Source organism: Rhinoderma darwinii, chromosome 2 (assembly GCF_050947455.1).
Source record: "Rhinoderma darwinii isolate aRhiDar2 chromosome 2, aRhiDar2.hap1, whole genome shotgun sequence".
NCBI lineage: Eukaryota > Metazoa > Chordata > Amphibia > Anura > Rhinodermatidae > Rhinoderma > Rhinoderma darwinii.
In genome coordinates, this window is record NC_134688.1 from 178,335,171 (window position 1) to 178,479,349 (window position 144,179).

A 144,179-nucleotide genomic window follows, 5' to 3' on the forward strand; every position below is an offset into this window, starting at 1 on the left:
CGCGTTCGTAACGGCCCCAACTATAAAACGACTATGTTTTCCCACACGATGAACACCCCAATTTTTTTTATCAAAAACGACACCAGAATCGCTATTGTTTGGTCACCACCCCTCCCAAAATAGAGAATAAAAAGTGATCAAAAAGTCGCATGTACCCGAAAATAGTACCGATAAAAACTACAAGTCCCGCAAAAAACAAGCTCTTACACAGCTTTTTTGACTAAAAAATAAAAAGTTATGGCTCTCAGAATATGGTGACACAGAAAATAAATAATTTTATAAAAAAGTGATTTTATTGCGCAAACGCTGCAAAACATAAAAAACCTATATACATATGGTATCACCGTAATCGTATGGACCCGCAGAATAAAGTAAAACTTTATAGCGTACGGTGAGCGCCGCAAAAAAATAAACTAAAAAACATTGTCTGAATTGCTTGTTTTTGGTGACACGCGTTGCAAACATTTTTTATAAAAAGTGATCAAAAAATCGCATGTACCCCAAAATGGTACCAGTGAAAAGTACAGATTGTCCCGCAACAAATAAGCCCTCACACGGCTCCGGTGGTGAAAGAATAAAAAAGTTCTGCCTCTCAGAATATGGCGATGCAAAATGTGCAGTGTTCAAAAATTGGATAAGATTGGGTGCCATTTATCAGTGCGACATCGGCCACACATCTATGAATTATTTATTTACCGCATTATTATACGCTCTCATTATGCCCTGATGTTCCCCGCACAGATTACATATACCCTGATGTACCCCGCACAGATTATATATACCCTGACGTACCCCTCACAGATTACATATACCCTGACGTACCCCTCACAGATTACATATACCCTGACGTACCCCTCACAGATTACATATGCCCCCACATTATAAACTGAAATACCAGCAAAACCTCAAACAGAAAAACTACCAAGCAAAATCTGCGCTCCAAAAGCAAAATGGCGCTCCCTCCCGTCTGACCCCTGCAGCGTACCCAAACAGCAGTTTGTGCCCACATATATGGCATCGCCATACCCGGGAGAACCCGCTTAACGTTTTATGAGGTATTTGTCTTCAGTGGCACAAACTGGGAACAACATATTATGCACTAAAATGGCATATCAGTGGAAAATTGCAATACTCACACCATCCGCTGTGCATTAACCCCTTTGCGCACTATGATTTAATTACACTACGTAGTATGGGGGTTGATGTATTGAGTCGGCTCACGTGCTGAGCCCGCTCCATACGCTGCGGGTGTCGGCTCTGTATTACAGCTGACACCCAGAACTAACGGACAGGAACAGCGATCGTGCGGTTACAGAAGCCTGTAAAAATAACAATATACTGCAATACATTAGTATTGCAGTATATTGTACCAGCGATCCAATGATCGCTGATTCAAGTCCCCTAAGGGGACTAATAAAACGTGTAGAAGTATTAAAGTTTTTAGTAGTAAGAAAAAAAAATGTAAAGTTAAAAAAAAAACCTTTTCCCATTTTTCTTCTAAAGTAATGTAAAAAAAGAAACAAAATTGGTATCGCTACGTCCGTAAAAGGCCGAACTATTACAATATACCATTATTTAACTCGCACGGTGAACACTGTAAAAAACTTAAATAATTTAAACAGCCAAAATCGCTGTTTTCCTTGTCACCTTAGAACTAAAAGAAAAATGGAATACAACTTTTTGATCAGTTTTTATGTACCAAAAAATGGTACCAATAAAAACTCCAGCTCGTCCTGCCAAAAATAAGATCTCCCACCGATCAATCAACCGAAAAAGAAAAAAGTTACGGCTCTCAGAATGTGGTGAAACAAAACAATTTTTATTTTAACAATTCGATTTTTTTTTTGTAAAAGTAGTATAATATAAAAAACCTATATAAATTTGGTATCACCGTAATTGTATTGAGCCGCAGAATAAAGTAAAGTTTTCGTTTCTACCGCATGGCGAAAGCTGTAAAAACTCAGATTTTTCAGCCCGCAAATATTTTTTTTTCAGTTTCCCAGTGCATTTTATGGCACTTTAAATGGTGTCAATAGAAATTACAATTCCTCCCGCAAGAAATAAGCCCTCACACCGCTCCGCTCTATTGACGGAAAAAGAAAAAAGTTATGGCTGTAAGAACGGGGGAAGTGAAAAACGAAAATAAGAGAGCAAAAAATGGATCAGTCCTGAAAGGGTTAATTCATTTCTGATGAAAAAAAGGTATGACCCCATGAGGGGTATTTCCGTACTTGAGAGAAATTGCTTTACAAAAATTGTTTCTTTTTTTCTCCTTTATCCCTTGTGAAAATTAGAAAATTCAACATTTTAGTGGAAAAAATTGTGATATTCATTTTTGCAGCCTAATTCTAATAAATTCTGCAAAAAACTTGTGGGGCCTAAATGCTAACTATACCCCTAGAAAAATTCCTTGAGGGGTGTAGTTTCCAAAATGGGGTCACTTTTGGGGTGTTTCCACTATTTTGATCCCTCCAGGGCGTTGCAAACGCGACATGACACCGAAAACCATTCCAGCAAAATCTGTGCTCCAAAATCCAAATGACGCTTCTTCCCTTCTGAGTCCTGCTGTGATTCCAAACAGCAGTTTATTACCACATATAGGGTATTGCTGTAATCGGGAGACATTGCTTTACAAATGTTGGGGTGCATTTTCTTCATTATTCCTTGTAAATATTAAACATTTCTATGGTTTTTCAGAATTATTACAGACTAATTCCAATATATTTAGCGAAAAACCTGTGTGGTGAAAGTGCTAACTATACCCTTATATTGGTATTGAACTTTATTTGAACTTGTCCACATGTTCCAGTCTGTGAACTTTGCTAGGGCAACGGATCTTTCAAAAACAGACGGCACACGGAAGCCTTCTGTGTGGCGTCCGTTTTTTTTTTATTGACCCATTGGGCCCCACGGTAACGGAATCACTGACCAAAGTAGGACATGCTCTACTTTTGACGAAACGGAACAAAGGATCAGTCAAAATAACGCAAGTGTGCAGGGGCCCATTGAAATGAATGGGTAAGGGTGCTATCAGTGACAAAAACAGAGAGCACCCTGAAGGAAAAAACTGAAGTGGGCATGAGGCCTAAGCCTTGTAACGTCCTAGAAAAATCAAAGTACGTTCAAAAAACGATGCAAACATAAAGTAGACATATGGGGGATGTTAACTAGTGACTATTTTGTGTGGTATTACTGCAGATCCGTTTAAATTTAGAAAAATGCTAATTTTTGCAAATTTTTTCTAAATTTTGGTGTTTTTCAGAAATAAATACCGAAATTATCGACCAAATTTTTGTCACTAACATAAAGTACAACATGTCAGGAGAAAACAATCTCAGAATCGCTTGGATAGGTAAAAGCATTCTGGAGTCATTACCACATAAATGAACACGTCCGATTTGAAAAAATCAGCAAGGCCAAAACAGGCTGTGTCCTGTAGGGGTTAAAATAGTCTGGTCGCTAAGGGGTTATGACTAAATTAAGGCTCTGTTCACATCTACCTTGGGAGGCTCTGTAGAGCGTTCCATCTGCCTTTACAGTTTTGTTGCAGCAACAATGGCGCAGTCTGCCGCTCTTTTCTTGCTGTCAATAAAAGTGGAATTCCGATGGTCCCCATTAAAGTCAATGGGGTCCATCAGGGTTTGCTGCAGATCCGGTAGAGCTGTCCACTGAAGCCATGACGCTGGTGGGAATCTTAGTGTTTGTGTGAAATCAAAACGTAGAAACTTGGGACAAAAATAAATAAAAAAGGAGCCCTTGTAATTCCCATTGTATCGCTTCCTCTGTCCAGTCGCCTTCCTCCGGTGTTATAACTGGGGCCATTGGGTGACAAAATCCCATGACGTTACGTCACAATAGACTAAACGTCGCTGCGGCCTAGTCCTAACGCTGGACAGGTCTACAGTGGTGGGGACAGAGGAAGAAATACCCCATATTCTACAAGTTACTGGGGATGTTTGGAAAAAGAAAACCTAACAGAAATCCTGGAAACCCCCCTTCAGCCCACCAGAAGTTACTTTGTGCGACATTTCTTGAAGTTCTAACGTATGGTGTATGTTGACTGTCGGACAGATGGCAAAGTGGGTGTTGAGCAGCTGGCACATGCAGCTACATGGTTGGCTTGCAGCAGCTTTCCTCTGCTCTGGTACGAGTTATAGGCAGCAGTAGGTGAGGAGCACATGGCGCCTTATAGACGACGCTGTAATTCCAGCCACTGGAGAGTAGCTGGGACCTGAGCCAGGTAAATATTTCAGGCAGTTGATAACGTCATGAATCCAGCACGAGTTCCCCATAAACACACCTCCCCCATCTCATTGACGCTCAGGACAGCCAATCTGCATTCAAGGAGTCGGAACTCGCCGTGACGTCACTCCCATCTACAATTCTACCCAAACAGAATGGAGAACAGCACACCGGAGCCGGCGTGGGGCGGAGTTACGTTTACTGACGTGAAACCCCCTTACAGCCAATCACCGTGCAGGTCGACCAGACGCCGCCAAGCTCGGTTTTTTGTTTGAGGTGACGGGAAGGGAGGATACAGTGAGAGGAGGAAGAGAAGACGGGCCTAAGAAGAAGACTGCAGAGCGCGGACTTAAGGGGCGGTAGTCACCGGGTCCGAGCGCCTGACAGCCTGGGTGATAAGGAAGAGCGGCAGGGTGCACGGATACCGCGTGTAGTCACAGTGTGGACGCGGGTGAGGGGACCCGCTCTGGTGATAAGTAGGGGCAACCTCCCACCACTGAGGATGCATCATCCCTGCGCCCTGGTCCTTCCCGTTCCTGTACCTATCTCCCCGTGACAGCCTGCACTCCTGCAGGGCACCCCCTGTACAGGCCAAGGCCTCGAGAGTCACCGCCGCTCTGTTGTGTGCTGCGGCAGCGGCTGGCCCTTCTCCTCCCTCACTCACATGAACCGTCCTGCACCCCCTGCTGTATCAGTGCCCCTCTGCTGACGGAACTGGAGAGCTTGTCCTAACAGTTGATCAAGAGGTTGGTGTCCTGCATGAGGCCCTGAGCTCAGGACACGGTGAGCAGTGCTGGATATGGGCCCTATTCCCTGACGGGGCCTGTTTACGGGATGGGGGGCCTTGTGTAACCGGAGGCCCGGGTAATGACAAGCTTATCGCTCGTGCAAGCTGCGGTGGCGTTGTGTGGAGGCTGAGGCCTACTCCGTGACACAGCCTGGGACTGGGGCAGCTGCCAGTGTTCAGGTTCTTTACTAAAATGGCTGCCTAGTTAGTAGCCCAATAACCAGGGGTGATGTGTCCGTGAATGGGGGGTAGTGAGGTCAGAATGTGGAGCGATCATGCCCCGAATGTTTCCACTGACACTAGTAGTGGGCTGACGGATCTGTACAGGCAGTGTCCTGTTTACTGATCCAGCAGTCATTCCTGGGACTGTGGCCTCTTATGTTTGTGGGTGGAGAGCATTGGACTCCGCGGCCTGTTTGCTGTGTCTTAGTGTCCTGTTGGCTTTACTTCTTAGACCTCCTGTATACTTGGTAATCTAGAGCTGACGAGGGAGGTGGTATTACCCCTGGAAAGTAAGGGGCCCATCTGTGGGGGATGCACCCCGGCTTCCTCCACCTGTGCCCATGGCTTGCTGCAGCACATGTGCCTTGTGTTTTTCCATCCTCCCTCCCTGATGTCTGCCTGATCCTCTCCTGAAAGAGCTTCGTGTGCCTTCAGCTTATTTTGGAGATTGATGGGAGGGGAATGGAGCAGATACACAATCCCTTCACCTGGAGTGACCTCAGTGCCGTGTAAATTCTAATCTGGTGCCAATGCATGAGGGGCTTCACTCTGCCAGGCTGGCAATCCGCAGCCGTGCATATATAAGGAGAGCATGGCACATATTATTTTCTGTGTAGTCCGCATGTAAGGCCTCCCATGACTCCTAGTGTGAGGTCTGTTACACTGCATACATTACAGGCCAGAAGTGTCTTATATCTTGGTGCTTGAGCACTGCTCTTACATCATTATGGGCTGATCTGTGTGGTAACGTCCTGTATAGCTACATCCATAGGGTGCGCTATTCTACTTTACGCCTTATTCATGTGAATGTCCGGATAATCCGAGTCTCGTATGTGGATAGGTTCGAGCAGTATGTTGCACAGTTTTGCCCTTTACACACTACTTGCCTTTCTTTTTTTTTTTTACCTTTTATAGTCTACCTCCAGTTCCATAAAGGACCTTTTTTCCTCCTCTATTGCCCAGTGTCCTTCCTGCCACCACTCATGTAGTGAAATTCTCGTAGGATCCCGTAGGCTGGTGATGGACAAATTGTTGAATACTTTAGGAGCCAGTTGGACCGTTATAGGATTTTTCAAGGACCGTTTTTATATTATTTTTTTTTAGTAAAAATTTGAATATACTTCAGTATTTTTTATATAGTGCTAACCCATTCCGCAGCGCTGTACTGAGCTCCTCTCACTTCGGTCACATTTTCTATCTGTTATTTTGAATGTGGGAGGAAACAGAAGTACCTGGAGGAAAGCCACACAAACACAGGGGGACATACAAACTCCATGCAGATGTTCTCTTTAGTTGGATTCAAACCCAGGACCCCAGTGCTTCAAAGCAACAGCGGTAACTACCGAGCCACCGCGCTGCCCAACAAACTCAAACATTAAGCGTCTGCAGCAAATTAATAGGAGCCTTGGCTAGAACTGGTGTCTTGGATATGTCATGCCTTGCTGTATACTGGGCAAGAACTTGTGCCGCAAAGATCCTGTACTGCAAACAGGGTGATAGGAGGCAGAGGCTGCCCCTCATTATATGGGGGGCGCACGGTCCAGGCACGGGGCACTCTGTTCTGCTATATTGGAACAAGGAATGAAAGAGACTAAAGAAGTATATTATGAAGTGTCCTGCGCTATTATACAACTGGAGGTATACTTTATATTGATCTTCCTAAATGTTATTGGCTTGGTCTGCATTCACACTTGTCATGGGTTCCGTTACTTATAATGGGTCTGTCAGACTTCTTTTTTTTTTTTTTTTTTTTCCATAACGGGTCAGAAAAATATAGCATGCTACGATATTCTGCCAACATGAAATTGAGGCCTTATTCACATGAACGTGTCAATTTTGCGCGCGCAAAAAACGCAGCGTTTTGCGCATGCAAAAGCTCAGTGTGACATGTGTATATGGTGAGTGGCTGCGTAATTTTTGCGCAGCAGGCATCATGACACTCACTTTTTATGTGACGACACAGCAAAGAATGAGGGGATTTTATGTTTCCCTTCTCCTTTACCAGCTGTAGCGCAAATCACCCGGAAGTGCTTCCGTGTGCTGAGCGCGATTTGCACGCAACCAATGACTTCAATGTGTGCGTGCTGCGCGAAACACGGGCAAGTATAGGACATGTCGTGAGTTTTACGCAGCGGACACACGCTGCGTGGAAATCACTGACATTCTGAACGGCCCCATTCACTAACATAAGTCTGTGCGACGTGCGTGAAAATCACGCGCGTATCACAGACTTATAACACGTTTGTGTGAATAAGGCCTAAACCTAATGCCAGTGTAAACATAGTCTTAGGCCACTGTCAGACAGGACTGACATTTTCCGACACAGATTTGCTTGCAGATGTCGCTGTCGTATTTCCCCACAGATTTTGCTGTTAAATCGTGACATTGCCTGAAATCAACATGACCTAATGGGAATCGTTTTGTTTTTTTTGTTTTACTGCTGGGATAGTTTTTCTCTTGGGGTGGCTTCCTCTCATGAATGTCCCATTGGAGGCAGATCAAAAACACTACAAGCGGCTCAATGCTGTTTTTGATGCTGCTTTTGTCAAACACTAGCGGATTTTATAAATATGGTTTCCAAACCAAGAAAAAGCGTCGTCAAAAACCGGCTCCCAAATCCTGAAGAAAATTTGGAGGCAGATTTTTTTTATTGGCAAAAAAACGCTAGTGTTTTAGTAGACGGTGTGCTGTTTCCTCATGGAGTTCACTGGGGACAATTAAAAATACAACCGTGTATTTTTCCACATTACAGCATTTTTCTTCAATAGTAAACCATTCTGTGGGACTTTTATTGTTGAATACTTCTCGGGTATTATGCAGGTTATGGTGTTTTTGTTTTAAACACCCCCCTCTCCATGTTTTTCAGTACTGTACACACATTCCCTCACACCAGTCCCTATGGATCGCAGTCTTAGTCCCTATCACAGATACATATACTAGGTTAACTGGGTCTCTGACATTGTTTTTTGGAGGAAACCCACGTGTGCACAGGGTAACCCTTATTAGGGTAACATGCTGGCTCAGGGGTTAGCCTTGCAGCTCTGGGATCCTAGTATCAAATTTAACTAGGTGCAATATCTGCCTGGAGTTTGTTTTCCGAGTGCTTTCCTGTGTTTCATATTCCAAAAACCTAATGATGGGTTAATTGGCTTCCTATAAAATATAACTGTGTGCGTGTATAGGTTTCTCTGAGGTAGGTAAATTAGGTTGTGGTCACCGTTGGAATCAAACTAATGTTGATAAGGGTATGTTCACACGCAAAATACGTCAGATATTACGGAGCTGGTTTCAGGCGAAAACCGCTCCTGAATTTCAGATGTTTTTGCAAGTACTCGCGTCTTTCACGGCGTATTTTACGGATGTTATTGGAGCTGTTTTTCAATGGAGTCAATGATAAAACGGCTCCAAAGAAGTGACGCGCACTTCTTTGACGCGGGTGTCCTTTTACACGCCATCTTTTGACAGTGACGCGTAAAATTAAACCTCGTCTGAACAGAACATCATAAAACCCATTGCAAGCAATGGGCAGATGTTTGCAGGCGTAATGGAGCCGTCTTTTCAGGCGTAAAACACCCGAATTACAGCTGATAATAGGTCGTGTGCACATACCCTAATACTACACTGATTAATGCTATATAAGCAATAGGAAATTGAGGTGTACTTCTAGTCACGCAGCTAGCTGTCTTCTGACGTAGTTGAAGTTAGGATATGTTCACACGCACCGTTTTCAGACGTAATTCGGGCGTTTTACGCCTTTAATTGCGCCTGAAAAAAACGCCCCCATTATGCCTACAAACATCTGCCCACTGCTTGCAATGGGTTTTACGGTGTTCTGTTCCCACAAGGTGTAATTTTACGCGTCGCTGTCAAAATGCGGTGCATAAAAAGATGCCTGCGAAAAAGAAGTGCTTGTCACTTCTTGGGATGTTTTTGTAGCCCTTTTTCATTGACTCCATTGAAAAACTGCTTCAATAACATCCGTAAAATACGCCGCGAAAAACGCGAGTTGCTGCAAAAACGTCTGAAAATCAGGAGCGGTTTTCGCCTGAAAACAGCTCTGTATTTTCAGACGTATTTTGCTAAGCCGTGTGAACAAACCCTTACTATGAGGCAACAGGAGAGTCATCTGGCGTCGTATCACCGTGTCTCCCACCGTCACTTTTTTAAGTTTCTGGCTGAAGACGGTCCGCTGCGTAAACCTTGTATGCAATAAAAAGAACCTGATCTGTCTTACCCTACTGAAAGTCTGGTATTAAAGTTCACTCACTATCTGGCACTTGCGAAGTTCCCAGAGCTGTAAAAGGGACTTTTTGGGGGGCTCTCGAATACTTTGCTTATGAGTGAATTTACTTGAGTTTTTATTATTTCTTAACTCTATTTATGTTCATTCATATTTTCTTTTCTTGCAGAAGGCTCAACTGGGTGGCAATCCTGCTCAATTAATTCTGCAGATTTGGTAACATGGCAAAAGATGTAAGTATATTTTTAACATTCGCATGTGTCTAAAGCGACTGGGTAACTAAGCAATGGCAGAGCCTAAAAATTGACACTTTATTGGTGTCTCCAGTAGTGCTTTGCTTTCCATTCCCTTAGGGCTTATTCAGACGAACGGGATATACGTCCGTGGCAACGCGCGTGTTTTTCACGCGCATCGCACGGACCTATATTAGTCTATGGGGCCGTGCAGACGGTTGCATGATTTTTACGCAGCGTGAGTCCGTTCTTTGTGCGTATTTCGCGCTTCACGCACCCATTGAAGTCAATGGGAGCGTGAAAATCACGCCTGCCACACGAAAGCATTTCCGTGGGACGTGCGTGATTCGCGCAACAGCTGTAAAACTGAATGGGAACAGAAAAGCACCATGTGCTTTTCTGCTTACAAACATCCAAACGGAGTGTCATAATGATGGCTGCTGCGCGAAAATCATGCAGCCGTGCATCATACGGGGAGGACACACGGAGCTGTTAAGTGCCTTTTGCACGCGCAAAACGTTGCATTTTTTGCCTGCGCAAAATGCACACACGTGTGAATCCGGCCTTACTGTGTTGGCTAATTTAACCCCTTAGTGACCAACCCATTTTAGGCCCTAATGACCAAGCTATTTTATTCGTAATCTATAGTCGCATTCAAAGAGCTATAACGTTTTTCTTTTTTCATCTACACAGCTGTATGAGGACTTGTTTTTTGCGGGATTAGTTGTACTTTTTAATAGCACAATTTTTGGGTACATATAATTTTTTTATTAACTTCTTTAACTTTTTTTTTGGGGGGATTATGAAAAAAAAACCAGAAATTCCACCATTGTTCTATGCGTTTTTAAATTGACGCCGTTCACTGTGCGACGTAAATAACACATTCCCTTTATTCTATGGGTCGGTACGATTACGGCGATGCCACATATGTAGAGGTTTTTTATGTTTTACGACTTTTGCACAATAAAAACACTTTTGAACTAAAATTATTTGCTTTTGCATCGTCGCTTTCCAAGAGCCGTAACTTTTTTATTTTTCCATCAATGTAGTGATTTTTTGGGCTTGTTTTCTGCGGGACGAGACGTAGTTTCATTGGTACTGTTTTGGGGTGCATGGCACACTTTTGATTCATTTTTCTTATGACTTATTTGGGGAGCAATGGAAAAAAATTGCAATTTCGCCATTTTTTTTTGCGTTTTTTTTTTTACGGTGTTCACCTTGCGGTTTAAGTTACATATTAACTTTATTAATGGAGTCATTACGGTCGCGGCGATACCACATATATGTACTTTTATTATTTTTTTACACTTTTACTAAATAAAACCACTTTTTATGGAAAAAAATAGTTTTATTTTTTTTACTGTAATTTTTAATAATCTTTATTTCACATTGATTTATTTTATTAGTTCCACTAGGGGACTTTACTGCGCGATATTCAGATCGCTGAGCCCCGGCTCCAGCCTGCACGGGAGACCCGTGCAGGACTTAGACTAGGCTCACGTGAAAAGGCGTCAGCCTAGCCTAAGGCCCCTTAGTGACTCACGTGAAAAGGCGTATTGGTGGTCACTAAGGGCTTAATACCTCAGCACAGTACCAACATGTGAACATAGTGTCATGGTACAATGGTGGTATGTTTTGGTATCGCTAACAGCTGTGTGCGCTGACGCATTCATTGCAATTTACCCCTTTAACCGTTTACCGTCGCTAATATGCCTATTTACTTCGAAAGTTATTTTTAAAAATGGCACCAGCTCAAAAGCCGTGCTGGCGCCAGGGGTCTCTGCTGTGTTGCACAGCAGGGATCCAGCGGCAATGCTTGCAATCAGAAGAATTTCTGATCGCAAGCATTTAACCACTCAGATGCCAGTGTCAGATGTGACCACTGGCATCTGAGGGGTTTTTACTGCCCTTTTCACTTTGGGGCCAGTCACCGGCTCCCATGCGGCTGGAGCCGGTATATTCCTATAGCAGCTGGGAGCTTAAACACTCCCAGCCCTGCTATAGGAAGATTGCTACTGAGACCTGCCTGTAGCAGGTCTCAATAGCAATGCACTAATCTTGTGAGTTTATTTCATAGATTACAATATATCTAATGATTGCAGGTTCAAGCCCCTGAGGGGGGCTAAATAATAGTAATTAAAAAAATGAATAATTAGAAAAAAAATAACATTTTATATATATATATATATATATATTTTTTTTTCACGTCGCCCCCCCCTTTCCCTAGTTATAAAAATAAAAAAACATATTAGGTATCCCTGCGTCCAAAAATGGCCAAACTATAAAAATATTTTTCCAATACGGTGAACGCCGTAGCGGGAAAAAGGTCAAAATGGCAGAATCGCAATCTTCGCCACTTCAACCCCCAAAAAATATTGAATAGAAAGTGATCGAAATGCCAGAAATCCCCCAAAATGGTATTTATAAAAACGACATCTTTCCACGTACAAAAAGACGCCTTACGCAGCCCTGTACACAGAAATATAAAAAAGTTACGGGGGTCACAATATGGCGATGCCAAAAATATATATATTTTTTTCTTTAACCCCCATTAGGCCGCAGTCTGTTTTGGCCTTGTGGCTCAGCCGATTTTTTTTTTTTTTTCTTTTAAATCTGACGTGTCACTTTATGTGGTAATAACTTGGGAATGCTTTTACCTATCCAAGCGATTAAGAGATTGTTTTCTTGTGACATATTGTACTATGTTAGTGGAAAAATTTGGTTGATAAATTCAATATTTATTAGTGAAAAACACAAATTTAGACAGAATTTGCAAAAATGTGCATTTTTCTAGATTTAAATGTATCTGCTTTTAAAACAGATAGTAATAACACACAAAATAGTCACTAGTTAACATTTCCCATATGTCTACTTTATGGTTGCATAGTTTTTTTAACGTCCTTTTATTATTATAGGACGTTACAAGGCTTAGGACTATAGCAGCAATTTCTCACATTTTCAAGAAAATTTTAAGAGGCTATTTTTACAGGTACTAGTTTAGTTCTGAAGTGGTTTTGAGCGCCTTATATATTAGAATCCCCCAATTAATCACCCCATTTTAAAAACTGCACCTGTCAAATATTCAAATCAGGATTCAGAAAGTTTCTTAACCCTTTAGGCGTTTCACAGAAAATAACGCAAAGTAAAGGGGAAACTTACAAATTGCTATTTTTTTTTTGCCGAAATTCATATGTAATAAAAAAAAAAATTCTGTAACACAGAAGGTTTTACTAGAGAAACGCAATCCATATTTATTGCCCAGGTTCTGGAGTTTTTAGAAATTTCCCACATGTGGCCCTAGTGTCCTAATGGACTGAAACACGCCGCGGCCTCAGAAGCAAAACAGCACCTAGTGGATTTTGGGGTCTGCTTTTTTTTTTTTTTTCAAAGATTATATTTTAGGCACCATGTCAGGTTTGAAAGAGGTCTTGTGGTGCCGAAACACTGGAAACTCTCCAAAACTGACCACATTTTGGAAACTACAACCCGCAAGGAATTTATCTAGGGGTATAGTTAGCATTTTGACCCCACGGGTATTTTACTATATTTATTGGTGTTAGTCTGTGAAAATGAAAATCCTACTTTTTTTTTTTTTTTTTCTGAAAAAATATAGAAATTTGTAATATATTTACAAGGAATAAAGAAGAAAATGCATCCCAATGTTTGTAAAGCATCTTCTCCCGATTACAAAGATACCCCATATGTGGTAATGAACTGCTGTTTGGGCCCACAGCAGGGGTCTAAAGGGAAGGAGCGTCATTTGGCGCGCAGATTTTGCTGGATTGATTTTCAGTGCCATGTTGCGTTTTCAACTGGAGGGACCAAAACAGTGGAAACACCCCAGAAGTGACCACACTTGGGAAACTACACCCCCTTTTCTAGGGGTATAGTGAGCATTTAGACCACACAGATTTTTTTTTTGCAGAATTTAGTAGAATTAGGCCGTGAAAATGAAGATCAACATTTTTGTCCACTAAAATCTTGAATTTTTTCATTTTCACAAGGGATAAAGAAGAAAAAGCCGCCCAAAATTTGTAATGCAATCTCTCCCGAGTATTACAATACCCTACATGTGGTAATAATTGTGTTTTTTTAATTTTTTTATTTATTTTTTTTAATAGAAATTAATTAACCTTTGCAGGACTGATCCTTTTTTGGTTTTCCATTTTAGTTTTTCACTCCCCGACTTCCAAACGCCGTAACTTATTTTATTTTTCCCTCAATAGAGAGGTGTGAGGGCTTACTTTTTGCGGGGAGAGTTGTAGTTTCTATTGACAACATGTAAAGTACCATTTAATGTACTGGGAAACGGAAAATAAAATTCTTTGCGGGGTAAAATTGGGTTTTTCGTTTTTACTGCTCTCACCGTGTGGTAAAAACGACTACTTAACTTTATTCATATATATATATATATATATATATATATATGTGTGTTAAGTTGTCGTTTTTACCACACGGTGAGCGGTAAAAACGAAAAACCCAAGTTTACCCCGCAAATATATATATATATATATTACAAAGAAAAAACTATTCGTTAAAGAAAAAATTGTTTTGTATCAACACATTCTGAGAATCGTAACATTTTTTTGGGCGGTATGAGGGCTTATTTTTGGCGTGACAAGCTGTAGTTTTTATTAGTACCGTTTTTTATATATACAACTTTTTGATCACTCCTTTTTATTACATTTTATTTAGAGCTAAGATGACCAAAAAACAGTGATTTTTGGCGTTTTAAATTCTTTTTTTCTTACGGCGTTCAATATGCGCTAAAAATTACTGTTTTACGTCTGCGGGTCGGTATGATTGCGGCGATACCATATGTATATAGCTTTGTTTGTTTTGCAACGTTTAAACAATAAAATTACAAATTTTCTGTGTCATCATATTCTGAAAGCCATAACTTTTTTTATTTTATTTTTCATTCAAAAAAAGCTGTGTTAGGCCTCATTCACACGGCAGGGTTTCCCGGCCGGGTGTCGGCCGTTCATAAATCGGCCGGCACCCGGCTGCATTAGGAATAATAGACCCCTAATGGGGCTATTCACACGACTGATTTTTTGACGGCCGGGAAAACCGGCCGTCAAAAAATAGGACATGCTCTATCTTCGCCCGGGTGCCCGGCTCCCATAGAAGTCTATGGGGCCGGGTATTACACGGCCATCACCGGGATGTGTCCCGAGTGATGGCCGGGTTTTCCGGCGCTTGCGCTCTATCTCCTCCTCCTCACAGCGCAGAGTGCATGTGAGGGAGGAGGAGCTGATGCCATTCTGACGAATGGCATCGCTGTACACTGTGTGGCAGGGCCGGGGTGTACAGCAGGTGGAAGGGAACGCTGCGCTGGCTCACTTCCCCTGCTTGTTTTAAAAGCACCCTGGCCCGGCGACACCTTCCATGGCGCCGCTAGCAGCTGCTGCGGCTGCTACTACTGTAGCGACGCCACTATAGCAGAGCGGGGAGGTATCTCCCGCTCTGCTATGTGCTAGCCGCCCTTTAGCTCCTTGAAGGAGCGGAATCCCCGTGTTTTCAGAGATTCCGCTCCTGGACAGAGCGCTTGATGTCTCTGGGCAGTGACATCAGGGGAAACTCCTGAAGCGGAATCCCTGAACACATGGGGATTCCCCTTCAGGAGTTGCCGCTGATGTCACTGTCCGGATCTGCCCGGCACGGATGCAAAACTTAATGCAAACCGGCCGGGCAAAATGGCCGATTTTACCAGCCGACACTCGGGCTCGGGAACGACCCGGTCGTGTGAATCCCGCCTAAGGGCTAGTTTTTTGCCAGACTGGTTGTAGTTTTTATTGATACTATTTTGGGGTACATGTGACTTTTTGATCACTTTTTATTGTATATTTTTGGAGGTGTGGTGACCTAAAAATAGTGGTTTTTGGCATTGTTTTTCGTTCATTATTTTTTGCAGTGTTCACCATGCGGGAAAAATAACATAGTTTGCATCGTTACGAACGCGGTGATACCAAATATGTGTACTGGTTTTTTTAACGGTTTAGTTTTTTTCCTATAATAGACTTATTATAGGATAAAAAAAATCTTATTTTTACATTCTTATAAAAAGTTATTAACTTTTTACACTTTCTTTTTTGATCTGCAGCTCTGATCGTTGCTAGAATACATTACACTACCTAGGTAGTGTAACATATTCCAACTGTCAGTGTGACGCCACAGTAAGTCTGCGATGACCAGCCAGAGGCTGGTCCTCATAGGCTTCCATACATGGGAGACCCGGAGGCCGTTATCTGGCCTCCGGATGGCATCACAAGCATCAGAAACCCCCACAATTGCATCGGGGCTGCTGATGTGCTACAAACCCCCTAAATGAGGCGATCGCAATCGAGCGCCGCATTTGAGGGGTTAATTGCCGATATCAGCGGTGATAAGCTGCTGATCGGCAACAGTGGAATGTCAGTGGTCGTGGACAGCTGAACTCCCGGGTTCCCGATGCACACTGTCGTCGACTGTGCATCAGGAACGACACAGTGACTTCCTATCAGGAAGCAGGTCCTTGTAGGCTTCCATACACGGCAGACACTGAGGCCATTACTGCTAGCCATCTGCAAACCTCGCGATTTCATTGTGAGGTCTGCCGATGTGCTAGAAACCTCTAAAATGCGGCGATTGCAATCGATCGCCGCATTTAAGGGGTTAATTGACGAAATCAGCGGAAATGAGCCGCTGATCGGCAACAGTGCCGTGTCAGCTGTCGGGGACAGCTGGCCTCCCGATACTCACTATCGCCGACAGAGTGCACCGGGAACAGCGCAGTAACTGTACGTCCTAGTGCGCTAAGACACTGGCCACTAGGAGGTACAGTTGCATCGTGGTGCGCCTAGGGGTTAAACTTAATTTTTTTTAAAAGGTACTAAAACATAACAAAAACTGTATAACCGCCTCAGGACCAGGCTATTTTTAGCCTTCAGGACCAGACACCGTTTAGCCATTTTTGGCATGCGTTAAACGGCTAGAACTTATTTATTTGTTGGGCTAGCGAAGTGATCTTTGCAATGTTTTTTTCCGTAGACAATACATGTTACTGTTTTGTTTTTAATCACTTTTATACGCACCCTTTTTTCTATTTTAGAATTTTTAGGCTTAAATTTTGAAAAATTAATAAATACCCTGAGGGGTATCTTTTTGGGGGATTTCCACTGTTTTGGCGCCACAAGACCTGTTTAAACCAGACATGGTGCCTAAAATATATTCTAATAAAAAGGAGGCCCCAAAATCCACTGGGTGCTCCTTTGCTTCTGTGGCCGGTGCTTCAGTCCATTATCACACTAGGGCCACATGTTGGATATTTCTAAAAACTGTAGAATCTGCGCAATTGTTTTTCTCTGGTAAAACCACTTGTTACAGAACAAAATGGATTAAAACTGATTTTCTGCAAAAAAAAATAACTTGCAAATTTCACCTCCACTTTGCTTTAATAATGAAATGAATAAAGGGTTACATTTTTTTTTAAATGCGGTTTTGAATGATTTGGGTGCAGTTCTTAAAATGGGCTGATTTATGTGGGTTTCTGATATATAGGGTCCTCAAAGCCACTTCAAAATTGAACTGGTCCCTAAAAGGCTTTTGAAATAAAAGGACGTTAAAAAAACTAAGCCAATATAAAGTAGACATATGGGAAATGTTAACTAGTAAGTATTTTGTGTGATATTGCTATCCGTTACAAGCAGATACGTTTAAATTTATAAAAAGGCAAATTTTCTAAGTTAGTGGTTTATTTGTGAAAACCACCACAATTTAAAGTAGAATGTGTCCTGAGAAAACATCCTCCGAATCGCTTGAAAAAATAAATAAAAGTATTCCAAAGTTATCACAAAGTGACACGTCAGATTTAAAAAAAAAAAAACAAACCTGGTCCAGTAGATGAAAATGGGCTGTCCTTAAGGGGTTTAAGGGGTAATCACATCTGGGACCTATACCTATTTCTAAACACCCCCCCCCCCCTCCTTACCTCGTCCTACTTTGCTCGGCTGTTGCTGCTCTCTGGCTATTAGGAGGTAGCAGGGAATATGGAAAAAGCTGTTCTAACTGAACTAGAAGTGAAGTTGTCACCGAATAGTAGTAGCTCCCGAGTTATGGAAACTGGACAGATTGCTGTGGATTAGCCATAAACGTCCGAGATGAGAATACCCCTTTTTAAAGGGGTTTTCCCATGAGGGACACTTATGACCTATCCACAGAATAGGTCATAAATGTCAGATACGGGTTCCAACTCTGGCACCTATCAAGAACGGGGTTCCCCTAAACCCCGTTCTAGTTTTTTGAGCTCACACTGACTCTCGGCCACTTCCTAATTACATGGTCGGGAGTTACGGAGACAGTGTAACTCGCTCAGCTAAGCGGTTTCCGTAACTCCCATAGTAGTGAATAGCAGTTATTGAAGCAACATAGCATGCGAGCTACGCAGTTTCCATAACTACTATTCAATTCTATTGGAGTTGCCGAAACAGCTTAGCACTGTCTCCGTAACTCCCGACCATGTAATCAGTAAGTGGGCCGGCAGGCAGCGTGAGCACAAAAAGCTAGAATGGGGTTTAGGTGGCCCCATTCTAGAGATGGGTGTGGGTCCCAAATTTGGGACCTGCATCTGTCCGACATTTGACGTGTTTTATTTATATATATATATATATATATATATATATATATATATATATATAAAATGGCTCTACATAGATTCAATTTTCTAGGGTGAACGTCCGTGGACGAAAATATATTTTCAAACTGGTGAAAATCTTTTACCATTCTTCAGAAATGTATTAGACATTCCTCTTTAGTGATAGTTATCAATGACTGTATTGTGTAAAGGGTATAGCTTAAGAATGGGTACCGACAGGATGGCGTGTGGTGCATCTGGTTTGTGCAACTTATTTGAGGCTGCAATTCCGGACGCTTGTAGTCTTCTGGATCGTACAGTTAATAAATGGCATAATTAGATGCAGAGGGGTGATTAAATGAGCTGCTACTCATCTTCTCGCTCCTTTTCTGAAGAAAATTTAAAAAAAGCCCACGCCCCTCCACTTCACATGTGGCAATTGGAGAGCAAGTATGCCCTTTTTGATAAGGGGGAGGTGATAACATGAAAAGCTAGGTACCCCTCCTCTATAACCGTACAGGGACAGGAGGAAGATTACAGCTCTTCCTCACCCTGCGTTCTGCCATCACCCCATTCTTTCTTTACACAGGCTCAAGTCAGAGCTGCAAATATATGCAACTTCTACTTCAACTTGCTCTAACTGAGACTGCCGCAGCTAGAACCGCGATCCAGGTCTTGTTTGAAAGCTGAGATTATTACTTAGAATTATTAGTAGTAAGGACAAATCCGATGTCTCTTGCTATTAAAGTGCCTTTCTGACTGGATGTATGAGATGTCCTTGGCAGGGATAGGGTTAAAGAGGACCTGTAACATCTGTTTTTTTAGTAAATGCTTGTATTCCCTATTAAATCACAATTCTGAAGCAATTTTTCTTAACTCTGCATTGTGCTGTTCCTCTGTTATTCCTTCTAGAAATGTATGATTAAAGTAAAAAAATGCGGGGATACTATTTTCCTTATCAAAAGGAGGAATAATAGAGGAACGGCATAACGCAGAGTTCTAAGAAAAGATGCTTCAGATTTTTTTTATTTTTAATGGTGATTTCAATTATTAACTGGAACAGGTGTCCAGAGATGTGATTGGTCCTGAATGCTATCAACCAATAAGAGTTGTTAAAGCTGTTCCCTCACAGAAGACCTCTTTTTGTCAATGAATCAGGTGTGTCCGCAGACTACCCCATAACATACAGGTTTAGCTCAATTGTCAGCAGGAGATATGTGGCTGGTAGACACGCTTGTTTAAAACATCAGGGATGTTCAAATCCAACTTAACTGACCCTTGTTTCCCTGACGGCAGAATTAACAAGTTGATTTTAGGAGGATTCCATAAAATTTTAAATTGCCTGATGCGTATGGCTAGCATAATCACGAATATGCTAGCTCACACTGAAGTTTACAGTAAAATTAAGTCTGAAGCGCCTGCAGCAGGGTTGGTCAAAAACTGATTGAAATGGCAATAGGATAATCCAGATCATGCCTGCTGATTAAAGGGGTTTTCCACTACTGGACAACTAAAGACCTATCCACGACCTGACACCCGCACCCTTCACCGATCAGCTGCCTCGGGGCATCGGACATCTATGCTGAATGCAGGTGGCTCAGGTCCCAGAATAGCGGCCGAGCTTCAAGTGATTAGGAGCAGAGCTGCAGCACGGCCGCTATGCAATGTACGGAGCCAACTGCTTCTGGCTCCGTACACTGCATAGTGTTCAATGACATTCGGTGCCGGAGCAGCTGATCGGTGCAGGGATCGGCTGTTGGACACGCACCGATCATTAACTGATTACCTATCCGGTGGATAGGTGATCAGTTGTCCGGTAGTGGAAAACCCCTTTAAGTCTCTGTTCATATCTGCGTTGGGTATTCTGTTCTTTTTCGTCATAGGACCAGAAAAAGTAAAAAGAAATAAATAAAATAATATGAAGCGTTCTGTGATTACCCTTCCTCTAATAACCAATTTCTTAAAGCTTACCCAACTTTTCAGGTGACTTTTCAGGGTAAGCATCGTGTGTGCATGAGGAATAACCATATTTTTGGCCCTTACATGACTTAGAACCTTCAGAGGGGAAAACTGTTAAAGGCAGATTACATCTATAATTCACAGTTGTGTTTTAAGTTAGTGGGCGGAGCCAAGTGGCTATCAGGTCTTCTATACACAGCACACACAGAAATAGGAGAGCAGGATTTTCCCCTTCTATCTGTGTATATAGAAGCTTCAGCAACATGGAGATTATACAGCAATAATGAGCAGTGTAGCTGAGAATATACGGTGACATAGAAATCTTATTAGCAGCCTGTGTCTTTCTCACTCTGCTCCTGCTCACTCCCCCCCATCTCCATAGACTTCTATAGACCGGCAGTTAAGAGACACATCCCTACCTTTTATAGCCTGTCATTTCTGCTCTGTAACAAGGAACTGATTTTGCTTGACATTAGGGGGTGGACAGCAGATTACATGAAGGAAGACACCTAGTAGCAGTAACTTCACATGAAATTTTAACAGTAAGTAAATTACAAATTTGATCTATGTCAGGTATACTATTAGATTAGCACAAGTTGTATGAATAGTTAGTGTCCATTAAAGTGAGTCTATTTTCCTTATGTCTATGATGAGACCGCTCCTTTAACTTTGTATTCACTGCACAGCGTGATATCGCGAGATCACGCTGTGCTGTGAGTTAAGTCACACAAACTTTACCGAAGTGTCGGGAGTGTGAATAGACAACGCGTCCTGGCTGGAGGTGATGTCTATTCAATCTCAAGACACTTCAGTAAAGATAATGTGGGTGTATGTTGACAGCAGAGTGTGATCACGCTGTGCAGTGAATACAATTGGACATGAATGGAGAGAAGTGTACGATGCTGATTGGTCAGCGTCATACACTTCTCTTCACAACGCCCAGTTGGTCAAAAGGTAAAAAATGCCCAGTTGTCTATTAAGAAACGTATTAGCATAAGTCTAAAATTGATCATAACTTGCTCAAAATTGATATTTTTTCAAAATGAAAAACGCTGTGTTATACATTACAGCGCCGATCAGATTATGTAGGAGATAGGGCACTTATAATCCGGTGACAGAGCCTCGTTCACATTCTTTTCCAGTAAAGCAGCATTGTCTCTTCATATTCAATAATTGTTGTTTTTTTTCCCTTCCCTTTTAGGCTGGGTTAATTGAAGCAAATGGAGAGCTGAAAGTTTTTGTAGATCAAAATCTTAGTCCAGGAAAAGGTACGATACTGAAGTTTTTCTTTAAAATTTCCATAAGTTTTGTTGGATGGTTACAGCAACTGAACTGTAATGTGCATAGTTGACTCATGCCATTTGGCTCCTAGGTCATTAACCCCTTCACGATTGCCATACGGCTATATACGTTCTAAATGCCCATGCCCCGTACAGTTAGCACGTGTATAAATGTTGATAGCCTGGAACGGGTTAAATGAGCGCAGTGCTGCTTCAGTGTGAGCAGCACTGCACTCTCATATCGGCCAGGGCTTTGAGAGGCCTGGAATACACCCCCACCTGTATATGGTGCCATCCACAACCCCCTGTAGGTAGTGCAAAACCCTCTGTAGATCTCACCACCTCAGCTCCCTCCAGCATCGGAATCACCGGCCCCCACTGTCTCTCCATCCCTGCTGTAGACACTCTGGCCGGGGATTACGCTACTGGAGAAGCCACTGGTTGTCACTATCCATATATGGACAATGACCTCAGCGGCGCTCTCTTGGAATCCCCGGTGTCAAATCGCTCTGTCGGGAATTCTGCTACGGGAGGAGCTCCTAGTGTCACTATCCAAAAACGGGGGGAGGGTGCTATCTGCTGTGGGACATTGCTATATACAGGGGATGTGGTGCAATCTGCAGGGGAATGCTATATACAGGGGGTGTGGCACTCCACATGGGTACTGTTGCATTACATTGGCACTATCTACATGGGCACTATGTGGGCATTATTTACAGGGAGAACTCTGGCACTATTTACAGTGGGCACTATCTATGTGGGCAATGTGGCCCTTTCTACAGTGGTATTGTGTCACTATCTACATGGGCATTGTGGTGTTTTCAGGGGGTTGGAACAAAAAAACTTAACGAATAAAATTCATCGAATTATTATTTTTTTTTTTTTTTTTTTAACGTCCATTAAAAACTGGTGGCAAATGCCGGTTGAAAACTGTCAGACGGCCGGGAAATGGATTCAAGTTTTGAATCACATAGATGCAAAACATCCATGAAAAACTGACAGTTGATCCGTTGTTGACTGACATTTTCTCACTGTCGTTTGTGTGTATCTCTTCACTCTCCCCTCGCAGCAATCCAGGGTGACGGAGAGAAGAGGACTAATTGTTACAGAGCTCTACAGTGTATGTAGATGGATACATCTAAAAAATGACAAACTAATTTTCTAAAAAAAATAAGATTGATTTGTCTTCTATTAAAAATTAAAAACACTGTCACTTCAATCTAGAAGATGAAAGCCTCATAAGTCTTGTAAAAAAGCAAAGTAAGAATAGTTGGGACATTCAAAGCGGTTTCAAAGATATTATCGTTTAAAGAAGTGCATCTCAAAAACGGAAAATTTGACCTGGACACAATGGGTTAATGACGTAATAAAGTATCTGCACTTTTGTAAAAAATTTGATAGTGGGTGCAAGCCTCAGATGCAATATTTGGCCCTGTATCTGGAGGCGTTTTTATATTTTTCGTAATGCATAATGTGCAAACCTTTTAAAGCGTACCGGTTTTAAAAAATCTCAATTTCTACCTCTACTACATATACAGATGATTGTAGAAGGAATGATTGTGTAACCTGCACATTGTGGCTCAATCACCTTCACTCTCCTGGTTTCCTCTTTTGCTTGCTCAGCAGTGGTCTATTTCTGGTGTGCCGTAACGGCTGTTCTCTGGGCCAGTCAGATGGTTTAACCCCCATCAGACCCCCCCCCCCCATTCTCTTTTCACTGAAGTTCTGAGTACAGCACTGCAGCTGCCTCCCCTTTCCCGCTCATCTTTTATCTATTTGAAGCCAGATAGATTTTTGGTGACTGGTTAGTGAATATTTATGAAAAACCTGCATTGGAAAGGGAGATTATAGACTGCTGGAAGACGTGTTTTTTTTGTTGTTTTTTTTTGTGTTGCCCAAAATATACACCGTTCAGCCTAAACATTAAAAACTCTGTCAGGTGAAGTGAATAACACTGGTTATCAGGTTGTATGCCCCACAATTCGCATATACGCTCAGTAACGCTCTCGGCGTATATGTTAAACATAGCCTGTGGCAGATGCCTAACAGTGGCATCTGTCTACCATAGTCTATTATGGCATCCATTTAATGTATACATCACAAAAATCTCCTGATGTATAGGTTTAACCCCTTAATGACCAGCCTATTTTAGACGTTAATGACCAAGCCATTTTTTACGGTTTTCCATCGCCTCATTCAAAGAGCTATACACTTTTTTTTTTTGCGTGTCGACATAGCTGTATAAGGTCTTATTTTTTGCGAGACAAGTTGTAATTTTTAATAGCACCACTTTTTTGGTACATAGAATTTATTGATTACATTTTTGGGGGGGGGGGGGGGATAGAAAAAAAACAGCAATTTCGCCAAACTTTTTTGCGTCCTAAATTTACACCGTTTACCGTGTGGTATAAATAACACTAACTTTATTCAGTGGGTTGTTGCGATTGCAACGATACCAAATTTGTATAGTTTTTGTATGTTTTACTACTTTTACACAGTAAAAACCCTTTTTTTTTTCCCCCAAAATTATTTGTTTTTGTGTCTCCATATATGAAGAGCCGTAACGTTTTTGGTTTTTTTTTCGCCGATGCAATTGAAGGAGGGCTTTTTTTTTTTTTGCGGGACGACTTGTAGTTTTCATCGGTACCATTTTGGAGTAGATGCGACTTTTTGATCACTTTTTATCACATTTTTTTTAAGGCTGGATTCACAGAAAACAGCAATTTTTGCATGGTTTGGTTTATTTTTTACGACGTTCACCGTGCGGATTAAATCATGTAATAACTTTATAGTCGGGGTCGTTACGGATGCGGCGATACCAAATATGTGTAACTTTTTTACCTTATTTTGTTTGTTAATAATAAAGCAGTTTGTAAGGGGGGAAAAGTGGGTTTTTAATTTTTTTTTACTAGTCCCACTAGGGGACTTCACTATGCGATTTATACGATCGCATTTATGATACACTGCAATACTTTTGTATTGCAGTGTATTATGCCTGTCCGTGTAAAACAGACAGGCATCTGCTAGGTCATGCCAGAGGCATGATCTAGCAGGCATTCATTACGGGCAGACCTGGGGGGCCTTTATTAGGCCCCCGGCTGCCATTGGAGACAGACACTCGGCGATCTTATCGCCGGGTATCAGAGGGAGCTCCCTCCCTCTCTCCAAAACCACTCAGATGCGGTGCTCGCTATTGTGTTAAACGGGTGAGATCGATACTAATATCGATCTCACCCGGTCGAGCAGGGACGCCCCCAGCCATCAGCTACCTCTGGCAGCTGAGAGCAGGGAGATTTGACAGCTCCCTGCTCTGTTTGTTTACTTCCGATGCAGCGATGTAAAAAGTCTATTGCATCGGAATAAGGCCCGTTAGTGACCGACGTATAAACACTGGGGCAGTCACTAACGGGTTAACAGTTGCCTGACGTATAATACACTGGAATGTCACCTGTAGGCTCCCATGTTAAGAGAATATATATGGCTTGTTATAAATGTAGGGCAAAAGCGTCATGTGAGTGGGGCATTACAATGGTACCTGTCAAGGGATGGACTATATAAGGTAACTAAGGTAACTAGTTAGTTTAGTAGCAGGACAATGGTCAAGCATAAGGATCAGAGCAACTTTGATAAGGGCTTACTTGTGTTGGGCAGATAACTGAGTCAAGAATGTGGGGTGTTTCCTGGTATGCAGTAGTTAGTACCTACCAAAAGTAGTGCAGGGGAGGGCAAACCGTGAACTGATGACAGTCATGGGTGCCCAAAGCTTATTGATCTACATTGGGATCGAAGGATAGAATGTCTCCCACAGAAGGGCTGAAAGCACAAATTACTAAAGTTAATGTGGGCTAAGATAAACAGGTGTCAGAACACACTGTGCATCGCGGCTCGCTGCATTTGGTTCTGCGTAGTCACAGATGGGTCAGAGTGCCCATGCTGACCTCTACCGCTTAAAGCGCCTACAATGGATTTGTGCACATCAGAATGCAAGTAGGTAGCTTGGTCTGATGAATTCTGGTTTCTTTTGCATCGCGTGGATGGCTAGGTGTTTGGGCATCACTTAGGCTGGGTTCACACAACCTATTTTCAGACGTAAACAAGGCGTATTATGCCTAGTTTTACGTCTGAAAATACGGCTACAATACGTCGGCAAACATCTGCCCATTCATTTGAATGGGTTTGCCGACGTACTGTGCAGACGACCTGTCATTTACGCGTCGTTGTTTGACAGCTGTCAAACGACGACGCGTAAAATGACTGCCGCGTAAAATGACTGCCTCGTCAAAGAAGTGCAGGACACTTCTTTGAAACGGAATTTGAGCCGTTCTTCATTGAATTCAATGAAGAACAGCTCAAGATTACGGCATCAATGACTCCTCACAAAATGCGAGGAGGAGCTTTTACGTCTGAAACGACGCAGCTGTTTTCTCCTGAAAACAGTCTGTAATTTCAGACGTAAAAGCCAGTTATCGTGTGCAGTTATCGAGATTCTCAATTGGCAATGTAAAACCAGACATTCATGTGGAAGTTACTTTGGAGGTCACGTACCACCTACCTAAACATTGTTGCAGACCAAGTACACCTCTTCATGGTGACTGTATTCCCTCTTGGTGGCCAGAGGAGGATCTACAGAATGCATTGGCTTTTATAAAAAAAATATTTGATACAGCTGCTCCTGTATTCTGTATACAAAGCAGCGGTATAGTGCGCTAAGACCTGCATCAGTCAGTCCTGTGTACCTGACTGGTTCAGTGTCAGCGGGTCCTGCGTGTCTAACATGCAAGATCCACCTGTAATCGATCACCTCTAAGTTATTAGGTGTGATCGATTACAGGTGGATCCACCCAGGTCCTGCTGATAGTGAACTAGTCCTGCAGACCTGACGGATACAGGTTTCAATGTAAGATACAGCTGCTCTGTATACAGAACAGAGCAGCTGTATTTCAAAAAGTAAAAATAATTTTTAATAAACTAATTTATGAAGTTGCACAAACTTTTATTTTTTTTAATATTTTTTTTTTAAAAAAAGGCCAAAGGTTTACATAGCCTTTAAATTGAAAACTGGGTGTTACCATACAAAGTTATTCACTAAAATAACTTGTCAAAAGAGCTAACCGAACCTCTTTAAAATTTCAAGCTAATCTGTTTATTTTCATGTAGTGCTCTATGTAAGGGCAGCATATTGGGCCCCCTACAGACCAGGTGGAAATACTATGGATTCATCCACATGCTGAAGCATAGTTTCCACATGGAAATCAGACCATGCTGCAAATTCATTTTTTTTCAAACCCGCATCATGCTCATTCTGTTGGATTTCACCCCTTCTACACTGAAAAGAGGTGAAAGCCGCAATAGAATGAGCATGCTGTAGATATAAAAATAAAATATCTGCAACAAAATCTGCTACATGTCCGTTCACAGAACATTTGTCATTTGCTAATAGGAGTGCTGAAAGAGTATAGTGGACTCCTAGTTATGAGTTTGCTTTATTCATGAGGGAGCGCCCCTGCCTCACTTCTCTGCGGTGACTGACAGGCTGCTGTGTATACACTGCAGCTTTTCAATCACTGGACTGAAGGGTCAGCAAGCTCTCCTGATGTATTTTGTTCACCCCATTAGATAAAGGAGCGTTTTTTTTTTTGTTTTTGTTTTTTTTTTCTTCTATTTTTTTTTTTTTAAATCAAACCAGTTTTTATTGATAATACAACATATATCATAAATCTCATGTACATTAACTTGGTTCCAACCGTCAATACATTTTCAGTTTTGTACAACATATACAGTTATATGTATCATAACTCCCCCTTCCCTCCATCCCAACTCCCCCCCCCCCCCCGCAGTACCTCCTCCTTTCCCTGACTCATATAACCATTCTCTCTCCTGCCTCCTACTGATATATCCATACTTGCCTCCTGATCATTCCACCTTAAGGTGTATTCTACCTCCCTGCAGTGCCATAATTGTGTTCCCATTTTCCCCATTGCTTATCGTATTTGTGTATTGCCCCACGTTTTAGGTATATCCGATGTTCCAATGCCACCGTGTGGTTAACGTATCCCACTAGCTCAGACACCTCCGGGGGATCCGCATTCAACCAATATTTTGCTATTAGTTTCCTAGCATGATACAAAACCTTTTTTATGGCCAGTAATTCAGCTCCATCTCCTCCCTCCTCCCCCATGCAGCCCAACACATAGATCTTAGGTTCCAACGGAAAAACTCTCCCAAATACCCCCTCTACCATGCCTCCAACCTCCTTCCAGTAATCATTCAGCTTCGGACAACTCCAGAACATATGCTTTATGTCTGCCCCCTCAAACGAACACCTGGGACACTCCTGCGTTGGTCTGAGTCTCATTTGCATTAACACCTTAGGCGTCCTGTACACTCTATGTAGGAGAAAAAGTTGTGACCTCCTGTGTGCTACATTAATGGAAAGCATTTTGGGCGATTCCAGTATCTCCTCCCACTCATCAGTTATATTCCCCACATCCTCTTCCCATTTGCATCTGATCACCCCCATCGGATCTCCAAGGAATTTGGAAAGTAATGTACCATAGATCACAGAAATAATCCCTTTAGTGTCTTTTGCTCCCAATACCTGTTCCATCACTCCCATAGTAGAGCAGCCCAAGTCCACCAATCTACCCTGGGCCTGCGCCGCATGCCGCAACTGGAGGTACTGATAGAACATCCGATGTGGGAGTCCGAACTCCTCCTGTAGCTGTGAGAACAATTTGAGACTTCCCCCCTCATATACCTGGTATACATATCTGACCCCAGCTTGTTCCCACTCCTGAAAGCCGTCCAAGATATGGAATTCCCAGAAGTATGGATTATCCCATAGAGGTATATAATTGGAGCACCCAGTAACGCCCAGTATTTTTTTGCATTCCCACCAGACCCTATGTATCAATAGCAAAGTCGGTTTCCCTTTCGCCTCCCTCCTCAGTTTATGAGACTCCATTGCCTCTAGTATATCCTCGCCCCGACTCAAATGATGCACCAGTTTCTCACTAGAACCCCACTCTTCCCTATTCTTCCAACCTTTAAAATGTTGTGCTTGGGCTGCTAAGTAATATATCCACGCATTTGGAATAGCTAATCCTCCCTTTTCCGTTGGTAATTGTAATTTTTCCAATTTAATCCTGGGGATCCCCCTTTTCCACAATAAGTCCCTAAACAGATTATGTATTCTCCTGAACCAGTATTTAGGCAACCACACTGGGGCATTATGCACCACATAAAGAACCTGAGGCATCAGAATCATTTTAATCAGGTTTGCTCTTCCTAGCGCTGAAAGTGGTAGTCCAAGCCATATTCTGGTCTTATCTTTTAGTTTGTCCAATAATGGTTTCACATTCAGCGCAACAAAATCCTGCACCCTCCCCGAGACCTTAATCCCCAGATATTTAAATTCCTTAACACAAGGTACAGCAATTCCCCCCACCACCAGTGGCCCCTCCAATGGTTTGAGTGGCAGCAATGTCGACTTACTCCAATTAATTTGAAGCCCTGAAAATTTGCCAAACCGTTCCAATATGGTCATTATCAACGGCAGTGACCGAACTATCTCTCCCAGGAATAGTAAAATATCATCCTCATATAATGCTATGCGTTCCTCCAGCTCCCCACATCGAAACCCTTCTATACCCGGATGTTGCCTTACCACATTTGCCAGAGGTTCGATCGCTAGAGCGAATAATAGCGGGGAAAGTGGACATCCCTGACGCGTCCCCCTCTCCAGTCTAAAGGAATCTGACATCCGCCCATTGGCTCGAATCCTAGCCACCGGTTCCTTATACAGCAATTTTACCCATGTTATAAAATTATTCCCAAATCCGAACCGCTCCAAAACAGCCCACAGATACCCCCACTCCACACTATCAAATGCCTTAGCCGCGTCTAAGGACAACACTGCTCTACCCTGTGTATCTGCAGCCTCTGTCTGCAAATTCAAGAATAATCTTCTTAGATTAACTGCTGTAGATCTTGATGGCATAAATCCCGACTGATCCGGGCCCACTATCTTAGTCCCCACTCTTGTCAGCCTATTAGCCAGAACCTTTGCCAAAATTTTTACATCTGCGGACAGCAGGGATATTGGTCTATAAGAATCCGGCTGTGTTCGATCTTTCCCCTCTTTAGGAATGACTACTATTGCTGCTTCATACATAGTCTGTGGCAGTCGTCCCCTGGCAAAACTATCTTGGAACACCTCTAATAACTCTGGCAGAAGCTCCCCCCCATATGTTTTGTACATCTCAGTAGGTATACCATCCATGCCTGGAGCCTTTTCATTTGCCATAGAACTCACTGCTTCCTGCAATTCCTCCAATGTAATTGGCTCTTCCAGCCACTCTCTCCCCTCCTCCCCTAAGGTAACCCACTCCATTTCCTCTAGATAGTCTGTCAATAGATCTTCCGGATAATCTACCCTCGTACGATACAGCTCGGTATAGAAGGACTTCAACACATCCAGTATGTCCCCTGTTTCTCCAACCAGTGTCCCCTCTTTATCCTGCAATTGGTGGATGAACGCACCCTCCCGCTGAGGCCTAGCCATATTTGCCAACAATCTGCCCGTCATTTCCCCCTCCTCATAATATTTTTGCTGCAAAAACAACCTTTTATTAGCTGCCTGTTCCAGTTGATGTTCCTTTAGTAATTTTAGGGCTACCTTCCACTGGGCCTTCGTTTCTGCTGTATTAGCTACATGAGTCTCCTCGGATAATGTCACCCTTTCCAGTAGATGTTTTCCCACCTGTCGTGATCTATTTTTAATGGTCGTGATTTCCTGGATATACACCCCCCTGATATTCGCCTTCATAGCATCCCATAAGATATCTATAGGTACCGTACCTTTATTAAACTCAAAGTACTCCTGCAAGCTCGCAGTTATTATCTCCTCCCCCACTAGTCGTATCCAGAACGGATTTAGCCTCCAATGCAGTCTTAGCCCCCCTTTCTTCTATATTTTTAGTGCTGTTGGGGCTACTAGACATTTGGGCTTGTAGCTATATTATTCTGCCCTTACGTAGGGCAGCATATTAAACAGACAGATCCGCTTTAAAGATGCTCTTTCACCAGATTATAAATGCCCTATATCCTACATAATGTGATTGGCGCTGTAATGTAGATAACAGTGGGTTTTTATTCTGAAACGATAATTTTTGAGCAAGTTACGAGCAATTTTTGATTTATGCTAATTAGTTTCTTAATAGACAACTGGGCGTGTTAACTTTTTACCAACTGGGCGTTGTAAAACGAAGCGTATGACGCTGACCAATCCGCATCATACACTTCTTTTCATTAATGATTAGCTGTACTCGCAGCACAGCGTGATCTCGCTGTGAATGACAGCACAGCAGCGTGATCTAGTGAGATCACTCTGTGTGCAGTGAAAAGCTTGGCTGGAACAATGAGAAGTGTAGGAGGCTGATTGGTCTGCGCCATACAATTCTCTTTACTATGCCCAGTTGTCTATGAAGAAACGAATTAGCATAAATCTAAAATTGCTCATAACTTGCTCAAGATTGATCGTTTTTCAAAATAAAAACCACTGTTTTCTACATTACAGCGCCGATCAGATTATGTAGGGGATAGGCCACTTATAATCTGGTGACAGAGCCTCTTTAAAGCAAAGCTTAGGTTGAAAATGTAGTTTCCATTTGTGATTATCCATTGTCTTACAAACAGCCAAATTAATAATTTCTCAACAGCGCTGCGTTTATAATTTTTGTGCCGCTGTGTAACAATGGATGTGACGTATTCTTCTCTCTGCAAAATTAGCACTTGCTTAGTACAGGTCAGCAGCAGTTTTGTTGTCTGCCTGACAAATTAACTGGGAACATCCAGGCTTTTCCATACACCTGAAATTAATGCAAGATCATGTCTAGATGGGTGGTATCTGCCATCAAAAAAGTCATGTCTCTGGCCATCCTATCTGTCTTGTTCTCAATACTATGGCTCATTACCCAGGGCAACCCATAACCTTGATGCTTAAAGGGGCTCTGTCACCACATTATAAGTGGCCTGTCTCCTATATAAGAAGATCGGCGCTGAAATGTAGGTGACAGTAATGCTTTTTATTTAGAAAAACCATCTATTTTAAACCACTTTATTAGCGATTTTTAGCTTTATGCTAATGAGTTTCTTAATGCCCAAGTGGGCGTGTTTTTACTTTCGACCAAGTGGGTGTTGTACAGAGTGTATGACGCTGACCAATCAGTGACCAGTCAGTCTCATACACTCCTCTCCATTCATTTACACAGCAGCATCGCGTTCTTACTAGCCACATACACAGACATTAACATTAATCAAGTGTCCTGATAATGAATATACATGACCTCCAGCCTGGACGTCATGTGTATTCAGAATCCTGACACTTCTGAATCTTAAGTGTCAGGATTCTGAATACACATGACGTCCAGGCTGGAGGTCATGTATATTCATTATCAGGACACTTTATTAACGTTAATGCCAAATACAATCGGCACCGATATGTAAATAACGGAGGGAGTTAGAAAAGTAATTTTACGTGAGACAGGGTTTGTGAAGCCTTTCCTATAACATGCTGCACGCGGCTGCACATGTTTGGGGAGGTGAAAGGTTCTCTAAGTGGTTAAGACCTATTGCTTAATACAAGTGGGGAAGCATCTGTCCACACAGTGGCACTGCCTGCCATCACATTTATTATTACATTAGTTTCTAGTCTTAAACTGTTATCTAGCTATTGATACACATAGGAGCACCTTAGCCTCATCTAGTAAGTCATAAGAAATTATTGAAACCTGTGACACAAATATTTGTGCAAAATGAAGATCAGTCTGTAAGAAGGTATTTTCTGATGCATTGAGCCAGGGCTGATGTGGTAACATACGCATGACTACATGCTCGTATCACAATGTTGACGTCTCACTCTGTGCTCACCGTTTGCATTGGATATTTGGTTACAGAGGCTGATTTGTGACAAGACATGCTAGTATGTGCAATTTTCATACAACTAAGGCTAAGTTCACATCTCGTTTTGTGCACACGTTTGTGGTATACGACGACGTATACATTTTAAAAGTTCCAAAAACGTATGCATTTGTAATATATGCTTACGTCTTTTGTGGTAGATGTCGTATAAGTTTTTATGCGCTTGTGTCCGTTAATTATAAAAACATATATTTTTTTTGTTTAGCTAAATCAAACTTTGTAAAGTCAAGATTTCCCATATAAGGTTACAAAAACGTATACGTCTTACATATGCAAATGTAGTGTTTAGTATTGCATAAGTCGTCCATACGTCGCCATTGACTTCAATACAATTAAAAACGTACACGTTTTGGAAAAGTACTGAATAGCATAGTAGACTACACTTTTCAGGACATGGAAAAAAAAGAAGCGTACGTAAGCATACAAAAAATGCAGGTGCAAACTACACTATTAGGGCATCCGTCCTGACCATAGAAATCAATGCACGCTGTGGTTCACGTTTTGACACGGTTTTCGCATTTCAAAACGTGCACGTCAGACGTAAAGTGAAAACGAGATGTGAACTTATCCTTACGTTTGCTGACATACTTTACCGTAATTTATGCTGAATGTACCATAATACACCAGTCTAGGAGGCAGAGCTGGAGACTCGGTCCTCTACTGCATAGTGCACATCGCAGACAGTCTGTGCTTCAGTTTAACATCAATATGTCCTAGCCCATTAATTTAGATTGAAGTTTTTTTTGTTTTTTTTTTAATGTGAATAAGAAAATTGGCTTGTAAAATGCTTCAAGAAGTGACATCGCTACATTTTCAAAGCTTATTTTTTTAGGTCTTTTTAAACTCTGCAGTGTCAAAATACGCCTCGTATGAATCCATTAAACTAATGGGAATCTGTTTGCAGGCGTATTTTAAAGAGGCTCTGTCACCACATTATAAGTGCCCGGTCTCCTATATAAGGAGATCGGCGCTATAATGTAGGTGACAGTAATGCTTTTTATTTTAAAAAATTATCTATTTTTACCACTTTATTAGCGATTTTAGCTTTATGCTAATGAGTTGCTTAATGCCCAAGTGGGCGTATTTTTACTTTAGACCAAGTGGGCGTTGTACAGGGGAGTGTATGACGCTTACCAATCAGCGTCATGCACTCCTCCATTCATTTACTCAGCGCATAGGGATCCTGCTAGATCCTTATGTGCTGTCTTATACTAACACATTAACAATACTGAAGTGTTTAGACAGTGAATAGACATTCCACGGGATGTCTATTCACAATCTCTGTACTTCGTTACTGTTTCTATGGTAGTTACAGGAAGCGTGATCTCGCTGTAACCTGTCATTTACAGCGAGCTCTCGCAAGATCACGCTTCCTCTCCTGTAACTACCACAGACAGAGTAATGAAGTGCAGAGATTGTGAATAGACATCCCGTGGAATGTCTATTCACTGTCTAAACACTTCAGTATTGTTCGTATAAGACAGCACATAAGGATCTAGCAGGATCCCTATGTGCTGAGTAAATGAATGGAGAGGAGTGCATGAGGCTGATTGGTCAGCGTCATACACTCCTCTGTACAACGCCCACTTGGTCTAAAGTAAAAACACGCCCACTTGGGCATTACGCAACTCATTAGCATAAATCTAAAATCGCTAATAAAGTGGTGAAAATAGTTTTTTTTAAAAATAAAAAGCATTACTGTCACCTAAATTACAGCGCCGATCTCCCTATATAGGAGACAGGGCACCTATAATGTGGTGACAGAGCCTGTAAGGGTATGTTCACACGACCGCGTCCGTAACGGCTGAAATTACGGGGATGTTTTCAGGAGGAAACATCCCCGTAATTTCAGCCGTAACGGCATGTGCAGGCGCTTGAACGCCGCGTCAGTTACGGATGTAATTGGCGCTGCTAATCATTGGAGTCAATGAATAACAGCTCCAATTACGGCCAAATTGACAGGTCACTTCTTTGACGTGGGCGTCTATATACGCCTCGTGTGAACAGACAAACGTCAGCCCATTGCCTTCAATGGGCAGATGTTTGTCAACTCTATTGAGGCGTTTTTTTCGGACGTAATTCGGGGCAAAAACGGCCGAATTACGTCTGTAATTAGTGCGTGTGAACATACCCTAAGTGTATTTCGCAGTGTAATAGGAGCATTTTATACTCCGAAATACACCTGAAAGTTATATAAAAAAATTTTTTTTAACCCGAAGCACATTTTAATCAATGTATAGATGAAAAGCTTTAAAACTGTTTACTTTGTTTTAATTCCTTACCGTCAAGATATTATTTTGCTATGATTGAGCACACTCTTGTTTACATGTAGAAGCAGAAAAGCTTTGTATTGTAGTTCACACGTAGCGGCCACAATTTATCTCAAATTGGTTAATTTTTTTTTTATACTGATTGTTAATGGCCACACGATTTTGCAGGTAAACTGCCGTTTTACCCACAGATCTGCACGGCCATTAAAAACCAATTTGACAACTGAGCCGATTTGCTGTAACGATGTGTCAGCCCAATTTGCAGCCAAATCAAGACACCGCCTCGGCTGCATGGTGGCCCATACGTGTGAACTTGTTTTACTGGTCCTACGCTCGACTGAGAAGCAGATACAATTGTATCCGCACTAGGCAATGCTGTTTGAGCCTGGAGTACTGATACATTGTAGCAAACCAGCAAAGAGACTTGTGAAGCTGCTGCTGATGTATTTACTCCATTTGACTATGAATGTCTCTGCAGCATGTACATGGGTTTCAGCAAGCCACGTTTAGATAAATGAGACCGTTGCAGAAAGTACTACAAGTCTCAAGCGTGTAACTATACACCTTGCGAGGTTATCAATTCTAATGTTCTAAGTCTACACAACTGAGTACATTTCTGGAACAATGTTTGCTTTTTTTTTTAAATAAAAGATTTGGTTTAACTCTTGCTCCTAATTTGTGAAAACGAATTCCTACTGAAATGAGTTGCTATAAGGTCAACTGCAGTCATTATTTTTGGTTAATTTGTAGGTGTAGTGTCGTTGTTGGCTGTTCATCCATCTTCTGTCGGAAAACAGCTATTGCCCAAAACATTTGGACAATCCAATGTTAATATTTCTCAACACGTGGTAAGCAATTTTTCTTTCAGTGTGAATATTTTATGGTGGAGAAACCGTGATAAAAATTGGCATATTTGTTGCTTGTTATATACTGTATTACACTTATGTGGTAAATGTGTGCACTGCTTGCCTTTTCTTGGATATCTCTCGGTCCATATTAAGATCAGCTGCCTGTTTACTTAAAGTACATTTCTTAATGTTCTATGTTTAACTATAATGTATATTGAACTGTTTGGATCTGGATGCTTTGTTAACCTGGTTTGTGCAGCTAACATTGAACGAGGTCATCTGGACTTAAGGCAGATAATAAAAATAAAAAAAAATCCTCTCTCAGCAGCTAATAGGGTCATGGTAAGTAGCACATTTATCCAGTTAAGGAGGGGGAACAATGGGACAGCTAGCTTAAAATAACTTGTGATATTCAGTTCCATATTAACCTTGCGTTTGATGGATCAACAAATGTAAAGAATAATCAGTCCTGTTTGTATGGTATGTTGATCTGCACATAAAATCTGCTTTTCCTATGATGTCTGACACATTCGTTGGGATTTTTAGGCTTTGGGAATGCACTGGGCTCTGCCTACGTGTTTGGAATTTATTTTTTTCATTTTTCCCTCATACAGCATAAGGTTAAAGTTACTTAGACTTTACACATTAGTTGTCAATTCTGTTCTGCTCCATCGTAGGAGCAGAATTATAATTTTTTTTAAATTGACCAAGTACAGTATTTCTTCCCTCGACATGTGCTATTTTTCTTGTCAAATATGACAATCTGTGACACAGCCTCCCAGAACATCAGTCAACAGTTAGACAAATTTTCTACAAATGGAAAAAATTGAGGACTTTTGCTCCCCTTTTAGAAGGGGGTGTTCCTGTTAAGATCACTTCAAGAGCAAACCGGTAATCCTGAAAGGTGAGCGAGAACCTAAGGGTAACAACAAAAGATCTACTAAAGACTACAAGCTTCAAAAACCTCTGTTCATGTTCACTTTTTAGAGAAACGCTGAACAATAATGGTGGTCATTGAAGCACGCCATGAAAAAGCCACTGCTGTCCCCAAACAACCATTGCGGCCCTTCTCAAGTTGGCCTGAGACCACCTGGATGTTCCATAGTTCTTCTGGGAAAATGTTCTATGGACAAAGACAAAATGTGATCGTTGAGCATTTGTGCTAAAAAAAAAAGATGTATGGAGGAAAAGGAACATCAAAACCTAACCCAACTGGGGAGAAGGTGGAGCGAGCATCATGCTTTGGGGATGTTTTATGGCCTGGACACCTTGTGGTCATTGAGGGGGTCAATAAATTCAAAAGTGTGTTAAAACATTTTACAGGAGAAGTAAGGGCAGTAGTCCATGACCTCCAGCTGAAGAGGCGTTGGGAGATGCAACAAGACAATGACCCAAAGCCCACAAGTAAATCAATTAAAGAATGATTGAAAAAGAAGATTTGTGTTTTGGAATGGCCGAGATGGAATTCAGACCTTAACCCCATCGAGATACTGTGGCATGACCTGAAGACGACTGTGCACATAAGGCATTCCAGAAATATTGATGAAGTGAAACACCGTTTCAGGGAGGAATGGTCAAAAATTCCTCCTTAATATTGTGCAAATCTCCCTGCCCTGGGTTGTTTACTCCGTGTTCAATAAAAGACATGAACAGTTCAACTGTTTGTGTTATTCAAGTCACCAATAACTAAACTAATAACAGACTACATTTTATCAGTAATCCATGTAGAAATCCAGGTAATTCCAAGGGGTTCACTTAATTTTTCTTGCACTTGTATGGCAGCTATGTCTTTTCTAGTGATTTAACTTCGTGTGATCTTCCATGTGCACTGCCACTGTCTACATCTGCACATGTGCTTACAGTGTAGGGTATGCCAAGATGTGCATGCGGTGTCCGAGCACATGGACGATCTGGTCACGTGCCCACATGAATGTACAATGTCGTCAATGTTTTTATACACTGGTAAGCAATTAGTTTAATGGGAGTTTTTCCACTAGGACAGGCCTCTTTAACCCCTTCTTGCCTTATGACGTTCATTTAAGTCATAGGAACTGTACAGTTCCTGCGATATGTCGTAAATGTGCATAGCTCCTGCTCCTATGCTGACACCTTGCTCTAACAGCTGACATCAGTGTCACTGCTGATCATGGTATCTTAGTTATTTACAGGTGGAGGGAGCGCCTTCTGTCAGCTCATCACCCCCACCCGATGAGTTTCTCTTTTAGCCAGGAACCTAACCATACCATCTTTAGTACCCTCTAGCAGGAGGTTATGCTGACCTGCATATAATACATTGCAACACAGAAGTAGTGCAGTATTATATCCGCAACCAAACTATTTTATATTCCAGTACACTACTGGGACTAAAAAAGAAAAGTTCGGATGTTAACCCCTTCCCGACATTTGTCGTATGGATACGGCATTGAAAGCTAGTGCTTCCCGCATTTTGCCGTGTCCATACGATAAATGGTGGACACCGGCTCAGAAGCTGAGTCAGTGCCACCATCGCCGGATGTCAGCGGTATCTTACAGCTGTAATGGCGGGGACCGAAATTAGCTTCGATCCCCGCCATTAACTTCTTAAATGCAGCGCTCAAATGCGATCACTGCATTTAATCTGTTTGCAGCACATTGGAACCCGAGCAATGAAATTGCTGGGTTTCCGGTGGCTGCAATGGCATCCGGAGGCCTAATACTGGCCTTCCGGTCTGCCTAGCACAGAAGCTTTCCAGGACCTGCCCGGCGGGGCCTGAAAGGCTTCCGTAGCCGACGGCAAAATGGCGCCGGCGCAGGAGCTGAGCCAGCGTCAGTGGTGGATGTCAGCTGTATGTTACAGCTGACATCCACCTGTAGCTAGCTCCGATCCCTGCCATTAACCCCTTCTATGAAGCTATCGCTGCATCTTAGAGGTTGCTAGCAGATTGCCAGCCCTGCCATGCAATCTGGGCCGGCGACTTCTGCTATGGCAACAGGAGACCTAACAAAGGCCTCTTGCTCTGCCACTACGGAAGCAGATTAGGCCCTGCCGGGAGGCGAAGCCTACTTGGCTTGCTGTCTGTGAATGATTGACAGATCTAATACGTTGCACTACATAGGTAGTGCATTGTATTAGAAAAAAACAAAACGGACAGTGGGACTTGAATAAAAGTGTAAAAAAATAAATAAATTTTTACAACATATACGTTTCAAGTAATAAAATAAAACACAATCACCCTGTTCACTTAAGTCCTTTTATTATTGAAAAAATAAACATACATATTTGGTATTGCCATGTCCGTAACCGCCTGAACTATAAAAATATTATGTTATTTATTCCACATGGTGAACAGCGTATAAAAAAAAACAAAACTTAAACTATACCAGAATTTCTGTTTTTTGGTCTCTTTGCCCTACAAATATTGGAATAAAAAGTGATCAAAAAGTCGCATGTATCCAAAAATATATAGCTCGTCTCGCAAAAAAACAAGTCCTCATACAGCTCAGTCAACGAAAAAATTAAAACGTTCTGGTTCTCACAACTTGGCGACAGAAAAAATAAATTCTTTCAGCAAAAGTAATTTTATTGTTCAAAAAGTTCTAAAACATAGTTATAAATTAGGTATCGCCGGAATCGTACCGACTCGCAGAATAAAGTTCATGTCATTTATAACACATTGTGAACGCTGTATAAAATAAACCCCTAAAAATTGCCAGAATTGCAGTTTTTTTTTTGGGCCCTTGCCTCCCAAAAAATAGGATAAAAAGTGATCAGTCGCATGTACCCCAAAATAGTACCAATAACTACAGCTCGTCCCGCAAAAAAACAGCTCTCATGCCACTACGTCTGTGAAAAAATAAATTAGTTAAGGCTCCAATAAGTCAGAAAAGAAAAATATGCAGTTGTGCAGCCCCGAGGAGAACATTTCTTCTGTTTTCAAGAGGTGAATTACCAAGGCCCAAAAATTAGGGAACCAGGAAGGGGAGGGCCCACACATCTGCTGGAAGTGAGGGTGCCCGTATTCTACCAGGACAATGTTTTAACATCAAAATTCCCCAAACTGCAAAAGTGCGGACCAAAAGGGGGATAAGAAAGGATATTTATCAGTGCGACACTGGCCTGTGCAGAAAGGATTGCTTCACAGCGTAACACATCTATGGATAATTTTATTGTTTTTTTACCCCATTATTATACCACCTGACTATGCCCCTGATGTACTCTGCCGGTTTACATGTGCCCCCACATTATAAACTAAAATAACAGTAAAACTCCAAACAAAACTACTACCAAGCAAAATCCACGCTCCAAAAGCCAAATTGCGCTCCCTCCCTTCTGAACCCTACAGCGTGTCCAAACAGCAGTTTGCTTCCAGATGTATGGCATCGCCATACCCAGGGCAACCCTTTTAACAATTTTTGGGGTGTCTCCCCAGTGGAAAAAGCTGGGCACTACATTTTTGCCACTGAAATAGCATATCTAGGGAAAAATTGACATTTTTACTTTGCACCATCCGTAGCGCAATCATTTATGGAAAAGACCTGTGGGGTGAAGATTCTCACTACACCCCTTAATAAATGCCTTAAGGGGTGTAGTTTCCAAGATGGGGGTCACTTCTCAGGGGTTTATTTTATTTCACATCAGAGCCTCTGCAATTGTGAACCAATACTTTGTAAATCGCCAAATTAGGCTTCAATTTTACATGGTACTCTTTCACTCCTGAGCCCTGTCAAATGTCCAGGCAAAAGATTAGGACCACATGTAGGGTGTTTCTAAAACCGGGAAACACTGCATAATAATTAGAGAGCTATCTAGTTATGGTGGCACAAGCTGGGCCCCACATGTTGGCATATCTATGGAAAAAAATCCCATTTTCACTCTGTAATATCGAGTTCACACTAATTTCTGCAAAAACAGCTGCGGGGTTAACATGCTCACTACACCCCTAGGTTGAATACCTTGAGGGGTGTAGTTTACAAAATGTGATCACTTCTGGGGGGTTTCCACTGCTTGGGTCCCACAGGGGCTTTGCAAATGCGACATAGCACCCAGAAACCAATCCAGTAAAATCTGTACTCCTAAAGCCAAATAGGACTCCTTCCCTTCTGAGCCCTACTGTGTGCCCAACAAGCAGTTTTATTACCACATATGGGATATTGCCATACCTGGGAGATATTGCTTTACAAATGTTGCAGTGTTTTTCCTTTAGTCCTTGTGGAAATGTCAAAAAAAGTTTGCTAAACCTACATTAAATTTTTTTTGCAAAAAAACCTGTGCGATCAAAATGCTGACTATACCCCTAGATAATTTCCTCGATGGGTGTAGTTTCCAAAATGGGTCACTTGTTGGGGGTTTCCACTGATTTGTCCCCTAAGGGGCTTTGCAAATGCGACATTGCCTCCGCAAACCATTCCTGCTAAATTTGAGCACCAAAAGCTAAATAGTGCTCTTTCCCTTCTGGGCCCTGCCATGTGTCCAAACAGCCGTTTAGGACTACATGTGGGGTGTTTTAATCAGGAGAAATTGCTTGACAAATGTGGCGATGCTTTTTATTTTTTATTTTTTTTCCCCTTTAGTCCTTAGCTAAACCTACATTTTCTTTGAAAAAAAATGAAGATTTTCATTTTTAGGACCTACTACTAATAATAATTTCTGCAATGAACCTTTTGGGTCAAAATGCTCACTATACCCCTAGATAATTTCCTCGATGGGTGTAGTTTCCAAAATGGGTCACTTGTTGGGGGTTTCCACTGATTTGTCCCCTAAGGGGCTTTGCAAATGCGACATTGCCTCCGCAAACCATTCCTGCTAAATTTGAGCACCAAAAGCTAAATAGTGCTCTTTCCCTTCTGGGCCCTGCCATGTGTCCAAACAGCCGTTTAGGACTACATGTGGGGTGTTTTAATCAGGAGAAATTGCTTGACAAATGTGGCGATGCTTTTTATTTTTTATTTTTTTTCCCCTTTAGTCCTTAGCTAAACCTACATTTTCTTTGAAAAAAAATGAAGATTTTCATTTTTAGGACCTACTACTAATAATAATTTCTGCAATGAACCTTTTGGGTCAAAATGCTCACTATACCCCTAGATAATTTCCTTAAGGGGTTTAGTTTCCCAAATGGGGTTACTTTTGGGGGATTTCCACTGTTTTGGCACCGCAAGACCTCTTCAAACCTGACAAGGTGCCTAAAATAGTCTAATAAAAAGGCCCCAATATCCTCTAGGTGCTCCTTTGCTTCTCAGGCCGGTATTTCAGTCTATTACCACACTAGGGCCACATGTGGGATATTTCCTAAATCTGCAGAACCTGGGCAATAAATATAGATTTTTTTTTTTTCTCTAAATGTTTCGGTTACGAAATAAATGGATTAAAAAGGAATTTCTGCAAAAAGAAAATTTGTAAATTTCACCTTTTACTTTGCTTTAATTCCTGTTAAAATTTCTAAATGCTGTTTTGAATACATTGAGGGGTGACATTTTTAAAATGGGGTGACTTATTGGGGGTTTCTAATATATAAGGCCCTCAAAGACACTTCACAACGGAACTGGCCCCCTTTTCACAATTAAATACTGACTGTTACTGACAAAATTTGCTCGATATAAAGTCCAATGTGTCACGAGAAAACAATCTCAGAATCACTTGGATAGGTAAAAGCATTCCGAAGGTATTACCACATAAATTGAAACATGTCAGATTTGAAAAATGAGACTCCGGAAGGTCAAAAGTGGCCAAAGAGTGAATGGGGTTAAGTAACAAATTTAAAAACAATGCAAAAAAGAGAGAAATACAATCCTACCCCAAAATAAATGCTTTGAAGTAAAAACATAAAATAAAAAAATATATTTTTGCACATAATTGGTATCCCTGCATACATAACGACTTGTAACATATTATCATGTTTAACCCCTTAATGACCACCAATACGCCTTTTCACGGCTGCTCAGTCTAAGTCCTGCATGGGTGTCCCGTGCAGGCTGGAGCTGGGGCTAAGCTGTCTGACAGCAGGGCACCTGCTCCAACGCCCACGATCAAAGTTTACTTCGTTTGCGGCTGCTTAACCCGTTAAATTCCGTGATCAATAGCGACCGCGGCATTTAACTTGTTTACAGAGGGAGGGAGCTCCCTCTCACCCATCGGCTGCCCGCATATGCGATTTGCGGGCCTCCGATGGGGTGTCATGGCTGCCGGGGACCTGATAAAAGCCCCCAGGTATGCCCTGGGCATATGCCTCTTAGGACGTCAGTCACTGACAGGCAATAATGCTTTGGAATTCATAGTATTATAGCGGCGATCAGAAGATCGCATCGTAAAGTCCCCTAGTGGGACTAAAAAAAATAAGTATTGTGAAATAAAAATTAATAATTACAGTAAACCATTTTTTTCCCATAAAAAATAAGTGTAAAAAATAAATAGAAATACAAATATATGGTATCGCCGAAACCGCAATGACTCAAACAATAAAGTTAATATGTAATTTAAACCGCAGTGAACACCGTAAAAAACTGCAAAAAACAATGGCAAAATTGTCATTTTTTTTCCATTGCCTCCGAAAAGGTGGTAATAAGTCCCATGTACCCCAAAACAGTACCACTCAAAACTACGTCTCATCCCGCAAAAAAAAACAAGACCAAAAAAATCACTACATTGACAGAAAAATAAAAAAATGACGGCTCTTGGAAAGAGACAGTGCAAAAACGAATTTTCGTTCAAGTGCTTTTATTGTGCAAAAGTCGTAAAACATAAAAAAAACTATACATATGTGGTATAGTCGTAATTGTACCGACCCAAAGAATAAAGGTAACTTGTTATTTACACCGCACAGTGAACGGCGTCAATTTAAAACTCCTAAAACAATGGTGGCATTTCAGTTTTTTTTTTTTCTATCCCCCCCCTATAAATAGTTAATAAAAAAAAATATTTAGCCCAAAATGGTAGCCTTTAAAAAGTACAACTAATCCCGCAAAAAAACGTCCTCATGCAGCTATGTTGATGGAAGAATAAGTTATAGCTCTTTGAATGGGACTATAGAAAAACAAATAGCTTTGTCATTAGGGCCTAAAATCGGCTGGTCACTAAGGGGTTAAGCAGCAGGGAGAGCTCTATAAAAAAAACAAAACAAAACCGTAAGGGTCAGTTCACACGTTTTTTTTTTGGCGTGGAAAACGCGTCGGGAAAACGGCCGAAAATGCCTCCCATTGATTTCAATGGGAGTCGGAGGCGTTTTTTGCCGCATACTGAAAAACCGTCTCACGGGAACAAAGCAACATGCCCTATCTTCGGGTGTTTACATCTCTGACCTCCCATCGACATCAATAGAAGGCAGCGAAAGCTTACTTCGCTGCGTTTTTGCCCATCGACGCTCAATGGCCGCGGCCGAAAAACAACATTCAGGCAGAGCGTTTACGCCTCTGACCTCCCATTGACTTCAATGGGAGGCAGAGAAGGCGTATTTCGCTGCTTTTTATGGTCGCGGGCGAAAATCGGTGTGCAGGGAGAGGAAAATCTGCCTCAAACTTCCAAACGGAATTTTGAGGCAGGATTTCCGCCTGCAAAAAACGGTGAACATAGCCTTAGGCTATGTTCACACGGGGTATTTTGCCGAGTTTTTTGACGCGGAAACCGCGTCGCGAAACTCGGCAAAAACTGCCCGAGAACGCCTCCCATTGATTTCAATGGGAGGCGTCGGCGTCTTTTTCCCGCGAGCAGTAAAAGTGCCTCGCGGGAAAAAGAAGCGACATGCCCTATCTTCGGGCGCTTCCGCCTCTGACCTCCCATTGACTTCAATGGGAGGCAGGAGAAAGCGTATTTCTCGCTGTTTTATGCCCGCGGCGCTCAATGGCCGCGGGTGAAAAACGGCGCGAAAATCGGCGTGCAGGGAGAGGAATATCTGCCTCAAAGTTCCAAACGGAATTTTGAGGCAGATATTCCTCCCCCAAAATACTCTGTGAACCCAGCCTTAGGCTATGTTCACACAGTTTTTTTTTTTTTCAGGAGGAAAATCTGCCTCAAAATTCAGTTTGGCATTTTGAGGCAGATTTTCCTCTGCCTGCACGCCGTTTTTCGCCCGCGGCCATTGAGCGTTGCGGGCATATAACCCCGCAAAATACGCTTTCTCTGCCTCCCATTGATGTCAATGGGAGGTCAGAGGTGTAAACGCCCGAAGATAGGGGAGGCCCCTTTTTCCTGCAGGCCGGCTTTTCCGCTCGCGAGAGAAAAACGCCTCCGCCTCCGCCTCCCATTGAAATCAATGGGAGGCGTTTGGCGGGTTTTCCAACGCGGTTTCCGTGTCAGTGTAAAAAAACTCTGTGTGAACTGGCCTAATAGTACTGACAAGCAGAATAAAATAAACGTGCTGTTTTTACCGCTTGGCTAGATCAGCCATGTGAACTGACTGTTTTATTTACTTTATGTCGAGTTAGGGTATGTTCACACGGCCTATTTTCGGCCGTTTTTCGGGCCGTAACGCCCGAAAAAGGCAGAAAAATCAGAAGCAGAACGCCTCCAAATATCTGCCCATTGATTTCAATGTGATTAACGGCATTCTCTACCGACGGAGCGTTTTTCGCTGCGTTTTTTCTGCGTAAAAAAACTGCTGCGAAAAAAGTGCAGGACACTTCTTGGGATGTTTTTGGAGCAGTTTTCCATAGACTCGAGTGAAAAAAGCTCCAAAAACGGTCTGAAAAAACGCAGCGAAATCGCGAGTGGAACAAAAAACGTCTGAAAATCGGGAGCTGTTTTCTCTTGAAAACAGCTCCGTATTTTGAGATGTTTTTGACTCTGCGTGTGAACATACCCTATGTGTGTGGAGGGCAACTGTGGTTTATCTAAAAGAAAACGAAAAAAAGTCAGAAAACGCCACATATGAAGAAACCCTTCCTATGTGCAAGTTTCCCAGCTTTCCCTGGTTCTTGAAAGACAAATCTACCCAGTTATAGCAGGATTTGGATTTAGTATTCCTCAGTCATGATGACCGTCATCCTGCTTGCATCGCTAGTAATTAAAGTGAACGTGGTCACCGTTGCGACCCGCAAGTTGTCGTGACACGACCGTTGCAATAAATCCAGTGAGTTTTGATTTCTTGCAACGTATCACGGCCGTGGTAACTTGCAAGTCGCAACGCGACAACTTTTATTTCCGGTTATGCAGGCAGCACAACACACCGATCTTTGGCCATATGACCTGCAGCCAAAGCTGCCTTTATAGCCCTAGTCTACAGCTCCACATTGTCTGTTACCCAGCTTTCCCAGGATCCTAAATGGTAAATCTGCTTAGCTTTACTACATTATGGAGGATTTATCACTGAATATCTAAGCAGATCTGTCAATTACAACTTCATAGGGATTCTTATCCAGCTTTTACAGGCTACTGAATATGAAATATGACTAAGTTATGCTCCAATACGAGAATTGTGGATTTATCAATGAATAGCTACGGTAGATCTGGCATTCTGTAGTCTGTGAAGGCTGGGTAAGCTCCGCAGGACTTTGATAAAGGACATATTGTTTTTATACTATATGCATATTGTGTGTGTGTGTGTGTATGTATGTGTGTATATATATATATAATCTATCTCCATATGATAGATGAGGTCCTAGTCCCGACCCCCGTTCCTCCTCACTGCACGATCACATTAAGGAGGATTTTGAATGTAGCGGCGCTTCCGCATATGTACTGCCGCTCCGTTGTCTCTGTGACCGACTGAGACAGCCTCGTCTCCATTCAAAATCTCCCTTTAGATGTTAAGGTAGAGAGCTGTGGTTGCTACTTGCCAGCTTGCCTGGTGGAATAGGAGACCCCGTTCTTGTGAAAGGTGGGATATATAGGTGGCTGAAAACACCTGCGCTGTCCAATTAAAGCTTTTATGCAATGGATTTGAGCTTGTATAGTCCACACTTATTTTTGTTTTTTTCCCATCCATAAAGCCTTCACACACAGCATTTTTCTGTCTATTTTAAATTGCATCTAAAAACGCCAGCGTTAATAAAATGTAAAGTGTTTTTTTTTTTTTGTTTTTTTTTTTATAGCTTTTTTTTTTTTTTGTGCCGTTTTTGGTGTCATTATATACATGCAATTTTTTCTGGTGTTTAAAGAGACTCCCCACATTAGTGCCCTATCTCCTACCTAAGTAGATCGGCGCTCTAATGTAGGTGTCAGCAGTGCTTTTTATTTAAAAAAAACAATCTTTTCACCACGTTGTTAGCAATTTTAGCTTTATGCTAATTCGTTTCTTAATGGACAACTGGGCGTGTATTACTATTGACTAAGTGGGCATTGTACAGAGAAGTGTATGACGCTGACCGATCAGTGACCAATCGGCATCCTACACTTCTCTCCATTCATTTACACATTGCATAGTGACACGGCGTTATTCACTTTGTGCTGTCTTATACTGACACATTAACATTACTGAAGTGTTTTAGACAGTGAATAGACATTCCTTCCAGCCAGGACAGGATGTCCGTTCACAATCCCGACACTTCGTTAACGTTTCTTTGGTACTTACAGCAGAGCAAGCGTGATATCGCGAGATCTCGCTGTAAATGACAGGTTACAACGAGATTACTCTTGCTCTGCTGTAAGTACCACAGAAACGTTCGCGAAGTGTCGGTATTGTGAATAGACATCCCGGGAATGGAGAGAAGTGCGTGACGCTGATTGGTCAGCGTCATACACTCCTCTGTACAACGTCCACTTGGTCATATAGTAAAACACGCCCAGTTGTCCATTAAGAAACTAATTAGCATAAAGCTAAAATCGCTAATAACGTGGTGAAAATAGCAGTACTTTTTATTTTAAAAAAGCAATCTGTCGCCTACGTTATAGCACCCATCTCCTTATGTAGGAGATATAGGGCACTTATAATCTGGTGACAGAGCCTCTTTAAGTCCTGTAGATAAGTCTATGGAAAAATGTCATACCCAGAACGTGCTGCATTTAGAAAAACAATCGCCACAAACAAACGCTTTGTACGTAGTGCATTTTATGTTTTACTTTAGACTTTAATGTAACATCAGCAGACTGCAGCCCTGAGAGCTTGTGTCGTAACCAGACCTGCTTGCATTTTGCAAATTGTATATTCCAATTGAAGATCAGTCAAAGTTGAATTTTTGATTTAAACGTGAGTTATCACTAGTCTGCCTTGCACATTTGACATGTAACCGCATTTTCCCTACTTTATTTTTTTTTTTTCAAACACAGGTTATTGGCACGCCACAAAGACAGTCCGCACCAAATACAATTTTATTAGGAAGTCCACATACTCCCAACACGCACTTTGTTTCACAGAACCAAGTTACCGACTCCTCTCCATGGTCTGCTGGGTAAGCCAAATACTGTTGGCGTATTGTAGTATATTCTGTATTTCTCCCTTTTTTATTTTTTGGCGCAAAGTACATTTTATATAGAACAGGAAAACAAATATAGTTGTTTTTTTTTTTTGTTTTTTTTTTTGTTGCATGTAGTTGTAAACTTGAGACTGCTAGATTTGTATGAAATGAGAATGATTTTACTTTAGGAATCCTTGACTATTCAAGCGTTCCAGAATTCTCAGCCAGTGCTATGTTTTATGTGAGATGTTTGACTGTTCCCAACTGCATCTAACACATGACGTTCTAGTTTGACAGTGGTAGATGTAGTTGGTGGATCATGCAGAAGGGGCTGCCGCGTCTGAAGTTTGCCTCAGCTATGTCTGATGAAACATTTAAAGGGGTTATGTGGGGACCGAAAACTATTAGCAGTGTACTCACTGCAGTATGTGATTACACTCGCTAATATACATTCCGGTCCCCCGTCGTGCTGATTGAGTTTTTAATAGATTTTTACAGTGCTGGTGGGGCCTGGGAGTCTAGTGGCGCACTGTCTTCCTTCATGACGACACCCGCTCTACTTGATGTAATCGCTGTAGCAGGAGTACAGCGGGCCAGTTACCTGACAAGTCGTGTCGTCATGAAGGCGGACTCTAACTAGACTTTTGGTACCCCGCCAGCACAGTAACAATCTATTAAAATCTCATAATCCGCAAGACGGGACCAGAATGTATATTCGCGAATGTATTATCCTGCAGTGAGTACACTGCTAATATTTTTGGTCCCCACATAACCCTGTTAAGATGGTCAAGAATCATTTGGGGACGGCCTAACTTCATCCCAACATGGGGAACAAGTATTGCAGGGGTTATTTGACGTCAGAATGGAGAAGTTATATCTGAGATAAATGGCGCTAAATGTTTAACAGCCCATGTTCATAGATCTCAAATGAACAGGCATGTTAATTTGAGGCGGTTGGTCTGGCTACTGGCCAACGGTTATCTTATGCCTATGACCTGCTTACAGCAGATCTGTAACATTGATCTCCTAGCTCCCCCATTATCTGTGTACAGCATGACATAGAGCAATAGGAGATTGATGTTTACAGTTCCCACTTGCACTCACATGTATATACACAATAGAGCATGTATTGCTGTCAATCATTGGGTGAACTATGATTTCTTATAACTTTTAATTTTATAGTTTGGATTCAAATATTTTCCAACAAAACAATATATTAATCTGCTCATGCAATATAGCAAACTGCCCACAGATTAGAACTTCTCTGAAGCACTGAGGTTGTAAGAATCAACCCTATACCCATTAATGTCTATTTTCTATAGGAAGAGGAATAAAAAAGGAGAGAAAAATGGCAAGGGCTTACGTCACTTTTCCATGAAGGTTTGTGAAAAAGTACAGAAAAAGGGCACAACTTCTTACAATGAGGTGGCAGATGAACTGGTAGCAGAATTTAGTTCAACGGATAACCACATATCACCAAATGATTCGGTAAGTTGACAGTTCAGCTTGAGATTCTGCCTTAACAGCAAAAGAACGTATATGCGACATGGGAATTGGTAACGCCCAGCGGAAAAAACAAAAAGTAAGTATTAAAGAGACTCTGTCACCACATTATAAGTGTCCTGTCTCCTACATAAGGAGATGGGCGCTGTAATGTAGGTGACAGTAATGCTTTTTATTTAAAAAAACAATCTTTTTTCACAAAGTTAGGAGCGATTTAAGTTTATGCGAAGGAGCTTTCTTAATGCCCAAGTGGGCGTACTTTTACTTTCGACCAAGTGGGCGTTGTACAGAGGAGTGCATAACGCTGACCAATCGGCATCATGCACTCCTCCATTCCTTTACACTGCACTAGCGATATAGTTATATCACTATGTGCAGCCTCATACACAAGCCCTAACATTACTAGTGTCCTGATAATGAATACACATGAAATCCAGCCTGGACGTCATGTGTACTCAGAATCCTGACACTTCTGAATCTTTTTTCACAACGTTAGGAGCGATTTTTGTTTATGCTAATGAGCTTTCTTAGTGCCCAAGTGGGCATACTTTTACTTTTGACCAAGTGGGCGTTGTACAGAGGAGTGCATGACGCTGACCAATCGGCATCATGCACTCCTCTCCATTCATTTACACTGCACTAGCGATATACTTATATCACTATGTGCAGCTACATACACAAACCCTAACATTACTAGTGTCCTGATAATGAATACACATGAAATCCAGCCTGGACGTCATGTGTACTCAGAATCCTGACACTTCTGAATCTTTTCTGTGAGATTCCAGCAACGGATACGAAATCTCGCGAGATCACGGAGCTAAACGAGATTTGGTTTCACTTGCCGGAATCTCACAAAAAAAGATTCAGAAGTGTCAGGATTCTGAGTACACATGACGTCCAGGCTGGATGGTCATGTGTATTCATTATCAGGACACTGTAGTAATGTTAGGGTTTGTGTATGTAGCTGCACATAGTGATATAACTATATCGCTAGTGCAGTGTAAATGAATGGAGAGGAGTGCATGATGCCGATTGGTCAGCGTCATGCACTCCTCTGTACAACGCCCACTTGGTCGAAAGTAAAAGTACGCCCACTTGGGCATTTAGAAAGCTCATTAGCATAAACTTAAATCGCTCCTAACGTTGTGAAAAAAGATCGTTTTTTTAAATAAAAAGCATTACTGTCACCTACATTACAGCGCCGATCTCCTTATGTAGGAGACGGGGCACTTATAATGTGGTGACAGTCTCTTTAAGCAAAGTGTAATGCTTATATAATGAAAAAATTATCATTTTTCTAATTTTGTTTGAATTCATTACAGTTGTGAAATCTGTTTGGTTGAAAACATGAATGTTCCTAATTATTGACAGAATAGTCTTAGAAGCCCCACAGATCTAATGTTTCCCAAAACACAATTGTATCCAGTCTAGGAAATATGAGCTAAACAGCCTGGGATCAAGGCTATACATTTTATCTGCACTAATATATGAAACGCGCTATCGGGGCAGGAGAGAGATTAATGCAGGGTCTTGTTCAGAGGATTACTTGGGGTGGATTCAGTGTAAAAATTCTGCTGTTGATCCAGGCTAAAAATCTGCAGCATGCCTAGAACCTGCTGTAGTCTTATTTACGCTGTGAGTAAATAGCGTTTCTCAAAACCTCATTCACTTACATTGTTCTATACTTTATTGCGGAATTCCCTTACAGGATTCAATTGTTACAAAATTTCAGCTATGAGAAATATTAGGTCTGTATAGGTTCTTATCCTTAGGATGTAAACAAGAGTGTTTGCCAATCGTTGACTACAAACACTTACCTTGAAAATTGTAAAGATGTGAAAACAAATTAGAATATTGCAGAACTTTACCCAGATAAAGTCTAAATGGCCTGTCCTAACCATTGAACCCTATTCCCAAACGTAAGCTGCCCTTAAAGGGGTTTTCCCACGAGGGACATTTGACATATCCACAGTATGTCATAAATGTCAGATGCGTGTCCGACCTCTGGGACCCGACCCGCACCTATCTCTAGAACGGGGCCCCTAGACCCCGCTCTATCTTTGTGTGTCGGCTGATTTCTGACCATGAAGGTGAAAGCCGCGTAGCTCAGCGAGCTACGCAGTTTTCGTAAGCCCCATAGAACTAAATTGTTATGGAAACAACGTAGCTCGCATGCTACGCAGCTTCTGTAACTGCTATTCACTGATATGGGAGTTACGGAAACAGCGTAGCGCAGCGGGCTACGCTGTTTTCATAATTCCGGACCATAAAGTCAGGAAGTGGCCGGGAGTCAGTGATAGCAGACAAAGCTAGAACCGGGTTTAGGGGGCCCTGTTCTAGAGATAGGTGCGGGTCCCAGAGGTGGGACCACATCTATTTGACATTTATGACATATCCTGTGGATGTATCATAAATGTCCCTCGTGGGAAAACCCCCTTAAGATCAGCTGATGGCCTTGGTTCAAGTTGCTGAAACTCTTGGTGATCAGCTGATTTTGCAAGGGGAACCAGCGAGCGTTCAGATGAACCCGTCCTCCAGAGGAGAATCTAATCTGGTTCCAGTGAATTAAATGTGCACCACTCATTAATATACTTTAATATGACCTGATAAGACACGTGGACTCTTTCTATTTATTTGGCAGGTTCTGTTAAATGAGAACGGCAGACTTTTTTAGCACTTTTTTTTATTTTTTTGGGCTACACAGAACCTATTGGTTGCGTTACAAAGAGTCTCTAACTATAGAGTGACCGCTGCAATCCACAAGATTCCGTGCAGCTCAATGTATTCCTTTTGGACTAGAGCTCGATGGTTAAAGAGAGCCTTTCACCTCCCCATACATGTGCAGCATGTAATGGGGAGGGTTGCACAAACCCTGGGGCACTTTTTAAAAAAATTCTACCTCCCTCCGTTATTAAGATATCGGTGCCCTTATATTTTGCGCCCGATATTTAAATAACCCCCTGAACAGTCAATGGGGCGTGTTACTATGGCTGTGACACTGTCCAATCAGATATGGACAGTGTACAGCAAGGTCGAGGAATGAGAATGTATCCGCAATCGCACACGCTCCTTCACTCTTCAGCTTTCAAGATTAGTCTTCTGCCGAACTGGCAAGGGGTCGTGTCCCTGCTACGGACAGTGTAGGGAGTGCTTACACTGGTCGTACCAGAGACAATCCCCCTTGTCAGTTCGGCAGACGATACAAGACTGATCTCTCGCAAGAGCTGAAGAGATGAGAACACGCTCTCCTCTCCACAGCTCTTGCACTGTCCATAGCAGTGACACGGCACCTTGCCAGTTCTGCAGAAGACTAATCGTGTGTGCGCACACACACACACACACACACACACACACACACACACACACACACACACACACACACACACACACACACACACGCGCGCGCCAAATATAACGGCACCAATATCTAAATAACGGCGCAAGGTAGAAAAAAAAATGTAAAGTGCCCCAGGGTTTGTTCAGCCCTCCCCATTACATCCTGCACTCAGCTGCACATGTATGGGGAGGTGAAAGGTTCTCTTTAAATAAAATCGGTTGTGCTTCAAAGTTTTTGTGTAGCCCATGCCCGTCAGGAATAACCGCAATAAGGGCTTTGGCCAGTCACGTTCTCTGTTGCTCCGGTTCTAATGTAATTTTATAGAACAGGCCAGTCATCTGTCAGCATGTGGAGGAAGCTACTAAATGATTCATAATTTTATATTTCTTAGGAATGTGTTATGTCCAACCTACAATGTGCTTTATAAGATATACACTACTTTAAATGTTGTTTTACAGCAAGCATATGATCAGAAGAATATAAGACGTCGTGTTTATGATGCCTTAAATGTCCTTATGGCTATGAACATTATTTCTAAAGAAAAAAAGGAAATAAAGTGGATTGGTCTACCAACAAACTCTGCTCAGGAATGTCAAAATTTAGAGGTATGTCTGGTCTTGAATAGGTGATGAGCTGAGATTTGATTGGTATTCGGGTTGGATTGTGTTTCAGAGGCACACGGGAGCTGCTGTCAGCCAAGCAGTCAGTCCAGCTGATTTGGCTTACTGTGGCGTTATGCATCTTCTATGTATAGTGGACACATCTCTTGGACCCTTGCTGGGATGTTTCCGGGAGGCCACTCTTAGGCCCCAGGGGCACGGCCATTTGCGGGCCTCCCTCCCATTAGAAGCATGGGAGCACGGTCCATAAAATAAAAATTGGACATGTCTTATTTTTTACGGATTTCTACGCCCCAGACAGCTTCAGTATTTTGCAACTGTATTTTAAAGCACTACCAGTAGTGGAACCTAAACAGAAAAAATATAATGGACAGATTTACTATTTTTTTTCACTTAAAAATATGGTTGCAATGTACTGATCAAATCTGTACTGTGTAAAAGTGACATCACTTACAAACCAGAGGATCGGCTCAATGGAGTGTCTCGAAAAAAGCTCCAGAATCTCTTATGCGGTATACAAGTTTTTACTAAAGCAGACATGCTGAGATCCGAACGATCCTCTTTAATCTGATGATATAGATGTTTTGTTTTTTGTCTAATATACTTCTTTATAAATATTTTCTTAGGTTGAAAGACAAAGACGTCTTGAAAGAATAAAACAAAAACAGTCTCAACTACAGGAACTTATACTACAGGTATTCTCAGCATGCATAGTTTCCTGTGTCGCTGCAGAATTTACATTGTCCATTAACGTTGGACATTATCTGCATTTGTCTGAGGTCCAAATGAATGAATGCTCTCTCAATGGTGGATCTGAGAGAGGCCGGCCGGAGAGACCATGACACGCAGCTTCAGTGTTCAAACAGTCTCTGCCCTAGGGGGCGGATCCATGTTTGTTTATAAGAAAATGGGAGTAGGTGGTAACCTCATACTTGCAAAGCATGAGCATTCTAAATATGGTAATATCCCAAAACTCCCCATATATCTTTAGCCATAAGAAATACAATGTCAGCACGTTTTCCCACGTTGCCTTTGTAACAGCTGAAATGCAAAGCCATAAACTAAACGACTTGAAATAGAATAGCCATCCCCCATGTAGGCTCTTGTATCAGCAGATCTTTGAGCTTTAGTGACAACTCAACTGTCCATTTAAAGCAATATATGTTCACACATATAAAGATAATTAACAGGTTCCCGACCGCTGGCCGTAAATATACGGCCAGCGGTCAGGGTCTCTAAAGTCCGGCGTATAGTATATATACGGCCGCACTTCAGAGACTGTGCACGCGCGATCGCGTGCACACAGCTCTATGCCCTGGCTGTTGCTAACAGCCATGGGCACTGGGCAGAATGTCAGGGGTCAATCTTTTGGCCCCTGAACATGTGATCGCTGTGACAACCAATCACAGCGATCACATGCATTTCTGCTTAGAAAACAGTGTGCACGCGATCGCGTGCACACAGCCCTGTGCCCTCGCTGTTACCAACAGCTCTGGGCACTGGGCAGAGTATCAGGGACCAATCTGATGGTCCCTGAACATGTGGTCGCTGTGACAACCAATCACAGCGATCACATGCATTTCTGCTTATAAAACAGTGTGCACGCGATCGCGTGCACACAGCCCTGTGCCCGCGATCGCGTGCACACAGCCCTGTGCCCTCGCTGTTACCAACAGCTCTGGGCACTGGGCAGAGTATCAGGGACCAATCTGATGGTCCCTGAACATGTGGTCGCTGTGAAAATCACAGCGACCACATTTGTTTTATTTTGAGTTTTCTGGCAGTAAATCTCCTGCCTCTTTTCTTCTCCTCAAATATTGTTTCAGTTTGAGGAGAAAAAGAGACTCGGGAGAATTGCTGCCAGAAGATTACAGTGAAAAAAAAACAAACAGTTACACTATAAAACATTCTCTGTATAGATAGATTTCTATCTATCTATACAATCTATCTATCCATCTATCTTTTTTTCTATCTATCTACCTTTCTTTCTTTTATTCTATTAGAATAGGCAGGTAGGGAGTATATAATTATATATATATCCACATATATATAATATATATAGCAATAGCGGTTTATTTTTTTGTTAGCGGTAGTGTAGATATATATAGCAGTTAGGCCCCATGCACACGACAGCAAAAAACCTCCGTTTTTGCGGACCGCAACTGCGGTCCGCAAAAACTGAGCCATTCACTTTCATTGAACGCTGACACCTTTCAGTAGCACTACGGAAGGGTGTCAGTGCCGTGGAAATGTTCCGGGAATTATGGAACATGTCCGTTCTTTCGCATTTTGCGGGCCGTGCTCCCATACTTTGTATGGGAGCACGGCCCGAAAATGCGGCTGTCAGTCAGCGGCCGGCCGTGCCCGCGATCGCGGACAGCAATTGCGGGCACGGTCGTGTGCATGGGGCCTTAGTTTGTGTGTTTTATAAAAAAAATAAAAAAATAAAATTTGTTTAGTTAGTGTTAGTGTTAGTTACGTTATGGCGAGGAAGTTGTTTAGCGCCGAGGAGGCATACGCCATGCTGTGGTCTGAGTCGGAGACCGCATCAGAGATGGCGTTCGAGATGGAACCTGTTTTAGGTAGTGACGATGACAGCGTCACTTCAGGTTCATCTTCAGGGGACGTTGTCCCTGATGCAGTCGAAACTGCAGAACATGAAAGCGCAGGGCCAAGTAGCGCTGTAGCACGGGACAGCCTGGTCCCTCCAGTCCAGGCTCTTGTATGGGCACCTGCCCCATCTTTTGGGCCTAGAATCCACGGATTTACTGCCACTCCTGGCATAACCGTGGACAATACAAATTTTGTCCAAATGGATTACTTCCATTTATTTATAACGGACGACATCCTAAATCAGATTGTCCACGAAACAAATTTATATGCCACGCAATATATAAGGCAGAAACCTTCATCCACCCATGCCAGAGATTGGACGCCCACCAATTTGCAGGAATTAAAAAAGAATTTGGGGCTCACCCTAAATATGGGTATTGTCAAAAAGCCCTCCATTAGGTCTTACTGGTCAACAAGACCCGCCCAAGCCACCCCAGTATATTCTGCAGTAATGCCCAGGTCTCGTTATGAGACAATAATGAGGTTCCTCCACTTCAATGACAACGCACAGGCCCCCCCAAGTACCGATGCAAACCGGGATCGGTTGTTCAAAATAAGACCGCTAATAAATTCCCTGAATAATTTATTTCTGCAACTCTACACCCCTGAGCAGAATGTAAGTGTGGACGAGCAGATATTTTGGAAGTGTTATAGAAACTCTGTTGAGTTTTGTAAAACCAGCTTTGAAAAAAAGCGATATGTGAAATAATCTTCTTCTATCCTCCGCCCTCCTACATCTCTATGTGATAAATGAGGCCACATATTTGGTATCCCCGTGCACGGGAGAAGTGGCAGAATGTGAACGGAGATTAATTTTGACCGTGGTCTATGCCGTGTGTGAAAAATGCTGGTATAAACTGACGCATTTGCTAAAAAATTGCTAATTTTATTTTGTTCCATCTTATTCAAGAAACTTTCAGAAGAAAACTGGACTGTCTAAAAATATGATAAACCCCTTGAAGAAAACCTTGTGGGGTCTACTTGCGTGAATGAAGTCATTTATGGGGTGATTCTAATGTTTCAGCAGCATTACACCCCCCAGAAAACAGTATACGGCTATAAAGTCAAGTGCAGAATTCCTGGACCGAAAAGGCCAAAAAGCCTCCTTTTATGCCAAGCCCTGGCACATGCCCGCACAGTAAATAAGGCACACATATTTGGTATCCCATGCACGGGAGAAGTGGAAGAACGTGAAAGGAGATGAATTTTGGCCGTGGTCTATACCGTGTGTGAAAAATACTGGCATAAACTGACGCATTTGCTAAAAAAGTGCTGATTTTATTTTGTTCCATCTTATTCAAGAAACTTTCAGAAGAAAACTGGACTTGCTAAAAATATGATAAACCCCTTGAAGGAAACCTTGTGGGGTCTACTTGTGTGAACGAAGTCATTTATGGGGTGTTTCTAATGTTTCAGCAGCATTAGGCCCCCCAGAAAACAGTATGCGGCTATAAAATCAAGTGCAGAATTCCTGGACCGAAAAGGCCAAAAAGCCTCCTTTTATGCCAAGCCCTGGCACATGCCCGCACAGTGAATAAAGCACACATATTTGGTATCCCCATGCACGGGAGAAGAGGAAGAATGTGAAATGCGATGAATTTTGTCCGTGGTCCATTTTGTGTGTGAAAAAGCTAGCATAAACTGACGCATTTGTTAAAAAAAAAAGCTAATTTTATTTTGTTCCATCTTATTCAAGAAACTTTCAGAAGAAAACTGGACTGTCTAAAAATATGATAAACCCCTTGAAGGAAACCTTGTGGGGTCTACTTGTGCGAATGAAGTCATTTATGGGGTGATTCTAATGTTTCAGCAGCATTAGGCCCCCCAGAAAACAGTATGCGGCTATAAAATCAAATGCAAAATTCCTGGACCAAAAAGCCTCCTTTTATGCCAAGCCCTGGCACATGCCCGCACAGTAAATAAGGCACACATATTTGGTATCCCCATGCACGGGAGAAGTGGAAGAATGTGAAAGGAGATGAATTTTGACCGTGGTCTATACCGTGTGTGAAAAATGCTAGCCTAAACTGACGCATTTGCTAAAAAAGTGCTGATTTTATTTTGTTCCATCTTATTCAAGAAACTTTCAGAAGAAAACTGGACTGTCTAAAAATATGATAAACCCCTTGAAGGAAACCTTGTGTGGTCTACTTGTGTGAATGAAGTCATTTATGGGGTGTTTCTAATGTTTCAGCAGCATTAGGCCCCCCAGAAAACAGTATGCGGCTCTAAAATCAAATGCAAAATTCCTGGACCGAAAAGGCCAAAAAGCCTCCTTTTATGCCAAGCCCTGGCACATGCCCGCACAGCGAATAAGGCACACATATTTGGTATCCCCATGCACGGGAGAAGTGGAAGAATGTGAAAGGAGATTAATTTTGTCCGTGGACTATACCGTGTGTGAAAAATACTAGCCTAAACTGACGCATTTGCTAAAAAAGTGCTGATTTTATTTTGTTCCATCTTATTCAAGAAACTTTCAGAAGAAAACTGGACTTGCTAAAAATATGATAAACCCCTTGAAGGAAACCTTGTGGGGTCTACTTGTGTGAATGAAGTCATTTATGGGGTGATTCTAATGTTTCAGCAGCATTAGGCCCCCCAGAAAACAGTATACGGCTCTAAAATCAAATGCAAAATTCCTGGACCGAAAAGGCCAAAAAGCCTCCTTTTATGCCAAGCCCTGGCACATGCCCGCACAGTGAATAAGGCTCACATATTTGGTATCCCCATGCACGGGAGAAGTGGAAGAATGTGAAAGGAGATGAATTTTGACCGTGGTCTATACCGTGTGTGAAAAATGCTAGCCTAAACTGACGCATTTGCTAAAAAAGTGCTGATTTTATTTTGTTCCATCTTATTCAAGAAACTTTCAGAAGAAAACTGGACTTGCTAAAAATATGATAAACCCCTTGAAGGAAACCTTGTGGGGTCTACTTGTGTGAATGAAGTCATTTATGGGGTGTTTCTAATGTTTCAGCAGCATTAGGCCCCCCAGAAAACAGTATACGGCTATAAAATCAAATGCAAAATTCCTGGACCGAAAAGGCCAAAAAGCCTCCTTTTATGCCAAGCCCTGGCACATGCCCGCACAGTGAATAAGGCTCACATATTTGGTATCCCCATGCACGGGAGAAGTGGAAGAATGTGAAAGGAGATTAATTTTGACCGTGGTCTATACCGTGTGTGAAAAATGCTAGCATAAACCGACGCAATTGTTAAATTCTTGCATTTTTTTCCAATTTTGCCCACTTTAGAGAAAAAAAAAATAATTATATATACTGACAAATGCCACTAAAACAAAGCCCTATCTGTCCTTTAAAAAGAGTGTAAAATTCAAAGATGAACTTTATTCACCTGCTGAGTTATAGTCATCTAAAGAAGCGCATAGCAAAATTGTGAAATTTGCTCTGGTCATTTAGCTGTAAAACAGCCTAGTCCTTAACCGGTTAAAATATTTTTGACACCTGCTTTGTAGTTTTTGGACATAACCTCATACTGCCAAGGACATTTGTTATACGTCATGACTTTGCTGTGACTAGAATTTAGGGGCTAGACCTTGGGTCTTGGTATCATATTAAAGCTTCGCATCATAGCTTTCTAATAAAACCAGGATTTTCTATGAGCAATATTCGGGGTGCAGCATTCACTGAGGTTGGGGAACAGCATAAAAAGTTTTACTTCCCTGTTTAGTGTCCCTGTATGGGATGGAGGGGTCACAGCCTGTTTGTCATCCTACCCCCCCCCCCCCCATACAGCCTGCAGTGACCCCAGGGGATTGATACAGGGACGTTTCTTCATGTGATCACCCCCTTGAGAAATGAGCGGATATGTGCTCACGTTTAAAGTAGGGAGCGGGGTGGTGTTTTTGTTTTTTTTTTGTTTTTTTTCTTCTCTTTCCTTTCAGGTGTGAGGAGATGAGCAGTTGCACATCTAATCACCCCTGCCCTGAATCAGTACAATTGTCAACTCTGACTGAAATGTTTACCAGCATCTGGGTCACTGAGAATATGGGCATAAGTGGCAGGTAAGGACTATGCGTAACTTGAACTTTGAGGCCCCATGCCCACAACCGTAAAATCATCCGTAATTGCAAACGGAAATGAATGGAGCCGTAAGGACGGACTGTAATTCCGATATCGACTGACTTTTATATTTACAGGAAGGTGTTTGCCTTAGAAACTGCTGTAAAAAATAGGACATGTCCTATTTTTGAATTTTACGGACCGTGCTGCCATACTTTAAAATGCAAATGCAGATGGCTGTCGCCGGCGGTTCCTATAATTATGGACCCTGATTACTGGCACGGTTGTGTTCATGGGGCCTTATTCTTAGCAGGTGTTCTGCGTTTCTTGCTCTGCTTGGGTCAGACATTTATCCACAATAGTGAATTTGAATGCATTCTCTTTACGAAACTGTATGCTTAGATGCAAAATTTCTTGGCCGCGCCCATGATTGTAAACGGCTGGGTCGCATTTTTACTATGTGCCAAGTGTCTGTCTATTTTCAGAAAATATATTGGTATGGGGTATAACTTTTCTATCATTCGGGCTACAGCATTTGAAGTGAACATTTTTATCAATCCCAAAATGTATTTTATGACCTTTTGAAGGGATATGTATTGTGGCATTATCTCCTTACTAGAGCTGCTCTGTTTATTTCTCCCTCTACGAGGACAAAGGGCCCCCCTTTTCTGAGGTTGTATTTTGTTGCTCCATTACGCCATGTCCGAATATAGAGTGGATGTGTCGCGCCAACCAGGCGCTCTTGCCTTAGTTGTCTATTTAGGCTGTTCCATTTGCAGGTGTAAATTTCCTACCGACCTGGCTGACTCCACCTGCTCCTTCTGTGCTCTTCCACTACCCAGGGTGATACTGCCAGTCCTCTGGATTGAGCCCTTACCCTATCTGTTAGTTGTGGAGCTCCCCAGGATTTCCCAATCCGTGGTGACTCTTATGGGCCTCCTCCCTGCTGTTCAGGTCACCTCTGGTCCTCCATCCACCTTCCAGGGTAAGTCCGAGATGCCAGAAAAGAGGTCGGGACAGGGCTGTTCTTGCAAGCACTAAAGAGCACCATCCTCTCGGTGAACCTCACCTATGAATCGGACTACATCACCCTAGGGCTTTATCTGCTGGACCCCCTTCTTCAGGCGAGCTCCCTTGGAATCCTGACTACTGTTTGGTAGCTGGCTGGACAAGATGAATTCAGAGGACACCTGGTTTAAGAGCTCTCTTCTCCAACAATCCAGGTCCAGAGGCTTAGGAAATGACCGACTTTCAGCTCCTTTGTCATTTCTCATCCTCTCGTTCGGGGAGAGGCCTTCCACCTCCAGTCTTTAGAGCCACGCACTTTCCGGATTGAAGTGGTGCCCCCACTTGAGTCTCTCCTCTTTAAGGACATATGGGTTTCACTGGTGGAGGACATTTGGCTCAGGGACTCTTCTGGCTACAGAATAGAATTTTCTTTTATCCCCTCTAACAGATTCTTCCAGTCCCATCCTCCTTGATCTCCTTCGCTAGTTTCAGGTTTTCGAGCAAGCTGTTGCCCATCCTCTAGACCGAGGTGCTCTTATTCTAGTTTCTCCTTCCGAGGGGTTCAAGTGTCACTACGCTTTGCTCTTTGTCATCCCCAAATAGGATAGTTTGATCTGTCCCGTTCTGGGACTGAACCTGAATGTCCTTTTGCTTCGATGACGTTCCTTAGCGCTGCCATCTTTTCCATGGAACCGAACTAGTTCCTGTCCTCCGTGGACATTCAAGACACCTATGACCCCCAACTACGCATCTCACCAGCGGTTTCTGTCTTGCAGTTGTCGCTGCAGAATTTAGTATGTCTGTTAACGTTGGACATTATCTGCATTGGTCTGAGTTCCAAATTAATGAATGCTCTCTCAATGGTGGATCTGACAGAGGCCGGCCGGAGAGAGACCATGACACGCAGCGTCCGTGTTCAAACAGTCTCTGCCCTGGGGGGCGGATCCATCTTTATTTATAGGATAATCAGAGTAGGTGGTAATCTCCTACTTGCAAACATAAACATTCTAAATATGGTAATATCCCAAAACTCCCCATATATCTTTAGCCATAACAAATGCAATGTCATCAAGTTTTGCCACGTTGCCTTTGTAACAACTGAAATGCAAAGCCATAAAGCAAACGAGTTAGAATAGCCATCCCCTCTGTAGGCTGTTGTCAGCAGATCTTTGAGCTCCAGTGACAACTGTCCATCCATGTAAAGCAATTTAGGGTCACACACACAAAGATATTAAAATATATTTTTGACACTTTCTCAGTCTTGCTTAATGGCATGTTGGCTGAAACACCAGGTGCCGAGGCTTGCCTCCAGGACATGTGATTCTCTGACAGTAGCAGCAGGCACTCTACTCTGTTGGTCTTGTGGACTCTCCATTCTACCTAACCTTTTTCCTCCGTTTTCATTTTTTCCATGGGTGCTCAGGAAGATCCAGGCGAAGGGTTTCCGATCAACCTCGTCGCAGACATTCTCTGGTGCCTTTCAGGGGGTCCTTTTTACCACCTGAATTTATGGTTGCTGCATTTGAAGTCATGACTGTTGAAGCTGCCGTCTTGAAGGCTTGCAGTTTCTCAAGTCATTCAATCTATGAACAAGGCGAGAAAAATGTCGTCTGCCTCTTGTAGCTATCATCACACTTTGAAATCCTTGAGAGAAGAGATTATTTTCATGACCTTTTCTCTTCCCATCCTCCAGTTTGGCCTTGATGTGGGGTTAGCCCTTGAAGGGTCAGGTCTTTGCCCCTTTCATTCTTCTTCAGAGAACTTTTGGCTACTAAGTTGCATGTGAAGACCTTTCTATGGAGGGCCGTTCTGCTATAGACTACTTTTGCTCCCCATGGGTTTTGAACTTGCTATAGGATGCCCTTCAACTTTCGCCGCTTTGAGCCCCTGAGCAGAGATGCTTCCATATGTCTTATCTTCTGGAAGGTGGCTTTCCTGGTTCCGTCAGGCAAGTATCATAGGCTCCTTGTCGCTGCCTCATCCTCCGCCAGGACAAAATGGTTCTTTGGTGCCTTCCTTCCTCCCAGGGGTGTTCTCTAGTTTCCACCTCAATGAGGTGATTGTCCTACCTTCTTTTTGTTCCTCACCCTTTGATACCAGGAAGGGGTCTATGGGTTTGTCCTTTTTCTTTCAGGAGATTTAACTCACTATTGGTCATCTCGGACCGACGACCTTAGGGATTGCTGGCTAAGGTGACCATATCTCATTGGATCCTCTCAGCCGAATGGACTTTTACGGGTTACTGCACACTCCACCCGTTCCCTGGTGGCTTCCTGGGCAGTTTTCAATCCGACTTCGGCTCTTCAGTTGTGCAAGGCCGCAACTTGGTCCTCTATTCACTCAGATTTTTCCCAGATTTTACAGGGTGCATACTTTTGCATCAGCAGATTCAGGCTTTGGCTACAAGGTGTTGCAAGGCGGCAGTTGCTCATTCTTCCGCCTAGCAGTTTTTCTGTCCTTTTTCCTACACCAGTGACTGCTTTTGGAAGTCCCATAGTTCCTGTGTCCCTCAATGATACATATAAGAGGATTTTTGTACTCTATGTAAAATCTTTCTTGTAAACTTCGTTAACCCCTTGAGTACCCAGCTCATTTTGGCCTTGAGGACCAGACCCATTTTTTCAAATCTGACATGTATCACTTTATGTGGTAATAACTCCGGAATGCTTTTACCTATCCAATTGATTCTGACATTGTTTTCTCGTGACATATTGTACTTTAGTTTAGTGCAAAAATTTGGTCGATAAATTCATTGCTTATTTGTGAAAAACACCAACATTTAGCGAAAATATGATTTTTCCAATTTTAAATGCATCTGCTTGTAAAACAGATGGTAATACCACATAAAATAGTTACCAATTAACATCTCCCATATGTCTACTTTATGTTTGCATCGTTTTTTGAACATCCTTTTATTTTTCTATGACCTCACAAGGCTTAGAACTTTAGCAGCAATTTCTCATATTTTTAAGAAAATTTCAAAAAGCGATTTTTTTTCATGGACCAGTTCAGTTCTGAAGTGGTTTTGAGGGCCCTATATATTAGAAAACACCCCATTTTGAAAACTGCACCCCTCAAAGTATCCAAAACACCATTCAGAAAGTGTTTCAACCCTTTAGGCGTTTTACAGGAATTGAAGGAAAGTAGAGCTGAAATTTTCAAATTTCATTTTTTTTTACAAAATTCATATGTAATACATTTTCTTCTGTACGACAGAAGGTTTTACCTGAGAAACGCAACTCAATATTTATTGCCCAGATTCTGCAGTTTTTAGAAATATCCCACATGTGGCCCTAGTGCGCTAATGGACTGAAACACAGGCCTCAGAAGCAAAGGAGCACCTCTTGGATTTTGGGGCCTCCTTTTTTCAGAATATATTTTAGGCACCATGTCAGGTTTGAAGAGGTCTTGTGGTGCCAAAACAGTGGAAACCCCCAAAAGTGACCCCCATTTTTTAAACTACACCCCTCAGGGAATTTATCTAGGGGTATAGTTAGCATTTTGACCCCACAGGTATTTTGCTATATTTTCTGGAGTTAGTCTGTGAAAATGAAAATCTACTTTTTTTCTGGAAAAACGTAAAAATTTCTAATTTTTGCAAGAAATAAAGGAGAGAAAGCACCCCAACATTTGTAAAGCAATTTCTCGCGATTACCGAAATACCCCATATGTGGTAATAAACTGCTGTTTGGACCCACAGCAGGGCTCAGAAGGGACGGAGCACCATTTGGATTTTGGAGCTCTGATTTTACTGGAATGGTTTTCAGTGCCGTGTCACGTTTGCAACGCCCTGGAGGGACCTAAACAGTGGAATCCCCCCAAAAGTGACCCCATTTTGGAAACTATACCCCTCAAGGAATTTTTCTAGTGGTATAGTTATCATTTTGACCCCACAGGTTTTTTGCTGAATTTATTGGAATTAGTCTGTGAAGATGAAAAGAGACTTTTTTTTGGAAAAAACACAGAATTTTCTAATTTTTATAAGGAATAAAGGAGAAAAAGCACCTCAACATTTGTAAAGCAATTTCTCCTGATTACGGAAATACCCCATATGTGGTAATAAACTGCTGTTTGGACCCATGGCAGGGCTCAGAAGGGACGGAGCACCATTTGGATTTTGCAGCTCAGATTTTGCTGAATTGGTTTCTGGGGGCCATGTCGCATTTGCAGAGTCCCTGAAGTACCAGTACAGTAGAAATTCCCCAGATGTGATCCCAATTTGGAGACTATACCCCTGAAAGAATTAAATTAGAGGTGTAGTGAGAATTTTGAGCCCTCAGGTGTTTTATAGATTTTATTAGAATTGGTCCGTGAAAATAAACATTTTTTTTTTCCAATAACCTGTAGCTTTAGCTCAGAATTTTTCATTTCCACAAGGAATACAGGAGAAAATACACCCCAAAATGTGTTACACAATTTCTCCTGATTACGGAAATACCCCATATGTGGTTGTAAACGGCTATTTGGACATACGGCAAGGGTCTAAACGGAAAAAGTGCAATTTCGTTTTTGGAGTGGAGATTTTACAAAATTTGTTTTTGACGCCATGTTGCATTGCGCTGAGGTACGAGTACAGTGAAAACTCCCGAGAAGTGACCCCATTTAGGAAACTACACCCCTCAAGGAATTCATCTAGAAGTGTAGTGAGCATTTTGACCCCCAAAGGTTTTTCAGAAATTAGTGCACAGTGGATGTTGCAGATATAAAATTGACATTTTCCACATCTATGCTATTTCAGTGCCCAATGCGTTCGGCCCAGCTTGTACCACCGGAGACATACGCCCCATAAATTGTTAAGCGGTTCTCCAGAGTATGGTAATACCCCATATGTGGTCATAAACCGCTGTTTGGGCACACTGCCAGGCCCAGAAGGAGCGCCATTTGGCTTTTGGAGCGCAGATTTTGCTTGGTAGTAGTTTTGTTTAGTGTTTTACTGGTGTTTCAGTTTATAATGTGGGGGCATATGTAATCTGTGCGGAGTACATACATTTTTTGCGTGACACACTGTCGTTTTTATTGGTACCATGTTTGGCTACGCGCGACTTTTTGATCACTTTTTATTCCATTTTTTTGGAAACAACGTGACCAAAAAAGGAAATTCTGCCATTGTTTTTTATGGTATTTTTTTTACGGTGTTCACCGTGCGGGATAAATAATATGATATTTTTTAGGTCAGGCCGATACGAACGCGGCGATACCTATTATGTCTAGTTTTTGTCTTTTTTTTCATTTTTTTTCTAATTATAAAGGGCTTGATCAGGGAAACCAAGGCAATTATTGTTTTTATTACGTAAAACTTGTATTTATTTATTTATCTAAAACTTTTTTTTTACTTTTTTTTCACTTTTTATTTTACACATACTAGGGGACTGGAAGATCTGATCTTCTGATCCCCTGCACAATACACTGCACTACTTCTGTATGTACTGATGTAGTGCATTGTATTGTAAATGTCACTTTACAACTGACAGTTGAGCCTATTACGTCCTGCCTTGGGCAGGACCTAATAGGCTCCCGTACCTGGCAACCAGGAAGCCGTTGCTAGGCTTCCTGGTTGCCATTGCAACCATCAGAACCCTGCGATTTTTCGCGGGGGGGGGGGGGGCCCCCTCCCTCTGTATCAATCACTTAAATGCCGCTGTCGCTATTGACAGCGACATTTAAGGGGTTAAACTACAGCGATCGGAGAGGACAGTGATCGCTGTAGTTGCAGTGGGATGTCGGCTGTATATTACAGCCGACATCCGATGAAGATGGAGCGAGCACAGCTCCTGTGCCCGCTTCATCCTCAGGGCGTTACTATACGCCCATTTTCGGGAAGGGGTTAATAAAAATAGTGTTTGTTTTTTTTACACCGCTTTCTCTGATCTCCTCACGTATCTCACAGAAGTGAGGAGATCAGAGAAAGTGACAGGAGCTTTCTCCTGCAGAAAACGTCAGACGGCTGTGATTGGTCAGTCTTCAGAGACTGACCAATCACAGCAATCGCCGGCATTGGGGACTGCTAATTGGTCCCCAGGCCGGTAGCAGAGACGGTTAGCTGTCAATGACAGCTGCCGCCGCTGTTCTGTCACTATGTGATTTCACATAGTGACAGTTTATTCCTGCGCCGTAATAGTACGTCGAAGGTACGCTGGAATAAGCGGCCAGCGACGTACTATTACATCGAAGGTACGCAAGGGGTTAAGGGATACAGCTTTCTTCCATTTTTTCTGCTTTTAGTTTTGCTCTTTTTGTTGATAGCGTTACCTTGTTTTCTGGTTCACATCGGTAATTTTGATTCTCCTACTGCTGGGGTACAAAATGATTCTCACTCTGTAGTCTGGGTATTACCTGCGTCTGAGGAGGCAATTTTGCTCTTAGCCGCAGCCTATACCTATGGTTCCTGTGTGCCCCCTCCCCCATAAAGACTAGGAGAGATTTTACAGCGAGTACAAAAGTCCTCTTATTACTAACCACCTTCCAAATTGTTAGAGGAAATCATTTAAAAAAGACGTCTAAAATTGGAAGTTTTTTTTTAAAATGAGTAACTACGTGGTCTGCCACTTTGTGGCTAAGTTGCTGTGGTTCCTAAATTCTTCCACTTTGTAATGGCACTCACAGTTGATAGTGTAATATCTCGGAGGGAAGAAGTTTCACAAACGGACTTGTTGCAATGGTGGCATCCTATTATATAACATCACTTTAATTCAGTGAGCTCTTTAGACCGACCAATTTTTTTCAGATGTTCGTAAAGGCGACTGCATGGCTAGGTGCTGGATTTTATACACCTGTGGCAATGGGACTGAATGAAACACCTGAATTCAAAGCTTAAGAGCTGTCAACATTTGTCCATATAGTGTACGTTGTAAATGTTCAGTTAAAATGTAAATAAAAAGTTGAGTAACTTTTCAGATTCTTTACTTTGCTGTTTTTGTTTTGATTTTGTTATTTCATATTGTATTCTATCATATACAGAGCTGTTTTGCATCGGGTTAGGTACAGCCACTTTGACATTTGACTTAACACCATGTGTTTTCCCTGTATGTTTGAGGTATGCATCTGGAAAGCTCCCGGCGCATACGCCATACATACGCCATACATACGCCATACATACGCCATACATACGCCATACATACGCCATACATACGCCATACATACGCCATACATACGCCATACATACGCCATACATACGCCATACATACGCCATACATACGCCATACATACGCCATACATACGCCATACATACGCCATACATACGCCATACATACGCCATACATACGCCATACATACGCCATACACTCCCATTATACCGACCGAGGTCAATAGTCCTTTGGCCTCGGCTGGTGATCTATATTGGAGGATACCGTTTTTTGCTTGATAGAATAAAATAGTCTACTATTCTATTTCATCCACAAACATCCAGTTAAAAAAAACAAAAAACTTCTCGCAATCGGTTAGGTCTTAGAATATGAAACTGGACTATTGTAACACTTCCAAGTTTTTTCTTTTTTTTTCTTTATTGAAACGGAGAATATGCATGAAAGTTGTGATAAAAATAAATCTATAAATGCTTGTGTGCATTTAGTGAATGCCCGTGTTCTGTTTGTATTTCAGCAAATTGCTTTTAAAAACCTAGTTCAAAGAAATCGTCATGCAGAGCAGCAAGTAAATAGATCTCCTCCTGCCAATTCTGTCATACATTTACCTTTCATCATAGTAAACACCAGCAAGAAGACTGTGATTGATTGTAGCATTTCTAATGACAAGTAAGTATATAGAAAATTAAATAACTCTCTCAGCATTGTGTATGTAAATTGAAGGAAGCCTAAATTTACAAGTGAATGAGAACACAGGAGCTTTCTGAAGAGTAAGGCTATGTTCACATCACCGTCACTTTCCGCTGACTGGTTGCGTTGGTTGCCGTTGGGTTAACCCCTCAGCAGAAAGGCAAACTGAAACCTCAGCTGCTGTTTCCCTCACCATTGAACTCAATGGTGACAGAAGCCTATCTAATGGTTTGTCTGTCACCGTTGTGACAGGGTTTCGTCATTTTGACGGAATCCATAGCGCAGTCGACTGTGCTATTTGGTTCCGTCCAGAACAACGGTGACAGACTGAAACCATTAGCTAGGCTTCCGTCACCATTGAGTTCAATGGTGAGGGATACGGAAGTTTAGGTTTCTGTTTGCCTTTCCGTTGAGGGGTTAACCCGACGGACACCTCAACGGAAGGGTATCTGTGAAGTGAACAGGCCCTTAGGCCTCTTCCACACGGGGTGGACATGCTGCGCTCAAATTCCTGCAGCGGATTACATTAAAGGGTAACTAAACTATTTTTTTTTAAAAACTTGACGCCATAGTAACATGTTAGAAGCTTTGATCGGTAGGGGGCAGAGCATGGAGACCCCCACCGATTGCGAAAACGAAGTGGCAGAAGCGCTCAGGTGAGTGCTGTGCCGCACAGTGCTCACCCGAGCGCTTCTGCTGCTTCGTTTTAGCTATCGGTGGGTGTCTCCGTGCTCGGACCCCCGCCGAACAAAACTTCTGACCGGTCACCATAACATTCTAAAAGTTACTTTAACAGACGTGGATACGATTTGAACAGAAATTTCACCCTTTTAAAGAGGCTCTGTCACCAGATTCTCAAATCCCTATCTCCTATTGCATGTGATCGGCGCTGCAATGTAGAGAACAGTAACGTGTTTTTTTTTTTTGTTTTTTTTTTAAACGATAATTTTTGGCCAAGTTATGAGCAATTTTATATTTATGCAAATGAGCCTTTCTAATGGACAACTTGGAGCGTGTTTTCTCTTTCCAACTGGGCGTGTATTGTGTTTGTAACATCTGGGCGTGTTTACTTGTTTTACTAGCTGGGCGTTGTGAATAGAAGTGTATGATGCTGACATATGATGCTGACAAACACTTCTATTCACAACGCCCAGCTAGTAAAACAAGTAAACACGCCCAGATGTTACAAACACAATACACACCCAGTTGTCCATTAGAAAGGCTCATTTGCATAAATATAAAATTGCTCTTAACTTGGCCAAAAATGATCGTTTTAAAAAAAACAAAAAACTTTACTGTTCTCTACATTGCAGCGCCGATCACATGCAATAGGAGATAGGGATTTGAGAATCTGGTGACAGACTCTTTAAATGTAGATGGGGTGAAATCCGCAACAAAATCCAAACCTAACGCATACATATTTTACTGTGGATTTGCTGGCGAAAAATATCCACAAAAAAATCTGCCACCTCTGTAGGTACCCTTACTGAGATTCTAAATGCATGGAAAGGGGAACTTTCCAGGCTACTGAGAAAGTAAGACAAAAGAACCTATTTAAAACCACCTAGGGCTTTGGGATTCTGACCTAAATTAAAATCCTGATTAATTGAACATGTAACCTCTATTACGATTAATGAGCGATTTATTTAGGCCACACCCATCTTTTCATGCTATGCCATTGAATTCATCATTTTTTTTCCCTGAGCCTGCTGTATACTACTGTATATAATATACTGCCCCCACACAGTATATTGCCCCCATAGTGCTTCCCACACAGTATAATGCCCCATAGCTGCCCACACACAGTATAATGCCCCTATAACAGCCTTTCAAAGTAGAATGTCCCTATAGCTGCCCTCCCCACAGTACAATGCCCCCCATAACTGTTCTCCACACAATATGATGCCCCCCCACATTATAATTCCCTTATAGCTTCCTCTGCATAAAATACTGCCCTCCACACAGTATAATGCCCCTATAACCGCACTCCACAAAGTATGCCTGTGAGCATCCGACGATACTTAGTGAATGGTAGGGCAGGGACCTTACGGCTCCCTGCTCCACCACTGGATTCAAATGTATCTGCGTCCTGAGGACGCAGATAGAGTTGATACGGGGATGGGGGGGATAATTGAAAAAAAACAAACAAAGCGGTTAATTGTGCTGAATTTTGATCTGTTTTCGATTGATTGTCCAGCCATAACAAAACCTTTAACCCCTTAGTGACCACCAATACGCCTTTTCACGGCGACTGCACAGTCTAAGTCCTGCATGGGTGTCCCGCGCAGGCCGTGGCTCGGCTGTCTGTTTTACTTCGATCGCTGCAGTTTAACCCGTTAAATGCCGCGGTCAATAGCGACTGCAACATTTAAATCGTTTACAGAGGGAGGGAGCTCCCTCTCTCACCCATCGGCGTCCCACAAATTCAATCGTGGGCCTCTGATGGGGTGCCATTGCAGCCGGGGGCCTGATAAAAGCCCCCAGGTCTGCCCAGGGCATATGCCTATTAGGACATGCCAGAGGCATGTCCTTCGCCTCATGCACACTTCCATCACCGCTTTCACTGCCGTTTTCACGGATCCGTGTGTTCATGATTGGATCAGTATGGTTCCCGCGTGTACTCCGTGTACACTTCCGTGTTTCCGTTTCAGAGCGACGCGCATGGTACTCACTGTTCAGGGTGCTGAAAGAGTCCTATGGACAAGCAGATATGCGTTTGGTATATATAGGCTATAATACTTTGGTATACTGTCAGTGTAAAACTGACAAGCAATCTATTCGGTCATGCCTCTGGCTGGGCTTAACGGGAGATGGTAAAAATGACTATTTACAGCAATACGATCGCTGGTTCAAATTCCCTTAAGGGGGACTAAAATGTTAAATAGTTTTTAGTAGTGTACAAAAAATAAAATTAAGTAAAAAAAAAAAAATAAATCTTTGCCCAGTTTTCCTCTAATGTAAAAAAATAAACAAAATTTGTTGTGTCGCTACGTCCGTTTAAGTCTGAACTATTATAACATTATTTCACCCACCCAATGAATACCATAAAAAATTAAACCGCCAGAAAAGCTGTGGTGTTCATCAACTTGGCTCTCAAAAAAATAAATAAAAATTAAGCGATCAAAAAATGGTAGATCTAAAACTACAGCTCGTCCAACAAAAATAAGTTATGGTTACACAAAACCTTTTATCTTATTTTTATTTTATTTTTTTAAATCGTTTTTTTTTATTGTTTTTCTACTTTTACAAAGAAAAATACCTATACAAATTTGGGATCACCGTAATTGTATTGACAAGCAGAATAATAAGTTGACTTTTTTTTTACCGCACAGTGATAGCCGTAAAAACGAAACCCAAAAAACAATGGAGGAATACGTTTTTTTTCCAATTCGAACCTCACTAGGAATTTATTTTTCCGTTTTCCAGTACATTGATATTTTAGTTTTCCCTGATTTTTATTGAATTTTTCAGAACAAGGAATGTAACAATCGTCCACAAATATTGGACAAGATACAAGCAAAAAAACAACAATGCAATTTGCAACGGGAACATCATACATTGAGAAATTTGTAACTGATATTATGGCAATGTCTAGAATACATTCAGAGTAACTACATTGCATAAGAGGTAGCAACTTGAAATTAAAAGGGTTTTCCAGCTTCTGACAACTGATGACCTATCCACCGGATTAGTCATCAGTTCATCATCTGTGGGGGTCTGACACCCGGGCCCCGCACAGATCAGCTGGTCCAGTGCCTCTGTGCACCGGAAGTACAAGCCGGAAGCCGTTCGCTCCGGCCACGGAATAGCGGCTTCGCAGCAGTACTGCAGCTCTGCTATTCAAGTGAATAGGAGCAGACCTGCAGTTCTGCAGCACGGCCGTTATGCTACGTACGGAGCCAACAGCTTGCGGGCTCCGTACATAGCATTACGTGCCATAACATCCGGTGCCTGCAGGCCACCGGAGCAGCTTATCGGTGGTGCGGAGTCCGGGTGTCCGACCCGCACCGATGACATACTGATGACCTATCCGGTGGATAGGTCATCCGTTGTCAGAATGTGGACAATCCCTTTTAAGGATCTTTGAGAATCTGAAAAAAAGATACAAGAAGGGGAAGAGGGTGCTCCAAGGGTGCACTTAAATAGTCCCAATAAAAACCAACTCCTCCCGCAAAATATAAGCTCTCACACCACTCCATTGACGTAAAAATAAAATAAGTTACACCTTTTGGAAGCTGGGGAGTGAAACAAAAATGTCTTGGACCTCCATAGGACGAGCATGTCTGCATTTACAGCCGACATGTCAGGGTAACGAGCGCGTTCCTGCTCGTTTAACCCATAAAATGCTGACGTCAATAGCATAGTGGCCATTGCATTTACATAACTATAAACAGGCGGCCCCCTGTAACATTGCAACGCAAGCGATCCCCCACCCCCCGTGAGGCGATTGTGGGGTGTCGTTGATTGGCATGGCAGCCTGGTGCCCCTGAAGGGCCTCAAGTCTGCCATCTTTGTATTCCTATGGAGCCCTGGCTCCGGCAGGGCTTCATAGGAGAGTGTCCATATCATGATCTACTGCAATACGTTATCATGCATTCGATCCAGTGATCACTGATTCAAGTCCCCTAGGGGGACAAATAAAACAAAATGTAAAAAGCAGTAATAAGTGCTGATTTTTTTTTTTAATTTTATTTTTTTAAATTGAAGTTAAAACCTTTTCCCATGTTCCCTCAAGTACAATGTAAAGAAAAAAAAAAATTAACATAACTGGTATCGACGCGTCCGTAAAAGTTAAATATTACAGTATATCATTTAGTCCGCATGATGAACGGCCAAAAAAATGTAAACAGTCAATCGCTGTTTTTTGGTCACTTCATCTCCCACCAAAAAAATTAAATAAAAAGTTGCATCGTTTTCACAGATACTGTTTTGGGGGGTGTATGTGACTTTCTGATCACTTTATTTCACTTTTTTGGACCGCTAAGGTGACAAACATGTGTATGTGTGTGTCGCAAGATCACAATGTCTGTCACTTACTCACACATTAACGTTACTGAAGTGTCTTGAGAGTGAATAGACCTCGCTTCCAGCCAGGACGCGATGTCTATTAACAATCCCGACACTTCGTTAACGTTTGTGTGGGACTTAATGACAGCAAGCGTGATCTCGATGTGCTGTGTGAGTAAGTGACAGCACATCTTGATCTCGCAAGATCACGATGTCGGAGTACATGAATGGAGAGAAGTGTGTGACACTGATTGGTCAGCGTCATACACTTCTCTCCACAACGCCCACACGGTCAAAAAGTAAAAACACGCCCAGTTGTCTATTAAGAAAGTAATTAGCATAAATCTAAAATAGGTCATAACTTGGTCAAAATAATCGTTTTTCAAAATAAAAACCACTGCTGTAATCCACATTACAGCGCCGATCATATTATATAGGAGATAGTGGTGACAGTCTCTTTAAAGGGAACCTGTCACCAGCATTTCACCATTGAACTTTACTTATCGCTCACTGGCCGCTACTATAAAAAGTTCATTGCGGTTATCCCCTCTCCTAAACTTTTCTTCTGACTGTAAATAACGGTCTGCAAACATTTTGCGCCTTTTTATCGCAATAATCCGGTGTCCCTTTGTGCGCACACCCCAGAATAGGACATCAATGCACAAGCACAGAATGTTGTGTGCTGGGGGAAGGCGAGGAGCTATCAATCAAAAGTAAGGAGGCGGGGTAAACTCAAAGACTTGAGGAATGAAGATATGACTTTTCAAATGAAGATTTGACTCTTTTATGCTCATTAGCATACGGCACAGGAACACTAAAAAACTGAATACTAAAGCTACAGAGCCGACTAAGAAGATAATTATAGGTTATATAGAAATGATTTTTCACCCACTACCCCCAGGTATTGCTGGTTTAATAGGTGAAATGCTGGTGACAGGTTCCCTTTAAAACATGACTGGTTAATAGTCAAACCAGTCATCCATCTGTAGAAGGCAATAAAGCTGGCAGCCTGGGGTGTGAAAGTCCAGACAAGATTTTTAACTTCTTACATTTATTCTACAGGTTTTTTTTAATGATTTCTTATTTGTATGTTCATTTATTTATTTTTTCAGATTTGAATATCTTTTTAAGTTTGACAACACATTTGAAATACATGATGATATAGAAGTACTAAAAAGAATGGGAATGGCATGTGGGTTGGAATCTGGTAGCTGTTCAGCAGAAGATCTAAAAACTGCCAGGAGCTTGGTACCAAAGGCTCTAGAACCATATGTTACAGGTTAGTAGCTGCGATGACCGGACATGTTCATACTGTGCTAGTAATTAGAACAAGTGCACCCTCCTCATATAAACTCAGAATTCGTTTAACTTGTTTGCTAATCCGGGATAAAACTTTTTTTTTTTTCCTGTACTATTTGTTTATGGCATTATGAGCTGTGCCCTTTTTGGTGCTGACCATAGTTGTGTTGTCAACACTGTTTACAATGTGGGTGACACTGCATTGAGTGACAGCTCTGCTCTCAGAACTGCGTAGCCTGCATCATCTTACAACTTCCAGTGTTCCTTTTACAGCTATGTAAGATACAGACATAAAGGTCTGTGAAGATGACCGCAGTGCAAGATGTGTGCAATGATCTCCAAATTTACACACCGCTGCAGGAAGAAACCGTATGAAGTAATATACATACCACCTCTGTCTATAGACAAGCATAGATGCCTCGCTTGGATTCCAGACAAGATTTTATTTTTTAATTTTAATTTTTTTTTTCTGAAACCGCCCCAAAGTATTGAAACAAGTGTTGTCCTTATCAATCAATATTTTGGTTTCCATTTTATTTTCACAAGTAACGAACAAATAAACAAATGTATTTTAAAAATGGCAACCAAATTTATTTTCCATGGGGAACCCCTCCGACGTGCTGGACACGCGCACCAATTCTGGAAATGTACCATTCATGCACTAGCGTCATTCACGCATTCACGTTGGATCAAAACACACGACACACCACATGCTGAATACTGACCACTTGCCATACACGTCAATCACAATTACCAGGTATTTTTAATTTTTTTTTTTTTTTGTAGTTGCTAAGCCCTGTTAGGATTCCTAAAGGCTGCATTAAAGACCCCCGCCCCCCTGGAGTTCGGTAACATCTGCCCACTTTGGGATTAGGGCATGCCCCTTCAGGCGTTTGTAAGCATCCAGATATTCCTTTCAAGGCTCCAGTCCCTTGCTAAGTTAGTTTCAGCAACCGAGTCTTACTGTCTGGAACCTTGGGGATCCCTGGGCAGCTGCATGTCTGCCACTTTTTGGGAGATCTCCCAAATATACTTCAATTTTTTTCTTTTTTTTAAAACGCCTTGCTAGAGAAGTGGATAACTCCTTTTGTAAGTACAGTATATGTTAAATGGAGTTTCATGCGAACAATACCTAATCATTGTACAAACAACGATCTGCAACTTTCTAATATACCATGTTTCGATCCCTCACCATTTTTTGTAGACACCGTTTCGTTGATATTTAAGAAAAATTGTTTAAAAGGTGGTAAGTTTTGGTGCACATCTATGACGGACAGTTCAAAATGTGGCAAATGCATTAAGAGGCGTTTAGAGCATATCAACCCAAATCTCCTCTTTACTTGCACTGATGTAAGACACTCACTGGTGCACATTCACCCTGAATGTGAGAAATTCTAGTGGCTGACAACCCTCATCAAAGGTCTATTTGCATTTTCTGCTGCATTTTTTGCAAAACCGCTACAACTAGACTTTATCGTTCAATACAAAAAAATCGCTTAGAAATGCATTGAGTATTGAGTCGCTAGCCGTCCTTTTTTTTTTTTTTTTTTTTTTAAGCTTTGTAGATACTTGATGGGATTTCTGAATGATTTAAAAAAGCATCTACTTTTTTTCCTCCAAAGAGTACTATGAAAATCGATTTTTAATGTTCTGATTACTCCATGGAAAGTCTTCTGGTGAGTCCATACACTGCTCGTGTCTGAGGAGAGCCAAGCAAAGCCGATCACAGGTGAAGAGGCACAGCTGAACGCATTCCCTTCATTCTGGGCTCGGGGAGAATCTCCGGACCCATACCACTACTGATATGTCACTGACATGTCAGAAGTATCTTCGACTGCCAGTCACCCATTAAAGGCTGTGTACACCTTGAAAATGTAATTTTTGTTTTTGTATTTTTTTAATTCATAAAAATATGTATCAATGTGATTGGTATAACTTTGTATTTACATTTTATGAAATATTTTTAACTTTTTGAGATACAGCTACTTTGTATCCTGTATACAGAGCAGCTGTAGCTTGCGGTGAGACCTGAATCTGTAGCGTCAGCGTCTTTCACTTGTTCAGTGAGAGCGGGTCCTTCGTGTCTCAGATGTGCTCAATAGCAGTTGGATCCTGCGTGTCACACATGCAGGACTCGCTGTCACTGAACAAGTCGGTGCCACTGACTTGACTGATACAGGTTTCAGCGCACGATACAGCTGCTCTCTCAAAAAGCAAAAATAATTTTTAATTAAATGGCATTACAAAGTTGCACCAATCACACTAATAAACAATCAAGTGTAAATAGCCTTTAATTCTGCAAGGACATATATAAACGTCATGCAGTTAGCGACTGCCCAACCGATTTCTGCAGCAGGTTGAGAGCTAGTTGTGTCAGTGACTACCAGCCTCTCCAAGAACAGAAGTTACTTACTACTCCTGTCTTTTTGTTTTGTGATACACTTACCAATGAGCTCAGGAGGCAGCCGTGCTGTCAGGTGAACAATATCCAAGCATTCATCTGATTTTGGCTTGAATCTTCCTCAAGCACAAGGGGAAAAAAATACCCCCCCACCGCCCGTTCAACCGCACCACCAACCGTACTCTGTGGCCATGTTTTACATGAACGGCAGTGGTTTTCTTCCTAGACCTGCACCTATCTGCTTTTACGCCTACTGCATAAAAAAAATGTTCTGCACACTAGTGCTTTGTGCCCATTTACAGATCCTCCCGTATAACACCTAAAGCCAGAAGGAGCGCTACCAAAAAAAAAAATGTAGACCTCTGCAGCCTACACCATCATTATTACACACTGGAACAAAGTATACTTTTCGGTATAGTTATACATGGGAGAGAGCGGGAATTATTTTGGGTAATATTTGGTTAAACTAATAACATTACATTACAAAAGGAAATTTGCAATTTTGGTAACTCAGTGCTGCAAATCCGCACATAGTATACGTTATGCACATGTGGCATAAGAATGTTTCATTCCAAAAGGTGACATTTCGCTGTGGGCATTCTGATACCTGAAAGCCTTGGCCTTGAAAGGGATTGTAAAAAAAATGTAATGATGGAAAAAAAAAGTGTAGTCCTTGAAGGACATTTGACACATCCACTAAATGTCAGATGCGGGTCCCACCTCTGGGACCCGCGCCTATCTCTAGAACGGGGCCCCCTAAACCCCGTTCCAGCTTTTTGTGCTCACGCTGCCTCCGCCACTTCCTGATTTACATGGTCAGGAGTTACGGAAACCGCGTAACTCGCTGATTTATGCTGTTAACGTAACTCCCATAGCAGTAAATGGCAGTTACGGAAGCAAAGTAGCATGCAAATTTCCGTTTGCATCACCATAGATTTCACCATTGTGAGAGGGTTCCGTTGTTTTGACAGGATCAATCGCGCAGTCGACTGCTCTAGGTGGTCCACAGACCGAGATATGGCGGTTTTGTAGTGATCCTCCAGCTTCAGTTTCGCCATGTGTGTGAAGCAGCTTCATGCTGATAGGACAGCGTCAGGGGTTGTGAGGAGGCTCCACCTCAGGAGAATCGCTGGTGTTACCTCCCAGTTGTCTAATAAAGACTCATTTACATATTTAGAAAAAAAACAACTTTTTTTTTTTTTTTAATCCAAATTTTTTTGGGACACTTCACTAGCATTATCAGTATGACAGCACCTATTAGATTAGCTAGGAGATGAGGCATTACTAAACTAGTGACAGATCCTCTTTAATCTGAAACAATAAGACAAATTTTAAATTGCAATTTTTGTGGCAGAATCGCAACATTTCTGCCGTACAAATGCAACATTCCACATTTGTTCTGGGTTTTCCCTCCACATTAAATTCTATGGTGAAAACCCTCAACAAAACAAACTATTGCGCAGCATAAATTGTCATGCAGGTTTTAAAAACGGCACTGCAAGTCCATTTATGAACACTTCACCTATTAAATTTATGAAAACGTATCTGTTAAAGGGAATGTCACAAATTAAACCTTTTTTTAAGGTAAGTTACTTATTTCTATTTTAAGTTTTTTGCTGTTTTTTTTTTCTAATTAAATTAAATAATAATTTGACATGTTTTCCTATGTTGGCCACCAGAGGGAGCACTTTCCAGAATTACAGCAAGGTGAATAAGGCAAAGCAACCTGACCCGCAGCTGCCGTAAATGTGGGAGGGACTCTCACCCCTCCCTCCTACAAGCCGGGAAAAGGTGTCATCAAATTGCTAAGCAGTGTCCAGCTGCCATTTTGGGAGTGATTGTACTTTCCTGTACAATTCCTTTCCACACAGACTCGGCTCTGCTACACACTCGGCTCTGCTACACACTCGGCTCTGCTACATCTGACAAGCTTCGCTCCGCACGCCGTCCACACTGACAATACAACTAGCGACGGGGGGGGGGGTCTGTGTGAGAGAGGGACAGACAGACACACGCCTTACCTGCAGTTCAGCTGGTCTTTCTAATGGCACCTGCTATCTCCCAACAAGCCAGCTTCTCTGCTGTGACTCTGACCTGCATCTGCGCAGTACAGAGCCAGAGAGCAGTACAGAGCTGCCGTTCATTGTGTCCTATGCGTTGTGCTGCTGTATTCCATCTCTGTATGTGTCGTAAATCGACACATACAGAGATGGAAAAAAAAATGACAGCCCCCATAGGGAAATAAAAGTATGAATACATTTAAAAGTAGAAAGTGACAACACAAAAATTTTGTTTACATTATATTAACCCCTTCCCTCTTTGACCACTTTTGACCTTCCTGACAGCCTCATTTTTCAAATCTGACATGTTTCACTGTGGTAATAACTTCGGAATGCTTTCACCTATCCAAGCGATTCTGAGATTTTCTCGTGACACATTGGACTTTGTTACTGGCAAAATTTGCTCGTTATGTTCAGTATTTAAAGAGGCTCTGTCACCAGATTTTGCAACCCCTATCTGCTATTGCAGCAGATAGGCGCTGCAATGTAGATTACAGTAACGTTTTTATTTTTAAAAAACGAGCATTTTTGGCCAAGTTATGACCATTTTCGTATTTATGCAAATGAGGCTTGCAAAAGTACAACTGGGCGTGTTGAAAAGTAAAAGTACAACTGGGCGTGTATTATGTGCGTACAGCGGGGCGTGTTTACTACTTTTAATAGCTGGGCGTTCTGAAGAGAAGTATCATCCACTTCTCTTCAGAACGCCCAGCTTCTGGCAGTGCAGATCTGTGACGTCACTCACAGGTCCTGCATCGTGTCGGCACCAGAGGCTACAGATGATTCTGCAGCAGCATCGGCGTTTGCAGGTAAGTCGATGTAGCTACTTACCTGCAAACGCTGATGCTGCTGCAGAATCAACTGTAGCCTCTGGTGCTGACACGATGCAGGACCTGTGAGTGACGTCACAGATCTGCACTGCCAGAAGCTGGGCGTTCTGAAGAGAAGTGGATGATACTTCTCTTCAGAACGCCCAGCTATTAAAAGTAGTAAACACGCCCCGATGTACGCACATAATACACGCCCAGTTGTACTTTTACTTTTCAACACGCCCAGTTGTACTTTTGCAAGCCTCATTTGCATAAATACGAAAATGGTCATAACTTGGCCAAAAATGCTAGTTTTTTAAAAATAAAAACGTTCCTGTAATCTACATTGCAGCGCCTATCTGCTGCAATAGCAGATAGGGGTTGCAAAATCTGGTGACAGAGCCTCTTTAATTGTGAAAAAACACTAAAATTTAGCGAAAAGTTTCAATAATTTGCATATTTCTCAATTTAAATGTATCTGCTTGTAAGACAGGCAGTTATACCACACAAAATTGTTGCTAATTAACATCCCCCATAAGTCTACTTTAGATTGACATCGGTTTTTGAACATCCTTTTTTTTATTTTTCTAGGACGTTACAAGGCTTTGAACTTTTAGCAGCAATTTTCTCAAATTTTCAAGAAAATTTCAAAAGGCTATTTTTGCAGGGGCCAGTTCAGTTGTGAAGTGGCTTTGAGGGCCTTATATATTAGAAACCCCCAAAAAGTCACCCCATTTTAAAAACTTGACCCCTCAAAGTCTTCAAAACAGCATTTAGAAAATTTCTTAACCCTTTAGATGTTTCACAGGAATTAAAGCAATGTAGAGGTGAAATTGACACATTTTTTTTGCAGAAATTAATTTTTAATCCAATTTTTTTTTTTTTATAACACAAAGTTTTACCAGAGAAATGAAACTCAATATTTATTGCCCGGGTTCTGCAGTTTTAGGAAATATCCCACATGTGGCCCTAGTGTGCTACTGAACTGAAGCACTAGCCTCAGAAGCTAAGGAGCACCTAGTGGATTTTGGGGCCTTATGTTTATACAATATAGTTTAGGCACCATGTCAGGTTTGAAGGGCTCTTGCGGTTCCAAAACAGTGAAAATCCCCCAAAAGTGACCCCATTTGGGAAAGTACACACCTCAAGGAAATTATCTAGGTATAGTGAGCATTTTGACCGCACAGGTGTTTTACAGAAATTATTGTAAATAGGCCCTGAAAATAAAAATCTACATTTTTTTCAAAGAAAACGTGGAAATTAGAAAAAAACAAAAACCCTAAACCTACAAGGACTGAAGGAGAAAAAGCACTGCAAAATGTGTAAAGCAATTTCTCCTGAGTAAAACAATACCCCACATGTTGTAATAAACGGATGTTTGGACACACGGCAGGGCTTAGAAGGGATGGAGCACCATTTGGCTTTTGGAGTTCACATTTAGCAGGAATGGCTGGCGGAGGCCATGTCACATTTAAAAAGCCCCTGAGGGGACAAAACAGTGGAAACCCACACACAAGTGACCCTATTTTGGAAACTACACCCATTGAGGAAATTAGGGGTATAGTGAGCGTTTTGACCCCACCGTTTTTTGCCGAAATTATTGTAAATAGGCCCTGAAAATAAAAATCTACGTTTTTTTCAAAGAAAATGTAGGTTTAGGTAAATTTTTTTTTTTTCTCATTTCCACAAGGACTGAAGGAGAAAAAGCATCGTAAAATTTGTAAAGCAATTTCTCCCAAGTAAAACAATACCCCACATGTGGTAATAAACGGCTGTTTGGACACACGGCAGGGCTTAGAAGGGAAAGAACGCTATTTGGCTTTTGGAGATCACATTTAGCAGGAATGGCTTGCGGAGGCCAGGTCGCATTTGCAAAGCCCCTGAGGGGACAAAACAATGAAAATGCCCAAAAAGTGACTCCATTTAGGAAACTACACCCCGTGAGGAATTCACCTAGGGGTGTAGTAAGCATTTTGACCCCACAGATGGTTCATAGAATTTATTAGAATTGGGCAGTAAAAATAGAAACCATCCTTTTTCTTCAATAAGACGTAGCTTTAGCGCAAAATGTTTCATTTTCTCAACAAACCCAACCCAACATTTGTAAAGCAATTTCTCCAGAGTACGGTAATACCCCATATGTGGTCTCAAACTTCTGTTTGGGCACACGGCAGGGCTCAGAAGGGAAGGAACTCCATTTGGAGTGCAGATGTTCTTGGATTGGTTTCTGGGTGCCTGTGGGACAAACAGTGGAAACCCCCCAGAAGTGACCCCATTTTGGAAACTACACCCCTCAGTGCATTTACCTAGGGGTGTAGTAAGCATGTTAACCCTGCAGGTGTTTTGTAGAAATTAGTGTGCACTCGATGTTGCAGTGAAAATGTTTTGTTTTTTTTTCCATAGCTATGCCAATAAGTGGTGCCCAGCTTGTGCCACCATAACCAGACAAATCTCTAATTATTATGAGGTGATTCACGGTTTTAGAAACACTCTACATGGGGCACTAATCTTTTGCCTGGACATTTGACCAGGCTCAGGAGTGAAAGCGTACCATGTAAAATTGAGGCCTAACTTGTCGATTTACAAAGTATTGGTTCACAATTGCAGAGGCTCAGATGTGAAATAAGAAACCCCTGAGAAGTGATCCCATTTGGAAACCACACCCCTCAAGGCATTTATTAAGGGGTGTAGTGAGCATTTTCACCCACAGGCCTTTTCCATAAGTGATTGCACTGATGGTACAAATAAAAATTTATATTTTTCCCTAGATATGCCATTTCAGTGGCAAATATGTCATGCCCAGGTTATGCAACTGGAGAGACACACTCCAAAAATTGTTAAAAGGGTTCTCCCGGGTATGACTATGCCATATATGTGGAAGGAAACTGCTGTTTGGGCACATTGTAGGGTTCAGAGCGGAGGGAGCGCCATTTTGCTTTTGGAGAGCGGATTTTGCTTGGTAGTAGATTTGTTTGAGTATTGCTGGTGTTTCCATTTATAATGTGGGGGTACATGCAAGCTGGGCAGAGTACATCAGGGGCATAGTCAGGTGGTATAATAATGGGGTAAAAAAACAATAAAATTATCCATAGATGTGTTACGCTGTGAAGCAATCCTTTCTGCACAGGCCGGTGTCGCACTGATAAATATCCTTTCTTATGTCCCTTTTGGTCCACACTCCGCACTTTTGCAGTTTGGGGAATTTTGCTGGGAAGTGTTTTCCTGCTATAATACGGGCATCGTCGCTTCCAGCGGATATGTTTGGGCCCTCCCCTTCCTGGTTCCCTAATTTTAGGTCCTTGATAAATCGTCTCTTGAAACAGAAGAAATGTTCCCCTCGGGCTGGCACTACTGCATATTTTGTTATTTCCTGACTTATTGGAGCAATAACTAATTATATTTTTTCATAGACGTATTGGTATAAGGGCTGGTTTTTTTTGCGGAAACAGCTGTAGTTATTATTGGTACCATTTTGGGGTACATGCAAGTTTTTTTTTTTTTTTTATATGAGATATATATATATATATATATATATATACACAGCGTTCACCACGCGTTATAAATTACATGTTACCTTTATTCTGCGGGTTAGTACGACTTCGACGATACCTAATTTATAGCACTTTTTTGTGTTTTACAACTTTTTGCACAATAAAATTACTTTTGTAAAAAGCTGTATGGGGGATTTTTTTTTGCGAGACGAGCTATAGTTTTTATAGGTACCATTTTTGGATACATGCGACTTTTTTATCCCTTTATTTCAATATTTGTAGGGCAAAGTGACCAAAAAACAAACTCTGGTATCTTTTTTTTACGTTTTTATTTTACGCGGTTTACCGCGTACAATAAATTCATATTTTGATACCTCAGGTTGTTACGGTTGCGGCGATACCAAATACGTATGGTTTATTAGTTTTTTTTCCCCCAATAATAAAGGACTTGATCAGAGAAAAAGGGCGATTTGTGTTTTATTTTATTACTTGAAACTTTTATTGGTTTCAAACTTTTTTTTTTATACTTTTACTCAAGTCCCACTAGGGGACCTGAAGGTCCAGCTGTAAGATTAATTTTTTCTAATACATTGCACTACCTACATAGTGCAATGTATTAGATCTGTCAGTTATTCACTGACAGCAAGCCGATTTGGCTTCGCCCCCCGGTGGGGCCTAGTCGGCTTCCGTAATGGCAGAGCATGAGGCCATTGTGTCTCCTGTTGCCATAGCAGCAGTCGCCAGTCCTGATTGCCTCTCAGGGCTGGCGATCTGCTAGCAACCGCTAAGATGCAGCGATCGCTTTCGATTGCTGCATCGAAGGGGTTAATGGCAGGGATCGAAGCTAATTTCGGTCCCTGCCATTACAGCCGGATACCAGCTGTAAGATACTGCTGAGATCTGCCGATGATGGCATCGCCTCCGCTTCTGAGCCGGTGCCAAACATTTGGCGTATGGATACAGCAAATTGCGGGAAGCACTAGCTTTCCATGGCGTATCCATACGGCAAATGTCGGGAAGGGGTTAAAAGCATATAATAAAAATAAGATCCTGACACCTTCCCTTTAAATTGATACGATGCAATTGTTAGGCATTGTTCCCATGGAGGATTTTGCAGGCAGATTTTTACCTGCCTGCACTTTCTTGCTACGTTTTTTTCCTGCGTTTTTCACCCACAGCCGTTGAGCGGCACGGATGAAAAACACAGCGAAAAACGCTTTTTGCCTCCCGTTGATTACAGTGGGAGGTCAGAGGCGGAACCTCAGCAAGAAAGAACGTGTTTTTTGTTTTTGCCCCACCCCACGAGCGGCTAAAAGTCGCTGCAGAATAAACGCCTTCCATTGAAATCACTCCATTTCATTGTCAAAATCAAGACAGGTATTAAGAGAAATTGGTCATCCTCTGATGACCACCATCATGCAGGTCATGATTTACCGCAGAAGTCTGGTCTGGGTAATCTGAAGACACTGGTATGCAGCAGTAACAGCCACCCCTGGTATATGACAGAGTACCTACAATTACACTGTATATAGCGGATACCACTGAATATTGACTTTGGAATATCTCTTCTGAATAATATTTTATATCGGTCATAGATTTGCTGAGAGATTTTCCTTTGTAACGAACACTGCTGTCGGACTAAAATGACAGATTTCCCTGGATATTAGAAAAGAACAGACCAGAATTATGCAGTCCTATTTACTCACTGACCATTTGTAGGAATCTCTGAGATATTTTGTTCAATTCTATGGTAAAAATCCAGATAACTTGCTGCTCTACCTGGGAACACACCTGTATGTGAAGCCACCTGAAAAAATTGTGTGGTAAAGCCCTTCCTGGGGAGCAGTTCACCTGAAGGGAAGCCCTGCCCCAATCAGGATTTCACCTTAAGCAGTAAAACATTCAATCACTTTTCAGACATAATTTTGGGAGGCTATTCTTCTGTACCCATTGACGTGTGTATGTATATGTGTGTATATATATATATGTATATATATAGCGGTTTCATGTATTGTATAAAATTAAACCCTCACCGACATCCGCCGTGTATATATACACAGCAGTTATGTTGCGGTGATGGCGCGTGCTCAAAAGCTGAGCCTGCGCCATTACCAGTGGGTGTCCGTGGAGACTCTGCGATAACGGCCTGGATGGGAGCTAGCTTTTGCTCTGGTCACATAACCTCTTAGATGCCACGGTCAATAATGGCATCTAAGTGGTTTGTAGCCCATGAGCAACCCTGACCAGAGGCTCAGAAAACAATTTTTCTAAGGTGATTTTATTGAGCAAAAGCTATATAAATTTGGCTTTGACCCTAATCGTATCGACCCCCGCAATAAAGTTAATGAGATATATATATATATATATATATATATATATATATATATATATATATATATATATATATAGTGTGTGTATATATATATATATAGTGTGTGTATATATATATATATTGCATTGTGAACACCATAAAAAAAACTATTTCAGTATTTTACCATTTTTTTTGGACACCTCCTTCCAAAAAAATGAAATAAAAAGTGATCAAAGGGTTCCATGTACCGATTTAAAAACTACTATTCGTCCTGCAATAAACAAGCCCTCATACAGCTACGTGGATGGAAAAACATAAAAAAATAGTTATGGCTCTATTAAGGTGGGGATGAAAAAACATCCTGCTATGCAGGCCAGACGGGAACATTCCTCCAGTGGTTATCAAGGCCCTAATACTTGGGAACCAGGCAATAGAGGGCCTAAGCAGATCTGCTGGAAGCGAGGGCGCCCCTAATATACCAGGGCAACACTTTGCCGGCAAAGTTTACCAAACTACAAAGGAGGAAAAGTGCCAAAAAAGGTGCAGTGTGTTAAAAAATTGGGATAAGAATGGACACAGTTTGTTAGTGCGACACTGGCCTGTGCATAAAGGATTGCTTCAAATCGTACCACATCTACCCAGCACAGATTACATATGCCCCGACGTTCTAAACTGAAAGAACAGTAAAACCTCAAGCAATACAACCTTCCAAAATCTATACTCCAAAATCCAAATGGCGCTTCCTTCTAAGCCCTACACAGCGTGCCCAAACAGCAGTTTACGTTCACTTGTATGGCATTTCCATATCTGGAACAACTTGCATTACATTTCATGGGGTATATCGCCAGTGCCACAAGCTGGGCACAACATTGTGCACTGAAATGGCATCAGTGGAAAAATTGCAATTTTTACATTGCATCATCCGCTGCAGATTCATTTCTGTAAAACAACTGGGGTCGAAATGCTCAATACACCTCTTAACCCCTTAATGACCGGGCCATTTTGCACGTTAATGACCAAGGATTATTTCTTGTTTTTTCACGGTCGCATTCCAAGAGTCGTAACTTTTTTTTTATGCCGTCGACATAGCCATATGAGGGCTTGTTTTTTGCGGGACGAGTTGTATTTTGTAATTGTACCATTTTTAGATGCTTATAATATATTGATTACGTTTTATTAACTTTATTTTAGGAGAGAATTGAAAATAAGCAGCTATTCCAGCATTAATTTTCACGTTATAAATTTACGCCGTTTACTATGCAGCGTAAATAACATGTTAACTTTATTCTATGGGTCGGTACGATTACGGGGATACCAAATATGTAAAGGTTTTATGTTTTTCCTACGTTTGCACAATAAAAAGCCTTTTAGAAAAAAATTACTTGTTTTTGCATCGCCGCATTCCAACAGCCGTAACGTTTTTATTTTTCCGTCGACATGGCCGTATGTGGGCTTGATTTTTGCGGGACAATGTGTAGTTTTCATTAGTACTATTTTGGGGTACATAGGACTTATAGATTAACTTTTATTTTATTTTTTATGGGGGGAATGGGAGAAAAGAGAGAATTTTGCCGTTGTTTTTTTCGTTTTCTTTGGACGCCGTTCATCCGGCAGTTTAATTAATGTGTTCATTTTATTGGTCAAGTTGTTACGATCGCGGGGATACCATATATGTGTATGTGTGATTTTTGTTTTGACACTTTTACTAAATAAAACCACTTTTTGGGCCAAAAAAGTAGTTTTATTTGACTTTGACTGTAATTTTTTTTTATTTTATTTTTTTCACAAACTTTATTTAACTGATTGTCATTTTTTTTTTAAGTCCCATCAGGACACTTCACTATGCGATCTGTAGATCGCATATATAATGCTTTGGTATACTTAGTATACCGAAGCATTATTGCCTGTCAGTGTAAAACTGACAGGCAACCTATTAGGTCATGCCTCTGGCATCGCCTAACAGGCATTTGCTGAAGACAGACCTGGGGGTCTTTGTTAGACCCCCCGGCTGTCATGGAAACCCGACGGCGACCCCCGATTTGTTTGCGGGGGTGCCGGTCGGGTGACAGAGGGAGCTCCCCCCTCTGTGAAACACATTAGATGCCGCTGTCACTATTGACAGCGGCATTTAATGGGTTAAACTGCCGGAATCGGAGCGTGCTTCGATTCCGGCAGTTGCAGCAGGAGCCAGGCTGTGTATAACAGCCGTGCTCCTGCCGCTGATCGCATGGGTACGCTGTCAGTACCCGCGCGATCACAGGACGGATATATCCGTCCTCCTGCGCGAACTAGCAGCTGCTGAGGACGGATATATCCGTCCTTCGGCGTTAAGGAGTTAAAGGAACATTCAAGTGAAATACATATATTTTTTTTATGGTGGCCCCCTTTTTAAAAGTACACTTGGTAAAAGGTAGGGCAAGTCATCTTCTTACCGGTCAATTTGTTGCCAAACTATACGGTCCGTTCTTGGGCCACCGTGATGTCATGTGACTGCAATGTGGCTGTCTGATTCCTACAGCGTCTGCTGTGTGGACCAGAAGTCTCTTTTACTATGCATTCATGAGATTCTCAATGTGAGTGTCATAGGAATGCATAGTGAAAGAGACTTCCGGTCCACACACCAGACGCTGTAGAAATCCTGTCATGTTGATCTGAAGAAGGCGTGAGTGTACCCTGAAACGGGATATCGTTTGATGACCAAGGATTTACACTCTTACAGGATTACTAAAATCTCGTGTTGTACCGTTAGTACAACACAATAAGGTGCGTGTATTTACCAACTAGATTACAGTAAGCCTTCCTTTAAATGCCAGTAATGCGCTGGGAGCGCTTCTTTTGGTATTTATTGATAGTCACATGTACCCCAAAATAGTACCGATAAAAATGACAACCTGTGCCGCAAAAAAACAAGCCCTTACACAGCTTTCTTGTCTAAAAAAAAGTTATGGCTCTCAGAATTTGGTGACACAAAAAATTTATTTTATAGAAAAGAGGTTTTATTGAGCAAACGCTGCAAAACTTAAAAAAAAACAAACTATATACATATGGTATCGTCGTAATCTTCTCTACCCGCAGAATAAAGTAAAATTGCAATTTATAGCCCATGGTGAACGCCATAAAGAAAAAACATTGATGGTTTCTGGTCACCTTGCTTGCCAAAATATGGAATAAAAAGTGATCAAAAATCACATGTACCCCAAAATGGTACCAATGAAAACTGTACCAATTTATGGACAGTGACGTCATTGGCTTCTCCTGGAGTGGAATCCCCGGTCACAGCGTCAGCAAAGCTGTGGACGGGGATTCCGCTTCAGGAGTTTCCCCTGATGTCACTTTCCATATATGGACAGAGACATCAAGCGGAGCGCTCCTGGAGTGGAATCCCCGGCCACACGGGGATTCCACTCCTTCAGGGAGCTACAGTGGCGTCAGTAGATAGAGCAGGGAGATACTTCCCTGCTCTGCTGTAGTGCGATGCTACCGCTGTAGCAGCCGCGGCTGCTAGCGCCGCCACTGCCCATGGGGGGCGCGAGCGCCCTCATGCCAGGTATCGCAGCTTGCAGCCGCTATGGCTGCTACAGCAGTAGCGATGGCACTGAGTGAAGAAGCGCCCGGGCGGAAAGGCGACTGCTGAGTCCCCGTGCTCGAGCGCTTCTGAAACAAGCAGGGGAAGGGAGCCAGCGCAGTGCCCCCTTCAACCTGCTGGAGTGATACGCCCTGTGCGAAGGCACATGTCGCACACCCCTAAGGCCAGCCATGTTAGTACGACACTGGCCACACATCTGCTGATTATTTATTTACCGCGTTATTATACCCTTTTATTATGCCCTGATGTACTCCGCACAGCCTACATATGCCCACATTATGAACTGAAATACCAGAAAAACCCTAAACAGAACTACCAAGCAAAATCTGCTCTTCTAATGATACCTAAAGGGACTAACAAAATGTGTAAAAAATAAATCGTAAATATTTATTTAATTTTTTTTCACTAAACTTTTAAAGTCCAAAAGAAAAAGCCTTTTTTCCCATTTTTCCTCTAAAGTAATGTAAAAAATAAGCAAAATTGGTATGGGTAAGTCCGTAAAAGTCTGAACTATTATAATATACCATTATTTAACTTGCACGGTGAACACCGTAAAAAAAAAAGAATTTAAAACTTCAAAATCGCTATTTTTTGGTCACCTTGGCTCTAAAAATTTTTTTTAATAAGGGATCAAAAAGTTGTATGTACCAAAGATTGGTACCAAGAAAAACTACAGCTCGTCCCGCATAAAAATTAACCCTCACAACACTACTGACTAAAAAATAAAGAAGTTCTGGTTCTTGGAAAGTGGGGAGGGAAAAACTAAAATGAAAAAGCAAAAATGCATCAGTCCTGAAAGGGTTACTTAATTTCTAATGAAAAAAAATGCATGACCACATATGGGTTATAACTGTATAAATGTTGCGGTGCTTTTTCCTCCTTTTAGGCTTTTGAAAATGAAAAAATTCCACATTTTAATGGAAAAAATGTTGATCATTTCCATGGCATATTACAGAAAAAAATGTATTACAAATTAATTTTGTCAAAAAAATTATTTGTAAATTTCCCCTCCTAATTTGCTTTAATTCCTGTGAAACGCCTAAAGGGTTAAGAAACTTTCTGAACACTATTTTGAATACTTTGAGAGGTGCAGTTTTTAAAATGTTTTTTTTTATACGGTCTATCTAATATAAAAGGCCCTTCAAAGCCACTTCAGAACTGAACTGGTCATTAAAAAAACCTTTTGAAATTTTCTTGAAAATGTGAGAAATTGCTTCTACAGTTCAAATACTTGTAACGTCCTGGAAAACTAAAAATGTTCAAAAAACGATCGAAACCTCGTAGACATATGGGAAATGTTAACTAGTAACTATTTTGTGTGGTATTACGATCTGTTTTACATGGAGATACATTTAAAGGGAATGTGTCGCGAATTAAACGTTTTGTTTTTTTTAAGTGTCGTTACTTATTTCTATTCAATTTTTTGCTGTTTTTTTTTTTTTTCTTCCATATGGTGGAAAGTATTAAAAATCAAATAATAATTTGACATGTTTTCCTATGTTGGCCACCAGGGGGAGCACTTCCCAGAATTACAGCAAGGTGAATAAGACAAAGCAACCTGACTCACAGCTGCTGTAAATGTGGGAGGGAATCTCACCCCCCCCCCCCCCGTCCCACAAGCCAGGAAAAGGTGTCTTCAAATTGCTAAGCAGTGTCTGGCAGCCATTTTGGGTGTGATTCTGCAGCTTACAGAAGTTATAGGACACACCAAAAGGCTAAGTGTATGTTCACACGCTTACTTTGAGCGTTTTTCGCGCATCACGCACCCATTGAAGTCAATGGGTGCGTGAAAACCACGCGTGTCACACGGAAGCACTTCCGTTGGACGCGTGTGATTCGCGCAACAGCAGTGAAAAGGATGAATGAAAACAAAAGCACCACGTGCTTTTCTGTTTACAAACATCCAAACGGCCTTAGGCTGGGTTTACACGAGCGTGTGCGTTTTGCGCACGCAAAAAACGCTGTGTTTTGCGTGCGCAAAAGGCACTTAACAGCTCCGTGTGTCAGCAGCATATGATGCGTGGCTGTGTGATTTTCGCGCAGCCGCCATCATTACGACACTGTTTGGATGTTTGTAAACAGAAAAGCACGTGGTGCTTTTGTTTCATTCATCCTTTTCACTGCTGTTGCGCGAATCACGCGCGTCCAACGGAAGTGCTTCCGTGTGACACGCGTGGTTTTCACGCACCCATTGACTTCAATGGGTGCGTGATGCGCGAAAAACGCTCAAAGAACGGACATGTCGTGACTTTTACGCAGCGGGCTAATGCTGCGTAAAAATCACGCAACTGTCTGCACAGCCCCATAGACTAATAAAGGGCCCTGTGACGCGCGTGAAAATCACGCGCGTCACACGGACGTATAACACGCTCGTGTAAATGAGCCCTTAGAATGATGAAAGTGAAGTGAATGACTTTTCAGTTGACCGGTTCACACTCCGTGTATTTGACACGTTTTTTTTTTTTGCACATTTTACGTGCAAAGAACCACATAAAAAAAACTCTTGATTACACTTGATTGTGTGTGTGTGTGTGTGTGTTGATCGCCGTTGATTTTTCAAAACAGCTGATAAGCGGCTATGAAGTATCAGTGGCGCCCGTGCACACTCCGCTCTGCCACACACACGGGAAAAGTCTTAAAGGGGTCGTCCAGGAAAATGTGGCGCCGCACCTGTCCTCCGGTCGTGTGTGGTATTACAGCTCTGTCCTATTCACTTCAATGGAGGTGAACTGCAATACCAGACACAACCTGAGGACAGGTGCGGCGCTGTGTCTCCAATCCGGACACCCCTTCTGTCCTGAGATGACCCGACGGGGGAGGCGGGTGTCAGAGCCACCCACCGCCATCACTGCAGACAGAACCACACAACTATGGCATGAGGGCAGGGCTTGTCCTGAGTGCACTGTCTCTTGTTATGGACAGATTTATAGTCACATGAACCCCATCTGATGAACCGGTAACCTAGGTCCAATCACATGACAGAGGGGGATCACCAAAAACCCTGTGCACCCTCAGCCCGTCCATCCAGCCCTTTCCTGGTTATAGCTGCTTCTGGGAAAGCTGGGTGACCACCATCTACTGGAGTGTTTGGGGATGTGACTAATGAACCTCTCACTCCAGTAGGAGGGGTAATGGTGGTCACCCAGCTTTCCCAGACCCCTGAACGGTAAATCTCCCTAGTTGTGCTGAGACTGGTTTGGGATGTGACTATTGAACCTCTCAGTCTCAGCACAAGAGATTTATTGTTCAGGTGTCTGGGAAAGCTGTGTGACCACCATTACCCCCTCCTACTGGAGTGTGTTTGGGGATGTGACTAATGAACCGCTCAGTCTCAGCACAACAAGAGAGATTTATCGTTCAGGGGTCTGGGAAAGCTGGGTACCACACTAACCGCGGGCATATAACCCAGCTTTCCCAGGACAGTTACATCATGTGTCCTTTATACACAGTCTCCTGCATGACTGGTGTGGGCCCCGTCGGGGGTCACGAGAGCGGCGGTCTGTGAGAGAGAGAGAGAGACAGACAGACAGACACCCACATCTTACCTGCAGTGCAGCTGGTCTTCAAGATGGCGCCTGCTCTCTCCCTGCAAACAGCTGCTCTGCTCTGTGTGACTCTGACCTGCGTCTGCGCAGTACAGAGCCAGAGAGCAGAGTCAATGGAACGGCTCCCGTTCATTGACTCCTATGCACTGTAGCTGCCGTATTCCATCTCTGTATGTGTCGTTAATCGACACATACAGAGATGAAAAACAACATGGCAGCCCCCATAGTGAAGTAAAAGTTAGAAGAAAGAAAAAAGTAAAACACAAACACACAAATAAATAAAATGTATTTTAATAACATACTAAAAGCAATATTATATATAAAAAAAATGAATTTTTCGCGACACCCGTCCTTTAAACTTAAAAAAATGTGAATTTTTACAAATTTTCTAAATTTTTGGTGTTTTTCACGAATAAATACTTAATTTGTTGACCGAATTTTTCTAATAACATAGTACAATGTGTTAAGAGAAAACAATCTCAATCGCTTGGATAGGTAAAATCATTTCAAAGTTATTACCACATAAAGTGACCCATGTCAGATTTGAAAAAAAATCGGCTTTGTCCTTAAGGCCAAAACAGGTGCAGTCCTGAAGGGGTTAATTGCATTATGCTGTTGTCATGCTGGATATATTTTGAAAACTAATGTCTTATGTCTATTTTTCTTTGCACAAAGTCACAAGCTTTCTGTATTATGGATGAATATTCAATAAACTTTTTATTGTTGATGTAAAACAATATGTGGCACCCATGCTGCTACCCCATTTTCTGTAGCGCCATTATTCAAGAGCACCATAAAAAAGCAGAGATCACTATAGTAAAGCCGTGTTAATGACCACTGTAAAAAGGTGTATTGCGGTTGTTAAGGTGGTTACACATTGAAATTCCATAATTGCTTTACTTCGCCAATCACACCAACAGTTGGCAAAAGAAACATTCAACTTAAATTTTTACAAAAAAAAAATATTTTTATGGGGGAGGGGGGGTCTTTTATATGCACTACCAGATTTTTTTATTATAGCACACTGGTTGCCTATTTTCTTATGTCTTCAGACTGCACAATGACTTCATTAGTTGTGTTGTGAAGCCTAGAAGAATTCAGTAGGTTAAGGAACTATGTTTGAAGAGGCTCTGTCACTAGTTTAGTTAGGGAATTAATAATCTAATAGGCGCTATCTCCTATGATCCTGATAACTACAGTGTAGTTTATTTTTCAAAAGCGTTTATTTGCAAAGTTATGAGCATTTTTCTAAATATTCTAATGTGGCTCGAATAGCCAAATTGGAGGTTACGCTTTCTTTTCTCTCTGGGCGGTGTAATGTTTTCTGTATGACGCTGTACAATCCGCATCATAGAGTTCTCCTCTTTCCAGCCCATCAACACAGCCTGATCATACTGCACAGTATACAGCTTCCATTCCAGACTGATACCGTGGTGATACCTCTGGTTGTTTCACAGCTGTGATTCTGGTGCCATAAGAAAGATGCTCATCTTTCATTTGACACCAGAACCACTGTTCTAGGTTGTCTAGAGCCAGAGATATAGCTGTTTTAAGTGCCCCCTTCCCTCCAGCCTCAGTCTCTCACACTGTGTGAAGCAGCTTCATGCTGAAAGGACAGCGTCAGATGCTGTGGCGTAGCTCTATTGAGCCAAAAACATGCATTTTAGTAAAAAAAACAATGCCCTTATAAAGGTGAAATGCTGAAAGCCTTTAAAGGGGCATACCCATCTCAAACATTTCTAATATGTCCACAAGATATGCTATAAATGTCTGATCGGTGCGGGCCCAACATCTATGTGCCCGCACCTCTCTGGAAAACAGGGGTCTTTCAACCCTTGTCCAGCCTGGTGATTGCTTGGCGATTTCCATAACTCTCATTGAAGTTAAAGGGGTTTTCCCATCAGACATTTGACATCCACAGGATATGTCATGAATGTCAGATGCGGGTCCCACCTCTGGGATCCGCCCCTATCTCTAGAACAGGGTCCTTTAAAGTTGTAGCTTTTTGTGCTCACGCTGCCTCCTGGCCACTTACTGATTTACATGGTTGGGCGTTACGGAAACAGCGTAACACGCTAAGCGGTTTCCGTAACTCCCATAGAACTGAATAGTAGTTATGGGAAAACGGCGTAGTCGCACGGTACGTTGCTTCTGTAACTACTATTCACTACTACGAGAGTTATGCTGTTTCCATAACTCCCGATCATGTAATCTGGGAGTTGGCGTGAGCACAAAAAGCTAGAACTGGGTTTAGGGGACACCATTCTAGCGAGAGGTGCAGGTCCCAGAGGTGGGACCCGCATCTATCTGACATTTGACATATGTGGAATACTCATTTAACCCTTTCATGACCAAGGGTCATTGATGCCCCTGTGTCCAGGTCAAATTTTCCATCTCTGATGTGCACTTCTTTAATTGATAATATCTTTGCAACCGCTTTGAATATCCGAACTATTTTTACTTTGTTTTTTTTACAAGACTTATGAGGCTTTAATTTTCTAGATTAGTTTAATGAATTCCATGTTTAAAATTTTTATTAGGCTGGATTCACACGAACGTGGCGTTTTTGCGCATGCAAAAAACACTTAACAGCTCCGTGTGGCAGTATCATATGATGCGCGGCTGCGTGCTTTTCGCGCAGCCGCCATCATTATGACACTCCATTTGGATGTTTGTAAACAGAAAAGCACGTGGTGCTTTTCTGTTTACATTCATCCTTTTGACAGCTGTTGCGTGAATCACGCAGTTCGCATGGAAGTGCTTCCGTGCGGCATGCATGGTTTTCACGCACCCATTGACTTCAATGGGTGCGTGATTCGCGCAAAACGCCGAAAGAACGGACATGTCGTGACTTTTTTTCAGCGGACTCACGCTGAGTAAAAATCACGGACATGTCTGCACGGCCCCATAGACTAATATAGGTCCGTGCAAATCACGCGCGTTGCACGGACGTTTTTCCCGTTCGTCTGAATAAAGCCTTATGAGCAGACAAATCACTAAAAATGTGAAAAAAACACCTGTCCTTTTTAAAAAAAATATTTTTCTGTTTGTGTGTGTGTGTGTGTGTGTGTAATATATATATATATATATATATATATATATATATATATATATATATATATATATATATAAAATCCAAAAATCAGGCAGCACTCCAAGGTATAAGCAAAGTAGGAAAAGGTGCTTTATTGGTCCATACACACACACGACGTTTCAGCTCAACACAGGAGCCTTTCTCAAGTGAACAGATTCATGTCATGACCACACATTTATAATAGAACCAATATTACAAAAAAGTAGTGCCAATAAAATGCAACAACACATATAAGGTTGCCAAAAGGTACATAGTGAATTCATATATGTAACATTAAATGAGTGAGGAATGGGTTATAAAGATACTATCACAACAGGACTGTAATACATAACCTAATACATTACAGAAAGTTATATAGTCTAACAATCTTTTCATTGTATATAATTAGATAGGATCGTGCACATGTGTAGATATCACTACACTTGAGGGACTCACCGAGAGTAAGGATCCGGCTCCAACGTAAACACAAACCATGTGCTGCAATCACCATTGTCGAGCTGCTACTATGCAGACTCGCAGAAGCATTAGTATTCGTGCTGCGCATGTCACGCATGCGCAGTCACGAAGAGAACGCCAATCAGCCATACCCGAAGAGGGCAAATGCCAATCCTAAAGGTGCGAAGAAAATCCACAATAAGAAATGGAGTTTACGAGTGAAGGGAAAAATCCCTGGTCAATCCTATTTAATACAGGAAGACAATATGTACTAGAATGCCAACAATGTATGTCTGTGTATATAAAGAGACCCCAGTCTGTGTGTGTGTGTGTGTGTGTGTGTGTGTGTGTGTGTGTGTGTGTGTGTGTGTGTGTGTGTGTGTGTGTGTGTGTATATATATATATATATATATACACACACATACATACATACATACATACATAACGCAAAAATTGCACATATTGCATAGTTGTACATGTCTAACTCAAACCACATGTCAAATATTGGCGCGTCTCAATGCATTTGAAAATACTAATTATAGTTGTCAAGATTTTCAACCGGAATTACAATAAGCGTATTTCTTTAGTATAAATGAGCCAGTCCCAGTATCGGGGAGTCGTTCAATGCCGCGATGTGATATGAAAAACGTGATCTGTGAATAAAGAGAAGTGTATTAAAAACATGTAATAACATTTTTGAAAAAGACATGAAATGGTAATCAATCCTAATACCAAGGAAGACGTGGATTGAATATCTAATGTAAGAGGTGTAGCTGTATGCAAAATTTATTTAATAACGGTACCCAGAGGAAACTCAACATTTAAGCCACCTGGTTTAAGTGTACCCAATCTGTAAATCCACTGCAACTCGTGGCGTTTCAACAATCTAACTCTATCGCCACCCCTGCGTAGTGGGGGTACATGATCTATTATCCAAAATTTCAAGTCTCTTTCACCGTGTTTAAAATCTGAAAAATGTTTGGAGACAGGAAGTTCAAGTCTCTTTTTTTCGTATAGTATAGCAGTGTTGGTTCAGTCTCGTTTTAGCATCAAGTGTCGTTTCTCCTACATACAGGAGACGGCAAGGGCATTGGAGTACATAGATTATTAATTCAGTATTACATGTCAAAAAGTAATTGATGAAGAATTGTTTACCAGTATCAGGCTGCACAAACTGACTGCCCTTGACCAAAAGCGTGCAGTTCGTACAACTGAGACATGGGGAAACAACCCTTCTTCGGGGAGGATAAAAAAGTCTGTCCTTTAATTCTTGATGGACCAAAGTCCGATTTGACTAGCTTATCTCTCAAATTGGGTGGTCTACGGTAAGTGAACAGGGGCGGTTTTCTGAAAGGTTCTACATGTGGGGAAACATCGACCCAACATGGGCCAATGTAACCGTATAACATCATATATCCGATTACTCATCTGTGTATGAATGGTAATAAATTGGATACGTTTTTGATCCCGGTTTATCCTGTCCTGTAAAAGATCAGCTCTAGCGATAGAATCTACGCTACGTCTATGCTGTTGTAATATACGTTTGGGGCATCCTCTGGCTTTGAACTTGTCCATCATTTGATCAAGGCCAACAGAAAGTTTGTCAGGTCTATCTATGATTCTCTTGGTTCACATAAGTTGACTAACCGGCAAAGAATTAATCATTTTTCTAGGATGTGAGCTGTCATATCTCAGTAAACTATTTCTATCCGTAACAGAACAGCATAGACGTAGGGTAGATTATCGCTAGAGCTGATCTTTTACAGGACAGGATAAACCGGGATCAAAAACGTATCCAATTTATTAGTATTCATACACAGATGAGTAATCGGATATATGATGTTATACGGTTACATTGGCCCATGTTGGGTCGATGTTTCCCACATGTAGAACCTCTCAGAAAACCGCCCCTGTTCACTTACCGTAGACCACCCAATTTGAGAGATAAGCTAGTCAAATCGGACTTTGTGTGTGTGTGTGTGTGTGACACACACACACACACACACACACACACACTCACACTCACACTCACACTCACACTCACACTCACACTCACACTCACACTCTCTCTCTCTCTCTCTCTCTCTAGTACATATTGTCTTCCTGTATTAAATAGGATTGACCAGGGATTTTTCCCTTCACTCGTAAACTCCATTTCTTATTGTGGATTTTCTTTGCATCTTTATGATTGGCATTTGCCCTCTTCGGGTATGGCTGATTGGCGTTCTCTTCGTGACTGCGCATGCGTGACATGCGCAGCACGAATACTAATGCTTCTGCGAGTCTGCATAGTAGCAGCTCGACAATGGTGATTACAGCACATGTTTTGTGTTTACGTTGGAGCCGGATCCTTACTCTCGGTGAGTCCCTCAAGTGTAGTGATATCTACACATGTGCACGATCCTATCTAATTATATACAATGAAAAGATTGTTAGACTATATAACTTTCTGTAATGTATTAGGTTATGTATTACAGTCCTGTTGTGATAGTATCTTTATAACACATTCCTCACTCATTTAATGTTACATATATGAATTCACTATGTACCTTTTGGCAACCTTATATGTGTTGTTGCATTTTATTGGCACTACTTTTTTGTAATATTGGTTCTATTATAAATGTGTGGTCATGACATGAATTTGTTCACTTGAGAAAGGCTCCTGTGTTGAGCTGAAACGTCGTGTGTGTGTGTGTATATGGACCAATAAAGCACCTTTTTCTACTATATATATATATATATATATATATAATGTGTGTGTAATATATATTTTTTATGTGTGTGTGTATATATACACACTGTTGCAGGTCTTTAACAGTTAGCCTTCACTCTCCAGGGGAGGGAGAAGATTAAAGAGTTAAAATAAAACTTTCAGTACCTTATCTGCCCAGATAACAAGCACACTGGCTCCATTATCTCTGGGCAGAAGCCAACAGAGGGAGGAGGAGGAGGGAGGTGCGGGCACACACTGAGGAGAGAGAAAAGTGGAGACTGCTTCATTGTGAGCAGAGCTGCACTTGTAACTTTAGTTTCATTAAAAAAAAAACACGTTTGTTTTATGAAACGAAGTCAGAGGTGTCTGCACTTATAAAGCCGACACATAGATTAGTGCAGAGCTGCTCACACTGAAGCAGCTTCTGCACTCCTTAAACCCCAATGCATGCTGCAAACGTCTATATACATGCTAACTGCACGGGGCATCGGCAGTTAGCATGTATATAGTCATATGGGAGTCGTGAATGGGTTAAAGACTACCTATCACTAGTTTAGTAATGCCCTATCTCCTAGCTAATCTAATAGGCGATACCACACTGATAATGCTAGTGAAAATTGTGTCCCAAAAAGTTTATTTTAAAGAGGCTCTGTCACCACATTATAAGTGCCCTATTTCCTACATAAGGAGATGGGAGCTATAATGTAGGTGACAGTAATGCTTTCTATTTAGAAAAACAATCTATTTTAAACCACTTTATGAGCGATTTTTAGCTTTATGCTAATGAGTTTCTTAATGCCCAAGTGGGCGTGTTTTTACATTCGAGATAGGGCACTTATAATGTGGTGACAGTCTCTAAGTTGAGCTTTTTCTAAAGATGCAAATGAGGCTATACTTGACAAGTGGGTGTCAATGCCAGCGATTCTCCTGAGGTGTAGCTACCTCACCGCCTCTGACTCCGTCCTAGCAACATGAAGCTGCTTCACATAGTGTGAGAGACTGAGGCTGGAGGGAATGGGGGTTCTCTTCAAATAGCCATATCTCCAGCTGTGGACCACCCTAGAACAGTGGTGGCATATGAAAGATGAGATTCTAATCTTTCCTATGGCACCAGGATCACCGTTTTAGCTGTGAAACAACCAGAGGTATCACCAGTTGAAAACACAGTTGGGAATGAAAGGCTGTATACTATATGATCAGGCTGTGTTGCTGGGCCGGGAAGCGGAGAACTGTATGTCACTGAAAAAGCGTAGCCTCCCATTTGGCAAGTATAGCCAAATTAGCATATTTAGAAAAATGCACATCGCTTTGCAAATAATAACAAGTTTTGGGGATAAAATGACACTAGTTATCAGCAACATAGCTCCTATTATATTAGTTACTAGATAGGGCAATAATAAACTAGTAACAGATCCTCTTTTAAGGGGTTTTATTTCTGCTTTTTTTAATTTAAATATTAAACACAATTTTTGTTTACTTTTTAGAAATGGCTCAGGGATCCATCAGCAGTGTGTATGTGTCGTCTACTTCAGGTTCAGTGTCGAATGGTCGAAGGTTTTCTTCCAGGTAAAAACGTTACATTTTACTGAAATTCTTTTTCCCATATAGAAGAATGTTGGTCCACTAGTGTGTTTGTTAGGCGATTTCCATAGTGTATATTATTACACCTTAGGCCTAATTCACATGAACGTGTTCGGTCCGTGATATACGGTCCACATGTCAGCAGTATTTCCCGGACCGAACGCAGTGCAGGGAGCCGGGCTCCTAGCATTATAGTTTTGTACGATACCAGGAAGTCCCTGCCACGCTGCGGAAAAACTGTCCCTTACTGTAATCATGTTTTCAGCAAGGGACAGTAGTTCCACGGGGAGGCAGGGACTCCTAGCGTCGTACATAACTATGATGCTAGAAGCCTGGCTCCCGGCACGGTGTTCGGTCCGGGAAATGCTGCTGACATGCGGACCATATATCACGGACCGAACACGCTTGTGTAAAATAGTCCTTACATATTATATACATATTACTGAAACTACTTAAGCTTGACCAGGTGTAGATATTGATGTGGATGATACATGAGCATCTGTCACAGCAGTCTGGAACTGTACACGTCAAAGGCTGACCGTGCTGAAAGGTATTAAAAATTGTATCATAATATACTTTGTTGTCTGTTTTATATTAAAAGCTGCAGCGCTACAATGGGGGAGATTTAAGCATTACACAGTGCCCATTCAAATCCATAGGTTGTTTGTCTAATACAGGACAGGTCCTCCAGAGCGGGGGGAGTTCTTTGTAACTGCTCTCCACTTGGGCCAAGGGATGAGTGTCCTGAACAGAGGACCTCCTCTATTACCTCCAGAATTCTCTAATAGTGTATAAAAATGGGTTTTCTAAACTAGACAACCCATTTTAACCTTTATTCCACACCAAAGACCAAACCACTAAAAATAAGAAGGTCCACTCCCACTGGTCCCATGGAAATGTGAAGGCACAATCCCCATCAATAAATGCTGGCAAAGTGTATGTAATGGTAAACATGCATCGTATTCAGCTTATATTATATATATGTATATTCGTATGTATACAAGTGAAAGAATAATAAAAAAGAGAAGACCAGGAAAATTCCTTTTTCTTTTTACCAATGTAGCAAACAATCAAAATGACAAAATGTATCAAGTTCAGATGGCCTAGACCAGTGACTCAGGAGCTACGCAACCCCCTGCTGTGTGACTGCAAGAGGAACCCTGAGTTATAACCATATGCGCTTGCTACAATATGACATCCACATGAAAAATCTTACAGAAATATTGTATCACTAGAAAAGTGCCAATTTGGCTGGTGGATTTAGTTTTTCTTTACGTTTTAACATGTTACATTTTTTTTACTTAAAATGTGGCTGCCAGACATCATTTCATTTTTAAATCCGGCTCACAAGGTATAAAATGTTGGAGCCCGCTGGCCTAGACCAAGGGGGAGCTGTCACCCCACACCTATTTCCTCCCTCTACAGTAGCTTCCCCAGGAGGCGATGTGTGTGACAGCCCAATCCTGCCAGGGGCGCTGCCATCAAAGCCAGCAGGTAAAAATAAAATACAAAAAATGGATGAGCCACTTGCCACTTTGTAACGTAAGTGCTTAATGTATATAAAATCTAAAAACAATATTTACTGAATACGTTGTTTAAAACATTGCCCCGTTTTTGCGTTTCCATGTCAGAAAACAATCTGTCCCAGTAATAATAATCTGGGTGTGCGTGGGTCCGTGCATGCCGATGATAGCCTAGTCCTACTCGTGTGCAGATAACCCATTCAGAAATCTCGCAATTACAGAGGCCCTTTTTTCACTTTCCAATATACACTACTATGTCTTGTAGTGTACTGTTAACATTATAAAAAAAATTAGAAGAGCAGCGATCCGCATTAAGAATGTGCACATTGAGGATTTACTTGTAGAGCAATGTGGCAGGTGGAGTTATAGTGTACAAGTGTTGATTTATACCGCAACCCACCAGCACGGTCAGCACTATTTTCTGTGACATGGAGCCATAGATCTTGGGAATATAATAGAATGTTATATCAAATCTACAATAAATTATTACAAATTTAGTTTTTGTTTCCCTAGCGCCGCCTCTCTGCTCTTAGGCCCCATGCACACGACCGTAAAAAATCTCCGTAATTTCAAAACGGTCCGCAATTATGGACCCGTTTGGTTCTCTTGGACGAGGACACCTTTCCGTATCGCTACGGATAGGTGTCCGTGCCAAAGAACCGTGCTGAGAATTATGTAGCATGTCCTACTTTTCTGTCTTGGTACCAGATTAAAGCTTTACCTGTGCCCCAAAAAATAAAAACTCACCTGTGGCATTGCTGTGGATATTCAGGCATCCGAAGGACTAAGGGTTAAAAACCTCCAAGTCTGTAAATTTAGCTTTCTAATCTACAATTAAAAAGAAAATGAACGCTTTGTGGTTTATTAGCTTCAGTCACTTACAGGCTGCGCTCTTCATTCTTTTTAGTAAGGTTCAGAGTAGGAGGAAACTACTTCTTACTGATGAGAGTGCTAAAATGGATATCTTACCCAAACAAGAGGATGTAAGAGCACTGTGAATAGCAAGTCATACACCACAGGAATATTCAGAAGTCAGATTGCTTTCAGGCTGGTCATTGGTGGTCCCTGAAAATAGTGAAGATTTGCGCAGCTTTTTGTCAGTTCACACAGAATTCATTGCTGCTACTGTATTATGCTGTGGATTTTCCACAAAGTGGATGACAGAACAAATCATCTACACGCTGCGTAAATACTGAGCGGAAAAAAACGCTCAAATTGACATGCGGTGCAGAATTTTTTTCTGCAGAATGTCCATAACATTAGTGTAAACGCTGCTTATTTATTGCGGGTTTTCCCCATTGAAATCAATGGGGCGGTAAAACCCGCAACAAATAGCAGTTGCGTTTTTTTGCGGTGGAATTGCAGAGATTTCACCGCAATAAATCCAACTCAGGAATAAAAAAATAAATGTTATACCTACCCAGAAGTCTTGAGTGTCTTCCTCCAGGCCGGCCTCCTGGGATGACTTCATCCCATGTGACCGCTGCAGCCAATTACAGGCTGTAGCGGCGGTCACATGGGATAAAACGTTATTCCAGGAGGCCGGCCTGGATTATGTCTGAGGGCCGGCCTCCTGGGATGAAGTTTCATCCCATGTGACTGCAGCGGACATTCCGGGTGAAAAACCACCACAGTTTGGTGCAGAGTATCAGTAGCAGAGTTTCCTGCGGCCCCCGGGGCGGATACGCAGTGTAGCTTTACGCAGCGTAACTTTACGCAGCACATCCACCCTGTGTGAACTTTAAAGTTATGAAGGTTCTTCAACTCTTTGGCTGATCCACATTCATTTCCCTGGTATAGACTGGGGTAGCCAGCCTTGGTGAGGCAAAGATCTAGTGTAATAATACAGAAAATTCTTAGAGATACTAAACTTTTTTTTTTTAAACTTTTTTTCAATAATACAAGCAAAGATAAACTTGTAATCTATCTTGTTACTGAAAATGCCTCTTTTTTTAAAAAACTTATCGGACTCCTCTCCTCCCCCTGTTTCATGCACTGATCACTTACTCTGCATTTACTAATAAAATCCTGTACATTGAGTGATCAGGTTGCAGTTGCTGCCCATAGAGGTTTGAGGGAGCACCTGGAGGGAGATGCACATACAGTGATGCTTCTGCATTTTCTAGTAAGTACTGTACTATCTCACCCCAATCCTGGATTCACAGCTACACTGCTCATTACTGTTATATAATGTCCTCCATGAGGCTTCTGTGGGTGATAGCAGAGAGAGTGAGAGAGAGGAAATACTGCTCCCCTATCTCTATGTATGGGAAACACTGGTGCTGAGCTCAGGGAAAACTGACAATTATTAGAATTGGAATTAGTATAATTGTCAGATATAGTGTTATTGTTAATGTAAACACACGCAACAGTTAATGCTGAAAAGTCATTTGAAAGGTTTAGGTACGTTTTCAGATATCCAGAGAGAGAGAGAGATTTTCACAGAAGAACTGATTTTTTTTGAGGCAAGGAGGGAAAATGTGTCCATCAGAATGGTAACACACCATAACAGAGGCTTTCTGTGGACTATTGTGATGACCATCGCTGCTTTAGTCCAAAACTTGTAGACTGAAGTGCCCTCATTGTTGAATTACGGCATAAATGATTTACTCAGGACCTGTCAAAGACCTACCCGGTATATCTCGATCTACAAGTTGCCTAACCTAGGGTATAGACACAATGTATTCCTTACAACCTTCTTTTTGTGATTCATTAAAATATTTTTGCACACCTTAGGCCCCTTTCACACTGCGTTTACCCTGCACGTTTAACACATGCATCGGGAAAGCTCCTGGCTCATAAGTTATAGATACCCATGGGCTCCCATTATACCAATGGGGCCAAAAGAGTGTCCCTTTTGTCCTCATATGGGCAATATATTTCAGATACCGCTTTTCCCCCTGCTTGATAGAATACTGTGGTCGACATACATTTAACTGTTCCTATAATAGCCTATGGGTGACTAATTCCATTGTGAGACATCAGTCACAGCCTGTTTAACATATGAAGGGAACTTTTTCCTGCCATATATGTCAAACGAAGGCCATAAACGCAGTGTGAAAGGGGCTGACCGCAAAATGACAGAGTATTTTTGTTTTTGCAGTGACTTGACCACTGATGGGATACTGGCAACTAGTTCCAATGGATCACAGTACAGCAGCTCTAGAGTGGAGACCCCGGTGTCTTATGTTGGAGAGGAGGAAGAAGATGATGATGATGATGACTTTAATGAGAATGATGATGATGACTGATGTGAAATGTTTTCAGTAAAAAAAGAAAAAAGCTACAGGAACTTTGTGTTTTTCTCTCTTGTTTGACATCACTGCTGAGAAAAAAAATTGCTAAAGCAAGTCATCATAACAAAGCAAAAAGTTTTTGAATCTAGGCAAATACATTTTTTTCCTATCCATTTATGTGCAGTGAATGTTTGGATTCATTTATTTTTATTCTATGCGTTTTTTTTGTTCTTTTTTTTTTCTTTTTTTTTTTTTTTTTTTTTTTTCTGCCCCATAATTTTGCATCGCTTTTGTACTGATGTATTGTCCAAACTAAAACCAAATAAAATCTTATGCTTGTGTTAAATGAAACACAATTTTCAAATTGGCATTTATTTAGAGTACTTCGATAATGTGGGGTTAAGCCTGGTTTTGTCAAATCATGCAACTTCCAAAGACACTTTTTTTTTTTTTTTTTTTTCTCCAATTTGCATATAAAATTAACATAATTTGAAATACAGCCATTTTTATACTTCCTATTGTATATGTTTTGGGGAAATGACATACATTTTCTGGCAAAAGATTTTTCTGCAATGCTGGTGCAGCTATGTGAAATGTCTTGAAGGTTGCTATATACAGTATATAAATATTGCTTATAGTATAATTTGCCTGAATTCTTCCAGGTAAACTTTGATTATTATTTTTTTTTGTTATATAGTTTACATAATTATCATTTTAAATGTGTTCTGAAGCAAATGTTTTGTATTTGTTTCCTAAACATGCATTATAATCTATTATAATGTTGAAATTTATCGTTTTAAGCTTTTTTTTCCCTTCCTTGCCCTTCTGGATTTGTGAATCGTTTTTAGCAGTTCATATTTTATATGATGATTTTTCAAGGCAAGCTGCAGCGGTTTCAGATAAAAATTCACGAAATGGTTAACTGCACAAGTGCTGTCAGATGCCTGCTAAAATACAATATTCTTTTTATTGGAACATACATACACTTATGTAATTTTATTAACTATACAGAGACTTATAAATGATTTGTTTAACTTGGCACTGTTAGTTTTATTAATAAAAAGTGCATGGGCATTAAATAGTTGTTTTTTGAATTTCATTTCAAAGATTTGTAAGAAAGGTCAGTTATTTTTACATTCCTTTCAAAAGGGTATTGTAATATTCAGAAATGTTTATAGAACTTTTTGTGCTTTTGTTAGGTTTCCTGGTCCTTGCTGTTACATATGCCCTGTCACATTAGTATATGCATAGTTTGATTTTGGGACTTCCATTGTTATAAATAATAAGATATAAGAGATTAATATATATATCATAATCTTGGGTAAAATATAAAAATGTATTCTAAAATAAGCTAAGATTAACACTACTTGGCTATCTCAGTCCCATAGACAATGAATGGAGCAGTAGTACTCATGCGTGACTGCAACTCTATTCAGATGGGGGACTCGGGACCCCTGTTCTAGTGATGGTTTGGACCCCAGTAATCAAACACTTATCACCTATCCTACGGATAGGTCATAAAGGGGTTGTCCTATTATTACAACTTAAAGGGGTTGTCTGAGATTTAATGACTTTTGTAATATACTTACATTTTCCAATGCATTTACATTTATAAATTACGAGCATTAACACAAAGTGGCCCAGTTTCTAGATCCTGCCGTGGGGAACTTGATGGGTGACGTCACTCTCTGCTCTGGCCGCTTTGTTGATCCTGAATTCTTTTCCGGGTATACGACGCATCACTTGTGACGTGGTGTATATCGGCTTGTTCTGTTATACGCATGCGCGGCCCCTGCTGTTATCTCGAACAGCAGGGACTGTGAGAACCTCAGTGAAAGCGCATGCGCGTTACGGGCTGTGAAGCAGAACAAGCCGATATACACCCCGTCACAAGTGACGTGTCTAATACCCGGCAAAGAATTCAAGATCAACAAAGCGGCCAGAGCCAGTGCAGAGAGTGACGTCACCCGGCAAGTTCCCAATGGCAGGATCTGGAAACGGGGCCACTTTGGAAAACGTAAGTATATTACAAATGTATTTACATTTATAAATTGCAAGCATTAATAGTCATTAAATCTCTGACAACCCCTTTAAGTTAGAAAATATATACAAGGTGATTAAAAAAGGATGGTTCAAAATTATATCCTCCGTATTCATAACCGAGAGAACATAACACAAATTTATTAACATGAAAAGGCACACTATCCAAGTTTTATCTACACTACAAATGTTCAAAGTGATTTCCATTAGTGACACGGCAGATGTCTAGGCGGTAGTCCAGTTGTGTCCAGACACATGCCAGCATATCCTCGGATATGGACTCCACTGTTTCGGCGATGCGTTGTCTAGGGTCGTACAGATCCTGTTGCTGGGGGACAGATATACAGAGTACTTGATGTAGCCCCACGGAACGTAGTCGCAGGGTGTTAGATTTGGCGATCGTGGAGGCCAGTGCAACACAGGTGAATTGTTGTTTCCGGCGTGGCCGTTCTACGTTAGGCAGATCTTCTATCTGTGGCATAAGCCATTTCTTTAACTTGTCCAGGTAGGAGTGGCCAGTGACAGTATCCTCAGCAAAAAAGAAGGGACCGTAGATTTTGCACCTTCTCATTGCACAGAACTTGTTTACTTTGGGTGAGTCCCTCATGTGCTCGATAAGGGCACAAGGTTTTTCTGAGACCCGAATTCTAAACCCAGTGGTTTCAAATTCCTTCACCCAACGCGAAATGCAATTTTTATGCGGAGCGCATTTTCCAAATTTATCCTGGAAGGTTTTCCGTACTTTCACGAGAGTTTTTTCTTGCATCGATGTTGTGACCTCTTTCTTATGTGTCACTATGTAAGCCCATTTCAAATTTGGTTCTTGAAAATGAAAGCTCTGCTGTGATTGGTTACTATGGACAACTAAGCCGGTTTTGTGATTTTCAGTCACTGGCCATTTACCACTGATGTTACTTTTACTACAGGCCTTTAGGGTATGTTCACACGGCAGCGTCCGTAACGGCTGAAATTACGGGGATGTTTCCGCCTGAAAACATCCCCGTAATTTCAGCCGTAACGGCATGTGCAGGCGCTTGAACGCCGCGTCCATTGCTATTCATTGGAGTCAATGAATAACGGCTCCAATTACGGCCAAAGAAGTGACAGGTCACTTCTTTGACACAGGCGTCTGTTTACGCGCCGTCATTTGACAGCGGCGCGTAAATACACGCCTCGTGTGAACAGACAAACGTCTGCCCATTGCTTTCAATGGGCAGATGTTTGTCAGCGCTATTTTCGGACGTAATTCGGGGCAAAAACGCCCGAATTACGTCCATAATTAGTGCGTGTGAACATACCCTTACTTTTGCACCATTCTTTTTGAAATACCCTGTATATATATAATTCTGTGTCCTTCCTTAATTTTTTACAAGTGTACTAATCAAAGAAAAGTAGTTTTCCCCTCATTTACACATCTGGTATCCTTAACTTTTAGGAACGAACTAGTGATATGTTAAGCGCATACTGGCTTTCCTACATCTTTTATTTTTTTTTACTATTCGTTTTTGAATATTGTTACATGTCACTCTATTGAATAGGAAATGGTTCATAATGGTGCCAAGGAGAGCGATTCCCCTTTCCAAGCATGTGACTAGTGATTGTGTGCCAATGGACACCTGATTGCTATTTACTAGTAGGACAGGTCTGTGGCTAACTAAGGGCTCACCCGCATGGCTGTAATATAGACTACTATGGGCCCATACTGTACCTCTCTATACCTCAGATTTTAGTGGCACACAGATGGGTTTTGTTTTTACATTTTTTTGTTTTTATCAGTTTTTTTTTTTTTTCGTTTTTGGTGGGGGGGGGGGGTCCTCACAGATTTCTCACAGCATCTGAATGAGAATAAATAGTGACCTGTTCCAATTTATAACATATTACAAAAAAATTCTCCCCTAGAAACATTGATTGAGAGAACATTGTGCTTCATGCATGCAATGTATGGTTGCACACAGATTGTCTATGGCTCTATAATATGGAACCATGGGGTCTCTGCGTGCCACTACTTCAGTTTCTTACACACCGCTTTACTTCATTCTATGGCTGTTACACAATTGACACCAAGGAAACAAAAAAAAAATGGTTTTGATTGTTTTCACTGCTAGGGCATAACTATTAATAGTAGAAATCAATAATGTAAGAATAATCCAACAAACCAAATAGAAAATAGATGACACAACAAATATGCTGTAATATACAATCTAACATTGTTGGATCGGGCAAAAAAATAAAAATACACAACCTTTAAAATGTATTTTGTGGCAATTGCAGTCCATATTATACAAATAAGGTAAACCCTCTCAAGAGAGGCAATGTATGACAGTCAATGGTATGTGTAATGTTATCACCTCAAAAATCATACCAGGGCAAGTTCACTTAATACCAACACCGTTAAGACCTACACCGTTCAGCCATAACATGAATTCCTTAAAGGCATCATCGCTGCAGTTATGTCAATACACAACGGCGGTAAGAAGCGGCTGCGCTGGAATGATGGGGATCCGTGACTCGAGCAAGGGTTTGGTTATTTTTTTTCTTTTTGTTTTTTTTTTTATACCTCCCCTACCGTGCCCAATTTTTTAAAAACTAACTCGGAAAACCACTTTAGGGCACAGCCTGTTTTGGCCTTAGACTAAGCCGATTTTTTTCAAATCTGATATTCATTTATGTGGGAAGAACTTTGGAATCTTAACCTATCCAAACGTGTTTTCTCGTGACCTATTGCACCCTATATTAGTGAAAAAAATTTGGTCGATTTAAATTCAATATTTATTTGTAAAAACACACCATAATTTGGGAGAAAATTTGCAAAAATTAGCATTTTTCTAAATTCAAATGTATGCTTGTAAAACAGATAGTAATACCACACAAAATAGTTACTATTTCACATATCCCATATGTGTACTTTGTTTGCATCAGGTTTTTTTTTTAACATTCTTTTCTCTTTCTAGGATGTTACAAAGGTTTAGAATTTTAGCAGAAATTGCTCACTTATCCAAGAACATTTCGAAAGGCTATTTTTTCAGGGACCAGTTTAGTTGTGAAGTGGCTTTGAGGGGCCCATACAATACAAACCCACAAATCACCCCATTTTTAAAACTGCACCCCTCAAAGTATTCAAAACAGCATTAAAGTTTCTTAACCCTTTAGGCGTTTCACAAGAATGAAAGCAAAGTAGGGGTGAAATGTACAAATGTAATTTTTTTTTCTTTTTTGTTGTTGCAGAAATTCATTTTTAATCTTCTTTTTCCTGTAACCCAGAGGGTTTTACCAGAGAAACACAACTCTATTTATTGCCTAGATTCTGCAGTTTTTAGAAATATCCGACATGTGGCCCTAGTGTGCTTATGGACTGAAACACAGGCCTCAGAAGCAAAGTAGTACCTTGTGGATTTCTTTTTATTAGAATATATTTTAGGCACCATGTCAGGTTTGAAGAGGTTTTGTGGGGCCAAAACAGTGGAAATCCCCCCCCCCAAAAAAGACACCATTTGGCAAACTACACCCCTCGAGAAATTTATCAAGGGGTATACTGAGCATTTTGATCTCACAGGTTATTTGCTGAATTTAGTGGAATGAGGCTGTGAAAATGAAAATCAACTTTTTCCCAATAAAACGTAGACATTTTCCATTTTTGCAAGGTATAAACGACCATAAACCAACCAACGTTTGAAAAGCAATTTCTCCCGATTACAGTGAGGGTATGTTCACACGGCAGCGTCCGTTATGGCTGAAATTACGGTGCTGTTTTCAGGAGAAAACCGCACCGTAATTTCAGCCGTAATGGCATGTGCAGGCGTCTTTCGCTGCGTCTTTCCATGGAAACCGGCTCCATTTACGTCTGAAGAAGTGACAGGCAATTCTTTGACGTGGCAAAAAATGACCGTCGGCACAGAACATTGTAAAGACCATTCTAATGAATGGGCTGATGTTTGCCGACGCTTTTGAGCCGCATTTTCGAACGTAATTCGGGGCTAAAACGCCCGAATTATGTCCGTAAAGTGTGTGTGAACCCAGCCTAATTCTCAATATGTGGTAATAAACTGCTGCTTGGGCACAGGGCAGAGCTCAGAAGGGAAAGAGCGCAATTTGGCTTTTGGAGCTGAAGTCTTGCTGCAATGGTTTTCAGGTGCCATGTCGCATTTGCAAAGCCCCTGTGGGACCAAAACAGTGGAAAGCTCCCAAAAGTAACCCCATTTGGGAAACTACACCCCTCAAGGGTTTTATCGAGGGGTATAGTAAGCATTTTGACCCCACAGGTTTTTTGCTGACTTAAGTGGAATTAGGCAGTGAAAATGAAAACCTACGTGTTTTTTTTTTTTTTTTTCTAATAAAATGTCGTTTTAGCTCACATTTTTCCATTTTCACAATAAATAAAGAAGAAAAAGCACCCCAAAATTTGTAAAGCAACCTCTTCTGAGCACACCAATACCCCATATGGGGCAATAAACTGTTGTTTGGACCCACGGCAGGGCTTAGAAGGGAAGGAGCATCATTTGGCTTTTGGAGCTGAAATTTTGCTGGAATGGTTTGCGGCGCAATGTCACATTTGCAAATCCCTGCGGGACCAAATCGGTGGAAGCCCCCAAATGTAACCATTTGGGAAACTACACCCCTGAAGGAATTTATCTAGGGGTATAGGGAGTATTTTGACCCCACATGTTTTTTGCTGAATCGAGTGGAATTGTGCTATGAAATTGAAAAGCCACATTTTTTTCTGATAAAATGTGGACGTTTTAAATTTTTACAAGGAGAAAAAGCACCCCAACATTTGAAAAGCAATTTTTCCCGATTATGGCAGTACCTCATAAATGGTCGTAAACTGCTGTTTGGACACACTGCAGGGCTCAAAAGGGAAGGAGTACCATTTGGAGCTCAAATTTAGCTGGAATGGTTTTCAGATGCCATGTCACAATTTAAAGCCCCTGCGGGGCCAAAATATTAGGGGCCCCCAAAAGTAAAACTACACACATTACGGAATCTATCTAGTGGTATAGTGAGAATTTTAACCCCATAGGTCTTATGCAGAATTTATTGGAATTAGGCCGTAAAAATTATTATCAAATTTTTTCCACTAAAAAGTTGCATTTTTTCATTATCACAAGGGATAACGGAGAATAAGCCATCCAACGTTTGTAAAGCAATTTCTCCCGAGTATTGCAATACTCCACATGTGGTCATAACCTGCTATTTGGACACACATCAAGGCTCCAAAGGGAAGGAGCGCAGTTTGGTTTTTGGAGTGGGGATTTTACAAAATTAGATTTCTGACACCATGTTGCATTGAGCTAAGGAACCAGTACAGTGGAAAGTTCCAAAAAATTACCCCATTTTGGAAACTACATTTCTGAAGAAATGCATCTAGAAGTATTGTGAGCATTTTGACCCCGCAAGTGTTTTGCAGAAATTCGTGCACAGTGGATGTTGCAGATTGGAAATTGCAATTTTTCCACTGATATGCCATTTCAGTAACCAATATGTTGTGCCCAGCTTGTGCCACTGGATACACACACCCCATAAAATTGTTAAGTGGGTTCTCCAAAGTACAGTAATACCCCATATGTGGTCATAAACTGCTGTTTGGGCACACTGTCAGGCTCAGAAGGACCGCCATTTGGCTTTTGGAGCGTAGATTTTTGCTTGGTAGTAGTTTTGTTTGAGGTTTTACTGGTATTTCAGCTTATAATGTGGGGGCATATGTAATCTGTGGAGTACATCGGGGTATATGTATTCTGGGCGGAGTACATCAGGGTATATGTAAGCTGTGCGGAGTACATCAGGGTATATGTTAGCTGTGCGGAGTACATCAGGGTATATGTTAGCTGTGCGGAGTACATCAGGGTATATGTTAGCTGTGCGGAGTACATCAGGGTATATGTAAGCTGGGCAGAGTGCATCAGGGTATATGTATGCTGTGCGGAGTACATCGGGGTATATGTATGCTGGGCGGAGTACATCAGGGTATATGTAAGATGGGCGGAGTACATCAGGGTAAATGTAAGCTGGGCGGAGTACATCAGGGCATAATAGGATGATGTAATAACAGGGTGAATGAATAATAAAATTATTGATCCATGGATTGGTCTGGTACGCGTTGAACTAATCCTTCATGCACAGGCCAGGTTTTTTGAGTATTGTACAAAATATCTGCGCTCCAGCATTGCCTAATCTTTGACTTCTTCACTAGCCCTATAAGCAGCACAAGACCCTAAAGTTCCCTCATGTCCGCTGCATCTACGGGGTCCACCTGTGGAGTCTAGCAAATGATGATGTGGGGTTTATAGTGAAAAACTACTGGACCTAAAAAATTAGTCTGGGCCGTCATTTAGCAGAATTTTGCATCATTGAGTTCTGAGAGTCATAACGTGTTATTTTTCCATTGACGGAGCTGTGTGAGGGCTTGGTTTTTGTGGAACGAGCTGTAATTTTTATTGATTCCATTTTGGGGTACATGGGATTTTTTTTTTTATCACTATTTATTCAATTTTTTTGGAGACGAGGAAACTAAAAAACAGCAATTCTCACACTGTATTGTTTTTCCTTTTTTACAGTGTTCACCGTGCAGTATAATCAACATGTTAACTTCATTCTGTGGGTCGATACAATTACAGCGATACCAAATTTATATTGTTTTTTTACGTTTTACTACTTTCCCACAATAAAAATACTACTTTCCCACAATAAAAATACTCTTTTCTAAAAAAAATGAATCATGTTTTAGTGTCGCCATTTTCTGATATCCATAGCTTTTTTCTTTTTCCATTGATATCGCTGTGGGAGGGCTTGTTTTTGCATGATGAACTGTAGTTTTTGTGGGTACCATTTTTTGGAGTACTTTTTGATCACTTTTTAAAGAGGCTCTGTCCCCACATTATAAGTGCCCTATTTCTTACATTATGTCGGGAATGTGAATAGACATCCTGTCCTGCCCAGTTAAGCATTAAGAAAGTCATTAGTATAAAGCTAAAAATCGCTCATAACTTGGTGAAAATCGTTTTTCTAAATAAAAAACACTGCTGTCACCTACATTACAGCCCCGATCTCATTATGTAATAGTTAGGCCACTTATAATGTGGTGACAGAGCCTCTTTAATTAAATTTTTTGTGAGACAAGGTGACCAAAAAAATAAATTCTGTCATTGTATTTTATTAAAATTTTTTACAGTGTTCACCATGCGGTAAAAATAACGTGATATTTTTATAGTTCAGGCCGTTCCGAACGCGGCGATACTTATTATGTATAGTTTTTTTAAATTTGCCTTTTTTTCATTTATAAAGGGATTGATCAGGGAAACAGGGCGATTATTGTTTTTATTACCTAAAACTTTTTATTGATTTATTTTTCTTAAACGCTTGTTTTTTACTTTTTTTTCACTCTTTTTTTTTTAACACTTAGGGCTCATTCAGACGAGCGTAAAACTCGTCTGTGTGCTGTGTGTGAAAATCACGCACAGCACATGGACCCATTTATTTCAATGGGGCTATTCACACATGCAGGAGTTTTGACGCAGCATGTGTCCGTTGCGTGAAACTCACTGCATGGCCTATATTGGTACGTTTTTCACGCACCTATGCGCCCATTGAAGTCAATGGGTGTGTGAAAATCATGCACAGCACACGGATGCACATCTGTGTGCTGTGCGTGATTTACGCATCAATTCCATTGAAAAATAAAAAAGATGTGCAGTGTATTGTTACTGTCGTTTTTCACCTGACAGTTAAGACTATTAGGTCCTTCCTTGGGCAGGACATAATAGGCTTCCATACCTGGCCAAACAGGAAGCCGTTGCTAGGCCTCCTGGTTGCCATAGCAACCATAGGCACCCCCGATCTCTCACGGAGTGGTACAGAGTGAGCTCCCTCCCTCTGTCAACCGCTTCAATGCGGCAGACGGCAATGACAGCTGCATTGAAGGGTTAAATACCGGCGGTAACTGCGATCGCCGCCGTTGCAGCAGGATGTCAGCTGTATGTTACAGGTGACACCCACTGAAGACCTACATGACGGGTCTGGTACGTCGGATTGCGGTAAGTTAATTGCAATGCCGATGTACCCGACCCCTCATTTTGCGGGAAGGTGTTAAGGACCAGGCCATTTTTTTTTATTGTTTTTGAGTTTTCCCTCCCTGCCTTCCAAGAGCCATAACTTTTTTTTGCGGGACCAGTTGTAGTGTCAGGGCAAACTTCCTTCTCCCTGTTATTCCACACCGAATAGCCACTTCTGTAAATTGGAACTGAGGGCATGCATGGAAGATATGTACCAAACAGACGAATAGTGGTATTTAAATAGAAGTAGTAAGGTTGCACTCCAATTCGTTGGTGCTATTCAGGTTCGGGTTGTACCCCACTAATGGATATATAAAATAAACCCAAAAGCACTCCAAAGACATACGATTGTATTGATTCCAAGGAAATTTTTTTATTTTCATTCATTCCACATGGTATGGTATTGTACAGAACAAATTTTTTTTAATGCAAGCGATAAGCGTATATTGACGTTTCGGCCCAACCAAGGCCTTTCTCACAATCGCTGCATGTAATTTCGGAGGAGTATAATATTGTGACGGCGTCTGCCAGACGCTCCAGGGTGTGAAGACGTAATAGCCCCGAATCTATCCCCTGAAGACGCTGCTGTAGCAGTGAAACATATCGGGGGGCTAGTGCTCTTTTAATCTAACACAGTCGACGTTAGCTCCTGCACTGTACTCTGTGTGATACAAAGGCTCTCCAGGCAGTCTGCAGCTGCCGCACGTGTCAGCCACGCTATATCCATGAGATGTCAATATATCCTACATCTCAAATGCTACGCTAACCGACTGTACATTTTTAATTTAACTCAATGTTGTACGTTTACTCTCTCCTTATGGCACTTTATTTCTAAAGCTAAGTAATAAAAGTTATATTTTAATATACTTCATAACTCAAGCAGTAGCTGGGAAATTGGGATTTTTGTGCTCGTGCTTAAGCCCTATTGGCTCCTCAGCTGTAAGTTCTTCTGTACACTCCTCTTGCATTACAGCGGCGGTGTGTTCCTGATACATGGTCCATTTTGTTACATTCCAGTTCTTTGTGTAATATATTGATATATATATGTAAGGATAATATTTTTTCAAACAATATACATGGTAATGATCCCTGACAGTCCCCCCTAAAAATATTATTACTCTATCCCTGAGTCTGCCTAGCAACCTACTACTGACCACTCGAACCGGGCGGGTAGGGGTTTTGGATTTCTTCCCCAGCTTGAGACGAGCTACTCCTTATGAGTAACCCCCCTTTGTACCTGGACTTCCAAGGTTTCGGAGTGGTCCTAACTTTCCCTATTCTCCTCAGGATACAGGATGGTTGTCTTGGTATAATCTACAAACCGCCGCTGGTTGTAATATATATATATATATATATATATATATATATATATATATATATATATAATTAATCCAGTCTACATTTTTATTCATGGTAATAATTGTCGCACTGTCACTTACTGTCCTAATGGGACTTTTACCCCTGCAGATATAACAGGTCATGGGCAGCATCTTCCCCAAACCTAAAGACACCCGGGTAACATGACCTCCGGGCTCTCATTGCTGCCATGTACTTCTTACATATGAGTGACAATAACCAGTGACCTTCACCTCACACCTCCACATAAAACTCCTCTGATCGTAATTTGCAGCACCGTGGCATATTTACACACATTATAATTATAAACCTCAGACAATATAAACAATGGGGCCTCAACTAATAATATAATGCTATCACCAATCTCATGCTATCGCCCTCAGGTTTCGGGTCCCATCAGTTCATTGCCAGTCCTGTACATCATCGTCCTCTTCTTCTCCTGTCTTCTGTCGAGTCAGACTGCACAGTGGTGTCCAGTGGGGGATTTCTTACTATCCTCCACCTGGTCACTTACTTATTAAAACACTTGATACTGCTGACGGATTCACTCAGGTCTTTGGTCTTTACTTTACTTCGCTGATGTCATCAGGACTTGGTTTGGTCCTTCTCATCTGTCAGACACCGTCTCTTTTAGTATACGTCACCGGTCTGTACATAGCACCTCATGCTGTGAGCCTGGGGCGAGATCCCACGTAGACGGATTAGTGGAGTTTTATTGTGACTACCACAAACCCTCCGCATGTGTCCTCTTCCTCCGGTAAGTTACTTGTCTGGGCGGCTGCTTGGAATTGTGACACTGCCGTCAGTTCATGATAAACACGTTGTACTGGCTCAGGCTGCGCCTGCCGCATCTGAGTGATGGAGTTCATCATATTAAAAGTATTTTAGTTCATGTTTACTGGCACTTGCTTGGGATCCCCAACCCTTGTCAATTGTTAAAATAAATACTAATCTGGTGATAACATCATCCGCATACACTATAAACGTTGTTCTAAGTACATACAATAATAATGACAGGCCCTTAAACGACAAACAAACACCTTTATGTAAGAAAAACTTCTTTGTTACACTGGACAGGGCACCTAGAAGATGTATAATTACTGGGTACATTGTATTTGAACTTGGTGTCACACTTTCCAGCAGGATTTATACCTTGATCTCAGCTGATTACCTGGAACATCTCCTATTCACAGAAATATACACAGATTCCACATGTTTATCTGACAAGTTTCTCAAACCAATTCCCCCCCCCCCCCTACTCTGGTTCGTTTTACCTGGGAAGGCCTCTCAAGGTCTGTTCTCTTTGTGGGAGGCGGGTATGATAAGGTTGGCAAGAAAAAAGGAGGAAAGTCCAGCGCTGTGTCCAATTTAAAAAGGAAGTATATTCCCAATTTTATTAAAGATGCGGTTAAAAGACAAATAGGAGACGCAGTCTCAAGGTGTATGCAGTAGCGGGCTGTTTGGCCTGAGCCTACGCGTTTCAAGCACACACGGTGCTCTTAGTCATGGCAGAAAAATGTATGATAAGGTTGGCACCGGTCTGCCAGGACTGTTCTGTAGGCAAATCAAACAGCTCTAACAGAATTTAGCAGCATCAGCTGTAAAGCCTGGGACATACCAATTGATCCTTGCAGTCTTGAGGCATATGTGAGGTCATACACCATCAATGCAAGGTCCATCAAGAGTGCCTTGGGTGCTACCGGTTTACCTTCCTTTATCCGTCCACATTCTGTCAGAATCTGGTTCTCACGCCTTCCGCTCCCAGTTGGACTCTTCCTGTGGAGAACAAGCTTTTCATCGCATAATCAGTAATTGATCTTAATCAGATAATTAATTTGAAGAAAAACATTAACAATGACAAAAATGATGTGTAGAAAAGGCAGATCCAGCACTCAAATAATTAAAATTCCAATTTTATTTAGGTCATGTTTAAAACCAAGGATAAAACAAAAATCCCGGGACCACGCTTACACGTTTCAGACCACTAGGGTCCTTAATCATAGCTTGTGGTGGTTATGAGGTGAGCTAAACTTTTAGTAAAACATTTTTCATTTTTTCATTAACAATGACAGATTTATGTTAAACGTTCACACTGGGCAGTAACTGAAACTGATACCTACAAACTGATTCTTCTTCTCTTTATATATATCTATACATACACATATACACTGCACAGAATTCTCTGCTCTAAAATTTTCCTTTCACAACAAAAATATTTTCAAATGGGAATCTTCTTGCACTGAGAAGTTATCATTTACACAAACATAATACTGACGCACGCCTCCAATAGTCCAATGCTAAGGCTGCTCCAGAACTTTACATAAAACTTAACCTCAGTATTTAATATTCCCACAACACTTTTTGAATATCGTTATTAAACAAACTAACTGTTAAGGATCTGCCAGGCACAGCTTCTGTATCTACGCCCATAGGTAATCAGTCTGCACCTGCTTCTATGCCTGTGAGACTGACTCCATCTTCTACCACTCAGGATGGCAGGCTTAGGCGTGGGAGAGCCTATCACAGCCTGGCCAGACGGAGCTAGCTCCCGCCCTCTGTCTATTTATACCTGCCTTTCCTGTTCCTCCTTGCTTGTGATTCTTCTCCTTTGGTTTCCTGGCCCTGCTGCAGCTTCTTGATCTATTTGACCCTGCTTCATATTGACCCTGGCTTACTGACTACTCTCCTGCTCTGCGTCTGGTACCTCATACACTCCTGGTTTGATTCGGCTTGTTCACTACTCTCCTGCTCTGCGTTTGGTACTTCGTACACTCCTGGTTTGACTCGGCTCGTTCACCACTCTTGTTGCTCACGGTGTTGCCGTGGGCAACTGCCCCTTTTCCCTTGCTTCTGTGTACCCTTGTCTGTTTGTCTGTCGTGCACTTATTGAGCGTAGGGACCGTCGCCCAGTTGTACCCCGTCGCCTAGGGCGGGTCGTTGCAAGTAGGCAGGGACTGAGTGGCGGGTAGATTAGGGCTCACTTGTCTGTTTCCTTACCCCCATCATTACACTAACTTTGGGACAACATCTGGAGAACTGCTGACATCTTATCATTGTACAAACACCAGTTCAATACTTGGGATAACACTGTTCCCCTGTCACTACACGCAACGTCTGCAGTGGGAAAGATACCGGCCGGGCTTCAGACCCCCCTGAGAACAGGTCTACACACACGAGCACATTGTCATACACTTCTACCTCGGGTAGTTGTATGTTCTGCAGTCGCTGGGATGGGTAATCTGGCCAGGCTGCACTTTTCACAGGTACCTTTGCTGTTTTACCTATGTCATGCCGTGCGCACATCATGCAGGCTGCTACAAACCTAGCGGTGGCATTATTGTATCCAGGGACAAGCCAATTTACTGACACCTGGCCGCACATATCCTTGTTGTCAGTTCTGTCTTCTCTTTCTCTCTCAATTGGCTTACCCGATGATCCAATAAAGTTCCTACTACCAATGGGCCCATAATTGTGGGCGATGCCAAAAGCGTACCTAGAGTCAGTGTAAATGTCGGCCGTCTTACCTTCTGCCAGGTTACAGCCTCAGCGAGCACCTCCAGCTCCTTGAGATGAATGAGAAGGTGAGAGTGGTTTCGGGATGATTTACCTGGTGCATCGTATCCTGTCTTGTACATACTTTATATGATCAAGTATTTCTACATTACAAATTTACATTAAAAACCCATGTCACATATAGATAGAACATTTCAAAGGGGTGGCGTCTTCATCCTCTAAAATAAAAACAAATGTTATACACTTCTCCACACTCATCTGATAATCCAGAACACTTTGAGAATCTCACTTTTATCAGGTTTCTTCCCTCCTAAATCTGTAAAGACTCATCTGTGAGTGACTTCGGCCTCTTGGGTCAATTTGCTGGAGGGGGATGGTCTCTTACACAATACCTCATATTGGGTGGAGACTACAGCACAGCATACCCGGTGCCATATTTACTGTTCTGAAAGGATCTACACAGAAAAACCTCAACATTTAGGTTACTCTTATACACATTTAATCTGGATTACTCATTTGGGTCTCATACACATTTTGTAGATCTCCTGGAACAAATTAATTAATTCAAAACAAAACAAAATTGTACCTGATCAGTCCCTTCACCATTCCCCCCTTTGTGGACTCTGCGAAAATAGTGTAGCAGGGTTCAAAACAACATCTCAACATAATAAGGTTGGGCACTCTATCTGGGGGGCACTAGTTTAACCCCCTGTGATACATAACAGCCTGGAACAAAAATGACTTTCTCCTGACAAAAATAAATTTTATCTTTAAAATGACTTGCAACCATTTACCTGTAAAACATTTCACATTTTCCAAAATAACATTTAGGCCGCACTATAGCACGCGCCTCATGTGTGAAAACAAAAACAAAACAATTGTAATTAGTTATTCAATAAAACGGAAAATATTATATCTGGTAATATTAATTACTGGAAACCAATAAACTATATACAAGAATAGGGAACAGTGAGGGTACATACATTTTCAAGACCCCGTGTCTCACAATATCTGTAGTTTAATACATTTGAATTAACATCAAAACACATTAAATCTTATCACATCATAACATAAATAGAGATGAGCGAACTTATGAAAAGTTCGGTTCGGCTGGTTCGCCGAATTTCATGAAAAAGTTCGATTCGGACCGAACTAGTTCTGACCGAAACTGTAATTCAAGAAAGCCCCTAAAAATCGTGTATAACACTGTTTAAAAGCCCTAGAAGCCCTGTATAACACTCTTAGGTCACCCATGAGTGTATCCAAGTACTTTTGAGCTGTCTTTAAGGCAAAGTTAGTGTCAAAGTTACGCCAACAAGTATGGCTATAGGAAAACGGATGGGACACGGTGATAACTAACAGAAACCACTGCACTTGTGCATGTTGTATGCTTAATGCATTGTTAAAAAAGGTACAAAAATTAACCATTTTTGGCGGCAGATGCCTGCCAGGGTTCATACATATAAGGTGGTAAAAGAAGAAGCAATGACTTTTGACAAGCCCTCAAAAAATTTACCCTTTATGGTGGCAGATGCCTGCCGGGGTTCATCCATACATGGATGTAAAAGCAACAAGCAATGGCTTTTCACAAGCCCTCTAAAAATGTACCCTTTTTATTGGCAGATTCCTGCCGGGGTTCATCCATACATGGATGTAAAAGCAACAAGCAATGGCTTTTGACAAGCCCTCCAAAAATGTACCCTTTTTATTGGCAGATGCCTGCCGGGGTTCATCCATACATGGATGTAAAAGCAACAAGCAATGGCTTTTCACAAGCCCTCCAAAAATTTACCCTTTTTATTGGAAGATGCCTGCCGGGGTTCATCCATACATGGATGTAAAAGCAACAAGCAATGGCTTTTCACAAGCCCTCCAAAAATTTACCCTTTTTATTGGCAGATGCCTGCCGGGGTTCATCTATACATGGATGTAAAGGCAACAAGCAATGGCTTTTCATAAGCCCCTCCAAAAAAGTACCCTTTTTATTGGCAGATGTCTGCCGGGGTTCATCCATACATGGATGTAAAAGCAACAAGCAATGGCTTTTCACAAGCCCTCCAAAAATGTACCCTTTTTATTGGCAGATGCCTGCCGGGGTTCATCCATACATGATGTAAAAGCAACAACAAGCAATGGCTTTTCACAAGCCCTCAAAAAATTTACCCTTTATGGTGGCAGATGCCTGCCGGGGTTCATACATATATGGTGGTAAAAGAAGAAGTCATTACTTAGCCATTGCTTTTTCAAAGCCCTCAAAAAATTAACCCTTTTTGGGAGTAGCAACAGGTTTTGCATCTGGAAAGTGAAGAAGCTATAAAAGAATAAAAATGATTCCTTTTTTAGGATCATCTGGCAGTATCAGACGGCAGCAGGGATGGTGGATTGGTGGTAGAATTGTAGTAGCAGATCCAACAGCAGCAAATGAATACAGACTGGACAGGACAGAATCCCGGTGGTTGTGTAGGCCAGCTTGTAGCAGAGAGCAGTGGAGGTGGATTGGTGGTGGTTGACTGGTAGTAGTGGTGGTGGTGGACTACTGACAGCACGGGTGGTGGTGGTAGTAGTAGCTGCATCAACAGCACAGCAGCACATTAAAAAAGTGGACAGGACAAAGCCCTGTGGTTGTTTTTCTGAGACTTGTCAGAGGTATTGCGGATGGTGCTGTCTGTGTATGAGGACCGGCGTCGGTTACTAGGCAGACACAGACAACATGGAAGATCAAGCCAAGGCTTCCTTTGGAACAAAACATGTGGAAAATAAACTTTGGCAGAATTTTACAATCCCCAAGATAAAAAGAGGACATTAAAAAAAGACTGTGGTGGGGCAGGCCTGCTTGTAGCAGACGACAGTGGAGGTGTATTGGTGGTAGTAGAGGTAGCCAACGGACAGCACGGGTGGTGGTAGTAGCAGTAGCAGCACATTAAAACAGACTGGACAGTCACAGACAAAGCCTTGTGGTGGGGCAGGCCTGCTTGTAGCAGACGGCACTGGGAGTGGATTGGTGGTAGAAGTAGTAGCAGCACCAACAGCGGCACATTAAAAAAAGAGTGGACAGGACAGAATCCCGTAGTAGCAGGCGGCAGTAGCAGGCGGCAGCAGCAATGTCAGATCTAATCAGTGGCATCAGGCACAGGGGTTTTAAAATCCTCACCGATCCACGCTTGATTCATTATCAGAAACGTGAGATTTTCCAAGCTGTTGGCGGACAATCTTGTTCGCTTAGGGGTGACGAAGCCCCCTGCCGCGCTGAATACCCTCTCTGAGGCTACACTGGAGGGTGGACGAGACAGTACACCCATGGCAAACTGGGTCATTTCTTGCCAATGATCCAATCTGTTGACCCAGAAGTCCATGGGGTCTGGGATCAGGATTTCTGACGGAGAAAGGGCACAGTGCAGGTACGAGTGAACCTGGTTGTTTAGGTGCTGGTGATGGTGAACATCCCTTTGGTGACTACGATGTGTGTCAGGTCGGGATATTGGATGTAAAAATGTTGTCATCATATTTTCAAAACTGAATTGGCTGCTGCTGCTGCCGCCTATTGCAGAGGTAGCTCTGCCAGAGGCGGTGGAACGATGAGACAGTGGGGAGCGGAGAGTGGCCCCCCGGCAGACATGCTTGCAGTAGGTGTTTGCCGTTTGAAAGCCGTGACAAGCTGGCTGCATAGCTTCTCTCGATAATAAGCCAATTTTGCCTCCCTCTCGGAAGGCGCAAAAAACTCCCCCATTCTGGCTTTATACCGAGGGTCTAAAAGTGTGGCTATCCAGTACTCATCTCTTTGCTTCATGTTAACAATACGACAGTCAGCGCGCAAGTAACAAAGCATACAGCTCGCCATCCTGGCCAGCGTTTCAGAGGGCCCGGTTGGTTCCATCTCTGCCCCATACTGCCATGGTTGTCCATCATCAAGGTCGTCGTCAGACTCGTCATCATCATCACTGTCATGTTGTGCGGCTGCCTCGTCCCCTATCCCTTCCTGTGATTCAATCTCCAAATCCAGCTCCTCTTCAGGTCCTGTTTCCTCATCCTCATCCTCCTCCTCCTCCTCAACATCCATAGCCAGATGTGATCCTTCCTCCATCCTTTGCTGAATCATCGCTGTGAGCGTTTGCTCCAGAATGAATATCAGCGGCATAACATCATTCATTCCGCTAGCGTCACGGCTCACAAATCGTGTGGCCTCCCAGTGCCTGAGCTCGAAATTACACTGGCTCCAAATGCTGCCCGTCTGCTGCATCAGGAAATCATTCACGGCTTTCCGCTGTTCGTACAGACGGTCCAACATGTGCAGGGTGGAATTCCAGCGTGTTGGAACGTCGCAAATCAGGCTGTGTTCTGGGAGATTGTTTTGACGCTGCAAGTCCAGGAGGGCGTGCTTAAATGCATACGAACGTCTAAAGCGAACACAAACCCTCCTGGACATGGCCAGCACACCCTTCAAACCAACATATGATTTTAAGAAGCGTGTTATGACCAGATTGATCACATGTGCCATGCAAGGAGCGTGTGTCAGGTGACCTAGACGCAGTGCAGCCACAACGTTCTTCCCGTTATCAGAGACAACATTGCCCAGTGTGAGTTTCAGAGGAGACAGCCAGCGTGCGATTTCCTCCTTGATGCACAGCAGCAGCTCCTGCCCTGTGTGACTTTTCTCGCCCAGGCTCAGCAGATGTAAGACAGCGTTGTGGCGCTTAACCTTGCACCTATGAAAAGAGGAGGGAGGAGGAGTGGAAGATACGCTGTGTCCTGTCGGGGACGGGATGACCTCCATTGAGGAGGGCAAGGAGGAGGAGGAGGAGGAGGAGGATGGTAGGTGCCTGGTGTCCGGAGTTGAACCAGAAAGATACAAGCGTGGAGGTGGTAATGCCTGGCATTGCTGCGGTGGTGCATCGGACTGCAAAATATTGACCCAGTGGGCCGTGAAAGACATGTACTGTCCCTGCCCATAGTTGCTGCTCCACGTGTCGACGGAGGCATGTACCCTGCTGCACACGGATAATTGCAAGGACTGCCCCACCTTTTCCTCCACGTGCTTGTGCAAGGCAGGGACAGCTGTTTTGGAGAAGTAATGGCGGCTAGGTATTCGCCACCTAGGCTGAGCGCACGCCATCAATTGCTTGAAGCCGGCGGAGTCGACCAGGTGGTACGGCAGCGACTGCACCACCAACAACTTAGCCAGGTGTGAATTAAGCCGCACGACAAGTGGATGACTGGGTATATATTGTTGCTTATTTTTACAACGATTCCGTAATGGATAACTGACGGGACGTAGGAGGAGCACTAGATTACAGTGATGATGATGATGACAACGAGATGGTGGATAAGGCCTGGCTACTACTTAGATGACAGGGACTCGGAGCAGCAGCAGCAGCGGCAGAGTGGTCTTCATTAGATGTACATGATGGTGGGGCATGTCGATTGTCCCACATGGCCTTGTGATGCCGCTCCATGTGTTTACCTAGAGCGGTAGTTCCTACATTGCTGCCCTGCCCACGCCTTACTTTCTGCTTGCAGATACGGCACTGTGCCATGTTTTCGTCCTCCGGGAAGGTACAGAAAAATTGCCACACGGCAGAGTACCGTAAAGAGGTAGTACCACGTCCACCACCACCACCCGAGCTTGCCCCTTGTCTGGCAGGCTTTTTTCGGGAGCCTACACCAGTAGCAGCAGTGTCGCCGTCACCGGCTCCTGAGCTGACCCTACCGCTGCAACGTTTTGCAGATTTACTTCTGCCCCTACCTCGGCTTGGCTGTTTATCACTGCCAGTGCCGCCACTACTACCCTCCTCCTCTGACGCCGTCATCACCACGTCACCTGGTTCCCACGTCCTGTCTAAAACAACATCATCATAGCCCTCCTCATCATCCCCGCCACTTCTGTCACTGTGTTGTGATGTGACATCATGGCGGGCTCCATGCCCCCCCTCATTACTGCGTCTGCCACCACGGCTACCACCAACACCCCCACTACCACAGCTATGCGTCTCGGACACCGCTTCCACCTCCACCACCGCAACACACTCCGTTGGCTGACTCGCGGAAAACAAATCATCATCACTATGTTGTTCAGTATCTTCCTTCGCACCCGAGGAGATGTCTCTTAGGACTCTCAGGAAAGATGGCTTCCCGCTAGGAAGGGGGAGTGAAGACATAGATGATGGAATGGAAACTCTAGAAATACTCATATTACTACTGTCACTGTGCCAAGGAACTGTAGAGGATCTGGAATCCAACGAAACCTGGCTTGAAGCCAGATCGTCAGAGTCTTCCTGCTGAGATGACCGCGAGCCAGCCAACCAGTCCACAATGGCCGTATTGTCTGAAATAACCCGCCCACCGGAGGAGATGGACAACTCTGGCTTGCTGATACTGCTACTACTACAAGCAGGCACATGGCTGCTGCTACTAGTAGAACTGGGCACATGTCTTGTGCCAAAAATGCTGGTACTGGTACCAACAGATCCAATATTTGGACTGGAAGAGGACATGGCATGGGTGTTTTTTTCCTGTACCCCGTCCTTTCACAACCTTTTTTTTACCAGACATTTCACTGCTGGAGTGCAGCAAGTTGAATCAAAACCCCTTCCCCTACTAGAGGAATGAGGCCCTTATAAAATATTATTGGGACTGGCTGAAAATGAGTGACTGTGAATAGGTGGCAGTATAATAGCACCAAAGACACCGGCTGTACTTAAGTATTGCAAGTTGGATGTTAACCCATGCAACGGGGATGAGCCCCTTATAAAAGCTTATTCACACACTGGCTTGGCAAATGGCAATGAATGAGAATTTCTATCAGCCACTGTGCACTCAGGGAATGCTGGGTGTTGTAGTACTACAGCTGCCTGCCTGTATTGCAAGTTGGATGTTAACCCATGCAACGGGCATGAGCCCCTTATAAAAGCTTATTCACACACTGGCTTGGCAAATGGAGAATTTGTATTGCAATTTGGATGTTGAGAGTAGACTCCCGCTGTAGTGGATGAGCCCCTTCGATTGCTGGATTCCTGGCTTTTAGATTCCTAAAGCTTTCCCTACAGCTCCTGTCTCTAAAATGGCCGCTGAACTCCGTGCATAGATTATTATTGCAGGCTTGAGCCCGCCCCTATGCTGCCTCCCGATTGGCTGGGAGAGTCGTTTGCAAGGCATTATGGGGTAGCCTGATGTCAGGTGATATTTTGAAATCCTCCATTTTAGATCTAACATGTGGCAGGCGCCAAAATGTAGCCGGGTTCGGTCAAAACGTGTTCAGCCAAACCCGGTGAAGTTCAGATTCGCTGCGAACCAAACTTTTCACGATGTTCGGACCGAAACCGGGTTCGTTTGTCCCGGTTCGCTCATCTCTACACATAAATATGCAGCGTAACTTTTAAAAATAACAGCGCATGCGCAAAGATAAGAAACCTTCCTGTACACAGAAAAAAGAAACTGATTTTAACCCCATACACAAAACACTTAGAATTTTGTGTTTTAGACATTACTGCTTATAAAAATAAGAGCATACAATATAGATCTAAAATCAGTGCAATATTGTAATCCCTTGTCTAATCAGTCCATGCCCTGTATACCAGTCGGTCTGCTTTTCACACTGCACACATCACACAGCCCCCCTCCCCCACACCATCGCATTCTACAGGAGGGGGTCACACACTCACTCCTCACAGCTTCTATTTTCACAATCTTAACAATTTCAATGCCGGCAAAACAACGTACGTATCTGCAATCATTCATCACACTATTGTATAGGAATTATCTACGTTCCAAACATCAAACACATAATCTGTAACAGTGTACAATCTGTCGGCCACCCTCTCTATATTATGATGACGTGTCTTTTCACCAGTGCACAGCGTCCTGCACCCTGGGACGGAATCTAGATTAGAAGAAAACACTGCAGAATGTGTTATTGTCAACTCGTTAATGAGGGAAATGACAAAATTAACAAGGCTATCATTTCATACTGATTTGATTGAGCCGGGCGTGACCTCATCAGGGGTGGGGGGCAGCCTCTCCCACAGGAAGCACATTGCTCAGCTGTGAGGGGGGTTTTGCTGCCCTCAATTAGGACACACTCAACATGAGGTATGGCCGCCATTACAGGGCGGCGGCTGGTCCTGTGTTTTCTAATACATATAACATACAATGCCTTTCTTATTTCCAACTTCCATTCGCTTCACCAAATCATACGAATAGGATCGTCCGGGTACGGGTCATCCTGATGATTTGAATATGGACCATAAACCATCCATTCTAACCGTCTATATTATATACGTAATTTATATAACACCTTTTCGGTCTACAACTCTCTAGGTCTAGCCGGAAATATTAGCATTTCGCAGTCTGCAACTCTCTAGGTCTCGCCGAAATATTACAATTTCCCAGTCTGCAATTTTATTAAATCTCGCTGGAATATTATAATTTCCCAGTCTGCAACTCATAGGTCTCGCTGGAATATTACAATTTTGCTGGAATATTACAATCTCCCAGTCTGCAACTCACAGGTCTTGCTGGAAAATTACTCATGACTTATCGTGCCCCTGTATAAAACAGGTTATATTTTCTATCTAGTCGGGCGCGACTAATTTCTTACGGGTACGTGACCACACAGCGGGGATGTCTCTCCTGTCGCCTGAGATAATCCAGCCAACCGACAAGAGTTTTGCATATTCCCACAAGACCGTCCACTAACACAGATAAGTCGAAGATTAATAAAATCAACTGACTTACCGTGTTATTGTGGAGGTGATCAGGCTCCTTCAGTGGGCAGTCCCGGGTCGTCTGTTTCACCCTGTGATTGTCGGTTGTCTCCACGCTTGGCGCCAATTGTCAGGGCAAACTTCCTTCTCCCTGTTATTCCACACCGAATAGCCACCCCTGCAAATTGGAACTGAGGGTATGCATGGAAGATATGGACCAAACAGATGAATGGTGGTAGACATCCTCCCTCAGTGAGGTAGGAAGTGAACTGAACTTTTTTTATTCAACAAAGAAACACAAAAAAACTTCCCTGTAGGAAGGTGGGACGTGCTTAAGCCCTATTGGCTCCTTAGCTGTAAGTTCTTCTGTACACTCCTCTTGCATTCCAGGGGTGGTGTCTTCCATAGGCGTGTTCCTGATACATGGTCCATTTTGTTGCATTCCAGTTCTTTATGTAATATACTGATATATATACATATATATGTAAGGATAATATTTATTCAAACAATATACATGATAATGATCCCTGACAGTAGTTTTTAATGACACCATTTAAAGTACTATATAATGTACTGGAAAACTGAAAAAAAATTATTTGTGGGTGGAATTGGAAAAAAACTGGTACAGTGAAAACGTAACTTTATTCTGCGGATCAATATGATTACAGTGATTCCAAATTTATATGTTTTTTTTTATGATGTACTACATTTACAAAGAAAAACATAATTGTTTTGTCATTATATTTTGAGACCCAGACCTTTTTTTAATTTTTACTTTGATTGAGCGGGGTGGGGGCTTATTTTTAGCAAGGCTCACTTTCTCTAAAAAAAAAAATGTAAGCTAAGGTAACTTTAAAAATACAGTGATTCTGGCCTCTTTCTCAATAGCGACCGTCGCATCTAAGTGGTTAAATGTCCGCGATCTGCGTTATCTCTGATCCCGGCAGCTAGAGTGACGTTTCAGCTGTCATCTAATACACTGCTGACATCTGCATATGGAGCGGGTTTAGCTCCTGAGCATACTCTCCCCAACTCAGCCATGACGTACTCACGTCACAGTTTGTGTTCAGAAAGGTGCACGGCACTCCGGTAGAAGTGTGGTGCTCGTGGAAGGGAGATAATCCCAGATTATAAAACGAACAAAATCCCGGCACTCACTAGATCTGATTTTTGTTTTTTTTATTCCGACAAGACGCGTTTCGGTTTACAATAGCCTTTCTCAATTGTACATACTTTGAAAAAAATTTACATTATATAGCATGTCATTTCCGGTAACGTGACTAAATTAGCATATAAAAAGACTGGGATCTAATTCCCAATCAAGTCAAAAGACATAGTAAATCTACAAATGAATGGAGAGCATTCTGAATGGAAAAAAGAAATCTTCAACATTGGATGGTCAACAGAGTATTCATTCATAAAAATAAGGTTCATTCATGAATATCCATTTAGAGAATATGTCATTGAGAAAAATACACAAACCAATGAGATAATAGAAAAACTAGAAGACCATAGCTGATCGTAAAATGTAAGTAAGCTTCACATCTGTGTTTTAACCATTTAAATATAGCCAAAATTAAATATTTTAATAATATATTATTATTGTTGTTTATGTACTCACGTCACTGGTCATTAAGGGGTTAAAATCAGTGACAGGTTATGTGAATAACATTTGATTATCTCGTAGCAATGGCACCTGTCAAGAGATGGATGTATTAGGCAGTAGTTGATGTGTTGGAAGCAGGAAAAATTTGCAACTTTGAAAAGACCAAAATTGTGATTGCTAGATGACTGGGTCAGAGCATCTCTGAAACAGCAGGTCTTGTCGGGTGTTCCCAGGATGCAGTGGTTGGGTGCCCGAGGCTTACAAATGTGCGTGGGGAGCGAAGGCTAGATAGATTGGTCCAATCCCACAGAAGAGCTACTGTAGTGCAATTTGCTAAAGTTAATGCGATAGAAAGGTGTCAGAACACACAGCACATCGTAGCTTGCCCATCCTGACCCCTGTTCACCGCCGAAAGCACCTACAATAGGCACATGAACATCAGAACTGTAGCATAGAGCAATAATAGAAAACTGAATCACATTGCTTTTATGTGATGCACTATAGAAAAAAGGCAAGCCGGAACAGTCTCTGGTCAAGGTTATGCTCTTAGCCAAGAACATCTACCAATTAGGGGCGTAGCTAAAGGCTCATGGGCCCGGGTGCAAGAATTCAGCTTGGGCCCCCCTATCCCTCCCCAACACCACCATCATCAGACCCCTGCGCACGCCTATGCCCAGACACTTTGCCCAATAGCCCCCATAGTATAATGCCCCCACACAGTATAATGCTCCCATAGCTGCCCCATACAGTATAATGCCCCATACAGTATAATGCCCCCCCATAACAGCCCCATACCGTACAATGCTCCCCTTATCAGCCCCCACAGTATAATGCCCCACATAGCTGCCCCCATACAGTATAATGCCCCCCATACAATATAATGCCCCCATATGAGCTCCCCATACAGTATAATGCTCCTCCATATCAGCTCCCCATACAGTATAATGCCCCCCATATCAGCCCCCCCATACAGTATAATGCCCCCTATATCAGCTCCCAATACAGTATAGTGCCCCCCATATCAGCCCCCATACCGTATAATGCCCCCCATATCAGCTCCCCATACAGTATAGTGCCCCCCATAACAGCCCCCATACAGTATAATGCCCCCATATCATCTCCCCATACAGTATAATGGCCCTCCATATCAGCCCCCCATACAGTATAATGCCCCTCCATATCAGCTCCCATACAGTATAATGCCTCCATATCAGCTCCCCATACAGTATAATGCCCCCATATCAGCTCCCCATACAGTATAATGCCCCCCATATGAGCTCCCCATACAGTATAATGCCCCCCATATCAGCCCACCCCATACAGTATAATTCCCCCATATCAGCCCCTATGCAGTATAATGCTCCCCCATCTTATCAGCCCCCATGCCATATCAGCCCCCCCATGCAGTATAATGCCCCCCATACATTATAATGCCCCCATATGCGCATAATAGAAAAATAGCATAATTACTTACCTATCCCCGTTCCTTCGCCTCCTCCGGTGTGTGCTATGAGTGACTCGGCGCAGACAGCATTAAATGGAATCTGGACCTCGGTGAGTGACTCGCGACCCCCTGGAGGTCTTCACACAACCCTCCAGGGAAACGCGACTCACAGTTTGTAATTTATTGTGTTGTATTGTGTAGTTTGCGGTGGAGAGAGGAGGAGGGACTGTAATTTAACGGACCCCCCCTCTCCACCGCAAACAGCACAATACAACACATTACGAGACAACACAACACAACACATTACAAGGCAACACAATACATTACATTACAATACAACACATTACAAGACAACACAACACAATATATTAGATTACAAGACAACACAATACAACACAACACATTACAATACAGTCTGCGCGCTCATCTGGAGTCCTCCGCACCGACTCTTCCACTGCACTGGCTGGAAGACGTGTCACGTGACAACACGGTCACATGGTACACTAAGTGTACCATGTGACCGTAGCCACGAAGTGCCGGCTTCACAGCACAGAAAATTTATTTGCATGCTGTATGGCAACGGGGGACCGTGAGCCCCCCATGCTTAGGGGCCCGGATGCAACTGCGACCGCTGCGACCCCTATAGCTACGCCACCGCTACCAATAGCATCTCACTGTGGTGGACTTGACATATTTGTGCATTACCTGCAGGGCCGACTCCAGGTTTATGTGGACCGTTGGGCAAGACAGACTTAGTGGGCTCCTTTGCGGGGAACTCACGGTGGCAGTAAAATGGCAGAAAACTTCACTTTGTGCCCCCATATAGAAGTTAGGCCCTGTTTATGCCCCCATATAGAAGTTAGACCCCCAGTTTGTACCCCCATAAATTTAGTGCCCTCTGTAGATAGTGCTACAGTGCCTCCTGTAGAATGTGCCACACAGCCCCCCTCTGCGGTACTGCCACACAGCCCCCCTCTGTGGTACTGCCACACAGCCCCCCTCTGCGGTACTGCCACACAGCCCCCCTCTGCGGTACTGCCACACAGCCCCCCTCTGCGGTACTGCCACACAGCCCCCCTCTGAGGTACTGCCACACAGCCCCCCTCCCAGGTAGTGCCACACAGCCCGCCAAGGTAGTGCCACACAGCCCCCCTCATAGGTAGTGCCACATAGCCCCACTTTCTGGTAGTGCCACACAGCCCCCCTCCCTGATAGTGCCACTAAGCCCCCCTACCTGGTAGTGCCACTTAGCCCCCCTCCCTATAGGTAGCACTTTTGGGGCGCCCCCTAGTAGTGGAATCCCCAGCCAGAGCATTGCCTACGCTCTGGCCCTGGATTCCTCTCCTGGAGGAGCCCTTGACGTCACTGTTCATATATGGACAGTAACGTCAGGGGCTTCTCCAAGAGCGGAATCACCGGCCAGTGGGTTGTCAAAGCTCTGGCTCGGGATCCACTCCTAGAGGGAGTCCCAAAGGTGCTATCTACAGGGAGGGGGGCTGTGTGGCACTCCCAGGCACGGGTGATTCCGCTCCTAGACAGAGGTTCCCTCTACCAGCGGAATCCCCCGCAAGAGCGTTGGCAACTAACTGGCCGGGGATTCGACTCCTGAAGGAGCCATGACAGCAACGGCAGCACCCGGCATGGCCCCCCTAAGGGTAATGGGCTCCCGGCACTTGCCTGGATGCTGATGCCGGCCCTGATTACCCAAACAGCAAATTGAGTTCAATGAAAACTGAGGAGTAATTCACTTCTCCTGTGGTGGTGCCCCAGAGTAATGCCACATACGGATCCGTAGTCATCCGCAAAAAAAAAAGGGAGACTACAAATGAGGTCACCGACATGTCCCAACCCCTTGAAAAGATCACATGATTGTTCAGGCGCCATTTTCTTGGGGAATCTCCTGCCGTCGCATAGTAACGCTTCCACAGTTATGGACTGTAACGGCAGCAAATCCGTAACTATCCGCAACTATGCACGCGCCCATAGACTTCTATGGGTGAGTCTGTGCTGCAATTGCAGACAGGAATAGAACATGGACATGTTCTATATTTTCACGGGTTCAGTCTCAGCAGGTCTTGTATGTCTCTCATACGCAGGAACAAGCTGTTACCGATCACATCTACGTTCATAACTTAGGTGTGAACAATTACAGGTGGATTCTACGTGTCAGAGACACACAGGACCCGCTGAGCTGAAGGATTCCGGTCTCCGCACACGATACAGCTGCTCTGTATACAGAATACAAAGCAGCTGTATCTCCAAAAGTAAAAATCATTGTTTAATATAAACTAATTAGAAATTTGCACTAAACACAATGATAGAAATTGAATTTGATGGTGAACATAGCTTTTAAGCTCTTTAAAAAAAATAAAAAAATTGTGCAGCACTGTGTATTATAGTCCTACTGATTTTAATTGGAAAAGATTTGATAGTAGTGCGATCAAGGCCTCCATCAATGAAATGTCAGATTTTTAATTGTAGTATTAAATGTGTGCTTCCAGCACCGACACGTCAGGACCTTCTGTTATCTATATAGTATGCTTCTATAGTCTTATTCAGATTGCTGTCTGTGGCAACCATACACCGCGTTCCAAATTATTATGCAAATGTTATTTTTCGCTGATTTTCCGAAATAGTCAATGCAAATGACAGTCAGTATAATCTTCAAGTATGGAGTATAATACAAATGTTATTGAACAAATCTCCTAATGATAACACATGAGACCACAGTTCAGATTCCATCTGGTTGCAAAACTGAACTCTTTCTCTTTTGCGAGTTGTCTGCTGGAGACTATGCAAACTCGTGTCTAGTGCTTTTTTTTTTGTTTTTGGTTTTTTTCTTCTTCTATACCGCTGCACTTGCATAAACTATGCGCCATGCAGTAAGGAGTAGGTTCTCTGTACACAGTAATAGGATTACTGTGCTCTGAGTGTCATATAAGATCCGATTAATGATTTAAAAGGATTGCAGCGTGCTGATAAATTGCACAGTAGGACCTCATTTGTTCTGTGTTTCATAGGATGAATTTATTGTCAGTCAAACCTTGACCTATACTTGACTGACTAGAGAATGAAATCTCATAAGGACAGTTATTTAGTTCATGCATATTACATCGTTTAATCGATAAGATAATAATACAATTCATGGTAAATATCACCTTCGTGAATTTGGCCTGGCCGTGTTTTCAGCCGTAAACGCCCCGAAAAACGGTGAAAAATCAGAAGTAGAACGCCTCCAAACATCTGCCAATTGATTTCAATGGAAAAAAAGGACGTTCTGTTCCGACGGGACGGTTTTTACGCGGCCGTTATTCAAAACGGCCGCGTAAAAAATGGCCGCGAATAAGAAGTGCATGTCACATCTTTAGCAGCTTTTGGAGCCATTTTTCATAGACTCTATAGAAAAATGCAGCTGTTAAAAATGCAGCGAAAAACACGATTTTGATTAAAAAGCATCTAAAAATAAGGAGCTGTTTTCTCTTGAGAACAGCTCCGTATTTTCAGGCGTTTTTGATTTTGTGTGTGCACATACCCTTATGCTTGCCATTGGCCTTACTAACAAATTAGAAAATCAACTTTTAACCCCTTCCCTCTGCAGCCATTTTTCAAATTTTCATTTTTGCTTTTTCCTCCCCACCATAACTGTTTTTTTTTAAAAATATAGTCCTATGAGGGCTTGTTTTTTGCAGGACAAGTTGTAGATTTTCACAGCACCATTTATTGTACCATATAATGTACTGAGAAACTGGGGAATAATTCTTTGTGGCGTGAAGTGGAAAAAAACAGTGATTCCTCCATAGTTTTTGGAGTTTCGTTTTTACAGCATTCACCGTGCGGTAAAAACGACATGTTAACTTTACTCTGCGGGTCAATGATACTAGGGCGATACTAAATTGATATCGTTTTTTTTATGTATTACTACTTTTACAAGAAAAAAACTAATTGTTAAAAATAAAATTTGTTTTGTATCGCCATATTCTGAGAGCCATAACTTTTTTATTTTGCTGTTGGTTGAGCAGTATAATGTCTTATTTTTTGCGGGTACATGAGACTTTTTGGTCAGTTTTTATTCCATTTTTTTGTGGGTGATGAGGTGACCAAAAATCAGCGATTCTGGTGGGTTTGTTTTTTTGTACAGCATACACTGTGTCGCTTAAATAATGATATATTGTAATAGTTCGGACATTTACGGACGTGGCGATACCAATTATGTAAATTTTTTAACATTTATTTTGGGGGAAAGTAGAAAAAGGAGGGTTTTATGGACTTTCAATATATATATATATATATATATATATATATATATATATAAATATATATAAATATATATATATATATATATATATATATATATATATATATATATATATATATATATATATCGCAACGTTGAGAGAGAGAAGGCTGGCACTACCCCCGACCCAGGTGAAGCACAGTTTCTACGTATGGAACTCCACTGGCTTAACCACGTGGAAATACAGCTGTCAAAATTGTTGCCCGCGGGGTGCTCATCGGTAGAAAACAGCACAAACGTAACTTGATTGAAAGAAATAGAAGATAAGAGGCACTCACCGCTGTGGCAATAAAAGGATTTATTGAATTAGATCTCGGTCTGTCTGATGTGGAAAATGCCAACGACCGTTTCGTGCTACAAGCGCTTTGTCAAGGCTCATGCGTCACTTCCTTTTTGCTCCTTTTGTATCATGCTCGTAATTAGCTTACATAATACATTACACCAATAAAAAAGAGAAAGTAGCAAAGAGTACACAACAATAAATGGCAGGATTATACAATGTAACAGAACATACCAAGCACAATGTTTATTATGAAAATGTAACAATTTTAAGTTAAAAAGGAACTGAGATCGTTGCGGTCATTCAGACCCAACGATCCCAGTGCCACAGTTTTTAAAATAATTTCAGTCTCCTTTTGTAATAGGGTACAATGTCTATCTCCCCCGATGGGGCTAGTTTAATCTACCATTGACGTCGAGAGCCTGTACACACGCATCCCACAGGATGCTGGTGTACATGCAGTCGGTTGTCAATTGGAGTATACGAAAGCAGACCCTCTCTTTTCTAAATACATTTGTGAGGCATTACATTTTGTTTTAAACCATAACTCTTTCCAATTTGATGGGCAGTGGTACCGTCAAATAGCCGGTACGTCTATGGGGACCCCTGTGGCACTACCTTTGCGAACATATGCCTTGCCGAATTGGAACGGCATTAATATATAATGTATTGAACCCCTTTGTTAAATATTTACAAGTCTTTTTGCGCTACATAGATGATATATTCATAGTGTGGTCTGGGACACAGGATGAATTTATACAATTTATTGAGTACCTAAATAAAAATAATTTGAACATGAATTTCACCTATAAATTCGGAGATCAGGAAATTGAGTTTTTGGATATGCATGTAAATGTAAAAGAGGGTCTTTTACAATCTAGGGGGTATCGGAAACCAACTGCAACAAATTCATTGTTAAGGTTTGATAGTTATCACCCCAGCCATGTAATACGATCCCTCCCATATGCACAGTTCTTGAGACTGAGAAGAATCAATAATCATGATGATACTTTTTTCAAACAGTCGGAAGAACTTAGTCAGAGACTACTGAGACGAGGGTACCCACAGCATCTTGTTGCAAAAGCATTTGCACGTGTAAATGGTCAAAGCCAACGGTCATTGTTAGAGTCAAAATGTAAGAAGAAAGCTGCTAATAAAGATAGCAAGTGATTTGTGTTGTCTATTGGTTTTAGCCCGATGAATGACTCAATAAGAACCACTATTTACAATAATTGGCATCTGGTTGGGAACGATCCCTTACTTACGGATGTCACAGCCAGACGTCCAATTATTTATTTTCGTAGGTGTCGGAATTTGAAGGACTTACTAGTTGAGGGGAGGTTTTCATCATGCACCAAGACAGGAGACTGGTTATCAGCAACTTCGCCCAAGGGCAACTATAGATGCGGTCAGTGTAGATTTTTCTATCTTCTTCTACGTACAAGGTACCTTAAGATAGGGGGCTGTACCTTCTATATACACTACCGTTCAAAAGTTTGGGGTCACCCAGACAATTTTGTGTTTTCCATGAAAACTCACACTTATATTTATCAAATGAGTTGCAAAATGACTAGGCAATATAGTCAAGACATTGACAAGGTTAGAAATAATGATTTTTATTTCAAATAATAATTTTCTCCTTCAAACTTTGCTTTTGTCAAAGAATGCTCCTTTTGCAGCAATTACTTCATTGCAGACCTTTGGCATTCTAGCTGTTAATTTGCTGAGGTAATCGGGAGAAATTTCACCCCATGCTTCCAGAAGCCCCTCCCACAAGTTGGATTGGCTTGATGGGCACTTCTTGCGTACCATACGGTTAAGCTGCTCCCACAACAGCTCTATGGGGTTGAGTTCTGGTGACTGCACTGGCCACTCCATTACAGATAGAATACCAGCTGCCTGCTTCTTCCCTAAATAGTTCTTGCATAATTTGGAGGTGTGCTTTGGGTCATTGTCCTGATGTAGGATGAAATTGGCTCCAATCAAGCGCTGTCCACAGGGTATGGCATGGCGTTGCAAAATGGAGTGATAGCCTTCCTTATTCAAAATCCCTTTTACCTTGTACAAATCTCCCACTTTACCAGCACCAAGGCAACCCCAGACCATCACATTACCTCCACCATGCTTGACAGATGGCGTCAGGCACTCTTCCAGCATCTTTTAAGTTGTTCTGCGTCTCACAAATGTTCTTCTGTGTGATCCAAACACCTCAAACTTCGATTCGTCTGTCCATAACACTTTTTTCCAATCTTCCTCTGTCCAATGTCTGTGTGCTTTTGCCCATATTAATCTTTTCCTTTTATTAGCCAGTCTCAGATATGGCTTTTTCTTTGCCACTCTGCCCTGAAGGCCAGCATCCCCGAGTCGCCTCTTCACTGTAGACGTTGACACTGGCGTTTTGCGGGTACTATTTAATGAAGCTGCCAGTTAAGGACCTGTGAGGCGTCTATTTCTCAAACTAGAGACTCTAATGTACTTGTCTTGTTGCTCAGTTGTGCAGCGGGGCCTCCCACTTCTCTTTCTACTCTGGTTAGAGCCTGTGTGAGCTATCCTCTGAAGGGAGTAGTACACACCGTTGTAGGAAATCTTCAGTTTCTTGGAAATTTCTCGCATGGAATAGCCTTCATTTCTAAGAACAAGAATAGACTGTCGAGTTTCACATGAAAGCTCTCTTATTCTAGCCATTTTGAGAGTTTAATCGAACCCACAAATGTAGTGCTCCAGATTCTCAACTAGCTCAAAGGAAGGTCAGTTTTATAGCTCCTCTAAACAGCAAAACTGTTTACAGCGGTGCTAACATAATTGCACAAGTGTTTTCAAGTGTTTTCTAATCATCCATTAGCCTTCTAACACAGTTAGCAAACACAATGTACCATTAGAACACTGGAGTGATGGTTGCTGTAAATGGGCCTCTATACACCTATGTAGATATTGCATTAAAAACCAGACATTTGCAGCTAGAGTAGTCATTTAGCACATTAACAATGTATAAAGTGAATTTCTGATTCATTTAATGTTATCTTCATTTAAAAAAACTGTGCTTTTCTTGCAAAAATAAGGACATTTCTAAGTGACTCTAAACTTTTGAACGGTAGTGTAGATGACATGATAACTTGTAAAACACAATATGTAGTTTATGTAATTTTCTGTCCATGTCAGAAATTCTATATAGGAAAAACTATTCACCAGATGCAAAAAAGATTCGGCGAACACGTCCGCTCTTTAGATACAGGTAAGGGCTGTTCAAGATTTATGCAACATATGAACGAGTGCCACGGTAATGATTACCGGGGCTTGCGTTTTGCAGGTATTGTCCAGATTAAACTAGTCCCATTGGGGGGAGATAGACATTGTACCCTATTACAAAAGGAGGCTGAAATTATTTTAAAAACTGAGGCACTGGGATCGTTGGGTCTGAATGACCGCAACGATCTCAGTTCCTTTTTAACTTAAAATTGTTACATTTTCATAATAAAAATTGTGCTTGATATGTTCTGTTACATTGTATAATCCTGCCATTTATTGTTGTGTACTCTTTGCTACTTTCTTTTTTTTATTGGTGTAATGTATTATGTAAGCTCATTACGGGCATGATACAAAAGGAGCAAAAAGGAAGTGACGCATGAGCCTTGACAAAGCGCTTGTAGCGCAAAACGGTCGTTGGCATCTTCCACATCTGACAGACCAAGATCTAATTTAATAAATCCTTTTATTGCTACAGCCGTGAGTGCCTCATATCTTCCATTTCTTTCAATGTATATATATATAAATAAATATATATATATATATATATATATATATATATATATATACTTGACATTAATAAAACATTAACTGTGTTTAACTTTTTTTTATTAGCTACCCTAGTGCCCTTAAACCAGCGATCGTTGGACTGCTTGCATAATATACTGCAATACTAATGCATTGCAGTATATTGTTATTTTTACAGGTTCCTATTAACCCCTTGGAGACATGGTCAATTTCAGTTTTTTTATTTTCGTTTTTTCCTACCCGCCTTCCAAAAGCCATAACTTCTTTGTTTTTTTTTGTCGACATAGCCGTATGAGGGCTCTTGTTTTATGCAGGACAAGTTGTAGTTTGTCATGGTTCCATTTATTGTACCTCATAATGTACTGGGAAGCTGAAAAAAATTATTTGTGAGGTGAAATGTATATTCGCTTCTCTTGGACACAGCCGGGTCTTTGATGCTGGGAGAGCATGGTGTGTTGTTGTTTGGCATAGCAAGCAGGGTAGCCCGCTCTATGAATTATCAAGGCGTCACAAATAGGCTTCTACCTGGCTATACACGTTGTGCCTCATGACGTACACACTATCCCTCCATGTTTCACTCACTTGCACCCCATTATCCATTTATTTCTATTGAGGCACTTCACTCATTACTGCCCCCTATATTTCACTTATAGTATTACACTTGCACACACACTATTCATTTATTATTTCTTACTACACATCCCATGCACCACACACCACTCCCCTCAAGACTAGTGGGAGTGGCTATTATTATTTAAAGCACCTGCTCGCCCTTCATCAGCATTTCTGACCTGGCTGTGTCCATTTGTAAGTATGGCCTTTTTCTGTGTTTTTGGAAATGAGAAAAGAACAGCGATTATGCCATTTTTTGCGGGGTTTTGTTTTTACTACGTCCATCAGGCGGTAAAAACGACATATGCACCTTATTCTACAGGTTGATACGATTGTGGCGATACCAAATTTATATGTTTTGTTTTATGTTTTAGCACCTTTTTTTTAAAAAACTATTTGCTAAAAAAATATATTTTGTGTTACCATGTTCTGAGAGCCATAACTTTTTTATTTTTCCTTCAATTTAGCGATGTGAGGGCTTATTTTTTGCAAGGCGAGCTGTAGTTTTCACCAATACCATTTTGGGGTATATTCAACTTTTTGATCACTTTTTATTTACATTTTTTGGAGAGCTACGGTGACCAAAAAATAGCAATTTGCGAGTTCTAGCATAATTTTTTTTTACGCCATTCACCGAGCGGGTTAAACAAAGCTATATTGTGATAGTTCTGACTTTTACAGATGCGACGATACCAGTTATGTTAACTTTTATTTTTTTAACATTACTTTAGGGGGGAAATGGGAAAAGGATTTGTTTTTGAACTTTTGATACTTTCTTTTTTACAACAAAAAACCCCTTTGTTTTTATTTAAGGTGTTAAATGGACGGAATCAAAGTGAACTTTGATTCCGCCCGTTGACAACACAGCCGTCACCTGCTGAGTATGAAGCGCGCTCAGCCCGTGAACGCGCTCCATACTTCCCCTTGGCGAAAGCAACGTAATAGTACGTGGCATGTCACCAAGGGGTTAAGCCCTGCAAGGCTTAATAGGAGCACATAGATGGCAGAACAGGGGGCCTTTATTAGGCCCCCAGGCTGCCATGACAACCAACGCCACCTGTGTTGGGGGGTGATGGAATGTCAGAGGGGACGGCCCTTCTTTTTCTAACAGCTTAGATGCAGCTGTCCCTATTGACCACGGCACCTAATAGGTTAAACAAGCGGGATCTCTCTCGTTACACTGAAGTGTCGGATGTAACATATTACTGAAACGCTCATCTTATGGATTGAGCCCGCTCCATACTCCCCCACCCGACCTCCGCCTGTCGTGAAGGAGTTAAAGAGGACCTGTAGTTCACCTGACTTGTCTGTTTTAGTAAATTATAATATTCTCCATGAAAATAACCATTCTGGAGCACCTTTTTTTTTAGAATTCTGCATTGTGCAGTTCCTCTGTAGATCGTGCTGGAAATGTATAAATAAATTGACAACTGGGCCTTAGACCTTATTCACACGACAGGGTTTCCCGGCTGTGCGACGGCCGTTCATAAAACGGCCGTCACACGGCCGCAGTAGAAACAATAGACCCCTAATGGGGCTATTCACACATCCGATTTTTTGACGGCCTGGGAAACCTGGCCGTCAAAAAATGGGACATGCAGTATTTTCGGGAGTTCTCCCGGCCGCCCCGCTCTCATAGAAGTCTATGGGGCCGGGTAATACACGGCCATCACTGGAATGTGTCCCGAGTGACGGCCGTTTCTTCCGTCGCTCGCTCTCTCTCCTTCTCCTCCTCACAGTGTGAAGTGCATGTGAGGAGGAGAAGGAGGGTATTTGTTTGCTCCCTGTAGGAGCGGAATCCCCAATCCCCGGCCACAGTTCGGCAATGCTGTGGACGGCAATTGGGGATTCTGCTTCAGAAGTGCTTAACGTCACTGTGTCCATATATGGACACAGTGAAGTCAGGGACTTCTCCTGGATCGGAAACACCGGCCGCAGGGTCGGGGATTCCGCTTCAGAAGTGCCTGAAGTCCCCGACCCTGTGGCCGGTGTTTCCGCTCCAGGAGAAGTTACTGACTTCACTGACACAGTGACGTCAGGCACTTCTGAAGCAGAAATCCTGACCCTGTGGCCGGTGTTTCCGCTCCAGGAGAAGTCCCTGACTTCACTGTGTCCATATATGGACACAGTGACGTCAGGCACTTCTGAAGCAGAATCCCCGACCCTGTGGCCGGTGTCTCCGCTCCAGGATAAGTACCTGACATCAGTGTCCATATATGGACAATGAAGTCAGGGACTTCTCCTTTAACGGTGGCGCTATCTACAGACAGGTGTGGGGGGTGCCATCTATGGGGGGGGGGGTGCTGTGTAGAACTACCTACAGGGGTCTGTTTGGCATTACCTATGGGTGGGCTGTGTGGCATTACCTACGGGAGTTGTGTGGCATTACCTACAGGGGGCTGTGTGGCATTACCTACAGGGGGCTGTGTGGCACTACCTACAGGGGCTGTGTGGAATTACAGGGGGTTGTATGGCATTACCTACAGGGGGCTGTGTGGCACTACCTACAGGGGGGCTTTGGCAGTATTCACATGACAGGGTCCGAGTGTCGGCCGATAAAAACGGCCATTTTGGACCG

General features: G+C 42.1%; 1 protein-coding gene across 8 annotated transcripts; it reads left to right on the top strand.

Moving 5' to 3' along the window:
• Positions 1 to 4,444: 4,444 nt before the first annotated feature.
• Positions 4,445 to 107,012, top strand: TFDP1 (transcription factor Dp-1). 8 transcript variants are annotated; one of them, XM_075852545.1, is made up of 13 exons: positions 4,447 to 5,025; positions 9,661 to 9,724; positions 20,774 to 20,839; positions 21,499 to 21,565; positions 35,578 to 35,675; positions 47,848 to 47,969; positions 49,298 to 49,463; positions 53,277 to 53,423; positions 54,065 to 54,133; positions 68,681 to 68,832; positions 74,973 to 75,139; positions 101,089 to 101,170; positions 105,812 to 107,012. In XM_075852545.1, the coding sequence occupies exons 2-13, from the start codon at positions 9,713 to 9,715 to the stop codon at positions 105,957 to 105,959; spliced, it is 1,296 nt and encodes a 431-aa protein (XP_075708660.1). In that variant the 5' UTR covers positions 4,447 to 5,025; positions 9,661 to 9,712; the 3' UTR covers positions 105,960 to 107,012. The 8 variants fall into 8 exon arrangements, with proteins under 8 accessions (XP_075708668.1, XP_075708660.1, XP_075708661.1 ...); XM_075852546.1 differs by having other exon boundaries at positions 4,447 to 4,988; XM_075852547.1 differs by having other exon boundaries at positions 4,447 to 4,693.
• Positions 107,013 to 144,179: the final 37,167 nt, after the last annotated feature.

Bases quoted from the DNA above. Each gene is read 5' to 3' on its own strand.
- TFDP1 (XM_075852545.1), top strand. The intron at 54,134-68,680 runs GTATTCTCAGCA...TTTGTATTTCAG, and splicing joins TACAGGAACTTATACTACAG to CAAATTGCTTTTAAAAACCT. The intron at 75,140-101,088 runs GTTAGTAGCTGC...TTTACTTTTTAG, and splicing joins TCTAGAACCATATGTTACAG to AAATGGCTCAGGGATCCATC.